This window comes from Moschus berezovskii, chromosome 4, assembly GCF_049115385.1.
Source record: "Moschus berezovskii isolate FMDL1 chromosome 4, NW_MosBer_1.0, whole genome shotgun sequence".
In the NCBI taxonomy this organism is placed as follows: Eukaryota; Metazoa; Chordata; class Mammalia; order Artiodactyla; family Moschidae; genus Moschus; species Moschus berezovskii.
In genome coordinates, this window is record NC_142463.1 from 101,797,116 (window position 1) to 101,934,425 (window position 137,310).

General features: G+C 41.3%; 1 protein-coding gene, 2 non-coding genes and 1 pseudogene across 5 annotated transcripts; 3 read left to right on the plus strand and 1 right to left on the minus strand.

The window, feature by feature from the left end:
* Positions 1-10,307: 10,307 nt before the first annotated feature.
* Positions 10,308-83,377, minus strand: CHD1L (chromodomain helicase DNA binding protein 1 like). 2 transcript variants are annotated; one of them, XM_088835671.1, is made up of 24 exons: positions 83,207-83,377; positions 65,375-65,487; positions 60,539-60,645; positions 59,864-59,978; positions 59,254-59,285; positions 53,905-53,986; positions 49,870-49,960; positions 47,296-47,451; positions 45,824-45,979; positions 45,093-45,185; positions 41,764-41,860; positions 38,434-38,507; positions 38,054-38,164; positions 34,538-34,652; positions 33,765-33,918; positions 28,712-28,877; positions 23,953-24,101; positions 23,063-23,226; positions 22,318-22,514; positions 20,816-20,914; positions 12,620-12,690; positions 12,399-12,513; positions 11,548-11,656; positions 10,308-10,672 (listed from the first exon to the last, which is right to left on the minus strand). In XM_088835671.1, the coding sequence occupies exons 1-24, from the start codon at positions 83,337-83,339 to the stop codon at positions 10,594-10,596; spliced, it is 2,778 nt and encodes a 925-aa protein (XP_088691797.1). In that variant the 5' UTR covers positions 83,340-83,377; the 3' UTR covers positions 10,308-10,593. The 2 variants fall into 2 exon arrangements, with proteins under 2 accessions (XP_088691797.1, XP_055257785.2); XM_055401810.2 differs by lacking the exon at positions 49,870-49,960 and having other exon boundaries at positions 10,310-10,672; positions 47,296-47,458; positions 83,207-83,376.
* LOC129541927 (U6 spliceosomal RNA) lies at positions 57,461-57,567 on the plus strand. Its single transcript, XR_008682965.1, has one exon. It is a non-coding gene; the product is annotated as a U6 spliceosomal RNA (small nuclear RNA).
* Positions 83,378-93,144: 9,767 nt separating the features above from the next.
* LOC148778128 (syncytin-1-like) lies at positions 93,145-94,172 on the plus strand (annotated as a pseudogene).
* A 32,916-nt stretch (positions 94,173-127,088) lies between these two features.
* On the plus strand, positions 127,089-135,820 carry LOC129541315 (uncharacterized). Of its 2 annotated transcripts, none has more exons than XR_016037127.1 (3): positions 127,089-127,171; positions 127,628-127,800; positions 135,638-135,820. It is a non-coding gene; the product is annotated as an uncharacterized LOC129541315 (transcript). The 2 variants fall into 2 exon arrangements; XR_016037126.1 differs by lacking the exon at positions 127,089-127,171 and adding an exon at positions 127,206-127,517.
* The last annotated feature ends 1,490 nt before the right edge of the window (positions 135,821-137,310 follow it).

Genomic DNA, 137,310 nt, shown 5'->3' on the forward strand with positions numbered 1-137,310 from the left:
TGGCCGGTCTGTGGGGTTTTGGAATCTCAGAGGGCAACATAACTGGGAGGAAAAGATAAATAAATAAAACCCAAAGATTACACACCTAACTGCAACTCCCAGCGGAAAAGTAGCCCAGACGCTTGCATCTGCTACCAGCCAAGTGGGGGCTGAACAGGGAGGCGTGGGCTGCATTGCTTAGGATAAGGACCGGGCCTGAATGCCCAGAGAGCAATCTGAGGGAGCTAACGTGAGATAGCAACCCAAACCATGGGATAGCCAGAGAGAGGAAAAAAGAGAGAGAGAGAGAACTTTCCCTCGAAAAGCTCTAATCTAAGGCAATGCCGGCCCGCTCACAGAACAAAGGACTGAGCGAATACCAGAGGAGAGCTAGCCGGCAGCGGACTGGCCCATCCCCCGCTGGAGGCAGGGAGGCAGGTGGGCGACAGCCTGAACCAGAAGGCAAGGGGCATCCTCTACCAAACTGCGAGCAGGCTCCCAGTTGCTAATCAAGTAATCCTGGGATCCTGGATGGTTGACATCTGCCAGGAGGGTTGCAGCCAGATCAGCTCCCCAGAGGAGACACATGGCACACCTGAGACGGCACTCCCGCTGTGAACCCAGGAAACCAAGCGGCTGGGATGGGAGAGGTGATAAGATGTACCGCTGGCCAAGCACCTGGTCGCCTGAGCTGCTTGGACCTGGGAAGAGCACAAAACACAGGCCCAACTGAGTCTGTGCCTTTGTGGAGTACCCGAGAACCAGAACCTGAGCAGCGTACATCTGGGAAGTGCACGCAACCCAGGACCTGTCTTAGTTCCCCTGCAGAGCAACCTGGAGCCTGAGCAATGTAGACTGGGAAAGCACACACGCAGTGAGTGGGGGCAAACCCAGTGCGGCCCAGGCACTGTGAGCACTCCCCACACACGCCAGTGATATTTGTTTGCAGTGTTCCTCCCTCCCCACAGCACAACTGAACAAGTAAGCCTAAATAAATGACCACCCCTGTATCAGGGCAGAAGTTAAATACTGAAGAGACTTGCAAACAGAGGAAGCCAAAATAAACAAAGAAGAGGGAACTGCTTTGGAAGTGACAGGTACAACCAATTAAAACCCTGGAGTTAGCACTGGCTACACTGGAAGGGATCTATAGACCTTGAGAAGAAGTATAAGCTAGAACAAGGAACTATCTAAAATTGAACTGACCCCACACTGCCCTCAACAGCTCCAGAGAATTCCTAGACATATTTTAATCTTTGCTTTTTATATTTGGTATCAATTCTGTACCTTTAAGAATGTAATCTTCAGTACCCATTTTTACTTAGGAGTGTGATTACTGGCTTGATTGTTCTCTCCCCTTTTGATTCCTCCTCTTTTCCTGGTCACCTCCAACTCCCTCACCCCTCTTCTCTTCTCCATGTAACTCTGTGAACCTCTCTGGGTGTCCCGACTGTGGAGACTCTTCACCATTAAACTAGATGTTTTATCATTGGTGCAGTATGAATGGAGAAGTCTTGAGGCTACTGTAAGTATAAGACTGAAAGCCAGAGGCAGGAGGCTTAAATCCAAAACTTGAGAACACCGGAAACCTCCTGACTCTAGGGAAAATTAATTGACAAGAGCTCATCCAAAAGCCTCAATCAGTTCAGTTCAGTCGCTCAGTCGTGTCCGACTCTTTGCAACCCCATGAATCAGAGCACGCCAGGCCTCTCTGTCCATCACCAACTCCCGGAGTTCACTCAAACTCATGTCCATCGAGTTGGTGATGCCATCCAGCCATCTCATTCTCTGTTGTCCCCTTCTCCTCCTGCCCCCAATCCCTCCCAGGATCAGAGTCTTTTCCAGTGAGTCAACTCTTCCCGTGAGGTGGCCAAAGTATTGGAGTTTCAGCTTTAGCATCAGTCCTTCCAATGAACACCCAGGACTGATCTCCTTTAGAATGGACTGGTTGGATCTCCTTGCAGTCCAAGGGACTCTCGAGAGTCTTCCCCAACACCACAGTTCAAAGCATCGATTCTTTGGCGATCAGCTTTCTTCACAGTCCAACTCTCACATCCATGCATGACCACTGGAAAAACCATAGCCTTAAATAGACGGACCTTGGTTGGCAAAGTAATGTCTCTGCTTTTTAATATGCTGTCTAGGTTGGTCATAACTTTCCTTCCAAGGAGTAAGCGTCTTTTAATTTCATGGCTGCAATCAGCATCCGCAGTGATTTGGGAGCCCCCAAAAATAACGTCTGACACTGTTTCCACTGTTTCCCCATCTATTTCCCATGAAGTGATGGAACCGGATGCCATGATCTTAGTTTTCTGAATGTTGAGCTTCAAGCCAATTTTTTGACTCTCCTGTTTCATTTTCATCAAGAGGCTTTTTTGTTCCTCTTCACTTTCTGCCATAGGGTGGTGTCATCTGCATATCTGAGGTTATTGACATTTCTCCCGGCAATCTTGATTCCAGCTTGTGCTTCTTCCAGCCCAGCATTCCTCATGATGTACTCTGCATATAAGTTAAATAAGCAGGGTGACAATATACAACCTTGACGTACTCCTTTTCCTATTTGGAACCAGTCTGTTGTTCCATGACCTGTTCTAACTGTTGCTTCCTGACCTGCATACAGGTTTCTCAAGAGGCAGGTCAGGTGGTCTGGGATTCCCATCTCTTTCAGAATGTTCCACAGTTTATTGTGATCCACACAGTCAAAGGGTTTGGAATAGTTAATGAAGCAGAAATAGATGTTTTTCTGGAACTCTCTTGCTTTTTTGATGATCCAGCGGATGTTGGCAATTTGCTCTCTGGTTCCTCTGCCTTTTCTAAAACCAGCTTGAACATCTGGAAGTTCACGGTTCACATATTGCTGAAGCCTGGCTTGGAGAATTTTGAGGATGACTTTACTAGCGTGTGAGATGAGTGCAACTGTGCAGTAGTTTGAGTAGTCTTTGGCATTGCCTTTCTTTGGGATTGGGATGAAGACTGACGTTTTCCAGTCCTGTGGCCACTGCTGAGTTTTCCAAATTTGCTGGCATATTGAGTGCAGCACTTTCACAGCATCATCTTTCAGGATTTGAAATAGCTCAACTGGAATTCCATCACCTTCACTAGCTTTGTTTGTAGTGATGTTTTCTAAGGCCCACTTGACTTCACATTCCATGATGTCTGGCTCTGGGTGAGTGATCACACCATCGTGATTATCTTGGTCGTGAAGATCTTTTTTGTACAGTTCTTCTGTGTATTCTTGCCACCTCTTCTTAATATCTTCTGCTTCTGTTAGGTCCATACCATTTCTGTCCTTTTCAAGCCCATCTTTGCTGAAATGTTCCCTTGGTATCTCTAATTTTCTTGAAGAGATCTCTTGTCTTTCCTATTCTGTTGTTTTCCTCTATTTCTTTGCAGTGATCGCTGAGGACGGCTTTTTTATCTCTCCTTGTTATTCTTTGGAACTCTGCATTCATATGCTTATGTCTTTCCTTTTCTCTTTTGCTTTTTGCTTCTCTTCTTTTCACAGCTATTTGTAAGGCCTCCTCAGACAGCCATTTTGCTTTTTTGCATTTCTTTTCTATGGGGATGGTCTTGGTCCCTGTCTCCTGTACAATGTCAGGAACCTCTGTCCATAGTTCATCAGGCACTCTGTCTATCAGATCTAGTCCCTCAAATCTATTTCTCACTTCCACTGTATAATCATAAGGGATTTGATTTAGGTCATATCTGAATGGTTGAGTGGTTTTCCCTACTTTCTTCAATTTCAGTCTGAATTTGGCAATAAGGAGTTCATGATCTGAGCCACAATCAGCTCCTGGTCTTGTTTTTGCTAACTGTATAGAGCTTCTCCATCTTTGGCTACAAAGAATATAATCAGTCTGATTTCGGTGTTGACCATCTGGTGATGTCCATGTGTAGAGTCTTGTCTTGTGTTGTTGAAAGAGGGTGTTTGCCTCCATACCTACACTGAAAACAAGTTCCACCCAAGAGCCAACAAGCTTCAGAGCAAGACATACCAAGCTATTTCTCCAACAATGCAGGAGCATAACCCTGAGCACAAAAATAAAGGCAGCTAAAAGTCACCCCAAACCCACAGACACCTCAAAACTCACTACTGGACACTTGCGCTCCAGAGAGAAGTGATCCAGCTCCACCCACCAGAACACCGATGCAAGCTTCCCTAACCAGGAAACCTTGACAAGCCACTCGTCCAACCTCACCCACAGGGAGGAAGCTCCACAATAAAGAGGAACTGCAAACTACCAGCATACAGAATGGCCACCCCAAACACAGCAACCTAAACAAGATGAAAAGGCAGAGAAATATTCAGCAGGTAAAGGAACATGATAAAAGCCCTCCAAACCAAACCAAAGAGGAGGAGATAGGGAGTCTACCTGAAAAAGTATTCAAAATAATGATAGTAAAAATGATCCACAATCTGGAAAAGAAAATGGAGATAAACAGTCTGGAGATAAGGACTGAGAAAATGCAAGAAAAATTTAACAAGGACGTAGAAGAAATAAAAAAGGGTCGATCAATAATGAATAATGCAATAACTGAGATCAAAAGCACTTTGGAAGGAACCAACAGTAGAACAACGTAGAATAACTGAGGCAGGAGATAGGATAAGTGAGGTGGAAGACAGAATGGTGGAAATAAATGAAGCAGGGAGTAAAAAAGAAAGCAGAATCAAAAGAAATGAGAACAACCCCAGAGACCTCTGGGACAGTGTGAAACGCCCCAACATTAGAATCCTAGGCGCCCCAGAAGAAAAAGACAAAAAGAAAGGCCATGAGAAAATACTTCAGGAGGTAATAGTTGATAACTTCCCTAAAATGGGGAAGGAAATAGCCACCTAAATCCAAGAAGCCCAGAGAGTCCCAAACAGGATAAACCCAAGGCAGAACACCCCAAGACACATATTAATCAAATTAACAAAGATCAAACACAAAGAACAAATATTAAAAGCAGCAAGGGAAAAACAACAAATAACTCACAAGTGGATCCCCGTAAGAGTAACAGCTGATCTTTCAATAGAAACTCTTCAGGCCAGAAGGAAATGGCAGGACATACTTAAAGTGATGAAAGAGAAAAAAACCTATGACCCAGATTACTGTACCCAGCAAAGATCTCACTCAGATATGCAGAAGAATTCAAAAGCTTTACAGACAAGCAAAAGCTCAGAGAATTCAGTACCACCAAACCAGCTCTTCAACAAATGCTAAAGGATCTTTTCTAGATAGGAAACAACAGCAAAGGTTTATAAACAGGAACCCAAACAACAAAGTGAATGGCAACGGCATCATGCTTATCAATAATTACCTTAAATGTAAATAGGTTGAATACCCCAACAAAAAGACAAAGACTGGCTGAATGGCTACAAAAACAAGACCCCTATATATGCTGTCTACAAGAGACCCACCTCAAAACGAGGGACACATAGAGACTGAAAGTGAAGAGCTGGAAAACAATATTTCATGCAAATGGAGACCAAAAGAAAGCAGGAGTAGCAATAATCATATCAGATAATATAGACTTTGAAGTAAAGGCCATGAAAAGAGACAAAGAAGGACACTATATAATGATCAAAAGATCAATCCAAGAAGATATAACAATTATATATGCACCCAACATAGGAGCACTGCAGTATGTAAGGCAATGCTAACAAGTATAAAAGGGAAAATTAACAGTAACACAATAATAGTGGGAGACTTTAATACCCCACTCACACCTATTGATAGATCAACTAAACAGAAAATTAGCAAGGAAACACGAATTTTAAATGATACAATAGACGAGTTAGACCTAACTGATACCCCAAAACAATCAATTTCAACTTTTTCTCAAGTGCCCATGGAACCTTCTCCAGGATAGATCACATCCTGGGCCATAAATCTAGCCTTGGTAAATTAAAAAAAAAAAAACTGAAGTCATTTCAAGCATCTTTTCTGATCACAATGTGGTAAGATTAGATGTCAATTACAGGAAGAAAACTATTAAAAATACAAACATATGGAGGCTAAACAACACACTTCTGAATAACCAACAAATCACAGAAGAAATCAGAGTATGCATAGAAACGAATGAAAATGAAAACACAACAACCCAAAACCTATGGGATTCAGTAAAAGCAGTGAAGGTTCATAGCAATACAAGTCTACCGCAAGAAACAGGAGAGAAATCAAATAAATAATCTAAACCTAAAGCAACTAGAAAAAGAAGAAATGAAGCACCCCAGGGGTAGCAGGAAGAAAGAAACCATAAAAATTAGGCCAGAATTAAATACAAAAGAAACAAAGGAGACCATAGCCAAAATCACCAAAGCTAAAAGCTGGTTGTTTGAGAAGATAGATAAAATACAGACCATTAGCTAGACTCATTAAAAAAAAAAAAAGGGGAGAAGAATCAGATCAACAAAATTAGAAATGAAAAAGGAGAAATCACAACAGACAACACAGAAATACAAAAGATCATAAGAGACTACCATCAGCAACTATATGCCAATAAAATGGACAACTTGGAAGAAATGGACAAATTCTTAGAAAAGTACAACTTTCCAAAATTGAACCAGGAAGAAATAGCAAATCTTAAGAGACCCATCACAAGCATGGAACTTGAAACTGTAATCAGAAATCTTCCAACAAACAAAAGCCCAGGACCAGATGGGTTCACAGCTGAATTCTACCAAAAATTAAGAGAAGAGCTAACACCTATCCTACTCAAACTCTTCCAGAAAATTGCAGAGGAAGGTAAACGTCCAAACTCATTCTATGAGGCCACCATCACCCTAATACCTAAACCAGGGAAAGATGCCACAAAAAAAGAAGACTACAGGCCAGTATCACTGATGAACATAGATGCAAAAATCCTTAACAAAATTCTAGCAAACAGAATCCAACAACATATTAAAAAGATCATACATCATGACCAAGTGGGCTTTATCCCAGGGATGCAAGGATTCTTTAATATCCACAAATCAATCAATGTAATACACCACATTAACAAATTGAAAGATAAAAACCACATGATTATCACAATAGATGCAGAAAAAGCCTTTGATAAAATTCAACATCCATTTATGATGAAAACCCTCCAGAAAGCAGGCATAGAAGGAACATACCTCAACATAATAAAAGCCGTATATGATAAACCCACAGCAAACATTATCCTCAATGGAGAAAAATTGAAAGCATTTCCCCTAAAGTCAGGAACAAGACAAGGATGCCCACTCTCAGCACTACTATTCAACATAGTTTTGGACGTTTTAGCCACAGCAATCAGAGAAGAAAAAGAATCCTGATTGGAAAAGAAGAAGTAAAACTCTCACTGTTTGCAGATGACATGATCCTCTATGTAGAAAACCCTAAAGACTCCACCAGAAAATTACTAGAGCTAATCAATGAATATAGTAAAGTTGCAGGATATAAAATTAACACACAGAAATCCCTTGCATTCCTATACACAAACAATGAGAGAACAGAAAGAGAAATTAAGAAAACAATTCCATGCACCATTACAACAAAAAGAATAAAATACTTAGGAATAAATCTATGTAAAGAAACAAAAGACCTATATGTAGAAAACTATAAAATACTGATGAAAGAAATCAAAGATGAGAAAAATAGATGGAGAAATATACCATGTTCATGGATTGAGAGAATCAATATAGTGAAAATGAGTATACTACCCAAAGCAATCTACAGATTCCATGCAATCCCTATCAAGCTACCAATGGTATTCTTCAGAGAACTAGAACAAATAATTTCACAATTTGTATGGAAATACAAAAAAACCTCAAATAACCAAAGCAATCTTGAGAAAGAAGAATGGAACAGGAGGAATCAACCTGCCTGACTTCAGGCTCTACTACAAAGCCACAGTCATCAAGACAGTATGGTACTGGCACAAAGACAGAAATATAGATCAATGGAACAAAATAGAAAGCCCAGGGATAAATCCATGCACCTATGGACACCTTATCTTTGACAAAGGAGGCAAGAATATACAATGGAGAAAAGACAGTCTCTTTAACAAGTGGTGCTGGGAAAACTGATCAACCACTTGTAAAACAATGAAACTAGAACACTTTCTAATACCATACACAAAAATAAACTCAAAATGGATTAAAGGTCTAAATGTAATACCAGAAACTATAAAACTCCTAGAGGAAAACATAGGCAAGATACTCTGACATAAATCATAGCAGGATCCTCTATGACCCACCTCCCACAGTAATGGAAATAAAAGCAAAAATAAACAAATGGGACCTAATTAAACTTAAAAGCTTTTGCACAACGAAGGAAACTACAAGCAAGGTGAAAAGACAGCCTTCAAAATGGGAGAAAATAATAGCAAATGAAGAAAGTGACAAAGAGTTAATCTGAAAAATATACAAGGAATCCATGCAGCTTAATTCCAGAAAAATAAGCAACCCAATCAAAAAATGGGCCAAAGAACTAAACAGACATTTCTCCAAAGAAGACATACAGATGGCTAGCAAACACATGAAAAGATGCTCAACATCACTCATCAGAGAAATGCAAATCAAAACCACAATGAGGTACCATCTCACACAGGTTAGAATGGCTGCTATCAAAAAGTCTACAAACAACGATGGAGAGGGTGTGGAGAAAAATGAATCCTCTTACAGTGTTGGTGGGAATGTAAACTAGTACAACCACTATGGAGAACAGTGTGGAGATTCCTTAAAAAACTGCAAATAGAACTGCCATACGACCCACCAATCCCATTGCTGAGTATACACATCAAGGAAACCAGAATTGAAAGAGACATGTGTACCCCAATGTTCATCGCAGCACTGTTTACAATAGCCAGGACATGGAAGCAACCTAGATGTCCACTGGCAGACAAATGGATAAGAAAGCTGTGGTATACATACATAATGGAATATTACTCAGCTATTAAAAAGAATGCATTTGAATCAGTTCTAATGAGGTGGATGAAACTGGAGCCCATAGCAAAGTAAGTCAGAAAGAAAAACACCAATACAGTATATTAACGTATATATACAGAATTTAGAAAGATGGTAACGATGACAATATATGCGAGACAGCAAGAGACACAGATGTAAAGAGCAGACTTTTGAACTCTGTGGGAGAAGGTGAGGGTGGGATGATTTGAGAGAATAGCATTGAAACATGTATATTATCATATGTGAAATAGATCGCCAGTCCAGGTTCCATGCATGACACAGAGTGCTCACTGCTGGTGCACTGGGATAACCCTGAGGGATGGGATGGGGAGGGGGTGAGAGGAGGTTTCAGGATGGGGAACACATGTACATCCAATACTGATTCATGTGAATGTATGGCAAAAACCACCACAACACTGTAAAGTAATTAGCCTCCAATTAAAATAAAAAAGAAAAAGTTGAGGAATCATGAAGTTAGTGTTCAACTAAATTGGTCTTCAACACAGATTCTAAATTGTTGATGGGTGAAGAAGCCACTGAGGAAGTCAAATAGAACAGTACAACCCAGATGCTAACAGCACTGCTTTCCTTAGAAGGTCATAGCCCCAGCTCTGAGACCCCCAAGTAGCCAAGGTTCCCTGAATCACGGACCCAGGCCTGAGGCTTCTCTAGGTATTAAGGGCCTCAAAGCAGCAGAAACCAGGTTGGTTGAGGATAGCCGGCCAAGATTGAGACTTCACATACAAAAATGTGAAAAGTCATAGCTTCTATGGTATCTCCTCCTACGACTCCTTCTCTGGTGGTTCTCAGCCCTCTGCCCTCCCCAGTCTGACATCTACTGTCAGTTTTGTGCCACTGCCACAATTCCCTTCTTTTTATTTTTTAAAAATTTGTCTGTGCCAAGTCTTAGTTGCGGCACATGGCATCTTCCATCTTCGTTGTGGCATACAAACTCTTAGTTGTAGCACGTGGGACCTAGTTCTCTGACAGGGATTGAACCCCGGCCCTCTGCATTGGGAGCACAGTGTCTTAACCAGTGGACCACTAGTGAAGTCCCCACAATCCCCTTATTTCTTGAAGCTGAACTGAATTTAATGGGAGGGGGAAAGGTGATCCTTGGTTTCTCTGAAGCCACATGTGTTCCTCTGGATCTGAATGCTGAACTGTATGAACAGAAAGCAGGAGGGACTCTGGTTGTCTGGATCAGCAATCTCTCTTCTCAGTCTTTCCCCTAGAGACCTGTCTTTCCAAGGCAAGAACTGACTGAAGGCATTTCCTTCCCCCAGAACCAACCTGTTCTATTTCCCTTCCTTTCTCCTTAATGCACTTACCTTTCCCACCATAAAGAAAATCAGTCTGAGAGGCAGAAAACTAGATTGAGGGGAAAGCAAGCAAAGAAACCTGTAGTGAGAGAAAAGGTATTTATTATTATTATACAAATAGCTATGCATACTGGGGCACTGGCAAACTGCCAAAGGATTTTCCCAAATAACTTTCATATAACTGTATTACAGGTATTACACATCAGCAACACATTCAGGAGAACAAAATTAGAATTCAGAAAACAGAGTCTCTCAGAGGCCCATCAGATCCTGATTCCTTGTTGAAATACTCTATTACAGTGGCTTTGAGCAACTAGCTTTTTTTTGTTTCCAGCTTTTTCAATTGGTTTCTGAAGGCTGGATCTGATGCTGAGCTGATTGTTAAGATACTAGCTGTCCTGAGGATGAAGATGAGGCCTGTAGATGAAGGATGGCAGCCTTGCTTCTAGGAAAATAGTAGCTGAATAGGGCAGTCAAGGAATATTTTTCATCACTTTAAAATCAACTCTACTATTAGTTCTTTAGTAATTACTGAAATAATCACTGTACAGACATATGCCTTAATTTCCTTTTACCATATAATAAAGCTTTTCAATATTGTTATTTGTACTTATTACTGTAGAATTATGATGATATACTAAAACTCTTCTGATACTGTCTGAATTGTGCAAATGTATAAAACCTAACTTCTCTGCTAAGTTTTTATAGTGATTTAAATAAACCCCCACCAAGTGAATTAATTTCAGTAATTATCTAAGTAAAAAGAGGAAGTTTCTGTATAATTATAGCACTTGGTAAATTCAGCTTCTTCTAATAATTCTGGACTCAGTATTGTGGTTCAAACAATGCTAACTTACAGCAAGCAGATCACTGGAAGAAAATACTAGTCTAGCAAAACTAGATTATACCCTCATGGTCAAAATGAATTTCACACTGCTTAAGAATACACTGAATTTGTTCAGAAATAAAACAGATCACTTGTTGCTTGCTTATTTTAGTGAACATAGTGAAGTTCTTAAAACTAGGCCTTGGTCTGTGGGCCTGAAGGATCTCCAGAGAAGTGATGTGAAATAGATTCAACATGAGAGCAAATGGCAATTGTTCAATTAATTCCCCTCTTCATGTATCTTTTAGCTGTTGGCATGCAGAAATGCTGGGGTGTGTTTACTTCCTTGGATATAAACATGGTAGAAAATGCTTCTTAGTTTTTTCTCATTAAGTGGGGGTAGAGTGAAAAACATGGCAGAAGAGGACTTGGCCTTGGATTAAAAAATGATACCAGAAAAATGAAAGACATTGTCGAAAGTGCACACCATTAGGATAATAAAAGGATACATGTAAGTTGGGATGCCTCTTGAGGCCAAGTGTTTCCGAATAAGTCGCTCAGTACCATACCAGTTAAAACCTTTCGTGGCGTGTCCAATGCGTGGAAGATGGACACTTGCTGTTTAAAAAAAAAAGGTTCATGATGTCTTCATTCATCAAATTGAGTAATGTGTATAAGATATACATAGGAGATGATAATGTATTCTGAGTCACTTTGTTGTTTCTGATGAACAAAACGTATATAATTTTGGTTAGTGCCATTCAAAGCATATGATTATTATATGAGGAGTGACTGTAACATGGGAAAACTAATTCTATAGAACACGAGGACCTACATACAGGCTCTGGTAATAAGTAGGTACAATGGGAACAGAATATGATTGATGATTGAGATGTAATTTAAAAAGCAAAGATTCTTTAACAACTCCATCAGTTTGACAAACTCTGAGACATGCTGGGTTTAGAAATAAAATTAAACTCAGGTCTTTTGGCAGAGAACTGTCTGCTAATGCAGACTGTGACTCTCCGAGAGGGGACAGGATAAAAAGCGTTTCCCAACAGTGTGTGACCAGTTTACCTCATCTCTGGTCCTCTGCTTCCTTGTCTGTAAAATCATGATACAAATACCCAGAGGATGCAGGTGGTCCAGAGACAAAGGATACAGAAGTGATCAAGAAAGGAAAAGGGCTTTGAGAATACAAGATGAGGAGAGTGTTACTTGTATGGCCTCTCATACTGGGGCTTCCCTTCACCACACATCTTGAGTGGGATCTTAGCATTTCTCTTCTCCCTTTAAAAATCACATCCTACACTTGGAAACAGAAATTCATCTATTCCTGAGCACAAGTGGAAGGACTTACCTTTCCTTTTCTTTGCTGCTAAAAATATCTTCTTCAGGGCCTCTTCTAGGGCTGGCATCTTAATGCCAGACAGGACATTGGCGCGATCTCGGTGCTGGGCCACAATCAAGGCCAACTAGGAGGAACAATCATTTACTGAGTGGCAGCAGGGGCAGTTTCCGGAGGAGGTGATGGGAGTCAAAGTTTAGCTCCAATAAATTGATGTGGTTTTTTTCACTTACCAAATCTTGCCCTTCATTTCTTGACTCTTTATCATCAATAGGAAATAAAAGGACACCTCCCAAACTCAGATCTGAGGTAAAACAAGAAGAAGCAACAGAAAGAACATAAAGTTCACTACAGAATGAGACCCCTGAAGAAGGGCTACTCTGAATCGTCCCTATGCTGTGCCTTTTCCAAAGCTACTCAGGTAAAGGAAACAGTGGTGCCCTGTCTTGTTCCTGATATTAGAGGAAACGTTCTCAGTTATGTGGAATATAATGCATGCTGTGGGCTTGCTGTATATAGCTTTTGGCTCAGTGGTAAAAGAATCTGCTTGCAATGCAGCAGATGCACAGGAGACTGGGGTTTGATCCCTGGGTTAGGAAGACGCCCTAGGGAAGGAAATGGTAACCCACTCCAGTATTCTTGCCTGGAGAATCTCATGGAAGAGGAGCCTGGTAGGCCCCAGGACATGACTTAGCAACTAAACAACGAAACAAAAAACATACTGAGGTATGTTCCTTCCATAACCAATCTGAAGAGGGTATGTCATCACGAATTTGTACTCTGTCAGATACTGTCTCTACATTTATTGAGAGGATTATTTTTATCTTTCATTCTATTAAAGTGATATATAACATTTAGTGATTTGTGTATGTTGAACCATCCCTACATCCCAGGGATAATTCCTACTTGGTCATGTGTGTAATCCTTTTAATAAGTTCCTGAATTAGGCCTGCTAATATTTTGTTGAGAATTTTTGCATTGAAGTTATCAAAGATATTGGTCTATAGTTTTGTTTTCTTGTAGTGTCATCTGGCTTTGATACCAGGGTTAAACTGGCCTCAGAGAATGAGTTTGGAAAGGTTCCCTCCTCTTCAATTTTTTGGAAGAGTTTGAGAAGGACTGGTGTTAATTCTTCTTGAAATGTTTGTCAGAATCTGCCAGTGAAGCCATCTGGTCCTGAAGTTTCCTGTGTTGGGAAGTTTTTACTTACTGAGTCAATCTCTTTGCTCATCACTGGTCTGTTCAGATTCTCTAGTTCTTACTGGCTCAGTCTTGATAGTTTGCAGATTCTATAAACTTATCCACTTCTTCCACATTATCTAGTTTGTTGGTGTACAATTATCCATAGTAGTCTCTTATGATTCTATGTATTTCTGTAGGGTCAGTTATAATTTCTTTTCTGGTTTTATTTGGTTCTTCTCTTTTTTATTCTCACTACAGATTTATCTATTTTGTTTATCTTTTTGAAAACCTCTCAGTTCCATTAATCTTTTCTATTGTTTTTTCTGTCTGTTTCATTTATTTCTCCTCTGAACTTGATTCCCTTCCTTCTGCTAGCTTTGGGCTTAGTTTGTTCCTCTTTTCTATTTCCTTGAGGGCTAAAGTTAGGTTGATTATTTGTGATCTTTCTAATTTCTTAATATTTGCATTTATTGCTGTAAGCCTCCCTCTTAGAACTGTTTTTGCAGGGCCCCATTGGTTTTGGGATGTTGTGTTTCCATTTTTTTTTTTTTTGAGATATTCTTTGCTTTCCCTTTCAGTGTATTCTTTGACCCATTGTTCAGGAGTATACTGTTTAGTTTCCACATCTTACAGATTTTCCAGTTCTCCTCATTTTATTTCTAGTTTCATACCATTGTGAGCAGAAAAGATTACTTGGTATGATTTCAATTATCTTGTTTTGCTAAGACCTGTTTTTTGTCCTATCATATGATCTACTCTTGAAAATGTTCCATGTGTATTTAGAAGAATTTAAATTCTGCTGTTGTTGGACAGAATGTTCTATAGATACTTGTTAAGTCCATCTGGTCTACTGTTTGGTTCAAGCCATCATTTCCTTGTTCATTTTCTGTCTGGATGATTTATGTATTGCTGAGAGTGGGGTACTGAAGTCCCCTATTATTATTGTATTGTCTACTTCTTCCCTCATATGTATTAATATTTGCTTAATATATTTAGGTGCACCAATGTTGGGTGCACGTATATTTACACTTGTAACAGCTTCTTGATGAGTTGATCCCTTTATCATTATATAGTGACCGTCTTTGTCTCATTACCATTTTTGGCTTCGTGCAATACAAATATAACTACTTCTGCTTTCTTTTAGTTTCTACATGCATGGAAAATGTTTTTCCATCCCTTCACTTTGAGATATATAATTGGGTCTTGTTTTTTATCCATCTAGACACTCTTTGCCTTTTGACTGATGAATTCAATCAATTTAAAGTAATTATATATAAGGACTTACTGGTTCCGAATAGGAAAAGGAGTATGTCAGGGTTGTATATTGTCACCCTGCTTATTTAACTTATATGCAGAGTACATCATGAGGAACGCTGGGCTGGAAGAAGCACAAGCTGGAATCAAGACTGCTGGGAGAGATATCAATAACCTCAGATATGCAGATGACACTACCCTTATGGCAGAAAGTGAAGAGGAACTAAAAAGCCTCTTGATGAAAGTGAAAGAGGAGAGTGAAAATGTTGGCTTGAAGCTCAACATTCAGAAAACAAAGATCATGGCATCTGGTCCCATCACTTCATGGGAAATAGATGGGGAAACAGTGGAAACTGTGTCAGACTTTATTTTTTTGGGCTCCAAAATCACTGTGGATGCTGACTGCAGCCATGAAATTAAAAGATGCTTACTCCTTGGAAGGAAAGTTATGAGCAACCTAGATAGCATATTAAAAAGCAGAGACACTACTTTGCCAACCAAGGTCCGTCTAGTCAAGGCTATGGTTTTTCCAGTGGTCATGTATGGATGTGAGAGTTGGACTGTGAAGAAAGCTGATCATCGAAGAATTGATGCTTTGAACTGTGGTGCTGGAGAAGACTCTTGAGAGTCCCTTGGACTGCAAGGAGATCCAATCAGTCCATTCTAAAGGAGATCAATCCTGGGTGTTCATTGGAAGGACTGATGCTAAAGCTGAAACTCCAATACTTTGGCCACCTCATGCGACGAGCTGACTCATTGGAAAAGACTCTGATGCTGGGAAGAACTGGGGGCGGGAGGAGAAGGGGATGACAGAGAATGAGATGGCTGGATGGCATCACTGACTCGATGGACTTGAGTTTGAGTGAACTCCGGGAGTTGGTGATGGACAGGGAGGCCTGGCGTGCTGTGATTCAAGGGGTCGCAAAGAGTCGGACACGACTGAGCGACTGAACTGAGCTGAATGCCACTGTGTGCATTCCAGTTGTTTTGTAATTCCACTGTTTCTTTTCCCCTCTGTTTCTGCCTACCTTTGTAAACTGATTATTTTCTATGGTGGTATGCTCTGGTTCCCTTTTGTCTTTTGTGGATCTGATCTGGGTTTTTACTTTGTGGTTCCTATGGGGCTTTACATGAAACATTTTATAGACAGAATAGTGTATTTTAGGAGGACAGCAACTTACATCCAATTGCTTATAAAAGCTCCACCCTTTTACTCCTTCTTTTTATATTATGCATGTCACAATTTACCTCTTTGTATGTTGTGTACTCATTAGCAATTTATAGTAGCTGTAGTTACTTTTACTATTTTCCTTTAAGCTTTATATTATAGTTGAGTGGCTCACACACCATCTTAACACCAAGTTGGTTTTCTAAACCTAACTGTACATATTTTACCTTTACTAGTGTGTTTTATACTTTGACATGTGCTCATATCACTGATTAGTGCCTTTTCATTTTGACTTGAAGAACTCCTTACAGCATTTCTTGCAAGGCAAGTCCAGTGGTGGTGAATTCCCTCAGCTTTTGTTTGCTGGGAAAGCCTTTCAAGATAACTTTGCTGTATAAAGTATTCTTGGTTGGCAATTTTGATCTTTCAACACTTCAAATATGTTATTCTACTCTCAGGACCTGTTTCTGCTAAGAAATCTGCTGATAATCAAATAGGGGTTCCTTTGTACATTACATTCTTTTTTCCCCTAGCTTCCTTTAAGATTTTTTATCACTGAAAGTCTTGGAGAAGGTCTTTTAGCATTGCAATAACAGGGTGACCTATGAGCTTCATGGACATGTATGTCTTGTCTTTCCCCAGGTTGGGAAAGTTCTCAGCTACTATTTCTTAAAGTCTTTTTCCCCTTCTCTTTCTAGAAGCCTAATTATTCTGAGTTGTGTTTTCTTGATTCAGTCTCATAGCTTACACAGGCTTACTTCACTCTTTTTAAATTTGTTATTTCAAAATTCCTATCTCCCATAAGTCACTTATTCTTTCTTCCATATTGTCTCCCCTGCTATGCATGCATGCTCAGTCATGTCCAACTCTTTGTGACCCCATGGACTTTAGCCCACCAGGCTTCTCTGTCCATGGGATTTTCCAGGCAAGAATACTCGAATGCATTGCTGTTTCCTACTCCAGAGAATCTTCCCAACCCAGGGACTGAACCCAGGTCTCTTGCGTCTTCTGCACTAGCAGGTGGATTCTTTACCACTGTACTACCTGGGAAGCCCACTTTGTTCTCTACTGCATTTTTCATCTCATCCACTGACTTCTTCAGCTCAACAATTTGTTTGGGTTTTTAAAATTTCAGTCTCTTTGAAAAGAAGTCACTATGTTAACATATTTTATTCCTGATTTTATTGAGTTGCCTTTCTGAGTCTTTTTGTAATTCACTGAGTTTCTTCATAACTGCTATTCTGAATTCTTTGTCAGTTAGATCACAATATTCTGTGCCTTTGAGCATGGCTGCTGGAGAACTGTCATTTTCTTTCTGTGATGCCATATTTCCTGATTTCATATTCCTGGTACTTATGCACTGGTGTTTTTGCATTTGAAGTAGCAGATATCTCCTTAACTCAGTGCTCATTACCTTCAGCAGCAGACAGGGTATTATGCTATATAGTATTGGTATTATCTCAGTTTTTCCTGTATGTTTGTGCTCCACTCTTCTTGCTCTGTCTTGTGGCCAAATTTTTAAGCTTTTGTGTATTCTCTGATTTTTACAATTCACCAGGCTGGCTGGATACCTTTTTTCCCAGAAGGTGGAGCTATAGTTCAAGTCTGTGGTTTCTTCCTTGACTGCCAACATGACCTGTTTTGAGTAGGATCCTGGTCTATCAGAGTTCACTTTCATGGATACACCAGGGAGCCTGCACAGGGAGCTGGCAGCAGAGCTGAGGGAAGGTGTGGGTTTAACACTTAGTGTGTTGGGATTGACACACACCTGTGGGGAAATTTTCAGGTACTCGTGCATAAACTTTCTACTGAGCACGTGCCTTTGACACCATTTCAAGTTCTTATCTGCCTCTTTCCCAATATCCTTCCTCTGCCCAGGTGGGGAGCTACCACCTTTGTACTCCAGATGCTGGCAGAGAGAAACAGGTTTTTCCAGCTGCATTCCACCTGGTGACTGTAGCTGCCAGAAAAACCAGCCCCTCTCTGTGTTTTCCTTGGCGGGCTAGGGTTGGGGCTGGGAAAGTTTCCCTTACCACCTATGCTGCAAACAAACTCATATTTTTCTCTTTTCTCCAACGATGTGCCAGATCTCCCTTCAGGAAGGATGAACTTCGGCAAGTTCCATGTGTGAGTAACTGCAAGGGCAACACTCACCTGTTTTTTGCCCTACTGCAGTGAGAGGGGTCTAGGCAGTTTCACACTCTGCTGGTTCTTGCCTGTATGGAGATTTATCTGTGTCTTACCAGTTACAGTGGTGGGTGAGACTCCTCTTGGGTCTTTTCAAAGACCCAACAAGGCACTTTTGTTCAGGTGGGGATGTCTAATCCGTGGGGTAAAAAAGAGGGTTTAAAAGGAGGAATGTCTTTCGCTACCATGTCACCCCCTTCACTGCTGAATTTTTATGCTCTTCTACTTCAATGCTCCTCAAACATTGCCTACGAAGTATTCCTATAGGCACTGGAGAGTGAATGCAAGTATCTGGGCTGGGAGGGGGTGGGTCACTATGAACTTAAAATTCCTTTAGAAGAGTCTGATGTTTGTTTTAAATTATTCAAATACTGTATTCTACTATACATATCTGTATTTGTATGTTTTCCTGTCTCATCCAAATCAAATTCTCTAGTTTAATTCTGGGCCTCGCATATTTCAGTTTGAACCTTTTGTCGTCTCAATCCATCTTGCATACCCCAGTCTTTTTAAGTCATTCTAAAATACTGGGCTGGCCAAAAAGTTTGTTCAGGTTTTTCCATATGATGGTATAGAAAAGCCTGAAGAAACTTTGGCCAACCCAATATTTGCTCTGCTAAGACTCTTGAGAGTCCCTTGTGCTGCAAGGAGATCAACCAGTCCATCCTAAAGGAGATCAATCCTGGGTGTTTATTGGAAAGACTGATGCTAAAGATGAAACTGCAATACTTTTTTGGCCACCTCATGCGATGAGTTGACTCACTGGAAAAGACTGATGCTGGGAAAGATTGGGGGCGGGAGGAGAAGGGGACGACAGAGAATGAGATGGCTGGATGGCATCACCGACTCTGTGGACATGAGTTTGAGTGAACTCCAGGAGTTGGTGATGGACAGGGAGGCCTGGCGTGCTGTGATTCATGGGGTCGCGGAGAGTCGGACACAACTGAGCGACTGAACTGAACTGAACTGATGTCACTCTTCTAACCAAATCTCCCATGTCTAGACATTGGATAAGGTCCTGCCTTAGAATGCCATCTCCCTGGACAAGTCATAAGTCGTGTGCAGTCTTCTATAATGTGGCCCAAACCTCTCTTCTTTAAAATCTAACTTTATTCCTCAGCCTAAACTTTCTACTCCAGTCTGTCTGGCCTACACACCATTCCCCTAAAACATTCACTGTGTAACTACCTGGGTCATTCAATACCCCATACTGGGAATGGTGGGGTTACAGGAGATATCAAGAAGAATGAGATACAGTTATGGACTCTCCTACCCTTTCTCTCCACCTATTTAATCTCAACCCATCCTTCCAGGCCCAAGATAACTTTCACAACTTCCATCAAGCCCTTCTTCGTAATTCAAGCCCACATTTCATCTACCCTGCTCTACCCTATTCCAGTTCTCCTTCAGAAAAGAGTGCACATTCCCATCTCTGTTTCCTTACTGACCATTTACACCTTAATTCTGTGCAACCAGGTTTTACATTTCACACTTCCTTCAAAATGCTCCAGGGTGATGTGACTGCCCTTGGGGGGAAAATCCAGTGGCCTTTTCCCAGTGCTCATCCTCACTTCAGTGTCTTGACACTACAGACCACTTCTTGACACCTCTCCTCCCTTGTACCCCAAAACACTACATTGTCAAGGTTCTCTTATTTTCCTGACAATTCTTTCTTTCCTCTTCTCCTAATGGAGGTGTGTTCTTTGCCCTCCCATTTCTCCATCCTCTCTCCTTCAGGGTTTTAAACAAGGATCCAGATGGAGACTCTTCAGTCTGTATCTCTAGCTCCAGCCTCCCCTAAATTCTCTCCTTTTCAAACTGCCCAGTCAGTATCTAGATTGTGTTAATCATGGCAACACGTATTAAACCCTTTAATGTGTTTTAGTAGAAAGAGTATTCACTCTTAAGTCCTTACATCCTTTTCTATGTTAGAGAGGTGAGCAGAAAAACCAATCTCTAAGAAATCTGAAGAGCTCTTCTCTATTGGACAAGATCCTTTAACCTCTCAAGTTCCACAGGAAATAATCACAATAATCATTTTACTCCTCTTGCCACTTTGTGATTTCCACACATAAAAGGAGGTGCCCGGCCCCTTCTCTCTGCTGAGAGAACACCATTCAGCCTTCAAGTTTCCCCTGACAGCTCTGCTTCCGTCTCCCAGGAGTGTTACACCCCAGTATGTGCTGACTTCATAATACAATCTCCTTCCTCTCAGCACCCAGCTCCTGTAGGCCCTTCAATGGTATGTCTGATTTCTCTCCCACAGGTGTCTGACATTTCCAGGAGATAGTCCCTCAAGAAGACAGGGTGAACTGGGTAAACAATGAAATGAACTTCAAGCCAATACTTCAACATGCATGCAGAGATTGACATTTATCAAAATACTTACACATTCATTATCCTCATTATAGTCCCATGAGGTGGATGGGAAAAGTATTATTTTCAAATTACAAATGAGAAGACAGGTACAGGGAGGGGGAAGGGATTGCCTCAAAGTCACGTATCAACTAGCTTTAACTAATGACAGAATTCAGACTCCGACTAGCTTTTCTGACTCCTCATCTAGTGCTTTTTAACGCACCTAATGTCTTCTCCCTTTTATTCTATGCTTAACCCTTCTCTCTGCTTTGCTCCTTACCTTTCATTTTCCCAGCCAACTCATATCTTTTTCTTGGCTCAGCAGATCTTGTTTCCAGAGCTGTGAATAAACCACCTCTGCCCCACCGGCCAGAGTCATCTGATAGGAGAAAGAGAAGATTTTCTTCTATAGGAGGCAAAATCCAGTCCACAATTAAAAAAAAAAAAAAGGTATGCCAAGTATACTTGATTTTTCAAAGAGCAGAAACAACTATCTAACCTCCAAGCATATTACACACTGGACTTGTCATGTATGTTTAGGTTTTCTGGAATATACCTGGCCATCATAACACAAAAGCATCAAAAGAATCAGTGTTCTGAAAGAGCAGAAGCTCTGTAGTCCTTCTGTAATTCCTGGAAGATGGCTAAGGAAGGATGTAGAGTAGATATAAAACCAGAAAGAGTTGATGCATTGATAATACAACAGCTTACAACTCCCATTTCATAGGTAAGAAAGTGGAAAGGTTAAATGACTTATTCCAAGCTGGTACTAACACAGCTGGTTAATACTCTGTATTCAGTCATTCATTCGATCATACTATACATATTTGTCAGTATTACATGTTAAGAACTCTTTTATGCTCTAGGGTTACACCAGTGGGGGGAGGAGGGAAGTCTCTGCTCCCATGAAGTTTATTTTCTAGTTCAGTGAAAGTGTGAAAATGGAGGTGTTAGTCACTTAGTCGTGTCCAACTCTTTGCAGTTTCTTGGACTGTAGCCCATCAGAATCCTCTGTCCATGGATTCTTCAGGCAAGAATACTAGAATGGGTTGCCATTTCCTATTCCAGGGCATCTTCCTGACCCAGGGATTGAACACAAGTCTCCTGCATTCCAGGTAGATTCTTTACAGTCTGGGCCAGCAGGGAAGCCCAGTTCAATGAAACACCACCTGATATGTATATATTTGCTTGTTTCATTGTTTGTCAGTTCAATGAAACAAACAAGCAAATACATACATAATATGTCACGTGGTGATGTGTCGTCAAGTAAAATAAGGTAAGAAAGTAAATAGAGAAAAACAGGGGTGAGTATGGGGTGTGGGAAGTCAGGGGAGACCTCTCTCTGAGATGTAGAAATCTGAACAATGCTTGATGTGGCTAGGTGGGGAAAGAGCATTCCAGGAAGAGGAACTTGCCTAGGGAAAAAAAAAGTGCAAAGGTCATGAGGGAAGAACATGTTTGGAGTTTCGTTTTTTCTCAAAGGATTCATTTGGCTTATAGATGTAGCCTCTGTGTACTCTCTTAAAAAGTTTGTGCAGGGAACAAGGCAGATATTATCGCATTACACAGATAAGGGAATTGAGGCCTGGAGAAGTTGGATTTGACTCTTACCTTTCTTCTTTACCTGGTTGAGCAACCCTAGTCTCTTGGTTCTAAAGTTCACACTCTTTTTGACCACACAAGGCTGCCCTAAACCCATTAATCACCCCTAAGACAGGGTTCTGCCTTGTCTTCACCAGTTCTTGGCACCTTAAGGATTGAGGCCCCACCACTTCTACCTACCTACGCAGTGCACAATGACAGCATCCTCCGCCCCGGCCTGGGGGTGGGTGACGTCACCGCTTACATATTTGATGGAGGTTGAGTCTGGGTCCTCACACTCCAGCTGGGCAGAGCTCTCATCTTCCCTGTCCTCTGGTTCACTCTCCTCGGAAGGCAGGCAGAAGGACTGGTAATTGTTGGACTCCCACCAGGCCATCCTTTGAGAAACCAGAGGGGGAGAGGAATTAACTGGGCTATCACCATTTCTCTTGAAGCACATCCTGGGTTGCGATTCACAAACAGTGAGTGCCAGGTGGAGATGCAATTAGCAACTGACCCTGTCCTTCTGCCTGTTTGTAAATAAACAAGAAGCCTTACTGATTAGCCTAACTACCTCCTGACTACACTTCAAAAATGAGCAGCCACTGGATGTCACTGTTTTAAGAACATGTGACTAAAAGGGACTGTTAAAGTAAACTACTCTTGTCAGACAGCTGCAATCAAGTCCTAAAATGTTTTCGCTTCAGTTGAATGCATCTTCTCTGCCTGAGGCACTCGGGACTGTTCTCTTAAGTAGATGGACTGCTAAGGTGAAAGTTTAATCTTTATAAAAGTATTCTATTACCAGTGGGAACTACCAGCATTTCAGACACTTTCTGCAGTTTTAAAGTGATGTTTGACTGTGGGCTCACTATGCAGTAGTGATCCCTTCACCAACTGTGAGCCTCAGCTTTATTAACAATACCATCAAATAACACACACGCACTTTTTCTTATGTTCTGCTTCTTCCTTCTTCTTCCTCTTCTCCTCTAACAGTCTCTTTCTCTTGGCTGCAGCTTCTTGTCTTTTCTTCCTTCTGTCCTCCAGTTCTTCTGGGCCCAGAATCCGCTTCCTTTTGGTGGACCCCTCCACAAGGCCTGGGATGGGAACCTGTAGGAAGAACAAGCTCCATAACCAGGGGAACTGGGGTCTACCTGTTCATTCATGAGTCTCACTCATCACATTGAGCAATGTGCTCAATATTTCACAATATTTCACCACGCGTGGTGGGAAGTGCTGGCAAGATACTTCAGTTTACACATCTGGGAGGCATGGTAACCAAGATACTATGCTCTAAACTCAACCAAAGCACTGGCATGTCAGTATAGCAATATGTCATTTTGATTAATTTCATTAGGAATAAGGTACTTCAGAAAATAACTTGTTTTTTAATTGAAAGGATTTCATTTTAGGTTTAACTAATTTTAATGGAAATATTCCTTAATGTATTTTATCATTCAGTCTTAAACACAATATTCCAACATCATGATCACCTTAATAATAACTAGCATTTAATGTATACAGACTAACTGCCAAATGCTATGGACATTACAGACATCGTTTATGATTGCCATCCATCCTTAATGACATCCTGTCAGCAGCAGGGTATGGTATTTTGATGTAAGACAGTGATCCCTTCAAGGGTGGCTTACTATCACCTGCATTAAATGGTAAAATATAACCTCCTTGTTATTATTTTTATGCCATCTTCTTATACTTTTTTTCAACAAATAGTTACTTTCTTATTTCTTAAGAAATCATTCTCAGCATCACTTTCTGTTCATTTTTATTGATACTTTGGAAGAATTTATCCTCACATAAATTAACAGTTCTTACACTGCCTTTATTTCGGAGTAACCGGCCCTCTTGAGTAGTCTTCTCCAAAAGGGTTTTCTGAAGATTCACCAGTTGCTCAAATGATTCTCTGTCTTCTTTACTAGGCTCCTTAGAATAATCTTTACCTTCAAATAAGTACATGTGGTTTTCTAAAAACATAAAACACAGAGAAAAATGGTAGATACTAGAGAAAACTAGATTGATTCTAGTCAAAGCAATAAGGAGGGTAAACAAGAGAATGGCCTGTATTCTAAATGAGCCAAGAATAGCTTGTGATGAAGGTACTGGAATTCCCATCCCACTAATGCTGATGGGTTTGGGATCCACCTGGGGATTTCATATATTTACTTTTAAAGGAGCAAGCATGGCTAAAGCCCTTTTGGTCTATCTTCAGGTGGTCTGTAAGTCTCAGTTTGATGCCTGCCAAGTCCTGGATCACTCATCACTCATTCATTCCACACTATTCCCCAGCACAAATCTCACTGACATTCAGTTCAGTTCAGTTCAGTTCAGTCGCTCAGTCGTGTCCTACTCTCCGCGACCCCATGAATCACAGCACGCCAGGCCTCCCTGTCCATCACCAACTCCCAGAGTTCACTCAGACTCACCTCCATGGAGTCGGTGATGCCATCCAGCCATCTCATTCTCCGTCGTCCCCTTCTCCTCCCGCCCCCAACCTTTCCCAGCATCACAGTCTTTTCCAGTGAGTCAACTCGTCGCATGAGGTGGCCAAAGTATTGGAGTTTCAGCTTTAGCATCAGTCCTTCCAATGAACACCCAGGATTGATCTCCTTTAGAATGGACTGGTTGGATCTCCTTGCAGTCCAAGGGACTCTCAAGAGTCTTCTCCAGCACCACAGTTCAAAAGCATCAATTCTTCGGTGATCAGCTTTCTTCACAGTCCAACTCTCCCATCCATACATGACCACGGGAAAAACCACAGCCTTGACTAGACGGACCTTTGTTGGCAAAGTAATGTCTCTGCTTTTTAATATACTATCATTGACATTAAGATCTCCTAAATAAAGGTAACCAAAAGCATGTTTTTTTTTTTAATTACAAACAGACTTTTAACACTTAGCTCTTCCCCCTTTTCTGTAACATTACAAAGATCAAGTGGAAAATCTATGAGGAAATAATCACAAAAATAATCCCTTAGATTGACAACTTTCTTTGAAAAGCTCATGAAGCATTTTCATGAGCCTCACCACAGTCTTGGTATAATTAACCCCACTTAAGAAAAAGAGAAAATTGAAGGCTTCCCTGGGGGCTCCATGGTAAAGAAGCCACCTGCCAAAGCAGGAAACACAGCTTTGATCCTTAGTCCAGAATTAGAGAGTAGGCCTCGCTTGCCACAACTGGAGAAAAGCCTGTTCAGCAATGAAGACACAGCACAACCAAAAATAAATAAAACTATAAAACTCCTGAGTTATTAAGTGCCTCCCCAGTTCAAATTGCTAATAAGTGAAGAAGGCAGGATTGTCTGAGTCTGCTGTCAATGTGCTCTTTTCAGTATACAACTGTGTCTATAGAAGGATGGAAAGGTAACAGGCCAGCAAATAATCACTATAGTAACGACAGGAATGGTGATCATGTGAACTTGAACAGCAGTTCATGCTGCCAGAGCACCTTCACATTTATGATCACACCTGATTTCTGCAGCTGTGTAAGGGGTAAAGTATACACCACTAGCACCACTGTGCAGATGAGGACACAAAGGCTCAAAGAGGTCGGGTAATTTGCCAAGACCGTGAATCACATGATAGAAAGAAGTCATAACAAGCCAAGCCTAGTGACCAGAGAGGGGTAAGACAACGATTCTAAATTGAAGCATATTTAATAGCACACGTTACCAAAGAATATATTTTCACAGCACTATAAAATCAGCTGTGAATATAAGTATGTTTTTCCCTAGAGAGTATGAAAGCAAAACATTTTCATTCTCAAGAGATCAACTGCTTCACACTTGTACCCAAATCCAACCAGCTGTAATTCTAATTGGCATTTGCTAATTAAATCAGCAGGGGGCTTTCAGTGAGGTGCTCTAGCAACAAGTGGGGAAAAAAGAGCCAATAAGAGGCAAATATGATCACATATGTAGCTGCATGCGATTCTCAACTTACAAACGTGCTTTATAAAAAAGACCCTGGTATTCAAGATAAAAGCCATCCTGATTTTTAACTTTCATAGGGGATGCTGTAGTTACGAGTCTTTAATATTCATTTCTATTAACCATGCTGTCTTCACGCTCCAACCAAGAGAAGGTTGGAGACCTCAGGCATGGACACTCATCTATATCCTGCCAGCGGAACCACCTACCACAGACTGGACCTGTACTCACTGATCAAAGACAAAACTCCAAAATTTAATACAACTGGGAAATCTTTCCTGGCAGCTGGACTGCCTGAAAAAATATATATAATTTTTTTTTGGCAACTGGACTGACCGAAAATATAATTATCTTTCTGGAAAACAATGACATTTTACTTTGTTCTACTAAACATTAGAAAAATAAGCTGAAATTAATCTAGATGAGTGCAGAAATGAGTGCAGGCTTCAGTACTTAATGAAATCAAAATGCAAGTTAAAAATAGGACCATATACATCTATTTCTCCTCCCACCTAAAACCTACATGGCAGTAAAGGGATAGATATATGAGATGACAGCGGACAAAAAGTTCAACAACTTTTTAGAAAATTGTAAGGGGCTCAAGGGATAACAGAGCTAAAAGAACAGTGGAAGCAAAACACAGGTGCCTGGTCAAGGGATGATTGTGAGAACAGAGACCCTTTCAATCCTCCGAAAGCTCAGAACTTCCATGGACAAGGAATCGCGGGGAGGGATAACTGAGAAAAAGTCTGCACACCAAGTAACAGGAGCTAAGAAAAAATATCGTACATTAATGCATGTATGCTTCTGGGAAGCACAGTGGTCAAGAATCTGCCTCCCAATGCAGGAGACGCAAAAGGCGCAGGTTCGATCCCTGGGTCAGGAAGATCCCCTGGGGAAGGAAACAACAATCCACTCCAGTATTCTTGCCTGGAAAATGCCATGGAAAGAGGAGCCTGGCGGTAAAGGCATAGATAATCTTTATTTGCAAAGCAGAAACAGACAGAGGAAAAACATATGGATACCAAGGGGTAAGGGGGGGTGGTGGTGGAATGGATTGGGATTGACATATATACACCATTGCATATAAAATATTTAGATAACTAATGAAAACTGACTGTATAATACAGGGAACTCCGTGCTCTGTGATGACCTAAATGGGAAGGAAATCTAAAAAAGAAGGGATATATGTATACATGTGGCTGATTCACTTCACCCTACAGCAGAAACTGACACAACATTGTAAAACAACTATACTCCAATTTGAAAAAAAAAAAAAAAAAGAAGTAACAGGAGCACCCTCGACCCCTTCATTCATGTTGTCTCCTCAATCTGAGAAAACAGGTTACTCCAGACCCTATTCACCTCTTCCAGAAATATGTTAAAGGATTTGTCTTTGGAGAAATGGAGTTGCCCTGAGAAAAGACTCCAAATACAGATATCTGGGAGGGCCCCTTCAGTGAGAAGGTCAGCTCACCAACCTGTGTGCTGGAATAAGCCCCAGGAATCCCCATACCTGCTGAGACCAGACCTTCCCATCAGCTCTGTATTTCAGCTGCATACATGAACAGCCAGGGCACACCAGATATTTCAGAGAAACTACCAACAAGGACAAGACAAATACACAACACAGGCATAGAGGAATACTTTTTAAAAAGGCTCTAATGAAAGTCCTCAGGATATTCTATCCCTGCAAACAGAACAAGAAACAATTAAAACAATAAGCAGAGAATCAGAAAGCGTTCTTGAAGAGTAAAAACGGGGTGCTAATATTCAAAAATGTAAAAGCTAAACAATGAGGAAAGTTAAAGAGCAGTGTCTTAGAGAATAATGCCAGCTATCTACATTTTGATCTTCCCAAACATCCTATAAAAACCATAGGAAATAACAAGGACAAAAAAGCCACCCTGAACCCACACCTTCTAAAAAGCTAGGAGTCGGAGAGTATTACCAACTTCAATTTGCAGGGAGGTAGAGAAATGAACATCAGCAGAATTAGCTCCCAAGCCCAGAGTGGAGTCAGGCAGAGACTGCATGGAAAGAGGCGGCAGGGCTCTAACAACATCAGACACAGATCAAATTTGTCCCCCACGAGAAGGACACATTCCAAGTGGGAAAATAATGAGGAAATGTCTGCCATCGGGAAGATCAGAGAAGCAACTGCTAAGGAACTGACAGGAAGAGACTAGAAAGTACCTGAAGCTAGTAATTTGGGAAGGCATTGCTTCTGGGGGTCATGCCTTGACAGTTTGGTGGCAAAGGGAAAGAATGAAGCAGGTGATGGAAATTCAGGGTCCTATGGAAACAAAAAAGAATCACAAAACGAGAAGTCATGCCAGCCTACTCTCCACTCAAAAAAAGGCAGCAATATCGGGTAAAGAAACTGCCCTTCTCAGATGAATGGAATAAAGTACTCTCGAATCAAGAAGCCGAGTGAAACTAGCAGACCTCTCACCGCATTCCACACTGAATTTGTGTTGCCACTGGTACAGACAAATAAATTCATTATAAAATAACCCTAAGACATTAAGGAACATCCTTACAAAGCTACCATGTGGAAAAAAAAAACATTTCAAATCAGAAATCCAGAAATAGAAATGGGGACCCATCTCCTGCTTTAGCTTGGGGTGGCCATACCACCCCACTTACTTCCTTCCTCTGGCTCTCTGCTTCCTTCTTCTGCTGTAGGCAGGGCATCAGAGACCCAATGGCCATCTTCTGTTTCTCCCAGGATAGACTCCAGATCTATTTCATCCATGGTGCTCCCCTCTGAGGACAGCAGTTTATCCAAACCAAATTTGAGTATTTCGCTCAACTTGAATGAAGAAAACAAAAAAGTCCAGTTGGCCCTCATGAAAACAACATTGGGCACCAGTGATTTGCGAAGTAGCTCAGACACCAGGCACATCCCTGTCCTGATGCTCAGCCTTTCTTCCCTCCCTGTGACAGATGACACCAATAGGGCTGGTCTGTAGTTGGCTGATGGATGAGCCGAGAGGTGATAAATGACAGTCAGAGCCTAACTTTGACAATTCTTAATAAACAGAAAATATGACCCTCCAATCTTTGTTCTAAAGAATAACAGTCACTTCTAGCATTATCTTAGCACTTCTCACAGAGTTTTTCACAGGCATCCCCAGCAGTCACGTGAGACGTCACAGACCCTGTTAGCTACTCTCCTGCCCCTCCTGCTGCCAAACTTCTTGGAATGAGAAGGCTACACAGCGTATTTCTTAAGTGACTTTCCTTTGGCAGTTTTGTTCCTACCACAGTGCTCAGTGGGAACCATCTTCACTAAAGACCAGTGACAACTGACCACTAGATGGGAGAGTCATTTCTCAATTCTAATGTTGCTTGCTGGACATGCCTCTGGCATTGCACTACCCAACTTCTCTTACCTGCTCTCTAACAAACCCTCAGCCTCTCCCTAGGCTTATAGGAACCACCTAAAAAAGTTCAGATCATCTTTCCTAGCTGTAGTTTCCTCCTTTCAATTGTGTACTTCCCTAAGTGCTAACTCTGAGGCTCTGAACCAAGCTGCATTCACACTTTGGCTCATTTGCATATTGTCTTTTTGGGTTAGCTATCTCTAGCTGGTTTATTTTGTGAATAACTTGGAAATCTTATGATACTCTATAACAATTGGGAAAAAATTTACATAGCTCACTGGAAGAATTGAACAAACCTAGATATACTTATCTTTAACCCTGATATATATACAAAAAAGCAACTGACTTTGGCAACTGGCTTCCCCAATAGCACAGTTGGTAAAGAAAAAATAGCGCTAAGTTTTAGCCAACTCTTGCCATCCCATGAACTGTAGCCTGCCAGCCTCCTCTGTCCATGGGATTTTCCAGGCAAGAATACTGGAGTGGGTTGCCATTTCCTTCTCCAGGGGGTCTTTCCGACCCAGGAATTGAACCCAGGTCTCCCGCATTGCTGGCAGATGCTTTACCGACTGAGCTATGCAGGAAGTTGGTAAAAAATCAGCCAGCAATGCAGGAGACCCTGGTTCGATTCCTGGGTCAGGAAGATTCCCCTGGAGAAGGGATAGGCTACCCACTCCAGTATTCATGGGCTTCCCTGGTGGCTCAGCTGGTAAAGAATCCTCCTGAAACTTGGGAGACTCTGGTTTAATCCCTGGGTTGGGAAGATCCCCTGGAGAAGGGAAAGGCTATCCACTCCAGTATTCTGGCCTGGAGAATTCCACGGATATAGTCCATGGGGTCGCAAAGAGCTGGACATGACTGAGCAACTTTCACTTCAGTAACTGGCACCAAAAATAGAAGCCACTATTTATGAAAAAGACTGGTCCATACTGGGATACTCCCTTTAGTCTACCTTTCACTTGTGATGTGTCTCAGTTATCAAGGGACCACATGTATTTTTAGAGAAGAAATGTGCGTGCACGCTAAGTCACTTCAGTCGTGTCTGACCCTTTCATGATGATACTATGGACTACAGCCTGCCAGGCTCCCCTGTCCATGGGATTCTCCAGGCAAGAATACTGGAGTGGGTTGCCATGCCCTTCTCCAGGGGATCTTCCCGACTGGGATTGAACCCACATCTCTTATGTCTCTTGCATTGGCAGGCAGGTTCTTTATCACTAGTACCACCTGGGAAGCCCATGAGAAGAAATTTATTACAGTAATTAAAGGCAAGGGCATGTGCTTGGAGGTTAGAGAGTCCTTGGATTGGAGTCTTAATGAATGAACATTCTTGGGCAATTATTTGAAATGGGAATAAGGAGAGTGCCTACCTCATTCTTCTGTTATTCATATCACAGAAACAATTGGAAAGAAGCACTTCATATGATACTTAGCACACAGTGAGCATTCAATAAATGTTCACTCCATCTGCCTCTGCCTCTCTTTGTTTCTATTATGTTCTTCCTCCAGGATAATGAATCTGCTTCCTTCTTTGAGGATTTCATGATTCAGTACTTCTTAGATTTACTGAACCACAGTCACATCTTTGACTATCGGATTCTTTTTATTACGCAAACCCTGCTTTCTCTGGAGATAAGGGCATTGGGGTGTTAGCTTTGCTTCTGGCAACCAGAGATAACTTGCAGAGGCTTGGTAGGTAAGAGAAAAATCAGAAGTAACCTTCTATTAACCATGAGCTGGGCGAGATTCTGACAGCCCCTCTCAAACAGCTGGGGGGGTCTATGTTCCTATTAGGATCTGGCCCATGGCACAGAGACATGTTTACACAATCACATGGACATGTCCAGCAGCCTATGTCACAGGTACACCATCACTGAATCCCCTGAGCCCCTCCCCAGTTGGGAGAGAGTTCAAGCTTCTTAGTGACAACTCCTCCTCCCACACCCAGAACGTGGGCACGCCAAGGCTCAGCCATTCATTCCCCTCACCAGACCCACTACTGAACTTGTCACTCATGAGGTTCTACAGAGAACTAGTGCTTGGAGAACGGTAAGAGTCTCTGCAGTCTGCCCACACCTTTCTCTCAAGCTGCCATCTCACATTTGTAACTGCCTCTTGGATAATGTGAACACAGGTACAATCTGCTTTGCCACCAGCATGGACAAGCATGCACACATCAATTGGAAACGAAAGAAAAAAAAAAAAAAGAGAAAAAAACCACACTTTGCCCCTTAAGAGAAACAAGAACCAAACAAGTAAACATACAAAACCCAGGGTTACTTTCTAGTTCAAGTTCCAAAATAAATGAAACCTTGAGCCTTTCCCGTAAGTTACTGACTTCCTAACAAAACCAACGTGAGCCCTGTCTTCTGCAAAGCAGACGTGTAAAGATATGCACTGGTCTTTGTGGATATGATAACCATGTGAGAAAAACCAGACTAACCAAACACTTGGCAAGTCCGCTTTTAATAGTAATTTTTCCTTTTAAATACTTGTCGTATTTTTTGTTTGATAAACTAGTCCCTTTAAAGTCTATTCTCGTACAAACTTCTGCAAATGAAATTTTTATCTCTGAGCTTTTCCTCTAACAGTTTTTTTTTTTTTAGTTTTTAATTTGTATTTAATTTCAATTTATTTTTATTTAATATAACTATGTTTTTTTTTTTAAATTTATTTTATTGGAGGCAAATTACCTTACATTAATATATTGGTTGGTTTTGCCATACATTGACATGAATCTGCCCCGGGTGTACATGTGCTCTCCCTCCCGAACCCCCCTCCCACCTCCCTCCTCCCCATATCCTCCCTCCATGTCATTCCCGTGCACCAGCCCCAGGCATCCTGCATCATGCGTTGAACCTGGACTGGTCACATATGATAATATACATGCTACAATGCCATTCTCCCCAATCATCCCACCTTCACCCTCTCCCACAGAGTCCCAAAGACTGTTCTATATGTCTATGTCTCTTTTGCAGTCTCGTACACAGGTTTCAGGTTTCCATCTTTCTAAATTCCATATATATGCGTCAGTATACTGTATTGATGTTTTTCTTTCTGGCTTACTTCACTCTGTATAATTGGCTCCAATTTCATCCACCTCACTAAAACTGATTCAAATGCAGTATTTTTTTTATACGTTTTTACTGCAAACTCTGTTGACTAAAGCCTAAATTATCTTCCTCTTCCTAAATCTCTACCTAACCTTCTTGCTTCCTAATTTCTATCCTCCTCATTATCCAGGCTAAAAACCTTATAGACATCTTTAAATTTTCCATTCTCCCTAGCTTCCCACCTTTAAGCAGCAGCTCCTGTCATTTCTTCTTCTGTAACGTTGCTCACACCAGACCCTCCCATTGCTATTGCCTATGTCAAAGGTTTATAACTCACTTCATGCCTGGATCTTTCCAGTATCCTAGAAGTCAGTCTCTCTGCTTCCAGCCCCTGATCCCTGGGTGAAAATGGGGGGAACTGGGCTATATCATAATATGGGTTCTGATTTAAACCCAAGGGCTGGTACAGAATATCTTCAAGTCCTCTTCCAGAAGAGTTTTCTCTAACATCTTCCAAGCCTGCATCTGCTTCCTAGTTGGTGTCTCCTCCTTTGAGCAATTAACTTTAGTTCTTTCATCGGTTTTCCTACGGCATAGTTCTGAATCCCCGATCTTGTCTACTGTCCTCTGAGTGTGAAGAAGGTGAGGTAAAGCACCGACCAAAGGGTCTGGGGTTAAGGTGGAGGTACAAGGCAAATCATCATTTATTATGCTGAGTTGTTTATTTTACCTTATTCTCTTAAGGCCCCCTGATGGTACCTGTGGGATCCTCATTTTCAGAAAGTAAAGGTTAAGCTATTTATCATATCCATTTTCACTCCCACAGCAGCCTGCATGTAGTACAGATATATACATGCATGCCCAGTTGTGTCCGACTCTGTGACCCCATCCACTACAGCCTGCCAGGCTCCTCTGTCCATGGAATTTCCTAAGCAAGAATACTGGAGAGGGTTGTCATTTCCTCCTCCAGGGGATCTTCCTATGGCAGGAAGGAATCTGGCTAGGGAACAAATGTGTAGCAGGAGAGAGTGGGTGGCTAATTCATCTACTTTCTCATCCATGGAAGCACTGACTAAATCCACGACATCTTCTAATATGAAGAACAGGGACTTCCCTGGCTAAGACTCCATGTTACCAATGCAGGGGCCCCAGGTTTGATCCCTGGTCAGGGAACTAGATCCCACACGCTGCAAACAAGACCCAGCAAGACCAAATAAATAAGTTTAAAACAAAAACAAAGTGAAGGACAGTGTAATTTACCTGGAGGTCAGCATCCGCAGCAGGTTTCTGGGCTCCCAGAGTGAAATGGCCCCCTTCTATGATCATGTTGGTGAGCTGCAGCTTGGAGGCCGCTTTCCTATAGACAGTCTCTTCCACAGTGTCTCGGCCAATCAGCCGAATAACTTTAACAGACCTGTAGAGAAATCACAGAAAACTAATGTGCTAACATAGAAGGGTCTGCTAAGAAGCACACAAGCATGCCAGGCCAAGACACAAAAAAGGAAACAAACCTAAAGTGCCATGTTCAGGGTACAGCTAACGGGGGATTGTTGTACGTGAACCTGAGTTATTTGTTAGAGAGAATCTGGCCTCTAATTCTCTGAACCATTCCAAAAGAGTCAAGGGAGGGATGACAAGGTGGTCATGACTGGGGTTCCTTATCTATGGTAGAGGAAAACCTCTGTTAGGTCTAAATCATCACCAGGTCAGAGAGTAAGATTTATCTTTTTATCTTAGGTCCATAAACCCATAGCTTCATTTTTAAACTGAATCACACCTTAACTCAGGAAGGATGTTAAAAAAACTTCTCAAAGTTCCTCCTAGTCCTTTCATAATCTGACTTTGCTCTTTTTACCAAAGCAAGTCCCAGCCCAGTACTACTCTGGAGTCAGCAACAGAGATGGGCTAACACCTACTGGTCTCTCACCGTCCAGTCTCGAACTGTCACCAGCCCACATGCTTCACCTACCCCCAAACCCAGAACTACTGAAGAGCCAAGGAAGTGGAACCCGAACTATGCTTAAATCTCTCACTTGTTCTGGCCAATTCGGTGAGCCCGGGCAGCTGCTTGCAAGTCATTCTGAGGATTGAAATCACTGTCAAAAAAAATAACAGTATCTGCTGCCGTTAAGTTCATGCCAACTCCACCTGAAAACAATACAAAAAAGAATGTTGGCAGAAGTACATGGGCTAAGGACCAGACTATGATGACACAAGGCCACAGCGTTCAGATTGATATACTGAAAGCAGCCAAAATGACTGGCTTCATCCTTCAAACTGACACCCCCATCCTCAACTCTAGACAGAGCTCTGTAGTGGTTAAAAGTCCTACCTGGGCTCTTACTGCCTGACTCGGGAAAGTTTAACAACTGCAAGTAACGGAAATGAGTGGAGCAGAGTAAGGAGCAAAAGTAGGAACTTAAGTCAGCGCCCTGAGTCCATTTTACATCTCTTCTGTTTAAGAATCTTCATTGAACTTCGTTTACAATAGTCTGTGGAAAAGGACACATGCTCTTTCAGAAACAGTTTTAAATATGAGCGAGGTCTGCTGTGGGCACCGTCAAGAGAAGACCTCTTAATGTCCACTGCAAGTTACAACCAGGCAGCACGGGCTCTGACACAAGTTAATGAGAAGAGGCGATGTCATGTATTACACCCCCAAGCGGAGCAGGGGGCTATCTCCCTCTGATTGGAGAAGACTTTAGTAATTCTCTTCTGTTACTTGTCTCCACATTAATTAAGGAGAAGGTAACAAAACCAACCAAAGGACAAAATCACTCCCTGGGACAATTTTCCAGTCTTTCTTTAGGAAAAGGGCTGTGGAGGCTCCTTGGACTACAGGAATTAATGAGAACTATGAAGGCAAATTACAGCCTTCTCTTTGATTAATGTGGAAACAAGCACAGAATGGACTCCCTCTTGCCAGGGTCATTACAGCTCATTGCTGAAACAAGCAAGCCTGAAATGGCTTGTTCCAGGAGCCAGAACTAAGGACTAACTTCTGAGACGGGCTACTGCCTCTAAGCTAGATCTTAAGTCAGGCAGGAACATTCTAATTAAAGCCTTTATATAATATTAAAGTTGGAATAAACAGATAATAAAGACTGATTACTGAGAGATGCTGCTGCTGCTAAGTCACTTCAGTCGTGTCTGACTCTGTGTGACCCCATAGACGGAAGCCCACCAGGCTCCCCCGTCCCTGGTATTCTCCAGGCAAGAACACTGGAGTGGGTTGCCATTTCCTTCTCCAATGTGTGAAAGTGAAAAGTGAAGTCGATCAGTCGTGTCCGACCCTTAGCGACCCCATGGACTGCAGCCTACCAGGCTCCTCCATCCATGGGATTTTCTAGGCAATAGTACTGGAGTGGCTTGCCATTGCCTTCTCCGGAGAGATGCTAATATACTGAATAACAATGATAGCTACCCAGGTGCTATGCCTTACTCTCTGTAGGCACCATTCTAAAGTGCTTTACATATATTAACTCCTATAATCCTCGCGACAATCATGGGTACTCATTCTATAGATGTTTCAATGGAAGCACGGAGAGGTTAAGGGATGAATGGAAGCTGCAGAGATAGGAAGAGAAAGAGCCAGATTCAGTACCACATGGTCTGGCTTCAGAGCCTATGTTTTTTACCCACTATTCCATAATACTCCTAGGCACTTATTTCATTGAAGTGTTTTAAATTTTTTTATGAAATTTTTACTTCATAAAAATTTTCTTCTTCTTGGGTTACTGTTAAGTTCAGCTCTTCTTCATTAAAGGGTGATATTTTATAAATAAGCTATAGCCAGACTTGTCTGAGACATATTCATGAGCTCTCACTGCCACCTGGTGGCAATATGACTCAATCAGAAATACCTGAAAGTTGGAGAGAAACGTGAATAAATGATAATGATGCAAATCAACAACTAAAATGTGACAGCAAACAGGACAGCTGGTGTTTGGAAAAGGCTCAGGACTGATTTGGCTCCTATGAGATCCCTCTGTTTTGACTAATTCCGAGAACTCCAGGGAGATTAGTTGAAAAGCAGAGATCTTTCTTCCTAATTTCAGATGTTTCAAACAATGCTGCTGAGTATGATGGTGTTGAAATCAGTAAGGCATCAGTTCAGTTCATTTGCTCAGTTGTGTCCGACTCTTTGTGACGCCATGGAGTGCAGCATGCCAGGCCTCCCTGTCCATTGCCAACTCCTGGAGTCTACTCAAACTCAAGTCCATTGAGTCAGTGATGACATCCAGCCATCTCATCCTCTGTCGTCCACTTCTCCTCCTGACTTCAATCTTTCCCAGGATCAGGGTCTTTTCTAATGAGTCAGTTCTTCACATCAGGTGGCCAAAGTATTGGAGTTTCAGCTTCAGCATCAGTCCTTCCAATGAATATTCAGGACTGATTTCCTTTAGGACGGACTGGTTGGATCTCCTTCTAAGATCACAGACTGCACCCTCGATCTCAGCCACTTATTATCAGGTTACCTAATCAGTCTCTCCTAAGACTACCCTAAGACAACTACGACATGAGTAAGTGGCTGAGATAGAGGGTGCAGTCTGTGATCTTAGAAGTGAGCGGGACCAAATGAATTTCACTATCTCTCTGTAATACAGAGATGAGACATACACAGGTAAAACAATCTCCTTATGGTCAAGGATTATATTCAACACTACTTTTTAATACCCTATAGTACCACGCACTTAATAAATGCTTACTAAATAAGACTGAACTCTCTTTTCATAAATATACTGATCTCTCTTTACAATAGAGGACATACGTCCCCTTAGAGCTCCTAATTCTATTCCATCAAGATTTAGGTCTACCAAAAAAAAAGAGAGAGAGAGAAAAAAAAAAAAGAAACTTAAGATTCTGTGAATTCAAAATTAATTTAAGGTCTGCTTGTTCCATGACATGAGAATAATTTCATCTCCAAGAGCTGACATTATTTAAGTAAATGAAAGCACTCCATAAGTGGTATGGCACTATAAATTTCATATAAAATATTTATGACTTAAGTCATATACAGACAATGTTACAATTAATTCTAAAGAGCTGGATATTTCATTACAATCACACTTTTTAAAAGCAGATTTTTTATAAGTTTTCACAACACTTTCAGAGCTACCTGTCAGAAGGACAACTAGTAGGCAGGTTGCTATCTTGTTTCCCAAATTCATGGCTGGGAAGGAGAGCTGTCTCTATTGAACATGACTAAAACTAAAATTTCTATACAAAAGTACAGAAATCTTTCAGGATGATCCCAGGTCAATGGTCAAAAGAGATCAGAATTACTTTTCAACAACCCCAGGTGTTAGCCTTACTTCTCTGATGAGATGAAAACTTAAATTAACTAGACAGAAACGAGCACCATGCCAGAAGTCTAGTACAGTGATAAACTGGTAACCTACCTCAATTCCCCCCACCCCTTTTTTTATACTCCTCAGTAAAAACCCTGCCTTTCGGTGAATTAAGGAAAAATATTCTAATGATTAGAATTTAAATATACTGTTTCACCCTTTAATTTGTCTGCTTTCATAAATAGGGATGTGGCTTACCTGCCCTGGTACTCAAGAGAAAAATAAAGATGGGCTGCTGTCCAAAGTTCTTAATGGCCAAGTATCTCTCTTCTCCTCTCACAGAACCATCCACACGCTCATAGCTGTAGCCTTCACACAGAGGGAGAAAACGAGAAACAGGAACCATTTTCAATTACTCACTGTGGAGTAAAACACTGTCTGCTCAAAACCGAACACCAATTGTGTCTCTTCTCATATACAGGCATGCCCCTACTGTAAGCTGTCTTCTTTTGATTCTGAATAGTATTCTTATACTGTTTTTCTCTGTAACATCCCCACATCCCAGATAATTCTTCACGGGCCCACCTGGACTGTTAAGTCTAAAAGTCTTGAGTAACATAATGGCCAAGAGATGTCACCTCTATAATCCAGGTAGTCTTGGAGAATATCCAACATCTGGGTCATCTGGGAGAAAAGTAAAACTCGATGGCCTCTGGCAAGAAAAAGAAAAGGAAAAATTGCCAACTCCAATAGTATTTAGGGTGGATTTCCTGCAGGTGAAACTTAGTGAAGAATGCAAGTTTACAAAGAAATGAAATCCTGAAGTAGAAACATAAATGTCATAATCATTTACAGAGCCTTCTTCAGTAATGTGAAATGTTTTCTACAAGGATGTAACTGCACCAGTAGCTGAGTACTTAACAGCACTTCTCACTAGTGCTGTAAATGTTGGGATATTCCCAGGAGTCTGTGTCAATGCACCAGAGGGTGTAAGAAGCCCTAGATAACCAAGGTGCTTCTTTCCAGGATGGCAATTACTAAATGGAAAGAAACATACAGTTTTAACAGAAAAATAAAAGATAGGTGAAGAGAAAAACGCAAAATTCAAATGTACAAAAAATGAAACAAAAACCGATGACCCTAAAGAGCTTGTGGTTGGCAATCCATAGTTCTTCTCTACTTTGGGGTAAAAGTCACTATCCTTTCAATTACAGCTTTATTGGTTGAAAATTTTGAGAAGCATCACTTTAGAGAAGCAAGAGGCAGGTAGCATTTCATATCCCATATGATACATGAGAAAACTTACGGAGGGAGAGGAGAGAAGAAAGGAGGTGGCAAAATGGATTAGATCAAGGACAAATTCAAGGGAATTCCCTGGTGGTCCAGTTATTAGGGCTCTGCACTCTTCACTGCCAAGGGCCGGGTTCAACCAAAAGCTCCATGGTATGGCCGAAAAAAAAAAAAAAAGTTCAAACCTACAGTCCCATGGTTATCAGCTATTCAGTTCAGTTCAGTCGCTCAGTTGTGTCCGACTCTCTGCGACCCCATGAATCACAGCATGCCAGGCCTCCCTGTCCATCACCAACTCCCGGAGTTCACTCAAACTCATGTCCACAGAGTCGGTGATGCCATCCAGCCATCTCATTCTCCGTCGTCCCCTTCTCCTTCCGCCCCCAACCTTTCCCAGCATCAGAGTCTTTTCCAGTGAGTCAACTCGTCGCATGAGGTGGCCAAAGTATTGCAGTTTCAGCTTTAGCATCAGTCCCTCCAATGAACACCCAGGATTGATCTCCTTTAGAATGGACTGGTTGGATCTCCTTGCAGTATAAGGGACTCTCAAGAGTCTTCTCCAACACCACAGTTCAAAAGCATCGATTCTTCGGCGATCAGCTTTCTTCACAGTCCAACTCTCACATCCATACATGACCACGGGAAAAACCATTGCCTTGACTAGACAGACCTTGGTTGGCAAAGTAATGTCTCTGCTTTTTAATATACTATCAAGGTTGGTTATAACTTTCCTTCCAAGGAGCAAGCGTCTTTTAATTTCATGGCTGCAATCAGCATCTGAAGTGATTTTGGAGCCCAAAAAAATAAAGTCTGGCACTGTTTCCACTGTTTTTCCATCTATTTCCCATGAAGTGATGGGACCAGATGCCATGATCTTTGTTTTCTGAATGTTGAGCTTCAAGCCAACCTTTCACTCTCCTCTTTCACTTTCATCAAGAGGCTTTTGAGTTCCTCTTCACTTTCTGCCATAAGGGTAGTGTCATCTGCATATCTGAGGTTATTGATATTTCTCCCGGCAATCTTGATTCCAGCTTGTGCTTCTTCCAGCCCAACGTTCCTCATGATGTACTCTGCATATAAGTTAAATAAGCAAGGTGACAATATACAACCTTGACGTACACCTTTTCCTATTTGGAACCAGTCTGTTGTTCCATGTACAGTTCTAACTATTGCTTCCTGACTTGCATACAGGTTTCTCAAGAGGCAGGTCAGGTGGTCTGGGATTCCCATCTCTTTCAGAATGTTCCACAGTTTATTGTGATCCACACAGTCAAAGGCTTTGGCATAGTCAATAAAGCAGAAATAGATGTTTTTCTGGAACTCTCTTGCTTTCTCCATGATCCAGCGGATGTTGGCAATTTGATCTCTGGTGCCTCTGCCTTTTCTAAAACCTGCTTGAACATCTGGGAGTTCACGGTTTACATACTGCTGAAGCCTGGCTTGGAGAATTTTGAGGATAACTTTACTAGCGTGTGAGATGAGTGCAATTGTGCGGTAGTTTGAGCATTCTTTGGCATTGTCTTTCTTTGGGATTGGAATGAAGACTGACCTCTTCCAGTCCTGTGGCCACTGCTTATCAGCTATTAAGCTTGCATAAACAAAGAAGTACTGTATTGCACTGTCTAAACAACATTCTATTAGGAAAACTAATTTAATCTGAGTTTGCAATAGGTGTAGATGAACAATTATGAAAAACTCCTTCAAGACTCTAGCCTCAAATTGGTAGAAAAGGTATTGAACTTAAAATCTAATCCTCATCTAATCCCATTAGATTAGAACCTCATCTAATCCCATTTCTGTCATTTGCTGCCTGTGGAGGCCTCAGACAAGCCACTCAGCCTCTCTGGGACTGGTTTATCACCTGTGAAATAAAAAGGTCGAAAAGAAGCTATTTATGCGTCCTTCTCCAAAACTAGGACACTTAGAGGAGATACATCATAGCCTATAAGATACAATCAGGCATGAAGCTGTTTGACTTGCACATTCCTAATGTTGGACACTTTTGCCAAATCTGAGGTTTTAGGTTGGTTCAGGCCTTCCTGAGTCAGTTGTCCCTAAGGGACAACTTAGAAATCCTTGGGAAACTGGGATTTTTTTCTAGACTGCTCTGTCCCTCTGAGGACCAGAGGATCAGATACAGGCCAGACACCAGGCCACTGAACACTCAATTAAATCTTTACAGGCCCCAAAAGTGGCTTATTCTTCCAATACCCAGCTTGCATCTCAAAGAAAGAGTCCCCAAGTTCTCCCTGAGTTCAAATCAAGTCCCACAAGTTAACGAGTAAATATTTGCTAAGTACTTAATATGTGCCAGTTCAAAGCAAGGTACACCAGCAGGCCTTTTAAAAAGAAACATTTGATGGTTTCTTTGTGTTTGTAGAACTAAACAATACAGCTGGAGTGACATGGTTAATATAGCAATTAACCAGATAGCAGATTAAGGCAGTACGTTGCCAAGCGCTGGATTAGGATCCTAAGTGCTGTAGGAATTCAGGAAAGGATGATCATAGAGGGGATGGCATGGGATGAAGGGTGTAGCTGCAGATAAGGTGGAATCTGAATCAGGGTCTTGGGAAAAAAGGAGAACTGGGATTAGTCTCAAGAAATCAGTGAGTTGCTCATTACTCTGGTTTTAACAATCACCAGCTCAGAGTAGAAAATATGAACCCGTCACCTACTTGGAATAGAGGAATGCCAACAGCTTATCCAGCAGGTGAAGTTTCCCACTAGCCTCAATCAGGTGGTCTCCAATTTCAAAAGGCTCTGGTTCCACACCTGGAAAAGAAAGAACCCACTCCCAGTAAATGTGTTCCCAGTTGGGGCAGACTCTGAATGGAGAAGCTGATGGTGAGGCTACAGAGAAGCCAAGATCCTTCTAACTGATAATGGGCCCAAGTCTCATATCTCTTTGAGGCATTTTATAATTATTTGTTCATATTATGATATCAGCACTACCCAACATCAATCACAGAGCCTGGCACATCCAATTTGTCTAAGAAATGTTTACCCAAGGAACACATCTACTCGTTGGGAAACCGAAGCACAGGAAGATGCTAAAGACCAAACAGACCCAAAACTGAAACCTTCAGGTTCTCACTCTAGAAAACAAATCAAGACATAGGGTTAGATATAAATTAGTCATTCTCATGCTGAAGGTAGCAAAATAACCTAGAAGGCTTCTTTAGAAATCTATATGTTCCCAACAGCTGTTCGCATAAAAGAAAAGCTCTGACATGCACCTCATTAAGATACTGTGACATTTTAAAACAATTCATATGGCTACTTGGCAAAGACTTCCTTAAAATGACTCCAGAAAAGCCTCTGCATTGATCATATCAATACTAGAGCCCTCACAGCATAAAACGCCTGGAACTGTCCCACAGGCTATCCATCAGAGTGAATTAAAAAAAAACAAACCAATTTGAATGAAAATGAAAACACTACATATCATGTGTAGAATGCAGCTAAATTAGTACTTAGAGGGAAATTTACAGACATCCATGAGATGAAATTCCCTCAGCAAAGGAGGCAGAGAAGGAGAAGACATAAGACAGATGGAAAAGCAAGAGAAAGTATTGTCCCAGAAGCCAAAGGAAAAAGATGTTTCAAGAAGTGATCAACTGTGTCAAAGGTTTTGAAAGATTAATTTTAAAAAAGTGAACTGATAACCATCAGTTGATCCACAAGGAGACCACTGATGAGCCAGGAATGGTGGTGACAATAAAGGTTCACTGAGTGGGTTCAAGACAAAGGGACATCCAATCATAAAAAAAATTCAGATTATGCGATATCCCATAAAACACAGAGCCATGATTCTTCAAAACTGTCAATTTAATGAAAAAGTAAAAAAAAAAAAAACAAACCTGAGCAGCATTTCTAGATTATAGGAGAATAACGAGAGACATGACAAATGCACTGTAAGATCTGACTGGATCTTGAATTTGAAAAGAACAAAGATGGATACAGGCAGATTCACAGAAGAGAAGTATTCACAAGTTTCATGTGACACAGGAAGCTCTCCAAAATAAATGAAGACCCAGAAAAGTGGCAAAATTTAAATGCTTTTCTATCATAATGAAATCAAGATTGCCAGGAGAAACATCAACAACCTCAGATATGCAGATGATACCACTCCATTGGCAGAAAATAAAGAGAAACTAAAGAGCCTCTGGATGACGGTGAAAGAGGAGAGTGAAAAATCTGGCTTAAAACTCAACATTTAAAAAAATGAAGATCATCACATCTGGTCCTATCACTTCATGGCAAACAGAAGGGAAAAAAGTAGAAACAGTGACAGATTTTATTTTCTTGGGCTCCAAAATCACTGTGGATGGGGACTGTAGCCACAAAATTAAAAGATATTTGCTCCTTTAGAAAAGTTATAACAAAGCTAGACAACGTATTAAAAAGTAGAGATATCATTTTGCCGACAAAGGTCCATATAGTCAAAACTATGGTTTTTCCAACAGTCACGAAAGATGTGAGAGTTGGACCATAAAGAAAGCTGAGAGCCAAAGAATTGATGCTTTTGAATTACGGTGTTGGAGAAGACTCTTGAGAGCCCCTTGGACTGCAAAGAGATCAAAACAGTCAATCCTAAAGGAAATCAACCCTCAATATTCATTGGAACGACTGATGCTGAAGCTGAAGCTCCAATACTTTGGTCACCTGACGCAAAGAGCTGACTCATTGGAAAAGACCCTGATGCTGGGGAAGATTGAGGGCAGGAGGAGAAGGGGGCAAGAGAGAAGGAGATGGTTGGATGGCATCACTGACTCAATGGACATGAGTCTGAGCAAACTCTGTGAGTGAAGTACAGGGAAGCCTGGAGTGCGGCAGTCTGTGGGGTCACAAAGAGTCAGATACAACTGAACAACGAACAACAATTATACTGAACAAAGAGAAGCAGCTGTGGAAAAGGAACTGCAGTATGTGAGGAGGCTGAGTAAAATGAGAATTATGTTTAACAAGGTCTGTTCATGTGCTCAGCCGCTCAGTCGTATCCAACTCTTAACGAGGTCTCAGTTCAGTTCAGTCGCTCAGTCGTGTCCGACTCTTTGCGGACCCCATGAATCACAGCACGCCAGGCCTCCCTGTCCATCACCAACTCCTGAAGTTCACGCCAGGCCTCCCTGTCCATCACCAACTCCTGGAGTTCACTCAAACTCATGTCCATCGAGTCGGTGATGCCATCCAGCCATCTCATTCTCTGTCGTCCCCATCTCCTCCTGCCCCCAATCCCTCCTAGCATCAGACTCTTTTCCAGTCTACTTACACAGAATTCTCTCCTTCTCCAGTTTCTGCCCTTGAGGATAAACATGTCACTCTCCTTCCAGCAGAGGGAGGAGATCTTCATGGTGAGAGGGGTTGGGGGAATGGACATGCTATCATTTCTGGGCCTGAGGTTTTGGGGGTTGCAGTGTTTTTGTTTTTGCTATTGTTTCTTTTTAAGCGTCCCCATGGATGGAGGAGCCTGTTAGGCTGCAGTCCGTGGAGTCACTAAGGGTCGGACATGACTGAGCGACTTCACTTTCACTTTTCACTTTCATGTATTGGAGAAGGAAATGGCAATCCACTCCAGTGTTCTTGCCTGGAGAATCCCAGGGACGGGGGAGCCTGGTGGGCTGCCGTCTATGGGGTCACACAGAGTCGGACATGACTGAAGTGACTTAGCAGCAGCAGCAGCAGCAGCTCAAAATGACAACAAAATGTAGATCAGATCCTATCACTCCCCTGATTAAAATTCTCCTGTGTTTTCCCATTGTATCTAAAATAAAAATAAATTTACTTTAAAAAGATAAAAGAAAAAGTCATAAGGGACATTTAAAACTGAAGAAATCTGAATATGATTTGATATAATACATTAGATAATCAACATAAAAAATTAACAAGAGAAAATGGGGAAAAATAGATAGTAAATAGGCAAATCTTCTGAAGAACTTTTCTATGAGGTTGGCCATAAAATGACAACAAAAAGTAATGCTGAGAAAAAAGGGCACTGCCTCACCATCAAACAGATATGGGTGATCCACACACTTCCGAAGCTGGGACAGGACATTCTGAAGTTTAACTTTCTTTGCCATCTCATTTTCAAATGCATCTGAAATTTAAAAAAGAGAGAACAACAACAAAAAACCCTGCAAGTTTCCATACATAACCTTATTCATTTCAATAATGTATCTTTCAAATCTATATTAACCTCCCAAATTTCACTGAAGTGCATTAAGAAAAGCACACTGATAAGAAGTTTTCTTAACCATTACCTTGTTTTAAGATAGAAAAGTAAAAGTGTTAGCTGCTCGGTCATATCCAACTCTTTGTGACCCTATTGTAGCCTGCCAAGCTCCTCTGACCATGAAACTCTCTCAGCAAGAATACTGGAGTGGGTTGCCATTCCCTTCTCCACGGGATCTTCCCAATCCTGGAAATGAACCCAGGTTTCCTGCATTGCAGGTGGACTCTTTATCATCTGAGCCACCAGGGGAAGCCCTTTAAGGAAAACCAGGAGTGGGGGGATGGGGAGGAAATCTCACAAAGTCAACAAACAACAAAGTCAGAGTTACACTTTGACTGCAAAAGTACTCTGCCAGTTTCACTCTAGTTGACCTGACTACTATTCAGAATAAAAAATCCCATCCCATATTCTTGCTATACAAACTGAGTGTGATTATAAAATATTTCCTTGCATGAAAATCACATCCTCATTAGTTTCTAAATGGACAAGTACCCTCTGATTACCTAGGTCTTTCATCAAAATGGCCTTGTAGTATTTTTTCTGCAGTGCTGACATGCCATGGTATATCACTACTTCCGTCTTCCTGGGAAGCTCTGTGGCTACCTCAGCCTTTACTCTCCTCAGCAGAAATGGCTGCAAGAGTTTGTATAGTTCACTTGCTGTACAAGGAAATAAAAAAACACACACAAGCAGAGTGGGACAAAAGCAAAACCAAGGCAATGAACTGTTAGAGAACATACAGTAGTTTACTTTTGTTTCTCATTTTCATACTGATTCTGCCTTCTAGGCCAGCAACGTAATTTTTCACAGTATTTCATCCCTCCTTGCATTCTTCTTTCCAGCTTCTTCTGTTTCTTTCTAATAATCTCATTTGCATAGAGCTATTCTTTTTCTAGGATATTTTTGCATTTGATCAGCATATCAGCTCAGAAATGTAGGCAAGGTGGTAACACTGTCCCTATTTGTATAACTAAGTGAAGTTCAGAGAAGTTAAATCCCATATCCAAAGTCACACAGCTGGCTGCTAAAGGTGCTAGTACTCACACTTAGTTCTTTGACTTCCATACCCTTTTTCCTTCCTGAGCTGTTGGAAACTTTGAAAACTAGCCTGAACTGGAATTACACTGCATGCAGGATTGCCAGATACAGAAAATAAAAATACAAGTGCCCAGTTAAATTTGAATTTGATAAACAAATAATATTTTAAAGATCAGTATGTCCTGTGTAATATTTGACTTGGAATATTTTATATAGCAACCTTAAACATGGGAACAATCAGAGCAGGTTCCCCAGGTAAAATTCAATCTGTGGTATGGAGATTTCTGCTGTGAGAAGCCTTTCCAACTCATCCTCAGCTAGTACACACAGACTGACTAGTTGGCATGCCTATCAATTATTTTGAATAATGATCCTGGGATAATATCACATAGATAGACAGTTTTATGAGGCAGAGGAGCAAAGGTATGAGAAGAAAACTACGAATGACCATCATACAAACCAGAATGGCTTCCTCCTTTACTTCCACCACCATCCAGCCCAGATTTTTGGTTCTTATGCACTGATAAATGTTAAAAGAAACACCAGTGCTGTGGAACCCGGAATGACAGTTTCAGACTACGGCACCCACATATTTCTCTGCCTCAAGAAGTACCATGGGAAGTTATCCAAGTCCTCACAGAAATTACATGTTGGAAAAAAAAAAGTCTGAAAACCAGCAGACACTATCTCTTCTGATAATGAGCCAAATAAGCACTATTATAGAGTCACGTGACAAACAAATAAGAGAATCATGAACAGCAGGCTCTGGGAACGATAGGAGGGCTCTGACATCACCTTATCTTTGTGTGGCTCTTTATTTCCCCAGAAGGGGTTCTCTGGTTATGGATTCTCCTTCTTTTCTATCTATAACCCTTATGCCCTAGGGAAGTTGCTGGGCCCAGACCTCTTGGGCATGATTTGTAAGAAGGGAACTTGCCTGACTCAGACTCTTTCTCAATGTCCTGGTAACGCTGAACAAAATCTTCCGCCTGCTCCTTGGAAAAGAGATCAGGCTCCACAAAACTGAGGAGCGAGTAGAGCTCCTGGAGGCTGTTCTGGATGGGTGTTCCAGTCAACAAGAGGCTGAAGACAACTGAGAACTCAAATATACAAATGAATAAAGTGAAAATCTGTAACACTGAAAAGCAAGACTGAGTGACCCATCACAACCTTTACAGAGAGAAGCATGATTCACTGAAATGAATTCAGGGACATGAAATCAGAAAGCTCAGGTTCTAAATGTATATAGCTGTTTGATGTAGGAAATAATACCTCTTCAGTTTCAGCTAAGAAGGGGATACTAATCCTGTGAAGGAGATACCATTTATAAAGTAAAATCACTTTGTGAACACTAAGGTACTGATGAGTATTCAAAATGGTTACTGTTATGTTATGCAACCTATGTGGAAATTCAAGCACACAGCATATACTCATGCAGTTTGAGAAGCCCAAAACTACAGCAGCAGGACCTACCACTACAAGAAAGAACATATATTTTTTAAAAACATCCTTTTGTAAAACTTAACACGTGTAGCCAATGCAAGACATCAAGAATTCTGGACATTTCTGGACTATATACCGCAACAAATTGGAAAGACACTTGTTAAATTTTGAGCAGAAGAATAAGAACACCATGAATAACAGAATAATGAAGTAAAAGGTTAGGAAAAACAGTAACAACAGTTGCTAGGTCAATCAAAGGACAATCTCTTAGCTAACATAGCAAGACCTTATACTACTTGAGTTAAATAATACAGCACAAAGAGAAAGCTATATCCTGTATGTATATATAGATTAAACATAGAAATACATTATGTGTATATATATGCATATATACACACTGCTGCTACTGCTAAGTCACTTCAGTCGTGTCCGACTCTGTGCGACCCCATAGACGGAAGCCCACCAGGCTCCCCCATCCCTGGGATTCTCCAGGCAAGAACACTGGAGTGGGTTGCCATTTCCTTCTCCAATGTGTGAAAGTGAAAAGTGAAAGTGAAGTCGCTCAGTCGTGTCTGACCCTTGTTCTGTTCTGTTCTGTTCAGTCGCTCAGTCGTGTCCGACTCTTTGCGACCCGGTGGACTGTAGCCTACCAGGCTTCTCCATCCATGGGATTCTCCAGGCAAGAATACTGGAGTGGGTTACCATTTCCTTCTCCAGGGGATCTTCCCGACCCAGGGATCGAACCCGGGTCTCCCGCATTGGAGGCAGACGCGTTAACCTCTGAGCCACCAGGGAAGCGACCCCAAAGACTACAGCCAACCAGGCTCCTCCACCCATGGGATTTTCTAGGCAATAGTACTGGGGTGGCTTGCCATTGCCTTCTCCGATATATACACACATATATACTGAATTCTGATATTTAATATATTTTTATTTTTTTAACAATATTGGAGAAGGAAATGGCAACCCATTCCAGTATTCTTGCCTGGAGAATCTCATGGACAGAGGAGTCTGGAGGGCTACAGTCCATGGGGTCGCAAAGAGTCAGACACGACTGAAACAACTTAGCATGCACACATATACATATTTAGGTTTGGGTGTACACATGCGCTGCAAAGAACGTGGCAGCATATATATCAAATCTTAATATACACAGTGGAATAGGATTATTGGTGGCTTTTACTTTTCCTCTTGTGTTTCTATAATTTGATTTGGGAGGGGGTCATAAGAAGATATCAAAGGTGATAAATGAAATGATACAATCAATGAAAACTGTTTTTCAAAATCTTTTGGGGAAGCACTTTCACTTGGTTTGTTTCTTTTTTCAATTGTCTAATCAATGCCCACCCACTCATGCCACTTGTAGAGCAATGTATTCACAGTATTTCAAGTATGGGAAACAGTTAACAATGAATGTTTCCAATAACTAAATCACATTTTTACAATATGCTCAAAGAACTAAAGTGACCAAAAAATATGAAATCAACAAGGATAACCAAGGTTGTCAATCACTAAAATGAAATTATACTATCACATGGATTAACATTTCAATTCAAAGCAGTGTTCATTTCAGCATCAAAACTTACAATTGGGAAAAAGAAGCCTAGAGACAATCTCTGCTTATATATAAAATTTTGGAAACTTTTTTGAATAAAATATTTTGCAAAATATTTTCTACATTATTAAATATTCTTCTACATAATTTTTCATGGCAGCCTTACTCTGTAAATATACTGTATGGGTATACCACAAATTGTACAGTATAATCAATTCCTAAGTTGACATCTAGGTTTCTTCCAAATTTTACAAACAAGCTGAAAACAGTATTTGGAAGAGGAGGAAATAAAAGGCAGTATCCTTCTCCCCACCTCTCAGCCCAATCAAAAAATGTGTTTTTTTTCCTGACCAACTAGCTGTCTGCAGTTCAAACTGAACCTAAAAAGGAATACTCAGAAAACACAGAACAATCTCCTCTGAGCCTGTTTCCTTACGAGTAAGAAGAAAAGGCTCTGGAGCCAGCAACAGACTTTAGCTTCCCCACTCCAAACACAGGCTTCCTTTACTACACCTGCTTCTCTTCTCCCACTATAAATCAATAAACCGGCACAGCAGTTGATGAAGCAGTATCTTATAGTCTCTTGGGCGCCGGATATGACAATCTCTTGGGAAAGAGACTGTTAAAAGAGTCCTTAAAAAGAAGGCAAAGGACACCACAGAGCAGAGGGGGCCCTACTAGGGGACAGCAATCTTTGAGATCGAGGTAATAATAATGCTGGCCATATATGCATTTAAATACTAAAACCCATAACTTTTAACCAGTAAATGTAGATTTCAGATCTGAGACTTTCCTCCAAATGACCTGTAAGTTCATTAATTGACCTATTATAGGAAAGGGACCAAAAGTCAATGATGATCCCAGAAATTTGCACATGAGGTCGCAGGAATGAACAAGCCTTTACTAGGTCAACAACAAGAAGGGCACTTCATACTCATAAGCTGTTACACTGGCTCCTCAGAAAAGAGGGCAAATCTAAGGCTATAAGGACATTTCTCATCTGCTTTGCCAGAATGATGCCAGAGAAGTGAATGGAGTAAGATCAAAGGTTTCATACTCAAAAAAGTATGACAAAGACAGGTGAGACTGAAGGGAGTATTCAATGGCATGAAATTAGTCTCTTCATGACTCTGAATTGTCAAATTTTTTAAAAATATGTCAGATATGTTTGTTATTGCAGACAGAAAAACTACAGTAAGATTATTTTTAAAGAAACTGAAAATCAAAAAGACAGTTGAAACATTTCCAAAAATACAATGTATTATCCTGGGGTAGAGTCCTATTCATTTGACAACCAGATTTTTAATAAACATTATTTCCTATGTAAAAGACAAGAGAAATTGGGCCATGTTAAGTATTATTTCTGTCAGCATAAAATGTTCATTGAACCCTGCAGAAATCTCACTCAAAAAATGTGTCAATTTAATTGGCTCTATACAGGCCCATGAACAGTATCAAAAGGCAAAATGATAGGATACTGAATGAGCAATTCCCCAGGTCGGTAGGTGCCCAGTATGCTACTGGAGATCAGTGGAGAAATAACTCCAGAAAGAATGAAGGGATGGAGCCAAAGAAAAACAAATACCCAGTTGTGGATGTGACCGGTGATAGAAGCAAGGTCCGATGCTGTAAAGAGCAATATTGTATAGGAACCTGGAATGTTAGGTCCATGAATCAAGGCAAATTGGAAGTGGTCAAACAGGAGATGACAAGAGTGAACGTAGACATTCTAGGAATCAGTGAACTAAAATGGACTAGAATGGGTGAATTTAACTCAGATGACCATTATATCTACTACAGTGGGCAGGAATCCCTTAGAAGAAATGGAGTAGCCATCATGGTCAACAAAAGAGTCTGAAATGCAGTACTTAGATGCAATCTATGGCACTGAAACATGTATATTATCATATGTGAAAAACGACAGAATGATTTCTGTTCGTTTCCAAGGCAAACCATTCAATAGCCTATGCCCCAACCAGTAATGCTGAAGAAGCCAAAAGACCTACAAGACCTTTTAGAACTAACACCCAAAAAAGATGTCCTTTTCATTATAGGGGACTAGAATGCAAAAGTAGGATGTCAAGAAACACCTGGAGTAACAGGCAAATTTGGCCTTGGAGCACGAAATGAAGCACGGCAAAGGCTAATAGAGTTTTGCCAAGAGAACACACTGGTCATAGCAAACACCCTCTTCCAACAACACAAGAGAAGACTCTACACATGGACATCACCAGATGGTCAACACCGAAATCAGATTGATTATATTCTTTGCAGCCAAAGATGGAGAAGCTCTATACAGATAGCAAAAACAAGACCAGGAGCTGACTGTGGCTCAGATCATGAACTCCTTATTGCCAAATTCAGACTGAAATTGAAGAAAGTAGGGAAAACCACTAGACCATTCAGATATGACCTAAATCAAATCCCTTATGATTATACAGTGGAAGTAAGAAATAGATTTAAAGGACTAGATCTGATAGCTAGAGTGCCTGATGAAGCATGGACGGAGGTTCGTGATATTGTACAGGAGACAGGAACCAAGACCATCCCCATGGAAAAGAAATGCAAAAGAGCAAAATGGCTGTCTGAGGAGGCCTTACAAATAGCTGTGAAAAGAAGAGAAGCGAAAAGCAAAGGAGAAAAGGAAAGATATAAGCATCTGAATGCAGAGTTCCAAAGAATAGCAAGGAGAGATAAGAAAGCCTTCCTCAGCGATAAATGCAAAGAAATAGAGGAAAACAGCAGAATAGGAAAAACAAGAGATCTCTTCAAGAAAATTAGAGATATCAAGGGAACATTTCATGCAAAGATGGGCTTGATAAAGGACAGAAATGGTATGGACCTAACAGAAGCAGAAGATATTAAGAAGAGGTGGCAAGAATACACAGAAGAACTGTATAAAAAAGATCTTCACGACCAAGATAATCATGATGGCGTGATCACTCACCTGGAGCCAGACATCTTGGAATGTGAAGTCAAGTGGGCCTTAGAGAGCATCACTACGAACAAAGCTAGTGGAGGTGATGGAATTCCAATTGAGCAATTTCAAATCCTGAAAGATGATGCTGTGAAAGTGCTGCACTCAATATGCCAGCAAATTTGGAAAACTCAGCAGTGGCCACAGGACTGGAAAAGGTCAGTCTTCATTCCAGTCCCAAAGAGAGGCAATGCCAAAGAATGCTCAAACTACCACACAATTGCACTCATCTCAAACGCTAGTAAAGTCATGCTCAAAATTCTCCAAGCCAGGCTTCAGCAATCTGTGAACCATGAACTTCCAGATGTTCAAGCAGGTTTTAGAAAAGGCAGAGGAACCAGAGATCAAATTGCCAACATCCGCTGGATCATGGAGAAAGCGAGAGACTTCCAGAAAAACATCTATTTTTGCTTCATTGACTATGCCAAAGCCTTTGACTGTGTGGATCACAATAAACTGTGGAAATTTCTGAAAGAGATGGGAATACCAGACCACCTGACCTGCCTCTTGAGAAACCTGTATGCAGGTCAGGAAGCAACATTTAGAACTGGACATGGAACAACAGACTGGTTCCAAATAGGAAAAGGAGTATGTCAAGGTTGTATATTGTCACCCTGCTTATTTAACTTATATGCAGAGTACATCATGAGGAACGCTGGGCTGAAAGAAGCACAAGCTGGGATCAAGATTGCCGGGAGAAATATCAATAACCTCAGATATGCAGATGACACCACCCTTATGGCAGAAAGTGAAGAGGAACTCAAAAGCCTCTTGATGAAAGTGAAAGAAGAGAGTGAAAAGGTTGGCTTGAAGCTCAACATTCAGAAAACTAAGATCATGGCATCTGGTCCCATCACTTCATGGGAAATAGATGGGGAAACACTGGAAGCAGTGTCAGACTTTATTTTTGGGGGCTCCAAAATCACTGCAGATGCTGATTGCAGCCATGAAATTAAAAGACGCTTACTCCTTGGAAGGAAAGTTATGACCAACCTAGATAGCATATTAAAAAGCAGAGACATTACTTTGCCAACAAAGGTCCGTCCTGTCAAGGCTATGGTTTTTCCAGTGGTCATGTATGGATGTGAGAGTTGGACTGTGAAGAAAGCTGATCGCTAAAGAATTGATGCTTTTGAACTGTGGTGCTGGAGAAGACTCTCGAGAGTCCCTTGGACTGCAAGGAGATCCAACCAGTCCATTCTAGAGGAGATCAATCCTAGGTGTTCATTGGAAGGACTGATGCTAAAGCTGAAACTCCAATACTTTGGCCACCTCATGCAACGAGTTGACTCAATGGAAAAAACTCTGATGCTGGGAGGGATTGGGGGTGGGACGAGATAGGGACGACAGAGAATGAGATGGCTGGATGGCATCACCAACTCGATGGACATGAATTTGAGTGAACTCCGAGTTTGGTGATAGACAGGGAGGCCTGGCGTGCTGTGATTCATGGGGTTGCAAAGAGTCGGACACGACTGAGTGACTGAACTGAACTGATACAGGACCAAACTAATATTAACATTTTTTAAAAAGGGAGTGATATAGAAACTAAAAGTATCCTATGAGTTTACCTCTGAAAGAGTCTTATGCAGCAAGGAGCTTTGGTTTTTCAACCTGTGAGCTTCATCCACAACAAGAACACTCCAAGGGAAGCTGTGAGGGAAAAATCTGTTTTCAGTTTTATATAACTCAAACACATATCTCACACCCAAAAGTCTTACTGCAAAACTAAGACTCTTTCTGGGAAGACTAATATCAAGCCCATTCTGTTAGAAACACCCAACTGCCTTCTCCAAGAGCTGACCAAGGACATCAGGCAATATCTGGATAACGTAGTAATTAAGGGAATTTATTTTCTGAGATGGGAAAGTTCTATGCATTGAAGGTAGAAAAGAAGGCACTGGATACAGAAAGCAAAAGGAAACACTTACGCCAGTTACTGTGTGCCACTTTAACATACCGAAAGCTTGGAGCTTTCAGTATGTTATTTAACCCACAAAAATAAATGACTAGACATTATTGTGCCCTTTTTACTAACATGGATACTAAAGCTCACAAAGGCAGATGACTCAGTCAAGGTCATAAAGTTAGTATGAGGCAGAATGAAGATACAGACCGAGAAGAAAAATCAAGACACAATGATGTCACAGTTGTCAGGGAGTGTTTAACAGGAAGATTCCTACGTGCTGTTTCTTATAAGACCTTTGTTCCTTATGAGTGGAACAGCAAGCTGCTCCCAGGACTGAGGTCATTATGTGAGACAGGCTTGAATCTCCTTCAGTAAACATCCTCTTTGTGACAAAATTGCTTAGTCTCGATCCCCTTTCTTGAGATATGGATTGTCTCCTGATCTTGTGACCATTATTAATCTCTTGTTCCCTTGGTAATGGTTGCTGTACATTTGGTTTTCTGATCTTTATCACTGTTGAAAGAAATTTCTTGTACAACAGCCTATATATACTCACAGAAAGATCATTAAAGCACCTTTGCTCCATCAGAGCTTAGGTCCCCAAGTCTTTTTTGTTTCTCTCTCTCTCACTCTTCCTGGCTAATTCTCTGGAGCATAGAAACCTGTCGTGCTCACTCTCCTGCCCGGGCTTCTAAGACCCCCTTGAGAATGCACCCTGTGCCTTCACCCCCTCGAGAGGGCGCCCTGTGCCTTCATGAGCGATTCAAGCCCTGTGTCAAGGGCTTTATAGGTTCTCTGCGTAAATCAGGGAATATCAGCCCTTCTCTCTTTCACTTTCTTATCGTTGACTCCGGACTACCAGGTTCTGGTCCATTAAAGGACCCCAACACACAGTAGCTAAAAAAAAAAGCGTGATTTTAAAATGGGGACATGACACAGACTTCTCAGGTGGTACAGTGGAAAAGAATCTGCCTGCCAATGCAGGGAACACAGGTTCAATCCCTGGCCTGGGAAGATCCCATATGCTGCAGAACAACTAAGCTCCTGAACCACAACTACTGAGCCCACACTCTAAAGCTCGAAAGTCACAATTTCTGAAGTCCACGTGCCTAGAGCCTGTGCTCTGCAACAAGAGAGGCCATTGCAGTGAGAAGCCTGTGCCCTGCAATGAAGAGTAGCTCCTGCTCGCCACTACTAGAGAAAGCTGTCAAGCAGCAAGGAATACCCAGTGCAACCAATAAATAAATAAACTATAAAAATGGGGACGTGGTGAACAGATCAAATGTTACAATAGGAAGATACATCACTGGCTCTGTTAATGTGGAAGTCACTGCTGGCTATGCCAGTGCCCTTTGGTAGCATAATAGTTATGACCACAAATTCCCAAGAAGATATCCTTTGTATATATTCCTGGGAAGTTGTTTTGCCCACACACACAAAAAATTAAAATATGTATGTATTAATATGTTCAAAGCTGCATTATTTAAAACAGCAAAAACCTGAAAATAATAATAGGTCCAATAATGGGTGATGAAACATGGCATTTTAAATGATAAATATGATTATACTATAATTTAAAAGGCCTATATAAGTAAAAAAGATATAAATATTATATATATTTATAATATATATAATAAAAATCATGCAAAAGATAATAAAGTGGAAGTTATAAGGCTCTTATCTCATTTGTAAACATTCTGTAATCCCATTATGTTATTCTTATACTTAAAAAACTAAATGTAAGGGACTTTCCTAGTGGTTATGAATCCACCTTCCAATGCAGGTTTAATCCCTGGGCAGGGAACTAAGATCCCACGTGCTTCAGGACAACTAAGTCCATGGTCCACAACTACTGAGCCTGTGCACCTCAACTAGAGGCCCTGAGGGCCACAAATTACAGAGCCTACACACTCTGAAGCCTGTGAGCCACACCTAGAGAGAAGCCTGCGCATTGCAACGAAAAGCCCATGCACCAGCACACCACAACGAAAGATCCAGCAGGCTGCAACCAAGACCCTGACACAGCCAAAAATACATACATACTCACATATTAAAAACAACTATATGTACATACAAATAAAGCAGAACACTGGAAAGACATATGGAAAATAAAATTCCGCAAATATTAGAGGAAGATCTTGAGCAGACGTTGGCCTTAAAAGAGGAGGAAGCCTTCTTCCTCTGAGGCCACAGAGAAAATCCAGAAAATGGGTACAGAAACAGACACCTAGGCCCATTCACCTACTGAGTGGTGCAGGTAGAGGGAAGAACTGGGTCTAAGAGAGGGTGCAGGAATCAGGATCATTCCTGCTGGGTAGCAGAAGCTGCACTGAAGGATCATGCGGAGTACGAGTCCAGCTGATTTTGGACACTGGTCATGGCATGACAAGTGTGTGAGCCCTTTTCAAGGGGCTACAGGACAGTGCCTGGCTCCTGTTTAAATTACCATTCAACATAGATTAGGTATTAATCTATTAAGGTCATTACAGTATTATTAAGTATTAAGAGCTACATATTCAGGTATTTTTAAAAATTTTTTCTATTCTTTTTATTTTGCCACATAGTGTGGCATGTGGGATCTTAGTTCCCCAACCAGGGATCAAACTCATGCCCCTGCAATGGAGGCATGGGTTGTTCTTAACCACTGGACCACCAAGGAAGTCTCAATATTCAGGTTTTTACATACAAAAGCAACCAATAAAAAGCGTGTTTAATGAGTCAGACTACAAGGAGGTGGATTTGGGCTCAGTGACAAAAGGTCGTCAAATTACTCTCTAAAGGACATGCCAAGGGATGCTCCCTGGATGGGAAGAGGTGGAGGGAATTCCAGGACTGAATGGAGAGTGTGAAAAGTAATTTCTAATCCTCTTGATCCAAAGATTTTATAAGTTTATTGTAAAAAAATTTTCCTATTTTTCATATTGTTACATGCACAGTAACAACCCTCCCTAATAAGCCTCTTTAGGGCTGAGACTGCATTAGACTTTGAGGCTGTTCTCAGTATGCAGTACAGTCACACGCAGTATAACCTTGCCAGATACATCAAAGGAACACAACTGAGAAAACATTATAAATGTCCCTTTACTACTTAGTTTCTTAAGTTCACCTGGAATGGATTTAAGATCATAATCTAATATAGAAAGATTATACTTCTACTGAAAACGTGAAACTCCAGTGCACTTACATACTTTGGAAAGTTCTTTTAAAAAAGCTCTACAGTGCTCGCTTAGCCAGCACATATACTAAAATTGGAACGATACAGAGAAGATTAGCATGGCCCCTGCGCAAGGATGACACGCAAATTTGTGAAGCGTTCCATATTTTTAATAATTAGCCTCCAATAAAAAATAAATAAAAAAAGGAAAAAAAAATAAATAAAAATAAAATAACAGTTTAAAGTATTTTAACCAAAAAAATAAAAATAAAAAAGCTCTACAGCAAAGTGGGTTTGGAGGTCTGCTTTGCCATTTACCAGCAATGTGCCCTGGGATGGGTCACACCTAATCTCTTACCAGTCTCATCTATAAAATGGATGACGATACCTACTTATTATGATTTCCATGCTGATTCAATAGGATAATTAACGGAAAGTACCCAATAACATCTATGTCCTAATCTTCTTGCCTTTTGAGACTTTCCATATATTGCCTAATATTATGGATATCTGTATACTTCTTATTAACTCTACTGGAGTTTATGTTCGCTTAGGGTTTACCATATGGTTTACTTTCCTGGTATTGCTGGTAATTCCCAGAACAATGTCTTTCCAGAGGAGAGATCTTTAATACATATTAAGTTGGATATTGACAATAAAAAAGAAGTGAGAGGGAAAGCATCCTTTTCTTAAGAAAAGTAAAGTAATATGCTTACTTAAATGAAACGTGAATGAAACAAAACGCTACATGGAAGTCATGAAATCTGTGACCCAGTCTTTAGTGTTTCAAAATAAGATGAAAATAAAAATCCAACTCAGAAGAGCCTGGGTATGAAATAACATTTATAATATTGATAAAGCACTCTGTAAAGGTTCTGAATATTAAAGAAACAAACCCCACCTAACCATAAGTACACATGCTATGAGAATGAAACTGTCAATGTATCTTCTTATTCACCCAAAACTGAGCTCTTGTTTAATTTATAAGGTAACTGTTGGCTTAACCACAAACTGCAACACCGCATCCTTACCACTGTAAGTGCCAGGTAGTATCAGGAGTTAGACCTAAGTTTCCTGTACTTTATGAGTGATTTGAGGCCTTTTAAGCCAATAATTGGAAAGAAATTTACTTAAAAATCCCTTTGTAAAAAGCTAATTTTAGGGCTTCCCTGGTGGCTCAGTGGTAAAGAATCCACCTGCCAATGAAGGAGACACAGATTTGATCCCTGGCCAGGAAGGCCCCACATGCTGCAGAGCAACTAAGAACGTGCACCACAGCTCTTGAGCCTGTGCTCTGCAACAAGAGAGGCCACCACAGTGAGAAGTCTGTGCACCACAACTAGAGGGTAGCTTCCACTTGTTGCAACTAGAGAAAAGAAAACGCCTGTGCAGCAACGAAGACCTAGCACAGCCAAAATAAATAAATAAAATTATTTAAAAAATAAAAAGCTAACTTTATAGCACTGATGGTTTTAGGATATTTCCAGAAAAAAGCTCAAATAATTCCCCTCCTATGTTGTAGTAGAATTTCCATTCAGCAGTCCTGACAGGCATCTATACAAGTTGTGATGTAAAGAATCTGGTATCTACTAACCACCCACCACATACAGCTTATCTCATTTAATCCTGACAGCAGCGGTCCTCATTTTACAGATAAAGAAGCTGAGGTTCACAAAGGTTAAGTTAGGGAATCTACGCATACACAGCTAAGGAGTATGGGCTTGGACTGTAAGACTCCTGCCATACCATACACCTGGTAAGACTCACGGATAACAAACCAGGGGAAAAAATGTGAAGGAAAGACATAACTCTCATGACACATTCAGGACAATTTCTGAAGTAATGCAACATACTCACGACTTTAGAAAAGATGCATCTTTCAAGCAAATCTGAAAAATTAAGGAAGACACATTGTAAAGGCTGATATTGATATATTTCTGACATTAATAAGCTAGTCTTTTATTAACTCTCCTAAAACTATCGTATTCAGCTCTCTCATTCACTATTTAAAGGAGTTCCAAGCATAACCTCTGGGTGGCAGCATCTTACAGACAAAGGGAGGCATGAACGCGTGGAAGGTCTTGCTTACAGGAGTCTGGACACTCTTAGCTTGACGAAGGAGATCAGCGACAGGAACTAAGTATCTTCATCTTTCTTTCCCATCCTCTAGTAACAGATGATGCCTCAGCCCATCCTACCTTTTTCTACTCATCGGCCAAGAGACAGCTCAAGTGCTGCCTCCCTGGGAAGCCCTCCCCCTTGATCCACCAAGCAAGAGGGAGAGATATCGAACTAACAGTAGTTTTTACTCCCTTTGCTCACAGGACCTCTGTGAGAATCAAATGAAAACAGACTTTCCTCCAAGAATAACATGAGCTCTCAAAAAAACTAAATATAATCCCAGAGGATTCTACAACTTCTAAGGTCCCAGGTTAAGAGTTCTGGCTGTAGAAAAACAAACAGATACCTCATATGTAGTTAGCAGCACATGAAAACGTGACTCCTGCTTCAGGTCTTGCTGGAGGCAGGCTCTCTTGTCCTTGTCACCTGCATATGTTACACAGGAAAGACCTGGAGCAAATCTGAATTCAAGAAAAGAGGTAGATGAACACAAACACAGAGCCATGGACAAGGGGTGCATGTCTGGAAAATGACATTTCATGGAAGGGCTGCAGATGTACAGACCCCAGGATGCTCTGCAGCCAGAATGAGTCCTGAGACCCTGAAACCTCAACTAGAGTAATGGGTAAACCTAAAGGGTGACTAAATCCCCATGTCAAGAGGGAGAAGGGTCAGATGAACATCTAAAAGGACCTTGTGTTAATTCTTAAAAGAAAAATATTTTCCCACATTCATCACTTCCTATGAAATGTCACTTTATCACTACGAGAAGGATGGTTTCTTCCTCAGTTCAGCAAACTTTACTAAAAATGAGTACTGACCCTCAAATTGCCAAAAGGCAACAGAAACATCCATTGGACCCTCCCTCATCTGATCCTCATTCTTTATCTACACTGCCTCAGTTCAGAGTTTTCCAGAAAAAATAAACTCACTGCTGAGGACAATATGTTGTTTTATCATATTTCACATAGTACCCAGAAAAAAAAGTTAAAAAAAATTTCAATTACATCTACTCTGTTACCTTTCCATCTCTTCTTTCCAGTTGCTCAAAACAGACAAGGGACAAAGAATCAGAAATGGTCCTTCATCATTTAATCTTCCTGCCAAATAAATGAAGAGTGCAATAGTCTGGAATACAGAAAAAGAAGGCAGTTTTGATCACCTTTCTGCATGAGAAATAATTATAAAGTTCCCACAGCCTTGCAGAGAACACTTATAATTGCATCAAAAAGAATAAAGTACAAACACAAACTATTAAACAAGACTGGCTTTACAAACAAATAATGTACAATCTTCCACACATTAGGAGAGTCATCCATTCCTAGAGTGAAATCAGGTAAGCCTTGATATAACTGCTGAGGACATTTATGGTACTCAATTACATCAACAGTCAACAAGCAATAGTGCTCAAAATTTATGTAACCGAACCTTTCATACAAAGGAAAGCATCAAGAAGAGACAACAGAAATCATTGAAAACAATGCAAATGAGGCACAAAGTTAGGAATGCTCTAAAAACAAAGGCAATGGCACCCCACTCCAGTATTCTTGCCTGGATAATCCCATGGACCAAGGAGTCTGGTAGGCTACGTCCATGGGGTCACAAAGAGTCGGACATGACTAAGCGACTTCAACTTCAAGAAGAATCAAGATATGATTGTGAAGACGACCAACCACATGCTAGCCTCTGCTGTTGGCCAGGTCTCCTAAAGGAGGATGTTTTCCTTCCTTCCCAACTTCCCCCCACATGGATTTATGTATGCATGCTTGCACACTAAGCTGCTTCGGTCTATCCAACTCAGCAACCCCATGGACTGTAGTCTGCCAGGCTCCTCTGTCCATGGGATTCTCCTGGCAAGAATACTGGAGTGAGTTTCTGTGCCCTCCTCCAAGGAATCTTCCCAACCCAGGGATCAAATCCACATCTCTTTATGTCTACCTGCACTGGTAGGCAGGTTCTTTACCACTAGCCTGAGAAGGGCATGGCAACCCACTCCAGTATTCTTGCCTGGAGAATTCCATGGACAGAGGAGGCCTGGTGGGCTACAGTCCATGGGCTCACAAAGAGTCAAACACAACTGAGTGACTAAGCACTGCATTACCACTAGCACCACCTGGGAAGCCCATGCACTAATGGAGTACCCTCTATTCACCAGGCTCTATTCTGAACTCTGGTGTAGAACAGTTAACAAAATAAAACTCCTAGAGTTCTCCTGGGGCACACATTCCAGTGAGGAAAACAACAGTAAATAATGCCTCATAAACTCAGGTCAGGGTCTAAATTGAAAATCTCTGTAAAGCCTAATAGCCTATTTTAGGACCTGGCTATACACATTTTTGACTAGAGAAGTTTCTTTAAAAACTTGCCATGATTAAATGGATACTGCACAGGAGACTACGTGGAGGGCTCTGTACCTGAATATAAGAGTCCATTGGCCTGCCTCCCAGAAACACTGGGATACCTATCTCTGTTCCATAGCTCTCAGTTCAGGAATATACTAGAACCAGGATTATCGCCTGAGACATCTGAGGATGATAAATAGCTACCTTGGGGAACCATGCTCAGAGGTCATACTGTATCCTGAATAACTCCAAGATTGATGAGGTATGTCTAGATTAAGGCATCGCCAACATGGTCAGGGGCTTCCTTGATAGCTCAGTTGGTACTGAATCCACCTGCAATGCAGGAGACCCTGGTTCGATTCCTGGGTCAGGCAGATCTGCTGGAGAAGAGGTAGGCTACCCACTCCAGTATTCTTGGGAAGGCCAAGAAAAATTCCCTTGTGGCTCAGCTGGAAAAGAATCCACCTGCAATGCGGGAGACGTGGGTTTGATTCCTGGGTTGGAAAGATCACCTGGAGAAGGGAAAGGCTACCCACTCCAGTATTCTGGCCTGGAGAATTCCATGGACTGTATAGTCCATGGGGTCGCAAAGAGTTTGACCCAACTGAGCAACATTCGCTTTCAACATGGTCAAACTAGACTCTGAGCAGAATTGCTCCAGCTTGATGTTTACTATGTGAGGTCAGACTTAACGGGGGCGGTTGCTGCTGCTGCTGCTGCTAAGTCACTTCAGTCGTGTCCAACTCTGTGTGACCCCACAGACGGAAGCCCACCAGGCTCCCCCATCCCTGGAATTCTCCAGGCAAGAACACTGGAGTGGGTTGCCATTTCCTTCTCCAGGAGCTGCAACTAACCACCATCAAATTAATAAACGTTGATTTCTACTAAAAATCTTCCATTATTAACACTGAATGAAACTGGAGCCTATTATACAGAGTGAAATAAGCCAGAAAGAAAAACACCAACACAGTATTCTAATGCATATATATGAAATTTAGAAAGACGGTAACGATAACCCTGTATATGAGACAACTAATCTTCGAATATATAGGCATAAAATTGTTTCTATTTTTTATATTCTTAATGCTTCTATGAGTAATTCCCATTTTGAGTACTGTTTATTTGCAAGATTTTTCTTGTTGATTATTGTTACCTGGTGTTTCCCTTTTTAGAGAAGCTTTTTAAGGCAGCTTTGACTCTGTTGAGCCTCTCAATTTTATCTTTATTTTTACTGCATTAATACCTGGTATGTAATAGTTGCTTTCTTTTTTTTTATGATTATTCTGTTTATTTTGCTAATTTCTTAAACTGGCTGTATACTTGTATACTCATTGCTTTTCCTTATTATGTAAAGTCTACTACATTTAAGGCCTCAGTGGATAATGTTTTCCATATCCCGTAGGTTTTAAGACTTTATATTTTTGTTATCTTTCTGTAGTGATGTTGTTTTTAAATGCCATGCACTCAGTGAGTGATATAAACACATTGTAAATTTCAGTTTTCTAATAAAAAATTTTGAAAATTAAAAAAATTAACACGCATGCTTTTTATTAGGTTATCTAGACTTTTAATCAAGTCTATAATTATATAGAGGTACGACTAGGCAAAAGTGACAGGTGATAGCTAACTAATAAAATAAGCAATAGCTTATGGGGTTGTAATACATGGAAGTGGTTGGATGGAGGAGAAGAGAAGGAGGCAAGGAAAAGTAACAACAAGTGGCTCAAATTAAGAACCGCTCTATTTCCAGAAAACATACCAGGCAGTTATTCAAATTACTTTCCTAACACCTAGCACTACAGGAATAAGAATGCTGACTGAGGCAGAAGTGAGAATGTGCTGCAATTCTGGAATCTGTGCAGACATGGCAGGCCCGTGAGAACAGCTGACAGCCAGAGGGCAATATATGGCCAATGAATGGAAGAGAGCTAAGGACAGGGTCAGCCTACTGAGATATTTTGCCCAAGGCACTGTGCCTACTGCCCAATCAATAAGGCCAGGCGTTTTATGCATTAGGTCTCCACGCCCACAAATTCAGTGGCAGTAATAAACTGGTTTTAGAGGGACGCTGAAGCTCAGCTCAAGTATAAACCACAGTGGTACACAGCAGTAATATTACATGTTTCTTGAAACATACCTGAAAAGGCAGGAACTTGTTTTACAAAAGCATTTGCCAAAATCTTCTTTAGTGAAGCAATTCTGGGGATTAGTGTTCAGTGGAACACATCTTGGGAAAGGGTGTCCAAACATGCATTTTTGTGTTAGACATAATTAGTGATGATATTTAAGGTTAAGAAATGACAAACACAGCAAGAATATATTTTAGAAATGGCAATGTTCATTAAGAATATTAATATTTAAAAAAACAATTTTAACCTGCACTGAGTCAGTTGCTAACTTGATGTCAAAAAAGTAAGCAAACCAAGTAAGCTATGTTCTCCCAGGAAAAAAGTGAGAGGAAGGGCTTTAATATTAAATATATTTGACTGAAATATGATTTGTGCTTAAATGTGCCAAAGAAGTAAAGGGGAAGAAGGGTAAGAAAGCCTTCTTTTTTTCTTAATCCATACAGTATTTTGTTAAAGGCTGTATCATTGTCAACTTAACAGCTTTATTCAAACTCTTAAAACAACTGTTACTGATGTAATAACACACCTAAATTTTGTAACTTTATAAAATTTTTGCAAGCTTCAGGAAAAACACATAAGTTAGTCCTTCTAAAAGGACTAATGGGAACTTCACTCACTCTGTGGATTCAATGATGAAACCTTTGGAATCAAGAAACTTATACTTCCATGGTTTCTGCTCAATTGCCTCTGCTGTATATCCTGACTGCACTGACTTTCTTTGGTATACTACAGAGGAATAAACCTTGTGTGATGAACTCAAGGGGTATCTGTGTCTGGACTTTCCATCAATCCAAGACGACCACTGACCTCCTCAGTACAACATGAGCTGTACTGGTGATTATCCTACTGGCAGGATCAATCTCAAGACAAAACCTGGTAATCCATGCCCCAGGAAGTCACGTCTGATTCTACCCAAGGAGGTAGGTCTGATTCCTACCACTGGAAGGCCAGGTCATTTTAGAAAACAGAGTACCTCCTGTGTAATTCTCTAGCATGGCAGAGAAATGGGAAGTAGCCTCACCATCCACTGAGGAAGACTAATATTAAAAGTGATCCAGTTAACTAGTAAAGTATTACTAAAGAGGGAAGAGCCAATTTGATCCCTGGGACGGGTATATTTGCTTTATATAGAAAATCCTGCCCATTAATTGTAATTCTATATGTCAAGGGTTAGATTAAAACAAAGGTAGTGACGGTTCCAAACCACCGCCATAATGAGAAAGCCAAGTCCAAGGTCATGATCTTGTAACAAAGGCTCAGGTATAAAAATACCTGTATACCTCCTAGTAAAAAAATACATACTAATAGTTGGCAGCTAAAAACAAGAATGAGTTGTAAGGAGGTATTTCAGTAGAGGTAAACAGTACTTGCTCCACAGGAACATACCTGGCAGGTCTTACCCAAGCCCATCTCATCCCCCAGGATGCAGCCATTCTGACAGTGGAAGCACTGGGCTAGCCAGTTGACTCCCTGCAGCTGATAAGGGCGTAGATGGATCCCTAGAAATTAAAAAAAAAAACAACAAAACAGCAAGTCAGAAGAGCAGACATTTCAGCACACACACAGGCTATGTTCAAGACCTTCAACCAAAGAACACAGCCTAATTACCCATACCCCGCGAGTGAACTGAACCGAAGCCTTACTGGCCGTATCTTTTGCTGAGAAGTTACAGATATGCAAATATTTGCTGACTTCCAAACTAACTTTGAACAAACTTTGCCACCACTATAGTCAAAGCCCTAAAACAGTTTGTCAGTGTTACAGGTTCCACTTGACAAATGAGAAAATCAATCTGGGATCTGGCCTCCTCACTGCCTGAGTCTCATGCTAGTGTCCATTCTAGGAAATGAGGTTTTACTGATGCAACGTAACAGCAAACAACAACACATGGGTGACACATGTGTCTGCTTAACTGCTGCTGCTGCTGCTGCTGCTAAGTCACTTCAGTCGTGTCCGACTCTGTGTGACCCCATAGACGGCAGCCCACCAGGCTCCCCCGTCCCTGGGATTCTCCAGGCAAGAACATTGGAGTGGGTTGCCATTTCCTTCTCCAATGTGTGAAAGTAAAAAGTGAAAGTGAAGTCGCTCAGTCGTGTCCGACCCTTAGCGACCCCATGGACTACAGCCTACCAGGCTCCACCATCCATGGGATTTTCTAGGCAATAGTACTGGAGTGGCTTGCCATTGCCTTCTCCAAGCTTGCTTAACTGCAACCATTTAAATCTGCCATAGCAAGCCACTCCAGTACTCTTGCCTAGAAAATCCCATGGATGGAGGAGCCTGGTACGCTGCAGTCCATGGGGTTGCTACGAGTCAGACATGACTGAGCGACTTCACTTTCCCTTTTCACTTTCACACATTGGAGAAGGAAATGGCAACCCACTCCAGTGTTCTTGCCTGGAGAATCGCAGGGACGGGGGAGCCTGATGGGCTGCCGTCTATGGGGTCACACAGAGTCGGACACAACTTAAGTGACTTAGCAGCAGCAGCAGCAGCAGCAGGATGCTAAAGGAAAAAAAAAATCAAGACAGGACTAGATTAAATCAAGTTTGAATCAAGAAGCAGTGCTGTTAAAGAATGGAAACAGTGTTGCACAGGAGGTGTTTACCAATGCACAAGGACAGCAGAAAATAGATGTCTGAAATCCACAGAGCTCCTGCTGCCTCTCTTTCTCTGGGGTCGGGGTGGGGGGAAATCCAGTTTCAGAGACTAGCCATTTCTTCCGAAGGAGGGGAAACCCCAAACGTACTTTATAGAAAAACTATTAACAAAAGTAAAACTCGGGTTTGAACTCATCACCTTTAAGAAGAAACTGGGCAATAAAACATTTAAAAGATCAACAAGTTATTTTTTATGTAGGTATATAATTATAATTTTTATCTAAAGATATTTCCTTTATATATGTAATTTTTATTTAGAAAAGAAACAATAATTTAGTACATTAAAAAAAAACCTCCATAAAAATAAAAGGCAGACCTCCCTGGTGGTCCAGTGGTTAAGAATCCACCTGCCAATACCAGGGACATGGGTTCAATCCCTGGTCTGGGGAGATTCCACATGGTGCAAAGCAACTAAACTCCTGTGCCACAATTACTGAGCCTGCACTCTAGAGAGCACTCGGGTGCTGCCAACTACTGAAGCCCACACACCCTAGAGCTGCTGCTCTGCAAAAGAGAAGGCAGTGCAGTAAGAAGCTGTGCACGACGACTAGAGTGTACTGCAACTATTCTAGAGAATACCCGCATGCAGCAACAAAGACCCGGCCAAACAAAAATAAAATGTTTTTTAGAAGGCAAATGGCAAATGAAAAAAAGATACTGATGGCAAGTAAGGCAGATAAAGGATTACTGTTTTTGATATTAAGCAGTTACTAAATACCAGAAAGAGCAGTAAACAATACATTAATTTACCCAATTTAAAGCTAGTAACAATCCCATGCTAGGTATCATCCCCACATTGTATGTGGGAAAACCCAGAAAATTTAAAGAAGATTAAAATGTGAACCTTGGAGACTTCTGCTTTTGGGAAGATAAAGATGTTCTTTTCATCATTCCTCTTGATAATACAACTAAAAATTCTGAATATTACAAAGAAAATGAACATAACAAGATGACTCTGAAAAGGTGGGGCCAAAGAAGGCAGACTGGTTAGTAACCTTGGGAGCCAGCAAACAACAGTTATGAATTCCCTGGGTTTCTTTTTGCCTCATATAGCCCAGACTTAGAGGTGAAGAAATTAATCACCCAGAAATGCCAATGTACACAGTAAAGAAAAGTTTAACAAAAGCCTGTTTCCATAGGCAAAGAAAAAAGACAGCCTAAAGAGACAGAACTTAAACTTTCAGACAATAACCACTCTAGTTAAGCCAAACACTTAAGGGAAAAGTCTGTGGCCCCACCCACATCAGCAAAGGCCAAATGGGAGCCTAGACCTCCACCCTCAAGAGATTCAATGAAGTTCCCATCACCCCTAGCAGGAAGGTACCAGAGACAGGTAAGCAGGCAGTCAGGATCTTCATCCCATTCACCAATATAATGAAGTCGTCCCACTTCACTTTTCCCTCCCCTGCAGTGTCAGTGGAGACCACATAGGGAGCCTGAACTTAGATTCCTACTAGATCATACGAGCCCCCTCCCTAATTGGCCCTACAAACAGTGTTAAAGGAGACCTAGTGGAGACTCAGGATTTTTATCACTGCGGAGGGACTGATGCTAAAGCTGAAACTGCAATACTTTGGCCACCTCATGCGACGGGTTGACTCACTGGAAAAGACTCTGATGCTGGGAAGGGTTGGGGGCGGGAGGAGAAGGGGACGACGGAGAATGAGATGGCTGGATGGCATTACCGACTCTGTGGACATGGGTTTGAGTGAACTCCGGGAGTTGGTGATGGACAGGGAGGCCTGGCGTGCTGTGATTCATGGGGTCGCGGAGAGTCGGACACGACTGAGCGACTGAACTGAACTGAACTGAGGGTTAATGAGACCACCCCTAGCACAGTGTCCATGGGGACCAGATTAGGAGCCAGTACTCTCATTCTCACCCAGAAGTAAGGACAAACCCCTTCCCTATCCCTAGGTATTAAGAAAAGTTCAGAGGTGAGAGTCCGATTTCTATTTCCACCTGGTGGCAACAAGGCAGCAACCACCTTTCCCTGCTAGAGCAGCAGAGACAACTGAACAAAAGGTTTAAATGAGACCTTGAGTCTCAATATGTAAAGTAAGAACTTCCCTGGTGGTTCAGGGGATAAGACTTCACGCTCCCAATGCAGGGAGCCCAGGTTCAATCCCTGATGAGGAAACTAATATTCCACATACTGAAACTTAATCTGCACACTGCAACTAGGGAAGCCCATGTGCCATAAGACCCTGTGCAGCTAAAAAAAAAAAAAAAAAAAAAAGTCCAGTTTTAATAAACATTCATTGTACCAAGAACCAGGAAGATTTCAAACTGAATGAAAAAAGACAATCCACAGACGTCAACATCTAGATGACACAGGTGTTACACTTATTTTAAACCAGCAATGATAAAAGTGCCTCAATAAGCAACTATGAACGTGCTTATTAAAATAACTGAAAAAAAAAATAGAAAGCATCAGTAAAGAAATAGAAAGTACAAAGCAAAATAATATACTAACAAATACAATAATCGAAGTAAAAAACTCAGAAGATGGACTTGATAACAGAATAGAAAAGAGCAAAGAATCGGTGAACTGGAAGGCAGAACCACAGAAATTATTCAATCTGAACCGAGAGAAAGCAGACTGAAAACAGAGCTTCAAGGAACTGCAAGTCTCTAACAAAAGATCTACATTCATTCATTGGCATCCCAGAAAGAGATGCGAAACAGGACAGGGCTAAAAAAGTACTCACAGAAAGAATGGCTGAAAAATTTCCACAATTTGGCAAAATATCCACAGATTCAAAAAGCTGAATGAACTTCAAATAGAATTAAAAAATAAACCCAAAGAAATATATACCAAGACACATCATAATTAGGTTTCTAAAAACTTAAAAGAGAGTATCTTAAAAGCAGTCAGAGGAAAATGACATAAATTACCAGAAGGAAAAAACCAGGAGGCCAACTGTCAGCTTTCTGCATATTCCAAAATAAAAGAAAAATGCAATCCAAACACATCTTTATTTGCTTATTTAAGTCAGTAATTAAGAACCTGGAATAAAAATTAAGACTCTCAAAAGCACAGTGTAAAAATACAGAATTTATTTCAAAAATAAGATTTTTTTTTTTTAAAGAAAGGTGAAAGTAAGGTATAAAAAAAGCTAAAGGAGTAATAAAGAACTGTATTAGGACAGTATGAGGGAAAAAAGAAAAATAAGAGGGGAAGAAAAAAAAATTTCTTATTTTTGAAATAAATTCCGTAATTTTACACTGTGCTTTTGAGAGTCTAAGTTTTATTCCAGCTTCTTAATTTTTGCTTTTATATCTTTTGTTATTAATTTTGTATCTTTAAGAGCCTAACTTTTAGTACCCATTTTCACTTACGGATTTGATTATTGACTTGATTGCTCTTCCCTTTTGACTCCCTTTTTCTCCTCCTGGTCACCTCTTTCTCCTTCCTCCCTATTCTCTTCTCTATATCAACTCTGTGACTCCCTTTGGGTGTTCCTGGCTGTGGAGAGTTGTTTCATCATTAACCTACGGGTTTTGTCTTTTGTGCAGGTGGATGGAGAAGTCTTGGTGTTACTGTAAGATGTCAGGACTGAAACCCAGAGGCAGAAGGCTCAACTCCAGAACTTCTGACCATCATAAAACTCCTGACAACAGAGAACATTAATACACGAGAGTGCACCCAAAACCCTCCATACCTTCACTGAGTCTAAGCTCCACCCAAGAGCCAGCAAGCTCCAGTGCAAGACATCCCAAACTAATCCTCCAGCAAAACAGAACACAATCTTGAACATCAACAGACAGGCTCCCCAAAGCCACAGCAAATCCACAGATACCCCAAAACTCCCTAATGGACACTGCACTGCCCTCCAGAGAGATGAGATCCAGCTGCATCGACCAGAACACACACATAAGTTCACCCAATCAGGAAATCTTCACAAGCCACTGGTCCAACCCTACCCACAGGGAACAGACTCCACAACTAAGAGGAACTACAACCCTCCAGCCAGAAGAAAGGAGACCCCAAACACAGCAAAAAAAAAAAAAAAAGAAAAGCCAGAGAAATACCCAGCAGGTGAAGGAACATGTAAAAACCCACCAAACGAAACCAAAGAGGAGAGTCTATCTGAAAAAAAATTCAGAATAATGGCAGTAAAGATGATCCAAAATCTTGAAAACAAAATGGAGACACAGATAAGCACACTAGACACATGGATTGAGAAGACGGAAGAAATGTTTAGCAAGGATCTGGGAGAAGTAAAAAATAGTTGACCAGCAATGAGCAATGAAATAACTGAGATTAAAAACACTCTGGAGTGAACCAACAGTAGAGTACCTGAGGCAGAAGAAAGCGGAAGTGATCTGGAAGACAATGGTGGAAATAAATGAAGCAGAGTGGAAAAAAGGATAGAAAGAAACGAGGACAGTCACAGACACCTCTGGGACAATGTTAAGCATCCCAACATTTGAATCATAAGCATCCCAGGAGAAGACAAAAGGAAAGGGCATGGGAAAATATTTGAGGAGGTAATAGTTGAAAAGTTACCTAAAATGGGGATGGAAATAGCCACCGAAGTCCAAGAAGCCCAGAGAATCCCATACAGTATAAACCCAAGGAGAACAAGCCAAGATACATATTCATCAAACTAACAAAAATTAAATACAATGAAAAAATAATAAAAGCAGCAAGGGAAAAGCAGTAAACAACATGCAAGGAGACTCCCATAAGGATAACAGTCTTTCAACAAAAATTCTGCAGGCCAGAAGGGAATGGCAGGATATACTTAGAGTGATGAAAGGGAAAAACCTACAACCAAGATTATTCTACCCAGCAAGGATCTCATTCAGATTCGAAGGAGAAATCAAAAGCTTTCAGACAAGCAAAAGCTAAGAGAATTCAGCACCACCAAACCAGCTCTTCAACAAATGCTAGAGGATCTTATCTAGACAGGGAACACAGAAAAAGGTTTATAGAAACAAACCCCAAACAAAATAGTAACAGGATAATACTTATCAAATAATTACCTTAAACAAAAATGGGTTAAATGCTCCCACCAAAAGTCAGAGACTGGCCAAATGGATACAAAAGCAAGACCCCTTTATACGCTGCCTACAGAAGATCCACCTCAAACCTAGGGACACATACAGACTCAAAGTCAGGGGCTAGGAAAAGTATTTCATGCAAATGGAGACCAAAAGAAAACAGAAGTAGCAATACTCATATCAGATAAAATAGACTCCAAAATAAAGACAGTTATAAGAGACAAAGGACACTTTGATAAAGAAGTACATCATGATCAAGGGATCAATCCAAGAAAAGAACATAAAAATTGTAAACATATATATGCACCCAACATAGGAGCACCTCAATACATAAGGCAAATGCTAACAACTATCAAAGGGGAAATCAACAATGACACAATCAATAGTGGGGGACTTTAATACCCCACTCACACCAATGGACAGATCATCCAGACAGAAAGTTAACATGGAAACACAAGCTTTAAATGATACATTGGACCAGTGGTCCTAATTGATATCTACAGGGCATTTCACCCAAAAACAATGAATTTCACCTTTTTCTCAAGTGCATGTGGAACATTCTCCAGAATAGATCACATCCTGGGCCACAAATTAAGCCTTGGTAAATTTTTAAAAAATTGAGGTCATTTCAAGCATCTTTTCAGATCACAATTAAGATATCAACTACAGGAAAAAATAAAAGTATAAAAAGCACAAACATACGGAGGCTAAACAAAATGCTTCTGAACAACCAACAGATCACTGAAGAAATCAAAAAGGAAATAAAAATATACACAGAAACAAATGATAATGAAAATACAACAATGCAAAATCCATGGGATTTAGTAAAAGCAGTGCTAAGAGGGACTTCATAGCAATACAAGCCTACCTCAAGAAACAAGAGAAACATAAAACAAACAACCTAAACTTACAATACTGGCCACCTCATGTGAAGAGTTGACTCACTAGAAAAGACTCTGATGCTGGGAGGGATTGGGGGCAGGAGGAGAAGGGGAAGACAGAGAATGAGATGGCTGGATGGCATCACTGACTCGATGGAGGTGAGTTTGAGTGAACTCCGGGAGGTGGTGATGGACAGGGAGGCCTGGCGTGCTGTGATTCATGGGGTCGCAAAGAGTTGGACACGACTGAGCAACTGAACTGAACCTTAAACCTAAAACAACTAAAAAAAGAAGAAGAACAACAACAAAAAACCCAAAGTTAGTAGACGGAAATAAATCATAAAAATCAGAATAGAAATAAGGAAAAGGAAATGAAGATTATAGCAAAGATCAATAAAACTAAAAGCTGATTCTTTGAGAAGATAAACAAAATACACAAACTGTTAGCCAGACTTGTCAAGAAAAAAAAAGACTCAAATCAATGAGATTAGAAATAAAAATAGAGAAATTAAGATAGACAACACATAAATACAAAAGATCATAAGAGACTACTATCAGCAACTATATGGCAATAAAATGGACAACTTGGAAGAAATGGACAAATTCTTAGAAAAGTATAATCTTCCAAAACTGAACCAGAAAGAAACGGAAAATGTGAACAGACCAATCACAAGCATGAAAGTCGAAACTGTAATAAAAAAATCTTCCAACAAACAAAAGCCCAGGACCAGATGGCTTCACTTCTACCAAAAATTTAGAGAAGAGCTAACATCTGTTCTACTCAAACTCTTCCAGAAAATTGCAGAAGAAGGAAAACTCCCAAACTCATTCTATGAGGCCACCATCACCCTAATACCAAAACATGACAAAGATGCCACAAAAAAAAGAAGACTACAGGCCAATATCACTGATGAACATAGATGCAAAAATCCTCAACAAAATTCTAGCAAACAGAATCCAACAACATATTAAAAAGATCATATAGCATGATCAAGTGGGCTTTATTCCAGTGCATGGATTCTTCAATATTTGCAAATTAATCAATGTGATACGCCATCTCAACAAACTTAAAGATAAAAACCATATGATTATTTCAGTAGATGCAGAGAAAGCCTTTGACAAAATTCAACACCCATTTATGATAAAAATTCTCCAGAAAGTAGACATGGAAGGAACATACCTCAACATAATAAAAGTCATATATGATAAACACACAGCAAACATTATCCTCAATGGAAAAAAATTGAAAGCATTTCCTCTAAAAGCAGGAACAAGACAAGGGTGCCCACTCTCACTACTACTATTCAACATAGTTTTGGAAGTCCTAGCCACAGCTATCAGAGAAGGAAAATAAAAGGAATCCACACTGGAAAAGAATTGACTCTCACTGCAGATGACATGATCCTCTACATAGAAAACCCTAAAGATGCCACTGGAAAATTACTAAAACTAATCAATGAATATAGTAAAGTCACAAGATATAAAGTTAATACACAGAAATCCCTTGCATTCCTATACTCTAACATTGAAAAATCATAAAGAGAAATTAAGAAAACAATCCCATTCACCACTGCACTGAAATGAATAAAATATATAAGAATAAATTTACCTAAAGAGACAAAAGACTCTTATACAGAAAACTAAAACAGTGAAGAAAGAAATCAAAGATGATACAAACAGAGAAATAAACCACATTCTTGGATTAGAAGGATCAATATAATGAAAATGAATGTACTACTCTATAAGCAATCTATAGATTCAATGCAATCCCTATCAAAACTACCACTGGTATTTTTCACAGAACTAGAACAAAGAACTTCACAATTTGTATGGAAACACAAAAGACCCTGAACAGCTAAATCAGTCTTGAGAAAGAACGGAACTGGAGGAATCAACCTTCCCACTTAAGACTATACTACAAAGCTATAGCTATCAAAACAGTATGGTACTAGCACAAAGACAGAAACATAGATCAATGGAACAAACTAGAAAGTCCAGAGCTAAATCCATTCACCTATGCAGAGCCTACCTTTGACAAACGAGGCAAAAATATATAATGGAGAAAAGATAGCCTCTTCAACAAATGATCCTGGGAAAACTGATCAACTGCATGTAAAAGAATGAAACTAGAACACTTTTTAACACTATACACAAAAATAAAACGCAAAATGGATTAAAGACCTAAATGTAAGACCAGAAACTATAAAACTCTTTGAGGAAAACACAGGCAGAACACTCTCCACCATAAATCACAGCAAGATCCTCTATGATCCACCTCCCAGAGTAATGGAAATAAAAACAAAAATAAACAAATGGGACCTAAAGGTTTTGTACAACGAAGGAAACTATAAGCAAGGTGAAAAGACAGCCCTCAGAATGCGAGAAAATAATAGCAAACTAAACAAGTGACAATCTCCAAAATATACAAGCAGCTCACGCAGCTCAATACCTGAAAAACAAACAACAGAGTCAAAAGGTGGACAAAAGACCTAAACAGACATTTCTCCAAAGAAGTCATATAGATGGCTAATAAACATATGAAAAGGTGCTCAACGTCACTCATTATTAGAGAAATGCAAATCAAAACCACAATGAGGTATGTCATCTCAAGCTGGTCAGAATGGCCATCATCAAAAAAGTCTACAAACACTAAATGCTGGAGAGGGTGTGGTGAAAAGGGAAACCTCTTACACTGTTGGTGGGAATGCAAACTAGTACAGTCACTATACAAAACAGTGTGGAGATTCCTTAAAAAACTCGGAATAAAACAGCCATACAACCCAGCAATCCCACTGCTGGGCGTATACCCTGAGGAAACCAGAATTGAAAGAGACATATGTACCCCAATGTTCATTGCAGCACTATTTACAATAGCTAGGACATGGAAGCAATCTAGGTATCTATCAGCAGATGAATGGATAAGAAAGTTGTGATACACATACACAATGGAATATTACTCAGCTATAAAAAGAATGCATTTGAGTCAGTTCTAATGAGATGGATGAACCTAGAGCCTATTAGAGTGAAATAAGCCAGAAAGAGAAAGACAAATACTGTATGCTAATGCATATATACATATATATATATATGTAATTTAGAAAGATGGCACTGACGATCCTACACACAAGGCAGCAAAGGAGACACAGAAGTAAAGAACAGACTTTTGGACTCAGTGGGAAAAGGAGAGTGAAGGATGATTTGAGAGAACGGCACTGAAATATATACATTACCATATGTAAAATAGATGACCAGAGCAAGTTGGATGCATGAAGCAGGGCACCTAAAGCCAGTGCTCTGGAACAGCCTCGAGGGGTGGAGTGGGGAGGGGGGATGGGAGGGGGTTCAGGACTGGGGGGACATGTCTGTATTGTACCTATAGCCAACTCATGCTGATGTATCACAATATTGTAATTGTCCTCCAATTAAAATAAATAAAAATGAAATAAAAAATACACTAGAAGGAATCAAAAGCAGGATAACAGACAGGAGAACGAATAAGTGGGCTAAAAGGTAGAATAGTGGAAATAACTGCAAAGGAGCAGAATAAAGAAAAAGAATGGAAAGAAATGAAGAGAGTCTCAGAGACATTAAACTCACCAACGTTTGAATGACAGCGATCCCAGAAGAAAAGAGAGAAAGAGAAAGGGTCTAAGAAAATATTTGAAGAGATTATAGCCAAAAAAATCCCCTAACATGGGAAAAGAAATAGCCAACCAAGTTCAAGAAGCAGAGTCCCGTACAGGATAAACCCAAGGAGAAACACGGCAAGACACATATTAATCAAACAAACAAATACTAAATTCAAAGAAAAAATACTAATGCAAGAGAAAGGCAAAAAAACAAAACAAAACAAAAAAAAAAACAAGGAAATCTCCACAAAGTTATCAGCTGATTTTTCAGAAGAAATTCTGCAGTCCAGAAGAGACTGGCAGGATATATTTAAAATAATGAAAGGGAAAAACCTACTTTACTCTACCTAGCAAAGATCTCATTCAGATTCAAAGGAGAAATCAAAAGCTTTACAGACAAGCAAAAGCTAAGAGAATTCAGCGCTACCAAATCAGCTTTACAACAAATGCTAAAGGAACTTCTCTAGGCAGGAAACACAAGAGAACAAAAAGACCTACAAAAACACATCCAGAATAATAAAGAAAATGGTAATAGGAACATGTATATTGATAATTACCTTAAATGTAAATGGATTAAATGCTTCAACCAAAAGAAACAGACTGGCTGAATGGATATAAAAACAAGACCTGAATGTATGGTTCATCCCTGGTGGCTCAGATGGTCAAGAATCTGCCTGCAATGCTGGAGAACTGGGTTCGATCTCTGGGTTGGGAAGATCCCCTGGAGAAGGAAATGGCAACTTATTCCAGTACTCCTGCCTGGAGAATTCCATGGATAGAGGAGCCTGGCAGGCTACAGTCCACATGATTGCAAAGAGTTGGACACGACTGATCAGCTAAGCACACAGCACACTAGAGACTTACTTCAGACCTAAAGACACATACAGGCTGAAAGTGAGGGGATGGAAAAAAGACATGCCATGCAAATGGAAATCAAAAGAAAGCTGGAATAGCAATACTTAGATAAAACAGACTTAAAAATAAAGACTTACAAGAGACAAGGAAGGTCACTACATAATGATCAAGGGATAAATCCAAGAAGACATAACACATAAATATTTATACACCTCAATACATAATGAAAATGCTAACAGCTATAAAAAGGAAAACTGTCAGGAACACAATAATAGTGGGGGACTTTAACACCCAACTTACACAAATGGAAACATCACCTAGACAGAAAATAAGGAAACACAGCTTTAAATGCCAATATATATCAGGCAGATTTAATTGCTATTTATAGGAGAGGAGCCTGTAGGCTGCAGTCCATGGGGTCGCACAGAGTCGGAAATGACTGAAGCAGTCGACTTAGCAACAACAACAACAATAGGATATTCTACCTGAAAGCAGCATATTACACTTTCTTCTCAAGTGCACATGGAACATTCTCCAGTATAGATAACATCATGGGTCACAAATGAAGCCTCAGTAAATTTTAAAAAAAATGAAATCACATCAAGTATCTTTTCTGACCACAACATTATGAGACTAGAAGTCAGTAATGGGTAGGCGGCTGGGGGGGGATGTTAAAAAAACACACACACACAGACACAAGGAGGCTAAACAATATGATACAAAATAACCAAAACATCACTGAAGAAATCAAAGAGCAAATTTAAAAATACATAGAAACAAATGAAAATAAGATGACCCAAAATCTACCTATGAAGCAAAAGAAGTTTTAAGAAGGAAGTTTATAGCAATTCAATCCTACCTCAAGAAACAAGAAAAAACTCAAAACCACCTAACCTTATACTTAAAGCAATCATAAAAATCAGAGCAGAAATAAATGGAATACTGAGTTGGCCAAAGAATTCCTTTGAGTCTGTCCATAAGATATTATGGAAAAACTTGAATTAACTTTTTGGCCAACCAGTAGAAATAAAACAATAGTAAAAATCAATGAAACTACAGCTGGTTATTGATAAACCTTTAGCCAGACTCATCAAGAAAAAAAAGGACAAAATTCAAATCAATAAAATTAGAAATGAAAAATGGAGAAATTACAACTGACACCACAGAAATACCAAGGATCAAAAGAGACTACTTAAAGCAACTATTTGCCAATAAAATGGACAACATGGAAGAAATGGACAAATTCTTAAAAAGGTACCATCTTCCAAGACTGAACCAAGACTAAACCAATAGAAAACATAAACAGACCAATCACCAGTAATGAAATTGAAACTGTAATTAAAAATCTTACAACAAACAAGAGTCCAGGACCAGAATGGCTTCACAGGCGAATTCTATCAAACATTTAGAGACAAGCTAACACTCATCCTTCTCAAATTCTTCCAAAAAATTGCAGAGGAAGGAACACTCCCAAGCTCAATCTACAAGGCCACCATCACCTAATACCCAAACCAGACAAAGATATCACAAAAAAGAAAATTACAGACCATATCCCTGATGAACACAAACACAAAAATCCTCAACAAAATGCTAACAAACAGAATACAACAAAATATTAAAAGAATCATACATCATGATCAAGTGGGCTTTATCCCGGGGATGCAGGGATTCTTCAATAAACGCAAATCAATATGATATACCATGTTAACAAATTAAAGAATAAAAACCATATGGTCACCTCAATTGATGCAGAAAAAGCTTCTGACAAAATTCAACACCTATTTATGATAAAATCCTCCAGAAATTAGGCATAGAGGGACTCTACCTCAACATAATAAAGGTCATATATGAAAAACCCACCACAAACATCATTCTCAATGGTGAAAAACTAAAAGCATTTCCTCTGAGATTAGGAATAAGACAAGGATGTCCACTCTCACCACTATTATTCAACATAGTTTTGAAAGTCCTAGCCATTGCAATCTGATAAGAAAAAGAAATAAAAGGAATCCAAACTGGATTAGAAGAAGCAAAAGTGTCACTGTCTGCAGATGACATGAAACTATACACAGAAAATCCTAAATATGCCAGCAGAAAACCACTAGAGCCAATCAATGAATCTGGTAAAGCTGCAGTATATAAAATTAATGCACAGAAATTTCTGTTACTCCTACACACTAACGACGAAATAAAGGAAAGAGAAATTAAAAAAAAAAATCCCATTTACCACTGCAACAAAACAAAATATCTAGGAATAAACCGACCTAAGGAGGTAAAAGACCTGTACTCAGAAAACTATTAAGAAACTGATGAAAGAAATAGAAGATGACACAAACAGGTGAGAGATATACCATGTTCTTGAAAGAATCAATACTACCCAAAGCAACCTACAGATTCAATGCGATCCCTATCAAATTCAGTTCAGTTCAGTCGCTCAGTCGTGTCCGACTCTTTGCGACCCCATGAATCATAGCACGCCAGGATTCCCTGTCCATCACCAACTCCCAGAGTTCACTCAAACTCATGTCCATCGAGTTGGTGATGCCATCCAGCCATCTCATTCTTTGTCGTCCCCTTCTACTTCTGCCCCCAATCCCTCCCAGCATCAGAGTCTTTTCCAGTGAGTCAACTCTTCGCATGAGGTGGCCAAAGTATTGGAGTTTCAGCTTTACCATCAGTCCTTCCAAGGAACTGATCTCCTTTAGGATGGACTGGTTGGATCTCCTTGCAGTCCAAGGGACTCTCAAGAGTCTTCTCCAGCACCACAGTTCAAAAGCATCAATTCTTCGGCCCTTAGCTTTCTTCACAGTCCAACTCTCACATCCATACATGACCACTGGAAAAACCATAGCCTTGACTAGATGGACCTTGGTTGGCAAAGTAATGTCTGCTTTTTAATATGCTATCTAGGTTGGTCATATTACCAAATTACCTATCAAATTACCAATGGCATTTTCCACAGAATTAAAAGAAAAAAATTTTACAGTTTTGGATGGAAACAAAAAAGACCCCAAATAGCCAAAGCAATCTTGAGAAAACAAAATGGAGCTGGAGGAATCAGACTCTGGCTTCAGACTGTACTACAAAGCAACAGTAATCAAGACAGTATGGTACTGACACAAGAACAGAAATATAGATCAATGCAACAGGACAGAAAGCCCAGAGACAAACCCACATTCCTATGGTCACCTAATCTATGACAAAAGAAGCATGTAAATAAAATGGAGAAAGGACAGTCCCTTCAATAAGTGATGCTGGGAAAACTGGACAGCTACATGTAACAGAATGAATTAGAACACTCCCTAACACCATACACAAAAATAAAATGGATTAAAGACCAGATGCTGTAAAACTCTTAGAGGAAAACATAGGAAGAACACTCTGACATAAATCACGGCAAGATCTTTTTTGACCTACCTTCTACAGTAATGAAAATAAGAACAAAAATAAACAAATGGGACCTAATTAAACTTAGAAGCTTTTATACAGCAAAGAAAACCATAAATGAGATGAAACGACAACCCTCAAAATGGGAAGAAAACATTTGCAAACGAAATAAATTAATCTCCAAAATAAAAATCAAAAATGAAAAAATCAGCCTGTACCTACTAAAGATGCAACCCATTCCAGTGTTCTTGCCTGGAGAATCCCACAAACAGAGGAGCCTGGAGGGCTACAATCCACAGGGTCGCAAAGAGTTGGATATGACTGAAGTGACTTAGCACACATGTATGCACTAAATATATTGAAGAAGACTGACAACAAGGAAAAAATTTACGGTTTCAGAAAATTGAAGCCCCATTTTTGCACTTCTCCCTCAGTTCAGGCCCTACCTTGGAAAAGAGAGAGAGAAAAAGAAATTATATATACAAACATATGCTTGCATGCAAAGGCCAAGGACTGGCAGGAAACATAATAGTATGTCATAGAATTATGTATATTACTGTTTTTCTTTATGCATAGAATATTACCCTAAATGTTTTACAGAAAATACGTACTACTTCTGTTAAAAAGAAAAAAATCAGAAGAAAAAAAAAAACACAAAAAATTTTTAAAAATACAAAAAATATATGAAAATTCAGTAAACATTTTTAACCAACTCACAAAGAATAGTTTCTCAGAACATTAATTTATTCAAATAGAAATAGGAATTTCAAGTTACAATATTAAATGGTTATTCCTTTGAGTATACTTATTTTCTACTTCTTCCTTTCTCCACACTACGCACTTATTCATGCCCACCACCAAACTTCCGTATTTGTCTATTTACCTCTTCATTCACTCACTCTAATTCATCCAGGCAAACCTTCAATCTCCTACCTATCTTCTCAATTTTACTACAACAGCACTGGTCCATGTGTATATTTCTCCAGGTGAATTATCAACAGTCCAGTATCAATGTGCACATTTGATCTAGCCTTCTCTTACACATCATATCATACCCAAAAACACATGCAAAGAAAAAGGCAAACGCACAATCACGAATAAACTTTGGCTTTATAAACAGATAAACTTTACACCAAACACATAAGCATCAGACCATAAATTCATATTTAAGATGGATAAACACTCCTACGAGCTTCCCGGGTGGCTCAGGAGTAAAGCAACCGGCTGCCAAAGCAGCAAAAGCAAGCGACATGGGTTCGGAAGGTCCCCTAGAGAAAATGGCAACCACTCTAGTATTCTTGCCTGAAAAATCCTACGGACAACGGAGCCTGGCGGGCTACAGTCCAGGGGGTCGCAAAAGAATAAGACACGACTAAGCGACTAAACAACAACAAACAACTCTCCATCCTGCGGTCTTCATCCAGAAACGCGCTCCGCCTCCCTGCTTGAAGACCTCAAGGGGATGCAAGCTTTGCGCTTCTAAGATTCTAGGGAAGGGCTGCTGCTGCTGCTGCTAAGTCACTTCAGTCGTGTCCGACTCTGTGCGACCCCATAGAGGGAAGCCCACCAGGCTCCCCCGTCCCTGGGATTCTCCAGGCAAGAACACCAGAGCGGGCTGCCATTTCCTTCTCCAATGTGTGAAAGTGAAAACTGAAAGTGAAGTCGCTCAGTCGTGTCCGACCCTTAGCGACCCCAAGGGCTGCAGCCTACCGGGCTCCTCCATCCATGGGATTTCCTAGGCAAGGGAAGGGCTGCTGCTGCTGCTGCTAAGTCACTTCAGTCGTGTCCGACTCTGTGTGACCCCACAGATGGCAGCCCACCAGGCTCCACCATCCCTGGGATTCTCCAGGCAAGAACACTGGAGTGGGTTGCCATTTCCTTCTCCAATGTGTGAAAGTGAAAAGTGAAAGTGAAGTCGCTCAGTCATGTCTGACTCGTAGCGACCCCATGGACTGCAGCCCACCAGGCTCCTCCGTCCATGGGATTTTCTAGGCAAGAGTTACTGGAGCGGCTTGCCATTGCCTTCTCCGAGGGAAGGGCTGCTGCTGCTGCTGCTGCTAAGTCACTTCAGTCGTGTCCGACTCTGTGTGACCCCATAGACGGCAGCCCACCAGGCTCCCCCGTCCCTGGGATTCTCCAGGCAGGAACACTGGAGTGAGGGAAGGGCTAGTACAAATAAAACAGTCACACGCAGAAAAGCTCTGATGAACTTTGCTTAGCTGCATATTTCAAGTTATAACGTTGGAGGAGAATTAACCAGTGCAGAACTATCAAAGAACTAAGCGAGCCGGGTAAACGAAGATGAGAACTTCTGAAGCTCGGAGACGAGTTCTGATCGTTTTACAGAAGAACGCCCCGAGCTAGGCCTCCAAACCCACCAAACACAGACTTGAAACCCACGCCCTTGGGGCGCCAGGACGGTCTCCGCCTCCTGAGACACAGGAACATCTCACTTTTGGGGCAGGGGCCTCGGCAAACTCCCCCTCCCCAGGGCGGGCGCGCTGGGCAGCGGGACCGCGGGCTTGCCCTCTGGGAACCCCATTTCTCCCGCTTCCGCTGGCCGCGCGCGCTGCGCAGGCGGGGCAACGGCCACCCGGCCCCAGGCGGGGCTCCTCCGCGCCCAGCGCCGCCGCAGGGGCGTGAAGGGAAGGCCCTGCTGTCCGTAGGTTTGAAACCGACGGGAAAGCCCACCCGCGGCGCCGCTTGACCATTCCTGGCACCGGGCACAGGGGCCCGGGCCAGGAGAGTCCCAGCGAGTCGGCCGGCGTGGGCGGAAGTTCGCCTGAAGCCACTGACCTGTGAGGCCCCACTGCCGCAAGTCCTGCTCCTGCACCCGCGCCCGCGGGGCCCCGGCTCGGCTCGCGCTCTGAAGAGCCAGAAGAAAGCCGGGCACTTCGCCCACGGGGGTCGCAGCGCCCGCACGCTCCATTCAGCCGGGCGAAGCGCCGCCCCGCCGCCCCGCCCTTCGAGCTTCCTTTCCGGCGCTCTCGGCCCGAACCCCTGGCACCGCCGCCGCCAGAGGGCGCTCCTGCTCTGAGTTCTGGGTGCCGAGGGTGCTCGAAGGTCCCCTACCCGCTGTTGAACGCTTGCAGCCCGGTGCACGTGGGGCCGTTCACACGTGTACCTCTGGCTGAGCTTATGTCCGCTCCAGGCGACTGATTACCCGAAACGCTCGTCATTCACTTGTTATTTAATCAACATTGAATGTGCTCTGCTGGAGTCTGGGGTTATAGCTCTGCCCCCCAGCGATTTTCGGCAACCTTGTAAAGTTAAGTTTACAGTATTAATAAATTGGTTTGGGCCCTGAAATCCTTACTTACTCCCTGTAGTCTGTAGGCCAGAACCTCTGAATGGTCGTAAATTAAACTTAGGGAGAATGTCATGGCCACAATGGATTTCTCAAGTGAATTACAGGGAGCAAATTGAAGCTATGTGTTGGGCTGAGAGTCACCAAGACTCAGCACAGCTTTGATTGAATTTAAGGTGTAGTAATTTATGATTCAGTTCAGTTCAGTTGCTCAGTCGTGTCCGACTCTTTAGTAGTGTACAAATTGCTGCATTTATTGATGCAGTTAGAGTTACTTCCCTAAGGGCTTTCTGTGATTTTCTCATGTAACCCACACAATAACCCAAAGGTACCATAATTGTCCCTACTTGACAGCTGAGGAAACTAACTTGTAACGGTATTGAACAAAGCTGAGCAGGACCCATAGGAGAAGGCAATGGCAACCCACTCCATTGTTCTTGCCTGGAGAATCCCAGGGATGGGGGAGCCCAGTGGGCTGCCGTCTATGGGGTCGCACAGAGTCGGACACGACTGAAGCGACTTAGCAGCAGCAGAGCAGGACCCATATACTATTCTCTGGGTGATATAAAAATACTAAATTCCCGTTTAGGTTAATCGTGGCGTGTCCACCTTCAGTAAACATACATTAAAGTTGCACTCCCCACATCTTCACCCCCTTTAAATAGAGGGTGACAATTTCTACAAAAGACATGCCTTCCAGTTGATTTATTCATAAAAATACTCAAAGCATTGCAAAGCTAATGTTGAGTCTTGAGTCATTCTGTCTCAAAGATGTCTGACTGAATTTCATCTATAAAATAGTTAAGTAAATTATATTGTTTATATTTTAAATTAGGGTTATGTTTTAAAAGGAGGAGATAAGCGATAAGCAAATAAAATCAGGTAGTGATAAATGTTAAGTTGAAAAAGAAACAGAGTTGAAGGAGTCTTTGGGCCTAGAAAAGAAAACAACGGTCTCAAAGGCCCTTGCTGAATCATCTAACTTCGGAGAAAACAAAACCAAGCTTTAAGTCCCACCCTGATGCTCCGGGCCTGTTGCATCTACCTGGGACTTATCAACCCCTGCCCAGAAACCTCCCACCCCCTACATCTGCCTGGGACTTATCAACCCTTGCCCAGGGCATTCATCACCCCCTGCCCCAAACCTCCCACCCCCTGTTCAATTACAAATGCCATCTCAACCAAAGATTACCCAAAACGTCCTGCCTGCCCAAAGTTTCCCTTATCGCTTCCATAAACCTCCCTTTAAATATGAAGCCTTCCTGATCCCTCTCGTGCTCAGCCTGATTGTTTGGCCGGCTGTCACCCCTCCTTGCCTGAATAAAGCTAACCGACCTCCGTTGAGGTCGTCTCTCCTTTTCTGCCTCGGCCCGAACTATACCCTACATTCTTGGTGCCGAACCTGAAACCCAGGAGAGGGCGAGGCACTCAGCTCTCTCACTCGCTCGCTCTCACTCTCCTGCCCTCTCACTGTTTTCCCTTTTCCTGGAGTCTGAGAGCATAAACACCCACCAAGCTCCTGCCAGGGCTCATAAGTTCCCCTCGAGGACACCTAGTGCCTTCGTGAGTGGCGCAAGCCTTGTCCTAAGGTTTTATTGGTGCTTTGAGTACCCCCAGGCCTCGGCTCTACCCCCTTTCTCTCTTTCTCTCTCCGACGACTTCCAGAACAGGGAACTCTTGCCATTCGACTGCTCTACATGCAACACTCCACTCAATCCGGACCCTAGATTAAGGTAAGATCCGGACGGTGTTCTAGAAGCGCCCTAGAACCCAATCCTCTCCGGGTCCCCGGGACTCCCAGCCTAAGGCCACTCTGTAGGTGACGGTGGGGGACGCTCCACCTCGACACAGAGCTCTCTTCTCATAACTCCTATTGCGACTACAGGTGACGACTCCAGCTCCCAATAGGAGCCTCTGCTTGCCTTTCAATTATGGGGTTTGGCCAATCTGTCCCAAAAGATTCCCCTCTGGCCTGTGTTCTCAAAAATCTCAGACCATTCTCACTCACTGAACTCAAAGCTAACCGCTTAAAACAACTCTATATACAGATCTGGCCTCAATACCAATTAGACAATCAAGATCGCTGGCCTGAATCTGGCACATTTGACTTTAACTTTCTTCAAAATCACACTGACTTCCTTAAACGGAATGGCAAGTGGTCGGAGGTCCCATATGCCCAAGCCTTTTGGGCCCTTAGGAGCAGGCCTTCCCTAGGCAAGGCCTGTTCCACCCATGAGGTCCTTCTATGCACCTTGCCTCCCAAGCAAAAGGGCTCTTCTTCAACTAACCGCCCATTTCAACCGTCCGCATCTCCAGAGTTCGACTCCCTACCCGTCACCCTGCCAAGCCTCTCCTCCCCCCTCAGGCAACTCACCTACTGACTCTGAAACCTCTCCTGACTCTCCCTCAACCCCACTACCCCATTTCCCCAACTCCTCCTCCCCTCTTCCCTTCCCTACTGCCACATGGTCAGGTACCCAACACATGTTTCCCCTGAGAGAGGTGGCAGGACCAGAGGGCCCCACCCGAGTCCATGTGCCATTTTCATTGTCAGACATGAGTCAGATAGAAGAAAAGATAGGATCATTTTCTGAAAATCCTACCAGGTACAGAAAAGAATTCCTGAGACTCTCCCAGGCCTATAACCTCACATGGAGTGATGTATGGTATATCCTAAATGCCTGTCTCACCCCAGATGAAAAAGACCATATCTGGCAAGTGGCAAAAGCCCATGCCAATCACTTACATAACCAAGGCCGGGATAGCCCAGTTGCTGATGAGGCAGTGCCTCAGTTAGATCTCCACTGGATGTACCAGTCTGGTGACCCAAGTATCAAGAGACTCAATAATATGCCTTCTAGAAGGAATGCAGAAAAATACTCATATCCATGTCAGTTATGATAAAGTCAGGGAAATCACCCAAGGGGTGGACAAAAATCCAGCCTTATTCTTGGCACACCTCATAGAAGCAGTCCAAAAGTATACCAACCTAGATATCACCACCCCTGCTGAGTTACTCTACCTTCATGTTCAAGTCATCAGCCAGTCTGCCCCTGACATTAGACGCAAGCTTCAACAACTAGAGAAGGGCCCTGAGACCCCCTCAAAGAGACCTTCTAGAAGTAGCCTTCAAGGTGTTCAATAATAGAGAGGAGGAGGCTAAGAGAGAAGAGGACCGAAAGAGAAAAGCTAAATATACCTTTTCGGCAGCAGCAATTAAGGGACGAGATCAGCCTCGCCCAAATCATCCCAGACCTGGGGCTTAATACCCTCCCCACACCAGACCCTGCTTCCGAAGCAACCAGTCAGGACACTGGGCAAAACTTGCCCAAACCCATGGCCCCGCACAAAAGCATGCCCAACCTGTGGCCAGTGGGGACACTGGAAGATGGACTGTCCCCAGGGACACCCTGGCACCACTGGGGAGGTCCCCACCTCCCAGACCTGGAGAGTGTAGTGTCCACAGGGATGCCCTGGTGCCCCGGGGGAGATCTCCATTTCTCCCCAGAACCCCAGTTCATCCCTACAAGAGTTGTTCCAATGACAGGGCCCGGGTTCCAGCTGCCCGGCCAGTGTCCTGGACACAAGCTTGGAACTTAGGGTAGATGGGATAGGGGCCAGGAAAAGACCTCCTTTATAATAGACACTGGAGCTGCTTTCTGTCTCTTAACTTCCTACTCTGGCCCAACTCAAGACTCAGAACTCACAATCAAGGGGGTCTCTGGAGTTACCCTAAGGCCAAAAATCAGCCCTCCATTACTCTGTCAATTTGGAAAATCGACCCTCATACACTCATTCCTCGTAATGCCTCAGTGCCCGATGGCACTCCTAGGGAGACATTTGTTATCCAAATTGGGGGTCTTTTTGAGTGAACTCCGGGAGTTGGTGATGGACAGGGAGGCCTGGCGTGCTGTGGTTCATGGGGTCGTGGAAAGTCGGACACGACTGAGCGACTGAACTGAACTGAACTGATACCTTATCTCACCTCGATACAGTCTCTATATTCTGCATGCAGATGGCACCTGAACCACCCCTCTCCCTCGCCCCTGACCTCCCCTTGGATCTACCAGCCTTAGACCCCCAAGTCTGGGACACTGATCACTTGTCCATAGCCAAACATCATCCCCCAGCCCACATTACCCGAAAAGACCCCTCAACTATAATCACCCAACAACAGTACTCTCTCATCCCGGAGGCCCACGAGGGACTTAAGCCTATCATAGATTGTCTTCTTCAAGACTCTATCTTAATTCCTACACATTCACCACACAACACCCCTATTCTGGCAGTAAGGAAGGGACCAAACTCTTGGAGACTGGTCCAGGATCTGCGAAAAATCAAGGAGGCCATCACACCGACATTCCCAGTAGTCCCTAACCCTTACACCCTTCTGTCTGCCATACCCCTGACTGCAACCCAATTCATGGTATTAGATCTCAAAGACGCCTTTTTCACCATCCCCCTCCACCCTCTCTCCCAACCCCTTTTCACCTTCACCTGGCAAGACCCCAAGACTCAAGTTTCCCAACAACTAACATGGATAGTTCTCCCCCAGGGGTTCAGAGACAGCCCCCCTTTTTTGGACAGGCATTACAAAAGGACCTACAGACACTTGACCTAGTTCCGAGTCATCTCCTTCAATATGTAGATAACCTCCTCCTTTGTAGCCCAACCTGCAAACTCTGCCTCCAACATACTGCCAAATTCCTTGGGGCCCTGGGATCCTGGGGTTATTGGGTGTTCCGATCCAAGGTCCAGGAAGTACAGACAAATGTCACCTACCTGGGGCTCTCTATATCCCACCAACAAAGAACTATTCCCCCAGATAGAATCCGTCCACTTCCAAAAACAAAAGGGGAACTCCTCTATATATATTCTTGGCCTTCTAAGCTTTTTCTGTATCCGGATCCCTAACTTCCCCCTCATGGCAAAGCCACTCTGTGAGGCAACTAAAGGATGTCTGGATGAGTCCCTCTTTAATCCCTCCTTGCTGGCCAATCCTCTTCGCCAGCTCACCCAGAGCCCGCTCCAAGTGCCAGCTCTCCACCTGCCAGATCACACCAGACCATTCTTTCTCTTTGCCCATTCCAACCAGGGACAGGCCCTGGGACTTCTATGTTAGCGGGCCGGAGACACCTGGGCTCCCATAGCCTATCTGTCTAAACAGCTTGACATGGTGACCAAGGGGTGGCCTCGCTGTATACAGGCCATGGCTGCTATCGCAGCCCTTGTACTTGAAGCAAATAAACTCTCTAGGCATGCCCCTTTAACAGTCTGTTCTCCACACACCTTCTGAGACTTACTATCACATCGGGCTTTCCTCACCCTTCCCCCCCCAGGGTGCAAATCCTACATGCCTTTCTCCTCAACCCTTGGCTCTCATTCTCCCTCTGCTCTCCCCTTAACCCCTCCAGCTTATTACCCACATCCCCTACAACAGATCCTCTCCTAGACAGCTGCAGCCTAACAGTAGATCTTATACAAAACCCCTTCCAACATTTAACAGATCAACCCATCCTAGACCCAGACACCCCACACTGGTTCACTAATGGCAGCTCTCAAAAATCCCCACCCTTCACAGCTGGATATGCCATCATCCAGGTAGACCTTTGTCACAGTCACGGGGCCCAGACAATTGAAGCTTCACCTCTGCCACCTCACACCACCTCCCAACAGGCAGAACTGATAGCTCTCAACAGAGTTTTGACTCTGGCTAAAAATCTAAGGGTTAACATCCACACAGACTCCAAATATGCCTATAATATACTTCAATCAAACATCCTAATATGGAGAGAAAGAGGTTTCCTAACCCAAAAGGGATCCCCCATTATTAATTCAGACCTGATCCTCAAACTTCTAGAGGCAGCACTCTTACCAAACAAAGCTGCCATCCTCCACTGCCAGTCAGTCAGTTCAGTCGCTCAGTCATGTCCGACTCTTTGCGACCCCATGAATCACAGGATGCCAGGCTTCACTGTCCATCACCAACTCCCGGAGTTCACTCAAACTCATGTCCATCGAGTCGGTGATGCCATCCAGCCATCTCATTCTCTGTCATCCACTTCTCCTCCTGCCCCCAATCCCTCCCAGCATCAGAGTCTTTTCCAGTGAGTCAACTCTTCACATGAGGTGGCCAAAGTATTGGAGTTTCAGCTTTAGCATCAGTCCTTCCAATGAACACCCAGGACTGATCTCCTTTAAAATGGACTGGTTGGATCTCCTTGCAGTCCAAGGGACTCTCAAGAGTCTTCTCCAGCACCACAGTTCAAAAGCATCAATTCTTCGGCCCTCAGCTTTCTTCACAGTCCAACTCTCACATCCATACATGACCACGGGAAAAACCATAGCCTTGAGTAGACGGACCTTGGTTGGCAAAGTAATGTCTCTGCTTTTTAACATGCTATCTAGATTGGTCATAACTTTCCTTCCGAGGAGTAAGCGTCTTTTAATTTCATGGCTGCAATCAGCATCCACAGTGATTTTGGAGCCCAAAAAAAAAAAGTCTGACACTGTTTCCACTGTTTCCCCATCTATTTCCCATGAAGTGATGGGACCGGATGCCATGATCTTAGTTTTCTGAATGTTGAGCTTCAAGGCAACTTTTCCACTCTGTTCTTTCACTTTCATGAAGAGACTTTTGATTTCCTCTTCACTTTCTGCCATAAGGGTGGTGGCATCTGCATATCTGAGGTTATTGATATTTCTCCTGGCAATCTTGATTCCAGCTTGTGCTGCTTCCAGCCCAGCGTTCCTCATGATGTACTCTGCATAGAAGTTAAATAAGCAGGGTGACAGTATACAGCCTTGACGTACTCCTTTTCCTATTTGGAACCAGTCTGTTGTTCCATGTCCAGTTCTAACTGTTGCTTCCTGACCTGCATACAGGTTTCTCAAAAGGCAGGACAGGTGGTCTGGTATTCCCATCTCTTTCAGAATTTTGCACAGTTTATTGTAATCCACACAGTCAAAGGCTTTGGCATAGTCAATGAAGCAGAAATAGATGTTTTTCTGGAACTCTCTTGCTTTCTCCATAATCCAGCGGATGTTGGCAATTTGATCTCTGGTTCCTCTGCCTTTTCTAAAACCAGCTTGAACATCTGGAAGTTCACGGTTCACGTATTGCTGAAGCCTGGCTTGGAGAATTTTGAGCATGACTTTACTAGCGTGTGTGATGAGTGCAATTGTGCGGTAGTTTGAGTAGTCTTTGGCATTGCCTTTCTTTGGGATTGGGATGAAGACTGACCTTTCCAAGTCCTGTGGCCAGTGCTGAGTTTTCCTAATTTGCTGGCAGACTGAGTAGGGGACATCAAAAGAGAAGTCTCATATCATCCTACAATAATGCTGCAGACCGGAAGGCAAAGGAGATAGCCCTGTCCCATCCCTCCTTCCAGTCCCCTGTCATCTTAGCCCTGACTCCCTCTGACCCTCCCACCATCATGAAATCCACTCTTATCTACACTCACTCTTTCATCCCTCGTCCAAGACACTCCAACAGTTCCTCGATAACCACTTCCCCATATCCACTGCTGACCAACAATATTTAGATAGCCTTACCCGCTCCTGTCAGACATGTCAATGTACTAATCCCAATTTCAACCTTAAACCTACATCCTTTCCAACCCATCAAATGCGAGGCAGCCACTCAGCACAGGATTGGCAGATAGACCAGGTCAGATACCTCCTGGCCCTTGTGGACATCTTTTTGGGATGAGTAGAAGCATTTCCAACTACAAACAAAAGAGCCCACACCATGGCCCAAATCCTTCTCACAGAAATTATCCCCAGGTTTGGCCTACCTTCATCCCTACAGTCTGATAATGGCCCAAGGTCACCCAACAACTTGTCCAATTCTTACAGATACACTGGAAATTTCACATTCAATATGGTCCCCAGTCCTCAAGAAAGGTAGAAATGATGAATAGAATAATCAAAGAAACTCCTACCAAACTATCCCTCGAGGTACATCTGGATCGGACTAAACTTTTGCCAGCTGTTCTCCTCAGAGTACGTGCTTTGCCCAGAAAGCCCCTGGAGCTGATCCCCTTTGAGGTGATGTATGGAAGGCTTATGCTCCCTCCTGGACTCCCCCCGAACCTCCTCCCATACCAAGCTTCCTACGCTCCCCTCTGCTGGCGAAACTCTGCAGTGCCCTCTGGAAATACGTCAACCACAACTTGCCTGCCCCTGATCCCCAAGCCCCCTTGCCCCCTTTACAAATTGGGGACATACTCTATCTGTCTGATAATCCCCAGGGTGACCTAACCCCAAAGTGGCAGGGACCATTCAAAATCATCCTGCTTACCCCAACTGCAGCTAAACCTGAGAAGGTCACCTCCTGGCTACACCTCTGTCACCTAAAATGGGTCACCTCTGATCCTGTGCTGCCCTCCTTAACTGACATCTATCAGGTCTCCCTCACAGGACCTACCTCCTTAAAAATCACCCGGTGACAACCTCTGTCGACCTTCCAAAAAGACACTGAATGACCTGGACACTCACAACCTACAAATGTTCCTGACCCAACTAGATAAGACCTCTGGACCAGCGCCCTGACAGGAACCTCCTTCGAAGAACTGACCACACTGGTGTCTCAACTGTGGCTTCAGGGAACCTTCTACAACCTGACTCCAGATGAAATTGATTTCCTTATTTTCATTCTCTATGTCATTCTTCATCCTAATGAACACTGTTCCTCCTCAGATTCAAGCAACCACAAACTTGGGGCCTTCTGCCCCTCACCCTGACTGGGCTCTCCCCATCTCTCTAACTGTACTTTTAAGCTTAGTCCTTGCTATAGGCCTAGGAACTGTCTTCCCTCAGGACTGGTCACCTATCCTTCAGCTCTTCATCGGTATCACCTACATTGTTAGCTGTGTTCTACTCCTAGGGTGCTATTTCCTCGGCACTGCCTAATTAACAGACCCATGACTCCCCTGTTCCTTATCCTTGCTGGACTCCCCTGCCTTCTATCTAGTCCCTGCCCCTGCTCAGACATTTATTCCTATGTTCACTCCTCATGTTATAATACAGCTCCAAGACCATGCATCATGAACCTTGGGGCAGACAGGGCGGGGGGTGGGGGGAGTCCAAATCCCTACTCACTGTTAAAGCGCAAAAGAGAGGGAGTTTTGTGAGCACCTGCCATAAGCCAAATGGAAGAAACATGTTGCTATCCCATTACCCACTGAGGGTACTCAGACTGGGGTGGAGTACTAGATCAAAATCGGGAAAAGGAACAAGTCATAAAGAACATAATTTCCCAGTTACAGGCACGCCCTGAGCCTGATAAACACCTAGACCTTCTTTCCCAATTACGGCCTCTCCTAAAACCTCCCTCTGGCAACCAACACCTTACCCACCTTCTCAACTCTTCTCTTCAATTCTTCTTTCCAATTCAGTACACACAACATACATCCCAGTGTTGGATATGCATGTCACTGTCTCCCTCACCACATATAGCAGTTCCCTTACTCTCAACCTGGCTGTCACAGGGCAACTATACTTCCCCTTCCCAACAAAAAACTATACAACTCATTGGGCCAGTCTCTGACAATGTCCTACTCTCAGCCTCCTCAAACATAACCTATAACAACTACTCTAGTCCCAACTACACTGGTCTTACAAACTCCACTCCCTCCTTCTGTTCCACTTGGGTTCTCTGGAACAACACAAATAATTGCACCAACCCGGGAATCTTCATTCTCTGTGGGACCTATGCATAACCATGTCTCCCCCTTGACGCCCCTGGACCTTGCATCTTGGTCTTCCTGACCCCGGGTCCAACATTTCTCAAGGAGAAGAGATAGAGCAAATAGTCTGCCCCCGAGGGGAACTTTCTCACAGAAGAAAAACAAGCTGTCATAGCCCTATAGCAGCAGCCCTAGGCACCGGGATTGGGGGCGTCTCGACCTCGGCCCATTTCTACTACAAGTTGTCCCAAGAACTTAATGAGGATATGGAGCAGGTAGTGGAGTCCCTCATTTCGGTCCAAAGACAAATTAACTCATTAGCTTCTGTGGCCTGACAAAATAGGCGAGCCCTGGACCTTCTCACCACGGAAAAGGGAGGGGTCTGCCTTTTCCTAGGAGAGGACTGCTGCTATTTTGTTAATGAAACGGGCATAGTCCAGGGCAGAGTTAAAGAACTTAGAGACAGAATCAAACGCCACAGGAAAGAGTTACAAAACCTTTACACTCTACAAAACCTGTTCCAACAGGCCCTCCCTTGGTTGCTCCCTTTCTTGGTACTTATCATTTTATTCCTCTTATTTGGACCCTGTCTCTTCAATCCCTTTCAAATGTTTCTCCAAGAACAGATTCAGGCCATCTCTCGAGACCAGGTCAAGACCATTCTTCTCGAAAGCCTCACCTCAACCTCAGGAAAAGGAGACCCTGGGCCCTAGGACGATCCTCTGTTCCAGACCCCAAACCATCGGCCCTATCCAGCAGGAAGTAGCCAGAGAGATACGGTGCCCTTTTCCCCATTTTTTGTGATTTCAGGGTCTGGAATGAAGGAGTCTTTGGGCCTAGAAAAGAAAACAACAGTCTCAAAGGCCCTTGCTGAATCATCTAACTTCGGAGAAAACGAAACCAAGCTTTAAATCCTACTCTGATGCTCCGGACCTATTGCATCTACCTGGGACTTATCATCCCCTGCCCAGAAACCTCCCACCCCCTACATCTACCTGGTACTTATCACCCCCTGCCCCAAACCTCCCACCCCCTGTTCAATTACAAATGCCATCTCAACCAAAGATTACCCAAAACGTCCCGCCTGACTAACGTTTCCCTTATCGCTTCCACAAACCTCCCTTTAAATATGAAGCCTTCCTGATCCCTCTCGTGCTCAGCCTGGTCGTTAAGCCAACTGTTGCCCCTCCCTGCCTGAATAAAGGTAACCTGCCTCCGTTGAGGTCATCTCTCCTTTTCTGCCTCAGCCCGAACTATATCTTACAAGAGTCACTTGATGGGGCTACATTGATTTCTTACTTGTGTGTTTTCTCAAAACCTTAACACAGACTTGTATCCTTTGACAGCTTCCCTGGAGGAACTTCTGTCCTATGTGATTACTTCTGAGTGGTTTTTGCATCCTGGTCTCTGTGTTTGACTTATTTTTTTCCCCTCCAGGTTCTGTGGATATACTTATCTACTAAAGCTGCAATAACAACCACCTGCAGCTCAAACAAAAGGGTGTTTGTTATTTTTAACTTAAAGGACATTTGTTTTCTTATAATACCAGAGATAGGATACTAGCTATAAGCTAAGTGTTCTGTTGGTATATTGAGTCTGGCACCTTTTACAGCTAGGTAACTGTATAAGGGTAGCTGAGAAACTCTAAGTCATCTAGTGATATGACACCTGTTAAGTTCTACTCTGAATGCTGTATGAAAAGTCTGTAGAAGAGGGCAGAGTGGATGCAGAGAGACTAGTTAGGAAACTATTATGGGACTCTGGGCAAGAGATGATAGTTGTTGGGTCAGGGTGGTGATGGCAGTGGAGTAATGAGGAGTGGTGACATCCTGCTACTGCTACTGCTAAGTCACTTCAGTCGTGTCCGACTCTGTGCGACCCCATAGACGGCAGCCAACCAGGCTCCGCCGTCCCTGGGATTCTCCAGGCAAGAACACTGGAGTGGGCTGCCATTTCCTTCTCCAATGTGTGAAAGTGAAAAGTGAAAGCGAAGTCACTCAGTCGTGTCCGACTACTAGCAACCGCATGGACTGCAGCCTACCAGGCTCCTCTGTCCATGCGATTTTCTAGGGAAGAGTACTGGAGTGGCTTGCCATTGCCTTCTCCTTGAAAAGGTAGAGCCTATAAAATATGTTGAGTATCTGGGAGAAGAAGAGGAATAAAGGGTGATTTCAGGGATTTGGTTAAAGAAAATGGTAGAATGGATTTTCCATTTATGGAGGAATGAAGACTGATAATGAGGAGATTTGAGGAACATGAAGAATTCATTTTTGGACATAGTAGCATGAAATGGTTAGTAGATATTCAGGTGTAGGTTTTGACTAGATAATCGGATTAGTATGGAATTCAAGGGAGAGATTGGAACTGAATATATAACATAAATATGGAAGTCCTCAGTTTAGGATAGACCTTAAGCCTTGATACTAGATAAGTCCCCTTAAGAGATGACTGAAGCTATAGAAGAGACTAAGTCTTGGACAACTAATATTTAGAAGTTGAAAGATGAGACAGAACCAGCAGAAGAGACTAAGAAGAACAGTCTGTGAAATAGTATAAGAACTAAGAATGTGATGTTCCTGACTCAAACGAAGAGGAGTTTCAAGAAGTAAGTGATTGTGTCAAATGCAGCTAAGAGCTGGAGTAAAGATAGAAAAGAGAAATAAGCATTGGACTGGGCAATATAGTGGACACTGATGACCTTGACAAGAATGATTTCTGTACACTAAAGTGGACTTTTAAAAAGAGAATAGGAGAAAAAGTGGAGACAAAATGTCTCACGCCTCTTTGGTTTGTTTTGCTTCAGTGGTTCTTTTAAAGAATTCAAGATGTAGTCCACAGGTTGGTAGCTAACACCAATTTATCAGGTACTTCAGTTCAGTTCAGTTCAGTCGCTCAGTCGTGTCCGACTCTCCGCGACCCCATGAATCATAGCACGCCAGGCCTCCCTGTCCATCACCAAATCCCAGAGTACACTCAAACTCATGTCCACAGAGTCGGTGATGCCATCCAGCCATCTCATTCTCCGTCGTCCCCTTCTCCTCCCACCCCCAATCTTTCCCAGCATCAGAGTCTTTTCCAGTGAGTCAACCCGTCACATGAGGTGGCCAAAGTATTGCAGTTTCAGCTTTAGCATCAGTCCCTCCAATGAACATCCAGGATTGATCTCCTTTAGAATGGACTGGTACTTAGCCTAGTATAAATCAAGGATCAAAGTTAAAGGAAAGAAGTTAATTTACAATAGCACTTAGTAAATGAATCTCACCAGTCCCGGGGAGATCACTTTCATCTGGCTCTCAGCAGGTGGTCAATGCACCAGAGTCCCAGTGGGAGCACCATCCACTACATGCATCCATGCGTGGAAGGGACCTCTCTGTGATTCTGGGGGCCTGCCATTTTATATCTTACAATGTTCTTTGTTCTCAAAGGAGTTCAAAGAGTTTGTGCATGAGGGTAGTAGAAAATAACCTGGTCCCCTCTTTGATTAGCCAGATCAAAGAAGGAAAACGGTATTCCCCAAATCCTTACTGTTTCTGATCTTTATCTACTTGACACCTTTTCCCCTTTCTTGGCAGATGTTTTCATGATGTTCTCATTCTTTATGTTTAAGTACATAGTTGTTTAAGTATATAAGTTGTTTGGGTACAAGCAATGAACACAATACATCAGGTCACCATCTGGCTCATGCGTCATCAAAATGGTGACTGAATGGTGCAGTAACATTAAGTTGTTAACCATAGCATTACACTCTTCCAAAGAGTTTTGCTGTAAAGGGGACAGAAAACAGGGAGCAATAACTGAAAGAGGACATTGTACAGTATGCAGTGATCAAGACCATCCCCAAGAAATAGAAATGCAAAAAAGCAAAATGGTTGTCTGAGGAGACTTTAAAAATAGCTGGGAAAAGAAGAGAAGCAAAAGGCAAAGAAGAAAAAGAAAGATACACCCAACTGAATGCAGATTCTAAAGAATAGCAAGGAGAGATAAGAAAGCCTTCCTAAGTGAAAAATGCAAATAAATAGAGGAAAACAATAGAATGGGAAAGACTAGAGATCTCTTCAAGAAAATCAGAGATGCCAAGGGAATATTTCGTGCAAAGATGGGCACAATAAAGCACAGAAATGGTATGGACATAAGCAGAAGATATTAAGAAGTGGCAAGAATACACAGAGGAATTATACAAAAAATATCTTCAGTTCAGTTCAGTCGCTCAGTCTTGTCCGACTCTTTGCGACCCCATGAGTCACAGCATGCCAGGCTTCCCTGTCCACCACCAACTCCCGGAGTTCAAACAAACTCATGTCCATCAAGTCGGTGATGCCATCCAGCCATCTCATTCTCTGTCGTCCCCTTCTCGTCCTGCCCCCAATCCCACCCAGCATCAGAGTCTTTTCCAGTGAGTCAACTCTTCACATGAGGTGGTCAAAGTATTGGAGTTTCAGCTTTAGCATCAGTCCTTCCGATGAACACCCAGGACTGATCTCCTTTAGAATGGACCGGTTGGATCTCCTTGAAGTCCAAGGGACTCTTAAGAGTCTTCCCCAACACCACAGTTCAAAAGCATCAATTCTTTGATGATCAGCTTTCTTCACAGTCCAACTCTCACATCCATACATGACCCCTGGAAAAACCATAGCCTTAATGACCCAATAACCACGATGGTGTGATCACTCACCAAGAGCCAGACATCCTGGATTCAGAAGTCAAGTGGGCCTTAGGAAGCATCACTATGAACAAAACTAGTGGAGGTGATGTAATTCCAGCTAAGCTATTTCAAATCCTTAAAGATGATGCTGTGAAAGTGCTCAATATGCCAGCAAATTTGGAAAACTCAGTAATGGCCACAGGACTGGAAAAGGTCAGTTTTCATTTCAATCCCAAACAAGGTCAATGCCAAAGAATGTTTACCCTATGACAAAATTGCACCCATTTCACATGCTAGCAAGATAATGCTCAAAATCCTTCAGGTTATGCTTCAACAGTATGTGAACTGAGAAATTACAGATGTACAAGCTACATTTAGAAGAGGGAGAGGTACCAGAGATCAAACTGCCAACATCCTTTGGATAATAGAAAACGTAAGAGAATTCCAGGAAAACATCTACTTCTGCTTCATTGACTCTGCTAAAGTCTTTGACCATGTGGATCACAACAAACAATGGAAAATTCTTCAAGAGATGGGGCTACCAGAACACTTGACCTGCCTCCTGAGAAACCTGTATGTAGGTCAAGAAGGAACAGTTAGAACTGGACTTGGAACAAAGGGTGGTTCAAAATTGGGAAAGGAGTATGCCAAGCTGCATATTATCACCCTGCTTATTTACCTTATATGCAGAGTACATCTTGTGAAATGTTGGGCTGGATGAAACTCAACCTGGAGTTGAGATTTCTGGGAGAAATATCAATAACCTCAGATATGCAGATAATACCACCTTTGTGGCAGAAGGCAAAGAGGAAATAAAGAGCTTCTTGATGAAGGTGAAAGAGGAGAGTGAAAAAGCTGGCTTAAAACTCAAGATTCAAAAAATTAAACTCATGGCATCTTAGTTTTCTTGGGCTCCAAGATCACTACAGATGGTGACTGCAGCCATGAAATTGAAGAACGCTTGCTCCTTGGAAGAAAAGGTATGACAAACCTAGACAGCATATTAAAAAGCAGAGACATTACTTTGCCAACAAAGATCCATATAGTCAAGCCTATGATTTTTTCCAGTAGTCATGTACGGATGTGTGAGTTGGACTGTAAAGATGGCTGAACACCAAAGAATTGATGTTTTTGAACTGTGGTGTTGGAGAAGACTCCTGAGAGTTCTTGGACTGTAAGGAGATCAAACTAGTTGATCCTAAACCAAATCAAACCTGAATATTCATTGGAATGACTTATGCTGAAGCTGAAGCTCCAATACTTTGGCCCCTTGATGGGAAGAGCCAACTCATTGGAAACGACCGTGATGCTGGGAAAGACTGATGGCAGGAGAAGGGGACGAGAGGACAAGATGGTTGGATGGCATCATCGACTCAATGGACATGAGTTTGAGCAAACTCTGGGAAATAATGAAGGACAGGGAATACTAGCACGCTGCAGTGCATGGGGTCACAAAGAGTTGGACACGACGAAGCGACTGAACAACGACCACAGCAAAGGCAGACAATGTACCTGCACTTAGAGAGCTTAGATTTTGTGACGGAGACATACAAAATGGGGGCTACAAATGAGTCATCAGGTAGTATTAGTGCTAATAAGATGGTTAAGAAAGCAGGTAATGAAATTAAGAGCAGGGCTGAGGAGCAGCTGTGTATAGGAAGAGTCGAAGAACATGTCACTAACAAGATGACATTTGGGCTAAGATCTGAATGATGAGAAGCCAGCTCTGTGAAATCAGGAAGGGCCATGTTCAAGGCAGAGAGACCACAAGACCAGAAGACATTGAGGTGGGGTTAGCAAGGGAGTAAAAGATTTTTTCACCTGGTGAGGGTCCACTTGAGAGGACTGTCGTTGACTGGATAGAGGACAGCGGGAAAGAGAAACACTGGAACCGACTCCCAGGCATTTCTGTCTCAGGCAACTGGGTGGGTGTCAGTGCCACCACGGAGACGGAAGATAGATGAGGTAGAAGCTAGTTTGAGGAAGGGAAGATAATGATACCACGTTTGGATATGTTAAAAATTCAACTCCACCTAGAAGAGTGTCTAGCACATAAGAAGTATTATTGAATGTTTGAGTGAGGTGCTGTTCTAAAAGCCAGGACCCAGGATTGTTATCCCCTGGAAAAGAGCATGGCAACCCACTCAAGTATTCATGCCTGGAGAATCCCTGGCATGAGCCTGGTGGGCTACAGTCCATGGGATTGTTACAACTTTGAGGTATAGAGAGGATCTTTCACAATGGGTACACTAAGGCACACAGAGTTGGTGCAACTTGTGCAATGTTTCCCAGTGAGTCAATGTTGACTTCCAGAATAAAGTGTAAGCCCAGTTTCTGTTTCATTCAAGTTACATAAGTTCAGGTTCTATAAACATGGTTTTCTTATTAATGAAGCTTTTTTTGTTTAAACCATGGAGGCACAACCTCTGGTAACAGCAAACAAATAAAGATTAATGATATTCAAACCATTCCAGTGATGGATTTTGGCATATGCCAACCCTACCAAAACATGTTTGAACAAATACAGGTTGTGAAAAAGTTGTGTCTGCTGTCTGACATGTCCCTGCTCTGTTGGATCACAGTAGTACACCAGCTAGCAGCATCTAATGAGTCAGATATGGAGCTTGAGTGAAAGTTGTGATCCTGGGTCATTATCTGGATAGATTTCTTCCTGAGCACATGAACTTAGACCTTTGAGTCCAGGTTAGGATTAGGTCAGTGAGTAACTGAAAAATAAATAAAAATCACTGCACTAGGATGAAAGAGACTTGGTCTCCTTTCTCCCTTGAAAGGAAATACCGTATTTTGCCTTTCAAGGTAATTATACAACTTTGGGATCAAATGTGTGTGTATTAGTGGCTCAGGCATGTCCGACTCTTTGCAGTGCCATAGACTGTGCCCACCAGGCTCCTCTGTCCATGAAATTCTCCAGGCAAGAATCCTGGAACGGGTTTCCAATCCCTTCTCCAGGGGATCTTCCCAACCCAGGGATTGAACCCAATCTCCCGTATTGTAGGCAGATTCTTTACCATCTGAGCTACTAGGGATGCAAATAACACATAGTAAACAAAAAAATCCAGAATGTTACTCAGCCATTAAAAAGAATGAAGTAACGCCATTTGAAGCAACATGGATGGACCTAGAGAGTGTCATCCTAAGTGAGGTAAGAAAGACAGAGAAGGAGAAACATCCTATGACATCCCTTTTATGTGGAATCTAAAAAGAAATGATACCAATTAACTTACAAAACAGAAAGAGACTCAGAGACTTACAGAATGAACTTATGGTTGCCGGGAGGAAGATGGAGGGAAGGGATAGTTAGAGAGTTTGTGATGGACATGTATGCACTGCTATATTTAAAATGAATAACCAACAAGGACCTACTGAATAGCACACAGAACTCTGCTCACTGTTCTGTGGCAGCCTGGATGGGAGAGAAACTTGGGGAAGAGTGGATATATATATGAGTATGAGTCCCTTCCCTGTTCACCTGAAACTATCACAACATTGTTAATTGTCTATACCTCAATACACTCTTGAGAAACCTGTATGCAGGTCAGGAAGCAACAGTCAGAACTGGAAATGGAACAATAGACTGGTTCCAAATAGGAAAAGGATTACGTCAAGGTTGTCTATTGTCACCCTGCTTATTTAACTTCTATGCAGAGTACATCATGAGGAATGCTGGGCTGGAAGAAGCACAAGCTGGAATCAAGATTGCCGGGAGAAATATCAATAACCTCAGATATGCAGATGACACCACCCTTATGGCAGAAAGTGAAGAGGAAATCAAAAGTCTCTTGATGAAAGTGAAAGGGGAGAGTGAAAAGTTTGGCTTGAAGCTCAACATTCAGAAAATGAAGATCATGGCATCTGGTCTCATCATTTCATGGGAAATAGATGGGGAAACAGTGGAAACAGTGTCAGACTTTATTTTTTGGGGCTCCAAAATCACTGCAGATGCTGATTGTAGCCATGAAATTAAAAGACACTTACTCCTTGGAAGGAAAGTTATGACCAACCTAGATCGCATATTAAAAAACAGAGACATTACTCTGCCAACCAAGGTCCGTCTACTCAAGGCTATGGTTCTTCCCGTGGTCATGTATGGATGTGAGAGTTGGACTGTGAAGAAAGATGTTTGCCGAAGAATTGATGCTTTTGAACTGTGGTGCTGGAGAAGACTCTTGAGAGTGCCTTGGACTGCAAGGAGATCCAGCCAGTCCATTCTAGAGGAGATCAATCCTGGCTGTTCATTGGAAGTACTGATACTAAAGCTGAAACTCCAACACTTTGGCCACCTCATGTGACGAGTTGACTCACTGGAAAAGAGTCTGATCCTGGGAGGGATTGGGGGTGGGAGGAGACGGGGATGACAGAGAATGAGATGGCTGGATGGCATGACTGACTCGATGGACATGAGTTTGAGTGAACTCCGGGAGTTGGTGATGGACAGAGAGTCCTGGCGTGCTGTGATTCATGGGGTCACTAAGAGTCGGACACGACTGAGCGACTGAACTGAACTGAACTGAACTGATACTCCAATATAAAATAAAAAGTTAGAAAAGTAAATAAATAAAATTAAAAAAATAAAATCCAGAATTCCAGGGAGAGAAGTAAATTAAAGACACTTCACGTTTTAGCATATCAACAAAGTAAGTCTACTTTCCAAGACTCTTGCCCAGTCACTTCAGAAAATTGTTGGTAGTCTTCACTATCAAGGGTTAGGGCATAATAACACTGAAATATTATTAAGGAAATCTTTGAGAACAAAATCTAAAGGTTGTGAACTTGAGCCATGCACTAAAATTTGCCCACAGATCTTTGTTGACAGGACTGTGTTTATTTTCCTTTTTAGTTATTGATAAATGTCCTTTGACCGTCATGCCTTGCTATCAAATTAGACACATGTGATTTCTCTCTTACTGTTCTTCACCCAGCAGTATGTTTTTGCATAGCTAATTCCCAAAGTCTTTCAAATTTTCCAACCCTGGAATTTAACTTTTGTGACATTTCCACAGAAGGATCAAGAAATCTCAATAATAAAATCATGATGTCAAATGTTTCTCATGACTCAGCCTACATTGAGTAACTTTCGACAAGGTGGACTTGTTCCCTGAAGCTACAATCCTGAGAACCACCTTTTGCTCTGGTTGGCAAGAACCCAAAGCCATCTCATGCCCTCACCCAACAAATCTGGTTCTTAGGTTTGAAAACTAAGCACATCTGTTGCACACATATCTGTATTCTAAGACACTGTTGTAACCTGATGCAAGGGAGTTCTCCCACCCCTCAAAACTGCATGTGAACTCTTAGTTACAACAGGTGAAATCTAGTTCCCCAACCAGGGATCATACTGGGCCCCCTGTATTGGGAATGTAGAGTCTTAGCCACTGGGCCACCAGGAGTCCCTGAATTCTTTATCTAGTATTATTTGTATACTGAAGTTTTGAATTTGCACGTGTAAGGCTTTTCCTTCACTGTTCCTAGATTTTTGTGTCTTATTTATGAATGCCTTTCTTTTCTCCCAGGTTTTACAAATATTTTCCTATATTTTCTGTTAGGGTCCTTTAATGGACTGGGACCTGGTGGTCCGGAGATGATGATAAGAATGTGAAAGAGAGAAAGAGGCTGATATTCCCTAGTTTATGCAGAAAACCAATAAAGTCCTTGGCACGGGACTTGCGTCTCCCATGAAGGCACCGGGCACCCTCTCGAGGGGGCGTGAAGACACAGGGCGCCTTCTCGAGAGAGTCTTAGAAGCCCGGCAGGAGAGTGGGCAAGACGGGTCTCTACACTCTAAGGAATCAGCCGAGGAGAGAGAAAGAGAGAAAGAAAGACATGGGGACCCAAGCTCTGATGGAGCAAAGGTACTTTAATGATTTCTCTGTGAGTATATAAAGGGTGTGGTACAAGAAGTTTCTTTCAACAATGATTAAGATCAGAAAACCAAATGTACAGTAACCGTTACCAAGGGAACCAGGGGTTAATAATGGTCACAAGGTCAGGAGACAATCCATATCTCAAGAAAGAGGATTGAGACTAAGCAGTTTCGTTATAAAGAGAATGCTTACTAAAGGAGACTCAAGCCTGTCTCACACAATGACCTTAGTTCCTGGGAACAGCATGTTTAGTTTTTCTTGCTATTGTTAATGACCTTAGTTCCTGGGAACAGCATGTCTAGTTTCTTGCTATTGTTAATGGGATCTTTTATTCTCTTACTTTTCCTATTGATGTATAGGAAAAATACCAATTTGTATATGTTGATCTCATATTTTGCCCGTTTATTGAACTCTTTTTAGTACAAATAGCTGTTCAATTGGTTCTTCTAGATTTTTAAAATTACCACTCATATCCATCAACAGATGAATGGATAAAGAAGCTGTGCTGTGGTACCAATCTACAATAGAATATTACTCAGCCATAAAAAGAATACATTTGAGTCAGTCCTAATGCGGTGGATTAACCTAGAGCCTGTTATACAGAGTGAAGTAAGTCAGAAAGAGGAAAACAAATGTCATATATTAATGTATATATAAGGAACCTAGAAGATGGTACTGATGAACCTATTTGCAGGGCAGGACAGAGGAGCCAGGTAGGCTGCAGTCCATCGGATTGCAAAGAGTCACCCATGACTGAGCAACTTCACTTCTTGAATGGAGACACAGATGTGGAGAACAGGCTTGTGGACACAGTAGAGGAAGAAGAAGTTGGGACAAATTGAGAGTAGCATGGAAACCTATACACTCCCATATGTAAAACAGAGAGCCAGTGGGAATTTGCTGTATGACCCAAGGAACTCAAACCAGGGCTCTGTGACAAACTAGAGGGGTGGGATGGGGTAGGAGGTGTGAGGGAGGTTTGAGAGAGAGGGGACATATGTATACCTAAGGCTGATTCGTGTTGCTGTATGGCAAAAACCAACACAATATTGAAAAGCAATTATCCTTCAATTAAGAATGAGTTTTTTACAATTCCACTGGTAAGAATATTATGGCATGGTAGTGTGACCTTTAGTATATGGTTTAAAAGGTAAAATAAGTTTGTTTTCAGAGTGAGAATGCATCAGCTATGACTAACAGAACTATAGATAATGAATAAAAGATATGGGCACATATGGGCCACAATACATGGATAAATAATAACTATTCTATTTTATTGCACTACCACCCATTAAACTGTAGGTTATGTAGACTTTCAGTTTGACCCAAGATGAGTCCAACCTCTAGTATATTTCAACTTATTTATCTATTGTTTTAAAGTTTACATGTAGCAGATTCACTCTTTTTCTGTATATGTTTATCTTATATTTTACCCCCTTATTGAACTCATTTTAGTACAAATAATTATTCAGTTGTTTCTTCTAGATTTTTAAAATTACCACTTTACATCCACCAACAGATGAATGGATGAAGATTTTTGTTTCATTTACTGTTTTTTAAGTTTTAATAATACATAGATTCTTATAACTACCACCACCACAAGCAGGATAAAGAACAATTCTAACACTCCTTAATCAGTTTCTTCCGTTCCGTTCCGTTCAGTCGCTCAGTCGTGTCCGACTCTTTGCGATCCCGTGGACTGTAGCCTACCAGGCTTCTCCGTCCATGGGATTCTCCAGGCAAGAATACTGGAGTGGGTTACCATTTCCTTCTCCAGGGGATCTTAACCCAACCCTAATCCCTGGAAACTATTGATCTGTTTGTCACTATAGTTTAATATTTTCCAAAATATCATACAAATGGAAATATACATTGTTATTTTTTGAGACTGGCTTCTTTCACTTAGCATAATGCATTTCAGATTCATCCATGTTGTTTCTGTATTAATAGCTTATTTCTTTTTACTGATGAGTAGCATTTGGCAAGCCACTCCAGTACTCTTGCCTAGAAAATCTCATGGACAGAGGAACCTGGTGGGCTGCAGTCCATGTGGTCACTACTAGTCGGACACAACTGAGCGACTTCACTTTCACTTTTACTTTCACACATTGGGAAGGAAATGGCAACCCACTCAAGTGTTCTTGCCTGGAGAAGGGTCGCACAGAGTCGCACACGACTGAAGTGACTTAGCAGCAGCAGCAGCAGCACTCCATTGTATGACAAAACCACAATTTATCTTTTCATCTGTTGAGGTACATTTTGAGTTGTCTTCAGTTTTTGGCAGCTATGAATAGTACTGCTATGAACCTGTGTACAAGTTTTTGTGTGGATATTTGTTTTCATTTCTCTAGAATAAATACTTATTAATAAAAGTAGGATTGCTGGGTAACATTGCAGGTATTTGTTTAATATTTTAGAAATTATCAACCTATTTTCCAGAATCATTATTCTATTTTGCATTCTCACAACCTAGGTAGGAGATGCTATAGATCCTCACCAGCACCAGGTATTGTCATCTTAAAAAGAATTTTAGGGATTATAATAGGTGTGCAAGAGTTTCCCATTTGGTTTCAGTTTTCATTTATGTAATGACTAATGGGTTCATCGTGTGTTTTTTGCCATCTGTGTATCTCCTCTGGTGAAAGTGAATGAGTTAAAGTCACTCAGTCATGTCCGACTCTTTGCGATCCCATGGGCTATACAGTCTATGGAGTTCTTGGGCCAGCTGATCGCTGAAGAATTGATGCTTTTGAACTGTGGTGCTGGAGAAGACTCTTGAGAGTCCCTTGGACTGCAAGGAGATCCAACCAGTCAATTCTAAAGGAGATCAATCCTGGGTTTTCATTGGAAGGACTGATGCTTAAGCTGAAACTCCAATACTTTGGCCACCTCATGCGACGAGTTGACTCACTGGAAAAGAGTCTGTTGCTGGGAGGGATTGGGGGCGGGAGGAGACGGGGACAACAGAGAATGAGATGGCTGGATGGCATCACCGACATGATGGACGTGAGTTTGAGTGAACTCCAGGAGTTGGTGATGGACAGGGAGGCCTGGCGTGCTGTGACTCATGGGGTCGCAAAGAGTTGGACACAACTGAGCAACTGAACTGAACTGAACTGGGCCAGAATACTGGAGTGGGTAGCCTTTCCCTTTTGCAGGGGATCTTCCCAACCCAGGATCGAACCTAGGTCTTCCTCATTGTGGGCAGATTCTTTACCAGCTGAGCCACAAGGGAAGCCCAAGAATACTGGAGTGGGTAGCCTATCCCTTCTCCAGCGGATCTTCCCGGCCCGGGAATTGAAACAGAGTCTCCTGCATTTCAGGCAGATTCTTTACAAACTGAGCTATCAGGGAAGCCCTCTGGTGAAGTGTCTGTTCAAATCTTTGGCCCTCTTGTTTTTAATTGTATTTTTTTCAAGTTTTAAGAGTTCTTTATATATTCCACGTAAAAGTTCTTTGTCAAATGGATGATCAGTAAATTTTCTCCCAGCCCATGGCTTTTCATTCTCTTAATGTCTTTCGAGGAGAAAAAGTTTTAACAAAGTCTAATTTATCAATTTGTTCTTCTATGGATCATGCTTTTGGTTTTGTATCCAAGAAATGTTTGCCCTCTCCAAGGTCATGAAGATTTTCTTCGATATTTTCTTCTAAGAGTTTTCTATCTTATACCTGGTCTACTATTCATTTTGAATTCATTTTCCAGATAAGTTATGAGACATAGGTCAAGGTCCACTTTTTTTTTTTTTTTTGGCATATGGATGCCTCATTTTTCCAGGATCATTTGTGCAAAAGACTTTCTTTTCTCCATTGAATTGCCCCTATGCCTTCACTAAAAATCAGCAGACTGAATTTACAGAGGTTGTTGCCCTAAAGGTCCAGGAGTGAGCAATGAAAATGAAAACAGAACACGAAATCTCGTGCAATGGGTCGGGGGACCTGCAGCCTCTATTGGACTGAGGTGGAGTCCACTCTGAGTCCAGCTTTTATTCCTAATTGCAGACTCAGTTCAGTTCAGTTCAGTTCAGTTCAGTCGCTCAGTCGTGTCCGACTCTCCGCGACCCCATGAATCACAGCACGCCAGGCCTCCCTGTCCATCACCAACTCCCGGAGTACACTCAAACTCATGTCCACAGAGTCGGTGATGCCATCCAGCCATCTCATTCTCCGTCGTCCCCTTCTCCTCCCGCCCCCAACCTTTCCCAGCATCAGAGTCTTTTCCAGTGAGTCAACTCGTCTCATGAGGTGGCCAAAGTATTGGAGTTTCAGCTTTAGCATCAGTCCCTCCAATGAACATCCAGGATTGATCTCCTTTAGAATGGACTGGTTGGATCTCCTTGCAGTATAAGGGACTCTCAAGAGTCTTCTCCAACACCACAGTTCAAAAGCATCGATTCTTCGGCGATCAGCTTTCTTCACAGTCCAACTCTCACATCCATACATGACCACGGGAAAAACCATTGCCTTGACTAGACGGACTTTGGTCGGCAAAGTAATGTCTCTGCTTTTTAATATACTATCAAGGTTGGTCATAACTTTCCTTCCAAGGAGCAAGCGTCTTTTAATTTCATGGCTGCAATCAGCATCTGCAGTGATTTTGGAGCCCAAAAAAACAAAGTCTGACACTGTTTCCACTGTTTTTCCATCTATTTCCCATGAAGTGATGGGACCAGATGCCATGATCTTTGTTTTCTGAATGTTGAGCTTCAAGCCAACCTTTTCACTCTCCTCTTTCACATTTGATCTATCTTTCCCAAGACGCTACATTGACATAGTTCAGATCTCCTAGTTTTTACCCCAGGCTGTTTCCATCTGGGATAGTCGTGGGAACAATCAGCAAGTGCGTAGGCAGTGTTCATACCTAACGCCGACACGGTGTTCCAAGCTCCACGCTTTCATGATCCCCATCATACTCCCTTCTGGGTCTGGCCTTGGGGTCTGTAACTAGGCTATTATTCTAAGAAAAACATGAAAAATAATCATCAATACAGTTTCTTGATATCTGCTGTTTTTCCAGCTGCTATTTCTATGAAATTTCTCAAGGCTGTGAAAGTACATTATTAGAAATTCCCACCGCAGAAGGTCAAATTCTGGAATCTACTCTGTTCCACTGATCTATGTGTCTATCTTTTTACCGATACCATTGTCTTCTCTATTTAGATTCATGATATATCTTAACGTGAGTCTTCCAACTGTATTCTTGCTTTTCAAAATTGTTTTGACTACTTTAGTTTCTTCACATTTCCATATGAACTTTAGAATTATCTTTTGTAAAGATTGGCAAAGAATTCTGCTGGGATTTTAATTGGGATTGCATTAAATCATTATATCAACTTAGGGAGAATTGACATCTTAACTATACTGAATGTTTCAATCATTGAAAATGGTATGCCTCAATGTCTCACCATTCATTAAGGTCTTCTGATTTATTTCATCAATGTTTTTTGATTTTCAAAATAAAGATCCTATATATTATATTATAATTATACCTGTTTCATTTATGAAGAGCTATTGGTGCCTTTTTTGACTTTGGGATTCCAATCATTTATAAACAAAAATCAACTTGTATTTCTATATATTTATATGTTGACCTTTTAAATACTGTTGACCTTGCTAATCACTTGTAAGTTCTAGTAGCTTTTTTGTGTAGATTCCTTGGAATCCTCTACATGGACAAATGTTTTCTCTGCAAGGAGGGACATTTCCTCCTTCCAGTTTAAATACCTCTCATTTCTTTTTGTTATTTTGTTACGCCATCTAGGATTTCTAATACATCTATGTCTATAAATTGGAATCAATATTTTGTAGAATATGAAATCAGAATCAAGTTTTGTGGGTATGTTCCACATAGCACCATTTATTGATAGCTACTTTTCCAATTGCTTTGCAGTGATAACTTCATCATAAATCAAATATCTTTATGAGCACGAACCAGTTTCTGGATTCTCTATGGTGTCCTATTCAACTATTTGACTATTCTTACACCAATACAACAGAATTATAGCTTAGTACAGCATGTCTTTTTTTTTTTAAACAAAGAGAACTACTGAAAATTTTTTTTAAGATTCCATTTTTTCAGACTTTACATTTTTAGAGCAGGTTTAGTTTCATAGCTAAATTGATAAGAGGTATAGAGATTTCCATTATACTCCTAGGTCCCACACAAGCATAGCCTACTTCACCACCAACATCCCCAGAGTGGTACATTTGTTACAATCCAAGACTCTATATTGACACATCATTATCACCCAAAGTCCATAGTTTACATTATCGCTCACTCTTGGTGTTGTATATTCTATATGTTTGAAGAAATATGTAATGACATGGACACACCATTATAGTATCACACAGAGTATTTTCACTGCCCTAAAACTCCTCTGTGCTTCACCCATTCATCCCTCTTTCCCTCAAACCCCTGACAACCACAGGTCATTTAAGGATCTTCATACTTTTGCATTTCTCAGAATGTTATATAGTCAGAATCATATAGTATGTAGCTGTTTTAGTCAGGGTTCTCCAGAGAAACAGAACCAATCGTGTGTATATAACATACATATATATGTATGTATGTGTGCATATATATATGGAGGGAGAGAGAGAGAGAGAAAGAGACTTATAATGAGGGATTAGTTCACTGACTATGGAATCTGAGAAATCCCAATGTCTGCCATATGCAAGTTGGAGCACAGGAAAGCCAGTGGTGTAGTTCTAAATTTGAAAGGCTGAGAACCAGGGAAGCCCCAGTGATTGAAGTCAAAGTGCAGTCCAAGAGCCCAAGAACAAGAAGCACCCATGTGTGAGGGCAAGAAAAGATGGATATTCCAGCTCAAGGAGAGAACAAATTTGCCCTTCCTTCACCTTTTTGTTTTATTCAGGGCCTCAGTGAATTGGATAAAGCCCACCCACAAGGGTAAGGGGTGACCTTCTTTACTCAGTCTGCCAATTCAAATGCTAATCCCATCTAGAAACACCCTCACAGACACACTCAGAAATAATGTTTTACCAGTTATCTGAGTATACCTTATTTAGCCCAGTCAAGTTGACACATAAAGTTAACCATCACAGAAGTCTTTTCATTTTAGTTTCACTTAGTAAGATGCATTTCAGTTTCCTCCATGTCTTTTTTATGGCATGATAGTTAATTTCCTCTTAATACTAAACAATATTCTGTTGTCCAGATGCACTACAATTTATCCATTTGCCTACTGAAAGACATCCAAGTTGCTTCCAAGTTTCAGCAACTACAAATAAAGCTGCTATAAACACTTGTATCCACAAAAGACTCCAAATAGCCAAAACAACCTTGAGGAAAGAGAACAAAGCTCGAGGAATTACACGTCCTGATTTCAAACTATATTAAAAAACCTACAGTAGTCAAAACACAATGGTAGTGGCATAAAAACAGACACATAGACCAATGGAAGAGCATAGAAAGCTCAGAAATAAACTTGCATATACACAGTTAACTCATCTTTGACATGGGTGCCCAGAACATTAAATGGGAAATGGATACTCTCTTCAATAAATGGTGCTGGGAAAGCTAGATATCCACATTGCAAAAGAATGAAATTGGACTCCTCTCTTATATCACTCACAAAACTAACCTGAAATGGATTCAAGACTGAAATGTAATACATGAAATCATAAAACTCTTAGAAAAAAAGGTAGGGACAATCTCCTTGACATTGGTCTTGGCAATGATATTTTAGATAATCCTAAAGTGCAAGCAACGAGAGCAAAAATAAACAACTGGGACTACATCACACCAAAAAGGTGTACAGTAAAGAAATAACCAAGAAATGAGAAGACAACCTACAGAAAAGTTGAAAATATTGGCAGACCATGTATCTGATAAGGAGTTGATATCTAAAATATATGAGAAACACATGCAACTCAATAGCAAGGAAACAAACAGTCTGATTTTAAAAATAGGCAAAGAGCCTGAGTAGACACTTTTCCAAAGAAAATACACAGATACACACAAAGGTCCTCATTACCAATAACCATCAAGGAAATGCTAATCAAAACCATAATGAGATATCACCTCATACCTGTTATAATGGCTATTATCAAAAGAAATATATGTTAAGAAATAACAAATGTTGGCGAGGTTGTGGAAAAAGGGAATTCTTGCCCATTGTTGGTGGGAATGTAAATTCATACTGCTATTATGGAAAACAGTATGGAAGCTCCTCAAGAAATTAAAAATAGAACTATGATAAGATCCAGAAATTCCACTTCTACATATGTATCCAAAGGAAGTAAAACCAGTTTCTGGAAGAGACATGCCCGCTCATATTCATTATAGCATTATTCACCATTGGCCAGGTATGAAAACAACCTAAGTGTCCGCCAACATATAAATGGAGAAACCTCATGCGACGAGTTGACTCACTGGAAAAGACTCTGATGCTGGGAAGGATTGGGGGCGGGAGGAGAAGGGGACGACAGAGAATGAGATGGCTGGATGGCATCACTGACTCGATGGAGATGAGTTTTAGTGAACTCCGGGAGTTGGTGATGGACAGGGAGGCCTGGCGTGCTGTGATTCATGGGGTCGCAATGAGTTGGACACGACTGAGGGACTGAACTGAACTGATGTTATATATACATAACAATAGAGTATTATTTAACCATAAAAAGGGAATCCTGTCATTTGTGACAACACAGATGAACCTAGAAGGCATTATGCTAGGTGAAATACAGCAGAATGGAAAGATAGATATTGTATGCTATCATATACAATGTGATGTGGAATTATATGTGGAATCTAAAAAAAATAAAGTTGAGCTCATACAAATAGAATAGAATTGTGGTTGCCAGGGGCGAGAACATAGAGGAAACGAGAAGATGTTAGTCAAAGGGTATAAACGTTCAGTTATAAGATGAATATGTCCTGAGGATCTAATTACAGCATGGTGTATATATATATATATATATATATATATATAATGTAATCATTAATAATTCTGTATTGGATACTTGAAATTTGCTAAGGAAGTAAATGTAAAGCATTCTTCACCACAAACACACAAAGTAACTATGCTAATTAACTTGATTGTGGTAATCATCTCACAATGTATAAATACAGAAAATCATCATGGTATACACTTTAAATATATATAATTTTGGATTTGTCAATTATACCTCAATTGCTTGGTGACTCAGACGGTAAAGAACCCACCTGCAATGCAGGAGACTTGGGTACAATTCCTGGGTTGGGAAGATCCCATGGAGGAGGGCATGGCAACCCACTCCAGTAGTCTTGCCTGGAGAATCCCCAGGGACAGAGGAATCTGGTGGGCTACAGTCCACTGGGTGGCAAACAGTCCAAAATGACTGAGCAACTAAGCATACACACATACCTCAATTAGGCTGGGGGCGTACCATGGAAATCTGAGTGCAGGTTTACGTGTGGATGTAAGTTTTCACCTCCTTCAAGTAAATACTGAGACTCATAATTGCCAGACACACGGTAAGAATATGCATAGTTTGTAGGAAACCTGCAGTGTAGCTGTACCATATTACATTCCCATCAGCAATGAAAGACTATCTGTAGCACTGTAGCCTTGTCAGCACTTGGTGTCATCAGTGTTCTTGGTTTTTGGCCATTCTCAGAGATATGTAGTATTATCTTATCGTGATTTTAATTTGCATTTGCCTGATGACATATGACATGTAACATCTTTTCATATGCTTATTTGACATCTGAGTTTGATCCCTGGGTCAGGAAGATCCCCTGGAGAAGGAAATAGCAACTCATTTCAGTATTCTTGCCTGGGAAATCCCATGAACAGAGGAGACTTGTGGGCTACAGTCATTGGGTCGCAAAGAGTTGGACACGACTAAGCAACTGAGCACTCAACTCACACCATAACTTCTGTGGTGAGCCTTGCTCTTTTTGAGGTGTCTAGGCTAAGTTTTTAAAATCAGTTACAGACACACACACTTCTACACCTTGAGATTCTGCTTGGAACTGCATTGAATCTGAAGACTGAATTGCAGTGACCTGACATCCTTGCAATATTGACTCATAACATGGTATCTGATGCCACAAATTTAGGTTTCTGTAATTTCTTCCAAAATTTTTTCCACTTCCTACATATAGGATTTGGATGTCTTTTGTTAGGTTTATTCCCAGGAATTTGCTATTTTCACGTGGTATAAATGTTAACATTTCAAAATTTTCACTTCATACTCTTTTTAAAAGACTATTTGCTGCTTAAAACAATACTTTCAATATATTATGGGGTTCATATCATGTTGACATAACATATATGACCTTGAAAACACAATATTGAGGAAAGATAAATAAAATTGTAATTATACTATTGTAAGGCTTTAGTACACTGTCAAATGATTAAGGACTACTTCAAGATAGAAAGTAATAAATAAAGGATGCATGTTGTAATCATTAGAGTAACTACTAAGTATATATTATATGTAAAAAGACAATAAAAGAGGGAAAATGGAGAACTAAAACAAACTTGACTAACCTGAAAGCAAGCTGAAAAGGAGAAACAACAACAAAAACAAGTAACAGACGGAAAAAATTAAAAGGTAAATATGGTATACTTTAAGCCAACCATATCAGTAATCATAAATTTAAATGGACTAATTGCTCTTTAGTTAGTTCAGTTGCTTAGTCGTGTCCGACTCTTTGCGACCCCATGAACCACAGTACGCCAGGACTCCCTGTCAGTCACCAACTCCTGGAGTTCACTCAAACTCATGTCCATCGAGTCGGTGATGCCATCCAGCCATCTCATTCTCTGCCGTCCCCGTCTCCTCCTACCCCCAATCCCTCCTGGCATCAGACTCTTTTCCAGTGAGTCAACTCGTCGCATGAGGTGGCCAAAGTATTGCAGTTTCAGCTTTAGCATAAGTCCATACAATGAACACCCAGGGTTGATCCCTTTTAGAATGGACTGGTTGGATTTCCTTGCAGTCCAAGGGACTCTCAAGAGTCTTCTCCAACACCACAGTTCAAAAGCATCAATTCTTCGGCCATCAGCTTTCTTCACAGTCCAACTCTCACATCCATACATGACCACGGGAAAAACCATAGCCTTGACTAGACGGACCTTGGTTGGGAAAGTAATGTACTGCTTTTTCATATGCTATCTAGGCTGGTCATAACTTTCCTTCCAAGGAGCAAGTGTCTTTTAATTTCATGGCTGCAATCAGCATCCGAAGTGATTTTGGAGCCCCCAAAAATAAAGTCTGACACTGTTTCCCCATCCACTTCCCATGAAGTGATGGGACCAGATGCCATGATCTTCGTTTTCTGAATGTTGAGCTTCAAGCCAACCTTTTCACTCTCCTCTTTCACTTTCATCCAATGGCCTTTGAGTTCCTCTTCACTTTCTGCCATAAGGGTGGTGTCATCTGCATATCTGAGGTTATTGATATTTCTCCCGGCAATCTTGATTCCAGCTTGTGCTTCTTCCAGCCAAGCGTTCCTCATGATGTACTCTGCATAGAAGTTAAATAAGCAGGGTGACAATATACCACCTTGACGTACTCCTTTTCCTATCTGGAACCAGTCTGTTGTTCCATGACCAGTTCTAACTGTTGCTTCCTGACCTGCATACAGGTTTCTCAAGAGGCAGGTCAGGTGGTCTGGGATTCCCATCTCTTTCAGAATGTTCCACAGTTTATTGTGATCCACACAGTAAAAGGTTTTGGCATAGTCAATGAAGCAGAAATAGATGTTTTTCTGGAACTCTCTTGCTTTTCCCATGATCCAGTGGATTTTGGCAATTTGATCTTTGGTGCCTCTGCCTTTTCTAAAACCTGCTTGAACATCTGGAAGTTCACGATTCACATATTGCTGAAGCCTAATTGGAGAAGTGGCTCAGTGGTAAAAAGATCTGCCTGCCAGTGCAGGAGACATGGGTTTCATTCCTGTGTCGGGGAGACTCCCTGGAGAAGGAAATGCCAACCCACTCCAGTATTCTTGCCTAGGAAATCCTATGGACAGAGAATCCTGGTGGAATACAGTCCATGGGGTCACAAAAGAAGCAGACACCACTTAGTGACTAAACAACAATAATAGCTCTTTAAAAGAAAAAGATTGTCAGACAATTTTTTTAAAAGACCCAAAAATGTCCTGAGTACAAGAGACTCTAAATATAATTGATTTAAATGTAAGTAATTGGAAATAAAACACAGGGAAAGATACTCTGTGAAAATAGTAACCATGTGTAAACTAATGCAGTTATATCGTTAATGGTCAAAGAAGATGTTAAGGAAGAAGTAACAGAGGAAAAAAAACAAATTCATAATAATTAGAAGATAAATTCCATAGAAGAAATACATAATCCTAAATGTGTGTGCACCTAATAATACAACTTCAAAATTTATTAAGCAAACAATTGACAGAATTGTATGGGAAAGACAAACCTAGAATTAGAGTTGGAGATTTTAACATACCTCCCCAGTAATCAATAGAACAAACAGACAAAATATTAGTAAGGATATAGAACATTTGAGTAACAATACCAAGCAACTTAGCTGATACTTGTAGGAAATTACACTCAACAGCTGTAGATTACATCATCTTTCCAAGTGCATATGGAACAATGAACAAAATATATCATATACTGAGCCGTAAAACTAGTAGTCAAGTTCAAAGCATTAGAATCACATGATATGTGTTCTCTAACCACAGAAAAGTTAAACTGGAAATCAACAACAATAAGATATCTGTTCAGTCAGTTCAGTTCAGTCGCTCAGTCATGTCCGATTCTCCGCGACCCCATGAATCACAGCACGCCAGGCATCCCTGTCCATCACCAACTCCCGGAGTTCACTCAAACTCATGTCCACAGAGTCGGTGATGCCATTCAAATATCTCATTCTCTGTCGTCCCCTTCTCCTCCCGCCCCCAACGTTTCCTAGCATCAAAGTCTTTTCCAGTGAGTCAACTCGTTGCATGAGGTGGCCAAAGTATTGCAGTTTCAGTTTTAGCATCAGTCTTTCCAATGAGCACCCAGGATTGATCTCCTTTAGAATGGACTGGTTGGATCTCCTTGCAGTCCAAGGGACTCTCAAGAGTCTTCTCTAACACCACAGTTCAGAAGCATCAATTCTTCGGCGATCAGTTACAGAGCCAAAATTTGGGTCCACTTGCCTACACACAGGAAAGCCAATCTACCGACACCAGGTTATGGTGAAGCAAAGTGCAGCATGTATTGTAAGGTGCCATATAAGGAATCCTGGAGGGGGAAATGGCAACCCACTCCAGTATTCTTGCCTGGAGAATCCCCATGGACAGAGGAGCCTGGCGGGCTACAGTGCATGGGGTCACAGAGTTGTATACCACTGAAGCCACTTAGCATGCATGCATATAAGGAACCCAGGACTAGTGCTCAAAAAGCCTGACCTCCCTGATGGGTTTCAGCAATGTATTTTTAAAGACAAGGTGAGGAGTGGCATCCCAGGGTAAATGACCAGCCTCTGCAGTATTTGCTGATTGACTGGAGGTGAGGTAACAGGGTGGTGTCACAAGGGTTAACATTATCAATCCTTAGGCCCCAGTAGGTCACAGGCTTATGCTCGTCAAGTTAATTTCTTCCATTTGGTGGGAGTTTAGCATCCATGAAGCAACTTGAGAAATGTGTGTCGGATATAATTATCTAAGTACTTCAGAGGAGCTTAAAACAGAGGATATGGGGAAGGGGTTTGAAAGGGGGATGACCCATAGGGTCATGCTTGGTTACATATCTAGAAAATCCCAAATCATCTGGAAATTAAGTAACTTACTTCTAAATAACTCATCCATCAAAGATGAAACTGCAATAGAAGTTACAGAATATTTTGAAAGTAACAGTAATGAAAATACAACATATCAAAATTTGTGAAATGCAGCTGCAGTAATTCTTCAATGGAAATTTGATGAACTAACGATCTCAACAAGCAAAAAGAAGATAGAAAATCAGAAATTAATGAAACAGAAAACAGATATAAAATAGAGAAAGTCAATGAAGGCAAAAGATGGTTCTTTAAAAAGATTAATAAAACTGACAGAATTAATAAGGAAACGAGAGGGAAAACAGGTATACCTAATATCAAAAATGACAAGGCTATGACCCAAATCCAAGAGTAATGGAAATAAAAGCAAAAGTAAACAATTGGAACCTAATTAAACTTAAAAGTTTCTGCACAATGAAGGAAACTATAAGGAAGGTGAAAAGGCAGCCTTCAGAATGGGAGAAAATAGTAGCAAATGAAACAATTGACAAAGAATTAATCTCCAAAATATACAAGCAGCTCATGCAGCTCAATACCAGAAAAATGAACAACCCAATCAAAAAGCAGGCCAAAGAACTAAACAAACATTTCTCCAAAGAAGACATACAGATGGCTAGTAAACACATGAAAAGATGCTCAACATCACTCATTATCAGAGAAATGTAAATCAAAACCACAATGAGGTACCATCTCACGCCAGTCAGAATGGCAGCGATTCAAAAGCCTACAAACAATAAATGCTGGAGAGGGTGTGGAGAAAAGGCAACCCTCTTACACTGTTGGTGGGAATGCAAACTAGTACAACCACTATGGAGAACAATGTGGAGATTCCTTAAAATTCTGGAAATAGAACTGCCATATGACCCAGAAATCCCACTGCTGGGCATATACCCCTAGGAAACCAAAATTGAAAGAGACACATGTATCCCAATGTTCATTGCAGCACTGTTTACATTAGCTAGGACATGGAAGCAACCTAGATGTCCATTGGCAGAAGAATGGATAAGGAAGTTTTGGTACCTATACACAATGAAATATTACTCAGCTACAAAAAAGAACTCATTTGAGTCAGTTCTGATGAGGTGTATGAAATTGGAGCCTATTATATCGAGTGAAGTAAGTCAGAAAGAGAAACATCAATACAGTATATTAACGCATATATATGGAATTTAGAAAGATGGTAATGATGACCCTATATGCAAGACAGCAAAAGAGACACAGATGTAAAGAACAAACTTTTGGACTCTGTGGGAGAAGGCGAGGGTGGGATGACTTGAGAGAATAGCACTGAAACATGTATATTACCATACGGAAAATAGATGACCAATGGAAGTCCGATGCATGAAGCAGGGACCCAAAGCCAGTGCTCTGGGACAACCCAGAAGGATAGGGTGGGAAGAGAGGTGGGAGGGGTTTAGGATGTGGGGACACATGTACACCTGTGGTTGATTCATGTCAATGTATGACAAAAACCACCACAATATTGTAAAGTAATTTGCCTCCAAATAAAGTAAATTAATTAATTATTTTAAAAAAGGAATGATAGAGGCAACATCACTATAGATGCCACATACATTAAAAAAATAATATGAGGATTTATGAATAACTTTATGTTAATAAATCTGACAACCTAGATGAAATGGGAAACTTTCTAGAGAAATACAACTTAAAACAATTTTGAATAATCCTGTATCTTTTAATGAATTAAGTCCCTAATTTGTAACATTCCATTAACAAAAATGTCAGATCCAAATGGTTACACTGGTAAATGCTACCAAACTTTAAGGACAGTGATGAACCATTCTAGAAAAAATCTTTCAGAGAAGCCAACATAACCTTAATACCAAAGACCTACCAAAGACATTTACAAGAAAAAACATTGCAGACTAATATCCCTGGTGGTTACAGACTTCCCGGTGGTTCAACAGTTTAAAAAAATCTGTCTTACAATACAGAAGACATCAGAGACGCGGGCTGGATCCCTCAGTCAGGAAGATCCCCTGGAGAAAGGCACTGGCAACCCACTCCAGTATTCTTGCCTGGAGAATCCCATGGACAGAGGAGCCTGGTGGGCTACAGCCCATAGGGTCTCACAGAGTCAGACATGACTGAAGTGACTTAGCACACACACAAGGGGAAATAAGATCCCATCTGTCTTGGGGCAAGTAAGCCAGTGAGCTGCAACTACTGAGTCATACGACCCAGCATGCACTGTGTAGCCCAAGCACCAAAACCAGAGAAGCCCTTGCGCCTCAGTGAAGACCCAGCATGGCCAAACTAAAAAAGAAAGAAATAAAGAATATAGATTGAAAGAAATTCCAAATGAAATACTAACAAATCAAGTACAGTGTTATGTAAGAATGACACATATCATGGTTTTGTGAGTTTGTTCTAGAAAGACATAACTAGCTTAACACTTAAAGAAATCATCCAATAAAATTTTAACAATATGATCATCTTAAAAGATATGGAAAAGGATTTTCCAGGTGGTCCAGTTAACCACTGGATCTGCCTGCCAATGAAGGGGACGTGGGTTTGACTCCTGGTCCAGAAAGATTTCACAGTTGCTGCAGGGCAATTAAGTCCATGTGCCATAATCACATTGCTCACATGCCACAATTTTGAAGCCCCCGCACCCTAGAGCCTGTGCTCTGCAACAAGAGAAGCCACCAGAATGAGAAGCCCATGCACCACAATCAGAGTAGCCCCTGCTCGATGAAACTAGAGAAAGCCCACACAGCAATGAAGACCCAGTACAGCCTAAAATAAATAGTTAAAATAAATTAGTTAAAATTTAACAACAACCAAAAAAGATACAGAAAAAGCATTTTATAAAATTTAACACCCACTCATAATGAAAACTATTAGCTGACTAAGAAAAGAAGGAAACTTTCTCCATTTGATAAAATTATTTACCTAAAACATTCAAATAACATCACAATGGTGAACTAGTGAATGTTTCCCCCTAACAAGACAAGGTTATCTGTTATCACCACTTCTATTCAACACTGTATTGGAGTTCCTGTCAGTGTGATAAGGAGAGAAACAAATTTAATTGCAAAGGAAATAGTAAAACTGTACTCATAAATGACATGATCGTGTACATAGAATATCCAAGGAACATACAAACTACTAGCATAAGTGAGTTTAGTAAGGCCGTGTGATACAAAGTCAATATACAAATATTAATAGTATTTCTTTATACTTGTAACAAACAACTGAAATATGAAAATGTAAAAATAATACCATTTACAATGGGCTATGAGTTCCATCCCTGTCAGGAATGGAACCTGGTCAGTTCCATCCCTGCCCACATGTTGCAGAGCAACTAAGCCCATGCACCACAACTGCTGAGCCTGCGCATCACAGCTACTGAAGCCTGCATGTCGCAGAGTGTTCTCCACAACAAGAGAAGCCACCGCTATGAGAAGCCTGTGCACCGCAATTAGAGAGTAACCTCTGCTCATGGAAAACAAGAGAAAGCCCACGTGCAGAAATGAAGACTCAGCACAGCAGAAATAAATAATTATTTTTAAAAAGAAAGTGAAAAGTTAAGTCACAGACTGGAAGAAAAGATTTGAAATACATATATCTGCAAAGGATTTGTAACCATATTGCACAAAGAATTCTTACAACTCAATTCTAAACCCATTGAACTTTTAAAAAATGGGCAAAAGGTTTTCACAAACACTTTGCAAAGAAGATATATAAATGGCCAAGAAATTAAGTGGAAAGAGGTTCAGTGTCATCAGTCATCAGGGAAATTCCAATTAAAAACACCAAGAGATAATATCACATGCCCACAAGTATAGCTAACAGTACCAAGTGTTGAGAGGCTATGGAGCTACTATAATTTTTATATATTGCTGCTGCTGCTAAGTCACTTCAGTCGTGTCCGACTCTGTGTGACCCCATAGACGGAAGCCCACCAGGCTCCCCCTTCCCTGGGCTTCTCCAGGCAAGAACACTGGAGTGGGTTGCCATTTCCTTCTCCAATGTGTGAAAGTGAAACGTGAAAGTGAAGTCGCTCAGTCGTGTCCATCCCTTAGCGACCCCACGGACTGCAGCCTACCAGGCTCCTCCATCTATGGGATTTTCTAGGCAAGAGTACTGGAGTGGCTTGCCATTGCCTTCTCCGTTTATATATTGCTAGTGAGTGTATAAATGGCACAACCTCTTTTGAAAACTTTTTGGCAGTGTCAGCTAAAGTTAAACATTATACCGACCTACTACCTATAAAGTTAAACATTATATCTACCTATGACTCAGCAATTCCACTTGGGCACACAAAAAAACTGAGAGCAAAAATTAAAAAAAAAAGAGAATTGTTCAAGAATGAAACACATTTTTCATTACACCAAAAAGTGGAAATAATCCAAATGTTCATCAATAAGAGAATGGATAAAACTTAAAAACTTTACATTTTGTAATGATTCCAAGCACAGAAAGTATATACTGTACAATTTATATGACGTTCAAGAACAAATTAAAGTATCAGATGTTCTCCAGACTTATTTGGTGATCATTTCACCATATACAAATACATTCAGATGTATAAATTTTGTACACCAGAAACTAAATATATGTCAATTACATCTCAGTAATAAAAACAAACAAACAAAAGTGAAAGGAATCTACGGTGATAAAAGAAAACGACGCCTGCTTCTGGAGGTAAGTATTGGCTGGGGAAGTACACAAGAAAATCTGTATGACTCCTCTGCTCCACATCCATCATTACGGTCTTTCTACCTCTGAACCGTTCCTAGAATCGCCTACTTCTCACGATCTGCACTGTCTCTACCTTAGACCACATCTCAACAGTCTCTGATGTGCAGGTCAGCAGGACCCTGTGTCTGAGGAATGAACGGAAAGACAAGAGCCCCAGAGACTCATGTGATATGACTGCTGTTCTTCTCTACGTGAAAGAGCCATTAGCACAAAATTTCCATTGCGTACTGATCCAGAATTTTAACTGATTTTCTTTTGTGCCTCAGTTGGTTTTCACAACCTTTCCAGTGCCTTAACCATGGAAAAAGATACTGTTTCTATGGGGAAATGTATTCTGATTTTCAACAATTTATTAAAATTGCTTAACTTTTCAGAACCCAGCCATTTCTTCATTGGAGACTTTCCACCTGCTTTTCTTTTAGTGGTGTTTTAAAGTGTCTTTATATCTTTTTGATGGGTTTATATTCTGTGTTTCCAATCATCTTTGAAAATCACGAAGGGAAGGTCTTCCATTGCTTGTTTTTGTGCACAAGAGCATGGCAAGCAGCACTGGATGCATAGGAAGCACGACTGAAGCAGAACACCCCCAGCATGTCCTCTGCCTGCCTTTCAGCTGCAGAAAAACTTTAGTCGAAGTTGAGCCTATATATGTGCTGTGCTTAGTCGCTTAGTCATGTTGGGCTTTTTGTGACCCTATGGACTGTAGCCTGCCAGGCTCCTCTGTCCATGGGGGTTCCCCAGCCAAGAATACTGGAGTGGTTTGCCATGACCTCCTCCAGGAGATCTTCCCAACCCAGGGATCGAACTGGGCTCTCCTGCATTGTAGGCAGATTCTTTCCCAGCCAAGCTACCAGGGAAACCTGAGTTTGTATATACTCACTTGCAAATTTGCAGTTAGCCTAAATAGAGAGAAAATTTGAGTTAAGGTTTAAAATATTTCACAAGAATTTAAAAACGACATCCATGTCAAGTTTGAAAGTAATTACTTACAAGACAGTGAAAGTAGTAGAGCGTTAAAATAAACTTACATTTTAAAATACTAACTTTTAAAGGTAATTCTTGTATTATTCTGAAATGGTAAAACTGATTCAGTAGGGCAAGACTACTATTCAGTTTATAAACATAGTCATCAGTTTTCCTATAACTAGGCATCTCTAGTAAATTCAAAATTATCCAATTTATAAATAATTTAATTTTAGGTTACACTTGAAGTATATGAAATGGTTGCATTAAAACACTTTTTAGAATTTAATGTTTAAAAGTACCAGTTGTAAGTTCACATTTATAACTGAAAACTTTTATGAAAGATATCAGTCTTTAAAAAGCTCCAGGTCCAAAAAATATTGATGCTAAGATTAACTAGAGTTGTAAAAAGTTGTAAAAGCAGTTGTAAAAAGCAAAATTGAAAATTCAATAGCACAAACAAAATAGCAATTTATTTATCTCTCATATATCTGACCAAGATTAATAGATCAGATTAGGAGATCCAGTCATTTAGAGCCCCAGTCCGATGGTAGACCTACTTCAACACATAGTTTCCAAAGGTCTCTCAACTTATCAATATTCTAGGCCACAGGTAAGAAAATAGATCAGAAGTCCAAGGCAAACCAGGGCAAACTACTGCCTTTTAAATAGGTTGGGCAGAACGTGCCTAGTCACCCCTTTTCACAATCCTAAGAGAGGACTTAGTCATACTTAGACAAGTAGCTGCAAGGGAAACTGGGAAATACAGTTGCTATTTGGGCAGCCCCATGATTCATGGGGTCGCAGAGAGTCGGACATGACTGAGCGACTGAACTGAACTGATCCCACCTACAGTCCTATAATGCTATAATACGAGGAAAACAGATTTCAATGAAGAGTTAGCAGTCTGACAGCCCTCTAGTCACTAAAATACTGTGTTCTTCCTTCTGATCTGCTCATCCCCACCCCAAGGGAGACAACTCCAAATTCCATCCAGGTGCCAAATCCATCTCAAATTCAGGGATCTCTGGGTAACTTGTAATCACCTCCCTCAGACATGGATTGGTTTCTTGTGGTTGAGCACCTCATTAATGCAAAGGAAGTCACTTGCTTCTCCAATACCCAATAAATCATGGTCTAGTAGAAGAGACAGGATGATTGTATGAGACCTTCTTGTTCTTTAGTATTCAGTGGCCCTTCCACCACCATAAAACTTGGGTAGTGGTAAGATGAGAGGTTAATATTTTGAAATCTCAAGGAAGATGCATTTAGGTAACTGAAAAAAGAAAAGACCCTGTTTTTTCTTTCTAGGAGCAAGTAGCATTAGACAGAAGAAAAGATATTTGGTGACAAAAGGCATCCTATTTTGTGGTATTTGATGGTGAGGGCACTAGTTAAATAAGAGATTTCTGAAGCAAAGTGAGAAAAGAATCCAGAACAATAGTAAATAGTAGCTTTTTTCGAAAAATGAGAAATTTTTGATTAGTTCATCTTAATGTCGCTCTTAAGAGATAAATGGCATTTTGATAAATAAGAACCATATCAAAAAAGACAGAACTACATTAAAAAAAACCCACTTTTTACAATTACTGAGAATTTAAACTCTATCCTTAAGCTTCTTTCCCTTTATTCTCCCATTAGGCTATGTTGATGTCATGTGTTTCCCACTGTGCATGTTTGTGTCTGTTGTGTTCATATAATTCAGACCATATTGCGAGCAGAAGTCTTCCTGACAGAGCCAAACGATTTCCCAAACCAAAGATCTGTTTTTAAACATATTTTAAAGTAGTTGAAATAAGACAAGCTATGATCAACTAAAAGCAGTTTAACGAAAGTATAAACTGTAAAGGCAGGATTTAGGCAAAGAAAAGAGAGATGAGAAATGGAAGAAGGACTTGTGACTAAATTAGATGTAAAAAATATCCTCATAAAGGAGAATTATATATGGTGATTGACACCCAGGCCCAAAGCCAGACTGCCAGTGTACCCCACTGCATTTTCACTTACAAAACACACGCATTATAAAGTTGCTCAGAGGATCACATGTGTCCATTCCCAATTACATCTGTTGCACCATACAAGGTAAACTCTTGAAAAATAACCATTGGTCTGGGAAGGATACTTTTGGGGTGAGTTAAGTCAAAACCCAGTGTTGGCATTATTGGCATCAAATCATTTTCAGTAAAGTTGACTCAGGGAGTAGTACAAGGTGCACAAAGATGCATGGTATCAGCCATAACCTACCTCTCCCAGAACCCCTTACACTGTCAAAACAGACTCCTGGGTTGAATGGACCCTGATTCTGACCCAATGTTTCAGAATGAAGTCCTATATCATTCAGTTCAGTTCAGTTCAGTTCATTCGCTCAGTCGTGTCCGACCCCTTGCGACCCCATGAATCACAGCACGCCAGGCCTCCTTGTCCATCACCAACTCCCGGAGTTCACCCAAACTCATCTCCATCAAGTTGGTGATGCCATCCAGCCATCTCATTCTCTGTTGTCCCCTTCTCCTCCTTCCCCCAATCCCTCCCAGCATCAGAGTCTTTTCCAGTGAGTCAACTCTTCACATGAGGTGGCCAAAGTATTGGAGTTTCAGCTTTAGCATTACATTGGTCTTTTCTGCATGATTTGAAAAAATCTGTTACTTTTTACAAGTGGATATTTTGTGTTTTTAATTGCACAGGTAACTGTGTGAGAAAAAGAGCCTTTTAAAAGTATTTTTAGTTTTTTGAAACTTTGCTTGTGTATTGTCCTCCCTACTAAACTCTAAGCTCCTCTAAGTAGAAACCAATCCACTCACTCCTCACTGTACCCCAGGTCAGTGCATGGATATTTTAAAGTAAATTTCTATCAGTAACATAGAACCATTTGAAGTGAAGTGAAAGTTGCTCAGTTGTGTCAGGCTCTTTACAACTGGGTGGACTGTAGCCCGCCCAACTCCTCTGCCCAAGAGACTCTCCAGGCAAGAATACTGGATTAGGAAAAAAAAAAAAGGATACTGGAATGGGTTGCCATTTCCTTCTCCAGGGGATCTTCCCAACCCAGGGATTGAAGCCAGGTCTCCTGCCTTGCAGGCAGATTCTTTAGCTGCTGAGCCACCAGGGAAGCCCAAATAGCAGAGGGGGCATCCCTGGGTGGGCACGAATAATTGATGCTTTTGAACTGTGGTGCTGGAGAAATCTCTTGACTGCAAAGAGATCAAACCGGTTAGCCCTAAAGGAAATCAACCCTGAATATTAATTAGGAAGGACTGGTGCTGAAGCTGAAGCTCCAATACTTTGGCCACCTGATGCAAAGAGCCAACTCATCAGAAAAGATCCTGATGCTGGGAAAGACTGAAGGAAAGAGGAGAAGGAGAGGGTGAGATGGTTGGATGGAATCACCGACTCAGTGGACATGAGTTTGAGCAAGCTCTGGGAGATAGTGAAAGACAGGGAAACCTGGGGTGCTGCAGTCCATGGGGTAGCAAAGAGTCAGACACGACTGAGTGACTGAATAACAAGCATAGAACCAAAGATCCAATTTTGGGGGTTGAGGCCAAAAGGTTGACAAGGGGGCCCCGAAGTGGTTTATCAGATCTCCCGAAAGACAGATGTTCTCCGCTTAAGCTTTTGGAGCAAGACTTGCTTGGTGGTGGTGTTGACAGTTTCCCTTCACCAGTAGGGGTGTGTCACTTTAAGACAAACACCAGGAAGTTAAAAGTGAATGAGAGAGGCGAACGACGGAAATTCCGTCTGCTTGGAACTCCCCCTGAGAGTATTTGAGAGTTCCAGCATCTGCAGCTGAAAAACTGAGAGGTTGTAGGGTTAATCCTTTCTGCTTAAAGCGGGTTGGCCCACTTTTTATTCCCTCACTAGGGTAAAGGTTGCGGCTGAGTGGGCGGGGTGTAGGCTGAGAGGTGTGGAGCCGATCAGCCCCACCCCACTGGCTATTGCTGATGTTGAAAGAGCCAAAATTGCAGTGTGCTCCAGATCGCAGCTGTAGGATCTGCTGGTGTTGAGGCAAAGGCATTGAGTTCGGGTACCACAGCCGACCTCTCAGCTCTGGGTCTCAGATCTGGGTCTTGCAGCCGCAGGGCTCTCCCATCCAAGGTGTAGGAATTTCCTGTGGCTAGGAGGACACTGGTATCTGGCTTCCTCAAAGGTGTCTGCTGTTTCAGCCTTTATTTATTGATGCCACGGCCAAGTCTTACTGAAAGATGTATGTTAACTGATGTGTGTTCTCTATCTTTTGTCATCCTTTCTTTCGGACAGGTTACACTGACCCAGCCCCGGGAAGATCTCTGGAGACCATGGCCAAGAAAAGAATTGCTGTGATTGGGGCAGGTGTGAGTGGGCTCACGTGTATCAAGTGCTGCCTGGAAGAAGGCTTGGAGCCCCTCTGCTTTGAAAGGTCTCATGACATCGGAGGGCTGTGGCGGTTCCAGGTAAATCTCCTGGTTCCTTAATACTTGGAACTCTGGCTGTAACTAGGTACAAAAGATATTTTATCTTGTGTCAGGAAATACGATGGGCTTCATAGTGATTCAACCTGCTAGACTTCAGCTTGCTGATCCCTTCTCAGCAACCATTACCTCAGGTTCTATGTAGATTCCTCTTTCCCGAGGCTGGCAGCAAAAATGGGACAGAGGTATCACTTTTTTTTTTTTTTTTCTTTACGGATGACTATGAAAATGGCACAGAGGTCATTTTCATTTACAGATCTTCCTTGATTGATAATGAAATTACATCTTGATGAGCCCATCATAAATTGAAAATATCCTAAGTTTAAAATACATTTGCTACACCTAACTTGGTAAAGAACCTGCCTGCTATTCAGGAGACTGCCTACAATGCAAGAGCCCACCTGCAGTACAGGAGAGGCAGGTTTGCTCCTTGGGTTAGGAAGATCCCTGGAGAAGGAAATTGCAATCCACTCCAGTGCTCTTGCCTGGGAAATACCATGGATAGAGGATACTGGTGGGTTACAGTCCATGAGGTTGCAAGAGTTGGACACGACTTAGTGACTAAACTACTCCCTAACACTATAACTGCACCTAGCCTACCTGAAATGTGCTCAAGACACTCACATTAGACAACACAGGCAAAATCATCTCACATAAAGCTGATTTTATAATTAAGTGTTGAATATTTTATAATTTATTGAATACTATACTGAACATGAAAACCAGAATGGTTGTAAACCGATCAGTTGTTTACCCTCCTGATCTGTTACTGGGTGGAAGCTGCCACTGCCCAGCAGCACCAGAGTATGGAACAAAATATTGCTAACCCAGGAAAAGATTAAAATTCAAAATTTGAAATATGGTGTCTATTGAATGAATATTGCTTTTAAACTATTGTAAAGTCAAAAAATCACAAGTTGAATCATGGTAAGTAAGTTGGAGAGTGTCTGTAATAAGTTTTTCTGCTGTCTGGAAGAGGGCAACAATCTCCATGGTGACAGGGTGTAACAAAATAACAAAATAAATATGTGAAGTGGCTAGAAAATTTAGAGTGGTTGCTCTTGGTCTGCATTAATTAGTAAGTGAACTAGAATATAGTTTACAGTTACTTCCAGGAATTCCTCTTTTTAGTCTCTTCTAATCTTAATGCTGGGAAAGGTTGGGGGCGGGAGGAGAAGGGGATGACAGAGGATGAGATGGCTGGATGGCATCACCGACTCTGTGGACATGAGTTTGAGTGAACTCCGGGAGTTGGTGATGGACAGGGAGGCCTGGCGTGCTGTGATTCATGGGGTCACGGAGAGGCAGACACGACTGAGCGACTGAACTGAACTGAACTGAAACTTAACGCTCTGACATCTGTTAAGACAGACCACATCTGTGTCTATTATGTATAACATATATTTTTACATATATTATACACACAGACATAGACACCACTATAATTCTAGAGCCTGGCATGTATTAGGCACCAAACATATTTGCATTTTATAAATGAATCCTTGGGAAAGAAAATTTCTTGGGTGGCTGCTTAGACTGCTTGTGGAAATAGACCTTCATTCTCACATATTCCAGTTACACAGGTGTCAAGCCTGAGGTATTATAAACATTTGTTAATTGCAGATTAAGCATGTTTCACATGTTGATGCTGGTTTCCTCAAACATTTCCTTTGAGATCTGCTTTTCTTTCACCTCCTTGTTTGTTATTTGGAGCCTTCTCCCCCAACCTACCCCTCTCACATTTTTATAATTTCATTGGGGGTTTCGTATATAAGATCATCCCAAGCCCATTGGAATTCCACTGTTGCTACAAGGTGTCGAGTAAGTCACCGGGGACTCAGGGCTTCCATTTTCTTTCTTGTACTAGGTCTCAGGGATTCAGGATACATGCCTTTCTTCTTGACCTCTTCATTAATGTTAGATCAGACTGAGGGTGAAACATGGGTAGTGATGTGGGACATATCTCTTTACTGTTTGTTACTACATTACTGTTCATTACTATAAGTAATACAGTATTACTTTATAAACAAAGTGGCTTAAATGATAAATCGCTTGCGAAATGTTGAGGTTTTAATAAGTATGCAATGCTGTAGAATAATTTTTAATTTTAGTTAAATTTAGTTTAATATTAGTTAAATTTTAAAAATCTCAATGCATATCATAGCATTGCTTCTCAAACTTGAAAATGAAAATGAATCACTGGAGATTTTGCTGAAATGTACATTCTGATTCATTAATCTGGGGGTGGTGCCAAGGTGCTATATTTCAAATTAGCCCCCAAGTGATGTTGATCCTGCTGGTGATTACATTTTGAGTAGTAATGTTCTAAAGTGTATATGTTATACTAAGATACCATATTGATACAATATAATGTAAAGTAAGGCATATTTAATACATTTTGATTTAAAATATAAAATTAAGTAATAACCACTCTTAGATGGATAGGTCTTTTAAATTCTTAAATATATCTCCCTCCAAAAAAGACAACTGAATGGATACAAAAATACTTAGAAGGTTGACTATAGAGCAGTGGCTGTTAACTTTGGCTGCACATTGAACAATCACCTGGGAACTTTAATAAACTTTAACAAATACTGCTATCAGCCCATCCAGATTCTGGCTTTATTGGCCTGGAGTGCTAATAAAACTCTCCACTAGTTATTTCTAGCGCACAACCAACATGGAAACCTTTGGCCTTCAGCCTTTACCCCTGCTTTCCCACATGATAAATGAGGATGACATTGCTTCTTTAAAACAAAATCAATAATGGTTTATTGAATAAACATTTCTGGACCTCAGAATATATTAGATGGGATGGGAAAACAGTGTTATATAACCTCCTGGCTCTGCCCTCAGGTATTTTGCAATTTAGTTAAGAATGTGTGGTGAAAGGACTTCTGAGGTGGAAGGGATAAACTCTGGTTCCCTGAGCTTTCTAGGGCCAGCACATGACCTCTTATACGTAGGTTTCAACCTTATATACATATTAGACAGGGAGTAATTAAAACAGGGTCTCTGGGAGAAGGTACCAGGCATTAGTATTTTAGAGTTCCCCGTGTGATCCCTGTGTGACGACAACATTGAGAACGGTCCTAAGACAGCTGGTGTCCCATGGGATTCTGAGAGTCTGTCAAAGGAACAGAAGGTCCACACTGTTCTCGTTCCTCCCACTGAAGGTGAGTCATTTTTCTCCGTTCTTCTGCCCTTACTATTGCCTCTGATCCCTGCAGTTTAAGTTACACTACCTTATGTCCCCTTTCTCTTTTTTCACATGAATTTCCTATTCAATGCAAGTCATGTGCTTAGGCAGGAAATATGATCAAGGTATGGCTGTATAGGAAGATTATTCACTGATGGTAGAAAATATTAAAATGCAGGAGTGGAAGCTCCTTTTCTACTCACTGACGTGATACTGCCCTGCCCTCACTTATAAAGTAGTGAGCTGACAGTAATAAGCACTACCAAGGATCCAATTGGGTGTTTAGAAGGGCTTGAAGGATTTGTGGACATACAGTATTTCATCACTTCATGGGAAATAGATGGAAAAACAGTGGAAACAGTGTCAGACTTTATTTTTTGGGGCTCCAAAATCACTGCAGATGCTGATTGCAGCCATGAAATTAAAAGACGCTTACTCCTTGGAAGGAAAGTTATGACCAACCTTGATAGTATATTAAAAAGCAGAGACATTACTTTGCCAACAAAGGTCCATCTATACAAGGCTATGGTTTTTCCCGTGGTCATGTATGGATGTGAGAGTTGGACTGTGAAGAAAGCTGATCGCCGAAGAATTGATGCTTTTAAACTGTGGTGTTGGAGAAGACTCTTGAGAGTCCCTTGTACTGCAAGCAGATCTAACCAATCCATTCTAAAGGAGATCAATCCTGGGTGTTCATTGGAAGGACTGATGCTAAAGCTGAAACTGCAATACTTTGGCAACCTCATGCGATGAGTTGACTCATTGGAAAAGACTCTGATGCTGGGAAAGTTTGAGGTCGGGAGGAGAAGGGGACGACAAAGAATGAGGTGGCTGGATGGCATCACCGAGTCTGTGGACATGAGTTTGAGTGAACTCCAGGAGTTGGTGATTGACAGGGAGGCCTGGTGTGCTGTGATTCATGGGGTCGCGGAGAGTCAGACACGACTGAGCGACTGAACTGAACTGAACTGAATATTTCATTGTCTTAATTATTTGAAAATTCATACAAATATATGATTATTGTCACATATATGGGGTAAGATCTGTGATTCATTTAGCTCAGTGACCCCCAACAGACCTGCTGTGGAAAGCATCGGTCTACTCCTTCTACTTGGAAACTTCAACCTTTGGAAAACAAGGACAGACGTGTTATTTTTTAGTATTAAGATAGTGGGGTTTTTTGTTTTGTTTTGTTTATTTTGGCAGCACTGGATCTTGGTTGCTGCATGCAGGATCTTTAGTTACAGCATGAGAACTATTAGCTGTGGCATGTGGGATCTAGTTTCCTAACCAGGGATTGAACCCGTGCCCTCTACTTTGGTACAGTGTGGAGTTTTAGCCACTGGACCACCAGGGAAGTCCCTAATATAGTGTTTTTATGACTTTAGAAATATCTGCTGAATGAATTAAGTCAAATTCAATAGTTAAGAATATTTCTACCCCTGCCCTCACAAGCACCTTGTTTTCAAAAGGACCTAAGCACTAATTAATTTTTTTAATGTGCTATTACAAGCAATATGTTTAAATAAACTTTAATTTTAGTACTGTGTTAGGTTTACAAAACTATTAGGAAAATAATACGGCGTTCCCATATACCTCGTGCCCAGATATTATTAACATCTTACATTAGTGTGATAACATTTTTCATAATTAACGAACCAAAATTGATACATTATTATTAACTGAAGTCCATACTTCATTCAGATTTATTTAGGTTTATTTTTCCTAATGATCTTTTCCTGTTCCAGCTGTCATGTGTCCTTAGGCTCCTCATGGCTGTGTCAGTTTCTTAGCCTTTCCTTGTTTTTGATAACCTTGACAGTTTTGAGAATCACTGGTTAGATATTTTATAGAAAATCCCTCAGTTGGGATTTGTCTGATGTTTTCATCATGGTTAGACTGGGGTTATGAATTTTTGGGAGGAAGACCTTAGAGGTAGAATGCCATTCTCATCACATCAGGCCAGTGTTGCACTCGATCACACTTATCACGCTGATTGATGTTAACTTTGACGTCCTGGCTTGAAATGGTGTTTATCAGGGTTTGTCACTGTGAAGTTTCTCTTTTTTTCTCCCATGTCATACTGTACTCTTTGGAAGAAAGTCACTATGTTCAGTCCACGCTTAAGGGCAAAGTTGGCTATTCTAGGCTTTTTGTCTTTCCACATAAATTTTAGAATCAGTTTGTCAACATCTACAAAATAGCTAGCTGGGATATTGACTGGGACTGTACTGAATCTATAGATCAAGTTGGGAAAACTGACATCTTAACAATATTGGGTCTTACAATCTATGAGTATAGAATATGTTTTCATTTATTTATATCTTTGATTTTCTTCTTCTGTGTTTTATATTACCTGGATATGAGTCTCATACATATTTTGTTAGATTTTTACCTAAGCATTTAATTTGGGGAGTATTATTATAAATGGTATCGATTTTAATTCCAACGTCCAATTTTTCATTTCTGTTATATAGGAAAACAGTTGGCTTTGTATATTACCTCTGTAGCCTGCAGCCCTACTATAATTGCTTATTAGTTCCAGGAATTTTAAAAAATTCTTTGAAATTTTCTACGTAGACAAACAGTCATATCATCTGCAAATAAAAATCATTTTACTTATTCCTTCCCAATATGTATACCTTTATTTCCATTTCTTACCTTATTACATTAGTTAGGATTTCTAATATAGTGTTTAATAGAAGCGTTAAGAGAGGCTGTCCTTGACTTGTTATCAATTTGACGGGTAAATTGTCCGTTTTCTCACTATTAAGTATGATGTTGTTGTGTTAGTCGCTCAGTCGTGTCCAACTCTTTGTGACCCCATGGATGGTAGCCCACCAGGCTCCTCAGTTCATGGGATTCTCCAGGCAAGAATACTGGAGTGGGTTGAAATTTCTTCTTCAAAGTATAATGTTACCTGTAAGTATTTTGTAGATGTTCTTTATCAAACTGAAGGTGTTTAAACCTATTCCTACTTTGCTGAAGGTTTTTTATCATGAAGGTGTGGTATAAATAGTTCTACAAAAATAAAAGAAAAATCCTACCTCCTTAGTAAATCAATTTGTTTTTCCTACCTTCAAGTTTTATTGATATATAGTAAATAAAATATACTCATATAACAGGGAAGAGATTATGCAATGTGTAATTATGTAAACATGGATAGATAGAGGCATACAGTTGCTCCAGATATACATAATATTGTATTTGGTTATTACAATGTGAATTTAATTTTGTATATTACTTTTTCCACTTAAAGTTATAGCATAGGCTATTTTCAGTGTTACTTTACAGATTTCAAAATCACATTTTTTAAGTGTCTCCAATTCAATCTCTGTAATTCACTCATTCAGTTCAGTTCAGTTCAGTCACTCAGTCATGTCTGACTCTTTGCGACCCCGTGAACCACAGCACACCAGGCCTCCCTGTCCATTACCAACTCCTGGAGTTTACACAAACTCATGTCCATCGAGTCGGTGATGCCATCCAGCCATCTCATCCTTTGTCGTCCCTTTCTCCTCCTGCCCCCAATCCCTCCCAGCATCAGGGTCTTTTCCAGTGAGTCAACTCTTCACATGAGGTGGCCAAATTACTGGAGTAATTGAGTAAATTTCAGCATCAGTCCTTCCAATGAACACCCAGGACCGATCTCCTTTAGGATGGACTGGTTGGATCTCCTTGCAGTCCAAGGGACTCTCAAGAATTTTCTCCAGCCCCATAGTTCAAAAGCATCAATTCTTCGGCGCTCAGCTTTCTTCACAGTCCAACTCTCACATCCATACATGACCACTGGAAAAACCATAGCCTTGACTAGATGGACATACATTAACATAAATTTTTGTCTCAATACTGAATCTTTCTTTAAATGGCTAAGTGTCAAGGGTTTTCATATTCTTACTGCATTACTCTCCAGAAAACATTGTACTGAGATTTCATTTTTGCTAACACTGAGTAATTGTCCTTTAAATTAATGAAAATAAGGTAAAATAGGAACATGTGGTGGACAGAATTATAAATTAGTACAGTGTTTCCTCGAGAACAGTGTTGCAAGTACATGAAAAACCTTGAAACTAGTACTCAGATGGGCAGTTCTCACTTGGAGTCTCTTGTCATTTTAATCAGGCGACAGCTACGGCTGTTCACATACTATGACCTCTTTGCTTCCATGTTTAGAACATCATCTGAGATAACTAGGACTTCTGGGGGTTGGCTGCATATCTCTCTATCACAAACATGCTCTTCATGTGGCTAGCTTGGGCTTCCTCACAGGATGATGGTCTCAGGGTAGCTGGACTTGTTACACAGCTGCTGACTTCTACTCAAGAAAGCTTTCTAAGAAACCCAGGTGGAAGCAGCAAGACTACTTACCACTTAGTCTTGGAAGCCATTCAGTATCATTCCAACTGCATGCTGTTGGTCAAAAACAAATCATAAAGACAACTCAGAGTCAAGGCGAAGAGACAGCATGAGGGTGCAAATCCTGGGAGATATAAAGGGATGTGTGTGTATAACTTTTTCTTTTAAATTGGCATTTCAGATAACTTTTCAAATGTTAATTGGCTGTTTATAAACCATGACCTTAATACTCAAGCTGCTATGAATGCTTTTTATTTACTGCAGGAAGAACGTGAAGAAGGAAGGGCAAGTATTTACAAGTCAGTGATCATCAACACTTCTAAGGAGATGATGTGCTTCAGTGACTATCCCATCCCAGATCACTATCCTAACTTCATGCACAACTCCCAGGTCCTGGAGTATTTCAGGATGTATGCCAAAGAGTTTGACCTTCTAAAGTACATTCGATTTAAGGTAGGGAATTTTGTGGGTATCTCTGTGTTTGAAGTTGTTTGCAAAGTAAATGAATAATGTGGTTTCATTTAGCAATGCTTATGTGTAGCTTGGTTTGATGTGCTCATGTATCTATCCAATAGACTCCACACTGTGTCTTCTCTCTGACTGAAAAGTATCAATGGGAAAGTCCCTCTTCTATGTATTTTGACTACCAAAAAACAAACAAACAAAAAAGAACAGTGATTTAACAGTCTAGTTATGGAGACACTAAAATGAAAACTTCATTGTAAGCATAATTAATAAAAATACAGAGTTACAGGGTGATAAATGCCCTGAGACCTATACACTGCAGCTCAGAGGTGGGACACTTAACCCATCAGAGCTTGAATTATCAGGTACCAAGGACATTTTCTTAGGGGAGATAATACCAAACTAAATGTTGACGGGTGAGTATCTCCAAATGAAGAAAGCATAAAAGGATGATCTAGGCAGAAGCACCAGCCTGTGTAAAAGTAAGAACATGATAGAGAGGAACTATAAATAATATAGGATCACTTGGGTATATAAGAGTGGCATCTCTATTAGTCCACCAAGACATTATGGTCATAAATCCTAGAAGCACATAGGACATACTCTTAATGTTTCCATAGACTAGGTAGAGTAACCCGTATTTGTTTTTAAAACTAAAAACTATACCACTGACTATTCCATCTTGTATCTTCTTTCTTTCTGGTTATTTGTAAAATGGGCATTTATGGGAGTCAAAGAAGTTCATTTACACAAAACATGAGCCACTGAGATGTTTTTCTACTCTATTAGGAAAGGGAGCCTTATTAGCTCAGTCACACATTTAAGACTAGACAGTGAGAACAGAATTTGAGATCAGAAGGGATCAGAAGATCTCAGGATGTCTGGGAGTATGGGGAGGAATAGGCATTTAGTGCATCGATCGTCTTAGAAACACAAAAGAAGCCCAAATTTTATTCAGGTGTCATATTGCCTTAGGGTATGGTCCAAGGGGGGCTTCCCAGGTGGCACAGTGGTGAAGAATCCACCTGCCAATGCAGGAGACACAGCAGACTTTGATCCCTGTGTCAGGAATATCCCCTGGAGGAGGAAATGGCAACCCACTCCAGTATTCTTGCCTGGAAAATCCTGTGGACAGAGGAGCCTGGTGGGCTACAGTCTAGAGGGTCATAAAGAGTCTGACATGATTGAGTGACTGAGCATACATACACGTGTGGCCTAATAAAACTAGTAATTTGCACTTTTCTAGGAGAGACAGTACAACATTAATTTGCCAACTCGTTTGAATTAGGTTGCCTCATGAAAGTTTTCTCACTCTGACCAAGGTGGTGGTGGTTGTGATGGTTTAGTTGCTAAGTTGTGTCCTACTCTTGTGACCCCATGGACTGTAGCCTGCCAGGCTCCTTTGTCCATGGGATTTTCCCAGGAAAGAACACTGGAGTTGGTTGCCATTTCCTTCTCCTTGGGATTCTTTC

What these genes read in the sequence shown, in the direction of transcription:
- CHD1L (XM_088835671.1), bottom strand. Translation starts at nt 83,339, where the DNA reads ATGGAGCGTGCGGGCGCTGCGACCCCCGTGGGCGAAGTGCCCGGCTTT. An exon ending in GATGCATCTTTTCTAAAGTC is followed by an intron (nt 53,987 to 59,253) that starts GTGAGTATGTTG and finishes TTTCCCTCACAG; the next exon opens with CTTCCCTTGGAGTGTTCTTG. An exon ending in CTGCGGATGCTGACCTCCAG is followed by an intron (nt 28,878 to 33,764) that starts GTAAATTACACT and finishes TCTTCATTCAAG; the next exon opens with TTGAGCGAAATACTCAAATT.